The following is a 130,960-nucleotide window of genomic DNA, read 5'->3' as shown; positions in this document are numbered from 1 at the left end:
ATAAATACCTCAACTGGTGCGTGAAACCATTTCTGATATTTTATCGTGCATCCATCGGTGGTATATTTGAGCGCGTGTGCATGTGCTGTGTGCCAAGGACAGACGTATTCTCTGCCCACCACAAAATGTGCGTTCAGTACAGTGCTCCGCACTCGGGAAGCGCTCAATAAATACCTCAACTGGTGCGGGAAACCATTTCTAATATTTTATCGTACATCCATCGGTGGTATATTTGAGCATGCGCGCTGTGTGCCGGGGACAGACGTATTCTCTGCCCACCACAAAGTGTGCGTTCAGTACAGTGCTCCACACACGGGAAGCGCTCAATAAATACCTCAACTGGTGTGTGAAACCATTTCTAATATTTTATCGTGCAGCCATCGGTGGTATATTTGAGCATGCGCGCTGTGTGCCGGGGACAGACGTATTCTCTGCCCACCACAAAATGTGCGTTCAGTACAGTGCTCCGCACACGGGAAGCGCTCAATAAATACCTCAACTGGTGCGTGAAACCATTTCTGATATTTTATCGTGCATCCATCGGTGGTATATTTGAGCGCGTGTGCATGTGCTGTGTGCCGAGGACAGACGTATTCTCTGCCCACCACAAAATGTGCGTTCAGTACAGTGCTCCGCACTCGGGAAGCGCTCAATAAATACCTCAACTGGTGCGTGAAACCATTTATAGTATTTTATCGCGCAGCCATCGGTGGTATAGTTGAGCGCGCGTGCACTGTGTGCCGGGGACAGACACATTCTCTGCCCACCACAAAATGTGCGTTCAGTACAGTGCTCCGCACACGGGAAGTGCTCAATAAATACCTCAACCGGTGCGTGAAACCATTTATAATATTTTATCGCGCATCCATCGGTGGTATATTTGAGCGCGCACACGCTGTGTGCTGAGAACAGACGTATTCTCTGCCCACCACAAAATGCGCGTTCAGTACAGTGCTCCACACACAGGAAGCGCTCAATAAATACCTCAACTGGTGCGTGAAACCATTTCTGATATTTTATCGTACATCCATCGGTGGTATATTTGAGCATGCGCGCTGTGTGCCGGGGACAGACGTATTCTCTGCCCACCACAAAGTGTGCGTTCAGTACAGTGCTCCACACACGGGAAGCGCTCAATAAATACCTCAACTGGTGCGTGAAACCATTTCTAATATTTTATCGCGCAGCCATCGGTGGTATATTTGAGCACGCGCACGCTGTGTCCCAAGCACGGACGCATTCTCTGCCCGCTGCAAAATGTGCGTTCAGTACAGTGCTCCGCACACGGGAAGCGCTCAATAAATACCTCAACTGGTGCGTGAAACCATTTATAATATTTTATCTTGCATCCATCGGTGGTATGTTTGAGCATGCACGCGCTGTGTGCCAAGGACAGGAAGCGCTCAATAAATAGCTCAACTGGTGAGTGAAACCATTTATATTATTTTACCGTACATCCATCGGTGGTATATTTGAGCGCGCGCGCACGCGCTGTGTGCCGGGGACAGACGTATTCTCTGCCCACCACAAAATGTGCGTTCAGTACAGTGCTCCGCACTCGGGAAGCGCTCAATAAATACCTCAACTGGTGCGTGAAACCATTTATATTATTTTATCGTGCATCCATCGGTGGTATATTTGAGCGCGTGTGCATGTGCTGTGTGCCAAGGACAGACGTATTCTCTGCCCACCACAAAATGTGCGTTCAGTACAGTGCTCCGCACTCGGGAAGCGCTCAATAAATACCTCAACTGGTGCGTGAAACCATTTATAATATTTTATCGTACATCCATCGGTGGTATATTTGAGCATGCGCGCTGTGTGCCGGGGACAGACGTATTCTCTGCCCACCACAAAGTGTGCGTTCAGTACAGTGCTCCACACACGGGAAGCGCTCAATAAATACCTCAACTGGTGCGTGAAACCATTTCTAATATTTTATCGCGCAGCCATCGGTGGTATATTTGAGCACGCGCACGCTGTGTCCCAAGCACGGACGCATTCTCTGCCCACCACAAAATGTGCGTTCAGTACAGTGCTCCGCACACGGGAAGCGCTCAATAAATACCTCAACTGGTGCGGGAAACCATTTATAATATTTTATCTTGCATCCATCGGTGGTATGTTTGAGCATGCACGCGCTGTGTGCCAAGGACAGGAAGCGCTCAATAAATAGCTCAACTGGTGAGTGAAACCATTTATATTATTTTATCGTGCATCCATCGGTGGTATATTTGAGCGCGTGTGCACGTGCTGTGTGCCAAGGACAGACGTATTCTCTGCCCACCCCAAAATGTGCGTTCAGTACAGTGCTCCGCACTCGGGAAGCGCTCAATAAATAGCTCAACTGGTGAGTGAAACCATTTATATTATTTTATCGTGCATCCATCGGTGGTATATTTGAGCGCGTGTGCACGTGCTGTGTGCCAAGGACAGACGTATTCTCTGCCCACCCCAAAATGTGCGTTCAGTACAGTGCTCCGCACACGGGAAGCGCTCAATAAATAGCTCAACTGGTGCGTGAAACCATTTCTAATATTTTATCGCGCAGCCATCGGTGGTATATTTGAGCGCACGCGCTGTGTGCCAGCACACAGGAAGCGCTCAATAAATAGCTCAACTGGTGCATGAAACCATTTATAATACTTTATCGTGCAGCCATCGGTGGTATATTTGAGCGCGCGTGCGCGCTGTGTGCCGAGGACAGACGTATTCTCTGCCCACCACAAAATGTGCGTTCAGTACAGTGCTCCGCACACAGGAAGCGCTCAATAAATACCTCAACTGGTGCGTGAAACCATTTATAGTATTTTATCGTGCATCCATCGGTGGTATATTTGAGCACGCGCGCTGTGTGCCGGGGACAGACGCATTCTCTGCCCGCCACAAAATGTGCGTTCAGTACAGTGCTCCGCACACAGGAAGTGCTCAATAAATACCTCAACTGGTGCATGAAACCATTTATAATATTTTATCGTACATCCATCGGTGGTATATTTGAGCGCGCACGCACTGTGTGCCAGCGCACAGGAAGCGCTCAATAAATAGCTCAACTGGTGTGTGAAACCATTTATAATATTTTATCTTGCATCCATCGGTGGTATATTTGAGCATGCACGCGCTGTGTGCCAGCACACAGGAAGCGCTCAATAAATAGCTCAACTGGTGCGTGAAACCATTTCTAATATTTTATCGTGCAGCCATCGGTGGTATATTTGAGCACACGCGCGCTGTGTGCCGAGGACAGACGCATTCTCTGCCCACCACAAAATGTGCGTTCAGTACAGTGCTCCACACACAGGAAGCGCTCAATAAATACCTCAACTGGTGCGTGAAACCATTTCTAATATTTTATCGCGCAGCCATCGGTGGTATATTTGAGCGCGCGCACGCGCTGTGTGCCAGCACACAGGAAGCGCTCAATAAATAGCTCAACTGGTGCGTGAAACCATTTCTAATATTTTATCGTGCAGCCATCGGTGGTATATTTGAGCGCGCACACGCTGTGTGCTGGGCGCAGAGGTATTCTCTGCCCGCCACAAAATGCGCGTTCAGTACAGTGCTCCGCACACGGGAAGCGCTCAATAAATACCTCAACTGGTGCGTGAAACCATTTCTAATATTTTATCGTGCATCCATCGGTGGTATATTTGAGCGCACGCGCGCTGTGTGCCGGGGACAGACGCATTCTCTGCCCACCACAAAATGTGCGTTCAGTACAGTGCTCCGCACACGGGAAGCGCTCAATAAATACCTCAACTGGTGCGTGAAACCATTTCTAGTATTTTATCGCGCATCCATCGGTGGTATATTTGAGCGCACGCGCGCTGTGTGCCGGGCACAGACGTATCCAACTTGTCCTTCCCAAGCGCTTAGTACAGTGCTCTGCACGCAGTAAGTGCTCTATAAATACGATTGAATGAATGATCATCTTTTCCTTCATACTTTCATTCATTCACTTGAATGAATGAATGATCATCTTTTCCTTCATACTTCATTCATTCAATCGTATTTGAGCGCTTCCTGTGGGCAGAGCACTGTACTAAGCGCTTGGGAAGTACAATTTGGCAACAGAGACAATCATTCATTCATTCCATCATATTTATTGAGCGCTTCCTGTGTGCAGAGCACCGGACTAAGCGCTTGGGAAGGACAATTCGGCAACAGAGACAATCATTCATTCATTCCATCGTATTTATTGAGCGCTTCCTGTGTGCAGAGCACTGTACTAAGCGCTTGGGAAGTACAATTCTGCAACAGAGACAATCATTCATTCATTCCATCGTATTGAGCGCTTCCTGTGTGCAGAGCACTGTACTAAGCGCTTGGGAAGGACAATTCTGCAACAGAGACAATCATTCATTCATTCCATCGTATTGAGCACTTCCTGTGTGCAGAGCGCTGTACTAAGCGCTTGGGAAGGACAATTCGGCAGCAGAGACAATCATTCATTCATTGCATCATATTTATTGAGCGCTTCCTGTGTGCAGAGCGCTGTACTAAGCGCTCGGGAAGTACAATTCTGCAACAGAGACAATCATTCATTCATTCCATGAATATATTAATAAATATAAATATATATTCAGAATATAGAAATCTATATTTTTATATATATATATAATATTCATTTAATAAATATAATTGAATGAATGAACGAATGAGTGCACCCAGGAAGCGTCCAACAAATTGAGTGAATGAGTGCACCTACGAAGCGCTCAATAAATATAAATGAATGAGTGAGTGAGTGCAGCCAGGAAGTGCTCAATAAGTACAATTGAGTGAATGAATGAATGAGTGCAGCCAGGAAGTGCTCAATAAATACAATTGAATGAATGAATGAATGAGTGCAGCCAGGAAGCGTTCAATAAATACAATTGAATGAATGAGTGAGTGCAGCCAGGAAGCGCTCAATAAATTCAATTGAATGAATGAAGGAATGAATGCACCCAGAAAGCGCTCAATAAATATAATTGAATGAATGAATGAGTGCACCCAGGAAGCGCTCAACAAATTGAATGAATGAGTGCACCCAGGCAGCGCTCAATAAATACAATTGAATGAATGAATGAATGAATGAGTGCACCCAGGAAGTGCTCAATAAGTACAATTGAATGAATAAATGAGTGCACCCAGGAAGTGCTCAATACGTGCAATTGAATGAATGAATGAGTGCACCCAGGCAGTGCTCAATAAATATAATTGAATGAATGAGTGAGTGCACCCAGGAAGTGCTCAATACAATTGAAGGAATGAATGAATGAGTGCACCCAGGAAGCGATCAATCTAATTGAATGAATGAATGAGTGAGTGCACCCAGGAAGTGCTCAATAAATATAATGGAGTGAATGAGTGCACCCAGAAAGCGCTCAATAAATATAATTGAATGAATGGACGAATGAGCGCACCCAGGAAGTGCTCAATAAATATGAATGAATGAGTGCAACCAGGAAGTGCTCAAGAAATATAATGGAGTGAATGAGTGCACCCAGGAAGCGTTCAATAAATATAATTGAATGAATGAACGGATAAGTGCACTCAGGAAGCGCTCAATAAATATGAATGAATGAGTGCACCCAGGAAGCGCTCAATAAATATAATGGAGTGAATGAGCGCACCCAGGAAGCGCTCAGTAAATCTATTGGAGTGAATGAGCGCACCCAGGAAGCGCTCAATAAATATAATGAAGTGAATGAGCGCACCCAGGAAGCGCTCAATAAATATAATGGAGTGAATGCGTGCACCCAGGAAGCGCTCAATAAATATACTTGAATGAATGAATGAGTGCACCCAGGAAGCACTCAATAAATATACTTGAATGAATGAATGAATGAGCGCACCCAGGAAGCGCTCAATAAATACAATGGAGTGAATGAGTGCACCCAGGAAGCGCTCAATAAATATACTTGAATGAATGAGTGCACCCAGGAAGCGCTCAATAAATACAATGGAGTGAATGAGCGCACCCAGGAAGCGCTCAATAAATATACTTGAATGAATGAATGAATGAATGAGCGCACCCAGGAAGCGCTCAGTAAATACAATGGAGTGAGTGAGTGCACCCAGGAAGCGCTCAATAAATATACTTGAATGAATGAATGAATGAGCGCACCCAGAAAGCGCTCAATAAATACAATGGAGTGAATGAGTGCACCCAGGAAGCGCTCAATAAACATACTTGAATGAATGAATGAATGAGTGCACCCAGGAAGCGCTCAATAAATACAGTGGAGTGAATGAGCGCACCCAGGAAGTGCTCAATAAATCTAATGGAGTGAATGAGTGCACCCAGGAAGTGCTCAATAAATGAATGAATGAATGAATGAATGAGCGCACCCAGGAAGCGCTCAATAAATACAATGGAGTGAATGAGTGCACCCAGGAAGCGCTCAATAAATATACTTAAATGAATGAATGAATGAGTGCACCCAGAAAGCGCTCAGTAAATCTAATGGAGTGAATGAGTGCACTCAGGAAGCGCTCAATAAATACACTTGAATGAATAAATGAATGAGTGCACCCAGGAAGCGCTCAATAAATACAATGGAGTGAATGAGTGCACCCAGGAAGCGCTCAATAAATCTAATGGAGTGAATGAGTGCACCCAGGAAGCGCTCAACAAATACAATGGAGTGAATGAGTGCACCCAGGAAGCGCTCAATAAACATACTTGAATGAATGAATGAGTGAGTGCACCCAGAAAGCGCTCAATAAATCTAATGGAGTTAATCAGTGCACCCAGGAAGCGCTCAATAAATATACTTGAATGAATGAATGAATGAGTGCACCCAGAAAGCGCTCAAGAAATACAATGGAGTGAATGAGCGCACCCAGAAAGCGCTCAAGAAATACAATGGAGTGAATGAGCGCACCCAGGAAGCGCTCAATAAATACAATGGAGTGAATGAGTGCACCCAGGAAGCGCTCAATAAACATACTTGAATGAATGAGTGCACCCAGAAAGCGCTCAATAAATACAATGGAGTGAATGAGCGCACCCAGGAAGCGCTCAATAAATATACTTGAATGAATGAATGAGTGCACCCAGAAAGCGCTCAGTAAATCTAATGGAGTGAATGAGTGCACCCAGGAAGCGCTCAATAAATATACTTGAATGAATGAATGAATGAGCGCACCCAGGAAGCGCTCAATAAATGTAATGGAGTGAATGAGTGCACCCAGGAAGCGCTCAATAAATGAATGAATGAATGAATTAGCACACCCAGGAAGCGCTCAATAAATACAGTGGAGTGAATGAGTGCACCCAGGAAGCGCTCAATAAACATACTTGAATGAATGAATGAATGAGTGCACCCAGAAAGCGCTCAATAAATACAGTGGAGTGAATGAGTGCACCCAGGAAGCGCTCAATAAATACACTTGAATGAATGAATGAGTGAGTGCACCCAGGAAGCGCTCAATAAATCTAATGGAGTGAATGAGCGCACCCAGGAAGCGCTCAATAAATATACTTAAATGAATGAATGAATGAGTGCACCCAGAAAGCGCTCAGTAAATCTAATGGAGTGAATGAGTGCACTCAGGAAGCGCTCAATAAATACACTTGAATGAATAAATGAATGAGTGCACCCAGGAAGCGCTCAATAAATACAATGGAGTGAATGAGCGCACCCAGGAAGCGCTCAGTAAATACAATGGAGTGAATGAGTGCACCCAGGAAGTGCTCAATAAATACAATGGAGTGAGTGAGTGCACCCAGGAAGCGCTCAATAAATATACTTGAATGAATGAATGAATGAGCGCACCCAGAAAGCGCTCAATAAATACAATGGAGTGAATGAGCACACCCAGGAAGCGCTCAATAAACATACTTGAATGAATGAATGAATGAGCGCACCCAGGAAGCGCTCAATAAATACAATGGAGTGAATGAGTGCACACAGGAAGCGCTCAATAAATACAATGGAGTGAATGAGTGCACCCAGGAAGCGCTCAATAAATATACTTGAATGAATGAGTGCACCCAGGAAGTGCTCAATAAATACAATGGAGTGAATGAGCGCACCCAGGAAGCGCTCAATAAATATACTTGAATGAATGAACGAATGAGCGCACCCTGGAAGCGCTCAGTAAATCTAATGGAGTGAATGAGTGCACCCAGGAAGCGCTCAATAAACATACCTGAATGAATGAATGAATAAGTGCACCCAGAAAGCGCTCAATAAATACAATGGAGTGAATGAGTGCACCCAGGAAGCGCTCAATAAATACACTTGAATGAATAAATGAATGAGTGCACCCAGGAAGCGCTCAAGAAATACAATGGAGTGAATGAGCGCACCCAGGAAGTGCTCAATAAATCTAATGGAGTGAATGAGTGCACCCAGGAAGCGCTCAATAAATGAATGAATGAATGAATGAATGAATGAGCGCACCCAGGAAGCGCTCAATAAATACAGTGGAGTGAATGAGTGCACCCAGGAAGCGCTCAATAAACATACTTGAATGAATGAATGAATGAATGAGTGCACCCAGAAAGCGCTCAGTAAATCTAATGGAGTGAATAAGTGCACCCAGAAAGTGCTCAATAAATGAATGAATGAATGAATGAATGAGCGCACCCAGAAAGCGCTCAATAAATACAATGGAGTGAATGAGTGCACCCAGGAAGCGCTCAATAAACATACTTGAATGAATGAATGAATGAGTGCACCCAGAAAGTGCTCAATAAATGAATGAAAGAATGAATGAATGAGCGCACCCAGGAAGCGCTCAATAAATACAGTGGAGTGAAAGAGCGCACCCAGGAAGCGCTCAATAAACATACTTGAATGAATGACTGAATGAATGAGTGCACCCAGGAAGTGCTCAATAAATTAATGAATGAATGAATGAGCGCACCCAGGAAGCGCTCAATAAATACAGTGGAGTGAATGAGCGCACCCAGGAAGCGCTCAATAAACACACTTGAATGAATGAATGAATGAATGAATGAATGAGCGCACCCAGAAAGCGCTCAATAAATACAATGGAGTGAATGAGCGCACCCAGGAAGCGCTCAATAAATATACTTGAATGAATGAATGAATGAGTGAGCGCACCCAGGAAGCGCTCAATAAATACAATGGAGTGAATGAATGAATGAATGAATGGCTGGCTGAGTCGTAGGAGTGAGTTGGGTCAGTTTTCCCCGGGGCCGGCAGGGGGCGCGCCAGGGCGGCGCCCCTCCGGCGGCGGTTGCCCCGGTGACGGCGGTTGCCCCGGTGACGGCGTCTGCGCGTGGCGGCCGGTGACGTGGGCGCGGGGCCGTTTCCGGTTCCGGTTTCGGGGCCATGGCGGCGGCGGCGGCGGCGGCGCAGCAGCAGCAGCGCCTGGAGGTGGTGGGGCTGCTCCGGGCGCCCGCCTTCCACCGGGCGAAGAACGCGGCGGAGGTAAGGCCCAAGGCCCCCAGGGGGGCCCCTCCGGCACACCCCCCCTCCCCGCCGGAAGCCGCGATACGTCACTTCCGGCCGCCCCGACCCGCCCGGCGGGCTGCACCAACGGGCCCCACCAGGGGGCGGCGCTCGGGGGCGGGGCGGACCGTACCACCTTCGGGCGATAGGGGGGGTAGGGGAGCTCAAGGGAACTGCGGCCTCCTCCCCCGCGCGGGGCCCGGGACCGGAAGTGGGAGGGTCCTGGGTTCTAATCCGGCGGCCCCCCCTGGGCCTGTCACCTCCTTTCAGCCTTAGAAGAAGGGGAAGAGCCTGGGTGAAGCGCTGGCCGGGGGAGACGCCAGGGCGTCCCCTGAGGGAGGGGCTCACGGGGGGTTTCAGCCCCATTTTACAGATGAGGGAACTGAGGCCCTGAGAAATGACGTCATGATAATAATGGTGGGGTGTGCTAAGCGCTTACCGTGTGCCAAGCACTGTACTAAGCGCTGGGGGAGACGTGAGAAAGTCAGGTTGTCCCACAGGTTTCATCGCCATTTTACAGGGGAGGGAACTGAGGCCCCATTTTACAGGTGAGGGAACTGAGGCCCAGAGAGGTGACGTCATACTAATGTTGGTATTTGGTAAGCGTTTACCGTGTGCCAAGCGCTGTACTAAGCGCTGGGGGAGATGTAAGAAAGTCAGGCTGTCCCATGGGGGCTCACGGGTTTCATCCCCATTTCACAGCTGAGGGAACTGAGGCCCAGAGAGGTGACGTCATACTGATGTTGGTATTTGCTAAGCGTTTACCATGTGCCAAGCACTGTACTAAGCGCTGGGGGAGATGTAAGAAAGTCAGGCTCTCCCATGGGGGGCTCACGGGTTTCATCCCCATTTCACAGGTGAGGGAACTGAGGCCCAGGGAGGTGATGTCATACTAATGTTGGTATTTGGTAAGCGTTTACCTTGTGCCAAGCACTGTACTAAGCGCTGGGGGAGACGTGAGAAAGTCAGGCTGTCCCACGGGGGCCTCACAGGTTTCCTCCCCATTTTACAGGTGAGGGAACTGAGGCCCAGAGAGGTGACGTCATACTGATGTTGGTATTTGCTAAGCGTTTACCAATGTTCAAGCACTGTACTAAGCGCTGGGGGAGATGTAAGAAAGTCAGGCTCTCCCATGGGGGGGCTCACGGGGTTCATCCCCATTTCACAGGTGAGGGAACTGAGGCCCCATTTCACAGGTGAGGGAACTGAGGCCCAGAGAAGTGACGTCATGATAATAATGTTGGTATTGGCTAAGCGTTTACCTTGTGCCAAGCACTGCACTAAGCGCTGGGGGAGACGTGAGAAAGTCAGGTTGTCCCATGTGGGGCCCACAGGTTTCATCGCCATTTTACAGGTGAGGGAACTGAGGCCCCATTTCACAGGTGAGGGAACTGAGGCCCAGAGAGGTGACGTCATACTAATGTTGGTATTTGGTAAGCGTTTACCATGTGCCAAGCACTGCCCTAAGCGCTGGGGGAGACGTGAGAAAGTCAGGTTGTCCCACGGGGCGCTCACAGGTTTCATAGCCATTTTACAGGTGAGGGAACTGAGGCCCCATTTCACAGGTGAGGGAACTGAGGCCCAGAGAAGTGACGTCATGATAATAATGTTGGTATTGGCTAAGCGTTTACCTTGTGCCAAGCACTGCACTAAGCGCTGGGGGAGACGTGAGAAAGTCAGGTTGTCCCATGTGGGGCCCACAGGTTTCATCGCCATTTTACAGGTGAGGGAACTGAGGCCCCATTTCACAGGTGAGGGAACTGAGGCCCAGAGAAGTGACGTCATGATAATAATGTTGGTATTTGGTAAGCATTTACCATGTGCCAAGCACTGTACTAAGCGCTGGGGGAGACGTGAGAAAGTCAGGCTGTCCCACGGGGGGCTCACAGGTTTCCTCCCCATTTTACAGGTGAGGGAACTGAGGCCCCATTTTACAGGTGAGGGAACTGAGGCCCAGAGAAGTGAAGTGACAGTGATAATGTTGGTATTTGCTAAGCGCTTACTATGTGCCAATCACTATTCCAAGCACTGGGGGAGATGCAAGATCATCAGGTTGTCTCACAGGGGGCTCACGGGTTTCATCGCCATTTTACAGGTGAGGGAACTGAGGCCCAGAGAATAATAATAATAATGGCATTTATTAAGCGCTTACTATGTGCCAAGCACTGTACTAAGCGCTGGGGGAGATGTAAGATCATCAGGTTGTCCCACGGGGGGCTCACAGGTTTCCTCCCCATTTTACAGGTGAGGAAACTGAGGCCCAGAAAAGTGACGTCAAATAATGTTGGTATTACTATGTGCCAAGCATTCATTCATTCATTCATTCAATCGTATTTATTGAGCGTTTACCATGTGCCGAGCACTGTTCTAAGCACTGGGGGAGACGCAACATCATCAGGCTGTCCCACGGGGGGCCCACAGATTTCATCCCCATTTTACAGATGAGGGAACTGAGGCCCAGAGAAGTGACGTCAGAATAATAATGTTGGTATTTGGTAAGTGTTTATTATGTGCCAAGCACTGTCCTAAGCGCTGGGGGAGACATAAGATCGTCAGGTTGTCCCACGGGGGACTCACGGTCTTCATCCCCATTTTACAGGTGAGGGAACTGAGGCCCAGAGAACTGACGTCATAATAATAATGTTGGTATTTGGTAAGCATTTACTATGTGCCAAGCATTCATTCATTCAATTGTATTTATTGAGCGCTTACTGTGTGCAGGGCACTGTACTAAGCGCTGGGGGAGACGCAAGATCATCAGGTTGTCCCAAGGGGGGCTCACAGGTTTCACCCCCATTTTACAGATGAGGGAACTGAGGCCCCATTTTACAGATGAGGGAACTGAGGCCCCATTTTACAGGTGAGGGAACTGAGGCCCCATTTTACAGGTGAGGAAACTGAGGCCCCATTTTACAGGTGAGGGAACTGAGGCCCCATTTTACAGGTGAGGGAACTGAGGCCCCATTTTACAGATGAGGGAACTGAGGCCCCATTTTACAGATGAGGGAACTGAGGCCCCATTTTACAGATGAGGGAACTGAGGCCCCATTTTACAGATGAGGGAACTGAGGCCCCATTTTACAGATGAGGGAACTGAGGCCCCATTTTACAGATGAGGGAACTGAGGCCCCATTTTACAGATGAGGGAACTGAGGCCCCATTTTACAGATGAGGGAACTGAGGCCCCATTTTACAGATGAGGAAACTGAGGCCCCATTTTACAGATGAGGGAACTGAGGCGCAGAGAAGTGAAGTAATAATAGTAATGTTGGTATTTGCCAAGCGCTTACTATGTGCCAAGCACTGTTCTAAGCGCTGGGGGAGACTCAAGATCATCAGGTTGTCCCACGGGGGGCTCACAGGTTTCATCCCCATTTTACAGGTGAGGGAACTGAGGCCCAGAGAAGTGAAATAATAATAATATTGGTATGTGCTAGGCACTCACCATGTGCCAAGCACTGTTCTAAGCACTGGGAGAGAAGCAAGATCATCAGGTTGTCCCACGGGGGGCCCACAGTCTTCACCCCCATTTTACAGATGAGGGAACTGAGGCCCAGGGAAGTGATGTCATGATAATAATGTTGGTATTTGGTAAGCGTTTACCATGTGCCAAGCACTGTACTAAGTGCTGGGGGAGACGTAAGAAAGTCAGGCTGTCCCACAGGGGGCTCACAGGCTTTATCGCCATTTTACAGATGAGGGAACTGAGGCCCCATTTTACAGGTGAGGGAACTGAGGCCCAGGGAAGTGACGTCATGATAATAATGTTGGTATTTGGTAAGCGTTTACCATGTGCCAAGCACTGTACTAAGCGCTGGGGGAGACGTGAGAAAGTCAGGTTGTCCCCCGGGGGGCTTACGGGTTTCATCGCCATTTTACAGGTGAGGGAACTGAGGCCCCATTTCACAGGTGAGGGAACTGAGGCCCAGAGAGGTGACGTCATGCTAATGTTGGTATTTGCTAAAAGTTTGCCATGTGCCAAGCACTGTACTAAGCGCTGGGGGAGACGTAAGAAAGTCAGGCTGTCCCACGGGGGGCTCACGGGTTTCATCGCCATTTTACAGGTGAGGGAACTGAGGCCCCATTTCACAGGTGAGGGAACTGAGGCCCAGAGAGGTGACGTCATACTAATGTTGCTATTTGGTAAGCGGTTACCATGTGCTAAGCGCTGGGGGAGACGTGAGAAAATCAGGTTGTCCCACGGGGGGCTCACGGGCTTCATCGCCATTTTACAGGTGAGGGAACTGAGGCCCAGAGAGGTGACGTCATACTGATGTTGGTATTTGCTAAGCGTTTACCATGTGCTAAGCACTGTGCTAAACGCTGGGGGAGACGTGAGAAAGTCAGGTTGTCCCACGGGGGGCTCACAGGTTTCCTCCCCATTTTACAGGTGAGGAAACTGAGGCCCAGAGAATAATAATAATAATAATAATAATGGCATTTATTAAGCGCTTACTATATGCCAAGCACTGTACTAAGTGCTACTAAGAAAGTCAGGTTGTCCCACGGGGGACTCACAGGTTTTCTCCCCATTTTACAGGTGAGGGAACTGAGGCCCAGAGAAGTGACGTCATGCTAATGTTGGTATTTGGTAAGCGTTTACCATGTGCCAAGCACTGCACTAAGCGCTGGGGGAGACGTGAGAAAGTCAGGTTGTCCCACAGGGGGCTCACAGGTTTCACCCCCATTTTACAGGTGAGGGAACTGAGGCCCAGAGAGGTGACGTCATACTGATGTTGGTATTTGGTAAGTGTTTACCATGTGCCAAGCACTGTACTAAGCACTGGGGGAGACATAAGAAAGTCAGGTTGTCCCACGGGGGGCTCACAGGTTTCATCGCCATTTTACAGGTGAGGGAACTGAGGCCCCATTTCACAGATGAGGGAACTGAGGCCCAGAGAAGTGAAGTCATAATAATATTGGTATGGAGGCCGGCCAAAACGCCGGAGTCGCGTGGGGGAGTAAAGAATTCCTCAGAGGATCGTTTTCCCAGGCAAGCTTTTATTATCCCGTCCAGTTTCCCTCCCAGGACCGCTCTGGACTTCGGTCATTCATTCAGTCGTATTTATTGAGCGCTTACCGTGCGCAGAGCACTGTACTAAGCGCTTGGGACGTCCAAGGCGGCAACATCTAGAGACGGTCCCTACCCGACGGCGGGCTCGCGGTCTAGAAGGGGGAGACAGAGAACAAAACCAAACATATTCACAAAATAAAAAGAGTAGAATAAATATGTACAATCAATCAATCGTATTTATTGAGCGCTTACTGCGTGCTGAGCACTGTACTGAGCGCTTGGGACGTCCAAGTTGGCAACATCTAGAGACGGTCCCTACCCGACGGTGGGCTCGCGGTCTAGAAGGGGGAGACAGACAACAAAACCAAACATATTCACAAAATAAAAAGAGTGGAATAAATATGTACAATCAATCAATCGTATTTATTGAGCGCTTACTGCGTGCAGAGCACTGTACTGAGCGCTTGGGAAGTCCAAGTTGGCAACATCTAGAGACGGTCCCTACCCGACGGCGGGCTCGCGGTCTAGAAGGGGGAGACAGAGAACAAAACAAAACATATTAACAAAATAAAAAGAGTGGAATAAATATGTACAATCAATCAATCGTATTTATTGAGCGCTTACTGCGTGCAGAGCACTGTACTGAGCGCTTGGGAAGTCCAAGTTGGCAACATCTAGAGACGGTCCCTACCCGACAGCGGGCTCGCAGTCTAGAAGGGGGAGACAGAGAACAAAACATATTCACAAAATAAAAAAAGTGGAATAAATATGTACAATCAATCAATCGTATTTATTGAGCGCTTACTGCGTGCAGAGCACTGTACTGAGCGCTTGGGAAGTCCAAGTTGGCAACATCTAGAGACGGTCCCTACCCAACAGTGGGCTCACAGTCTAGAAGGGGGAGACAGAGAACAAAACCAAACATATTCACAAAATAAAAAGAGTAGAATAAATATGTACAATCAATCGTATTTATTGAGCGCTTACTGCATGCAGAGCACTGTACTGAGCGCTTGGGAAGTCCAAGTTGGCAACATCTAGAGACGGTCCCTACCCGACAGCAGGCTCGCAGTCTAGAAGGGGGAGACAGAGAACAAAACATATTAACAAAATAAAAAAAGTGGAATAAATATGTACAATCAATCAATTGTATTTATTGAGCGCTTACTGCGTGCAGAGCACTGTACTAAGCGCTTGGGAAGTCCAAGTTGGCAACCTATAGAGACGGTCCCTACCCGACAGCGGGCTCGCGTTCTAGAAGGGGGAGACAGAGAACAAAACCAAACATATTCACAAAATAAAAGTAGAATAAATATGTACAATCAATCAATCGTATTTATTGAGCGCTTACTGCGTGCAGAGCACTGTACTGAGCGCTTGGGAAGTCCAAGTTGGCAACCTATAGAGACGGTCCCTACCCGACAACGGGCTCGCAGTCTAGAAGGGGGGAGACAGAGAACAAAACATATTAACAAAATAAAAAAAGTGGAATAAATATGTACAATCAATCAATCGTATTTATTGAGCGCTTACTGCGTGCAGAGCACTGTACTGAGCGCTTGGGAAGTCCAAGTTGGCAACCTATAGAGACGGTCCCTACCCGACAACGGGCTCGCAGTCTAGAAGGGGGGAGACAGAGAACAAAACATATTAACAAAATAAAAAAAGTGGAATAAATATGTACAATCAATCAATCGTATTTATTGAGCGCTTACTGCGTGCAGAGCACTGTACTGAGCGCTTGGGAAGTCCAAGTTGGCAACCTATAGAGACGGTCCCTACCCGACAACGGGCTCGCAGTCTAGAAGGGGGAGACAGAGAACAAAACATATTAACAAAATAAAAAAAGTAGAATAAATATGTACAAGTAGAATAAATAAATAAATAGAGCAATAAATGCGTACAGATCTACAGGTGCTGTGGCTTCATAAATGCCATTATTATTATTATTATTACTAAGCGATACAATTATTATTATTACCAAGGGATACAATCGACAAATAAAGGAAGGGGAGAGGATCAGAAGCCCCGAAGCAACATTAAAATGCCAGTTTCCGCTTAAAGAGCCCGGTCTTTGGAGTCAGAGGTCATGGGTTCGAATCCCGGCCCCACCAACTGTCAGCTGGGTGACTCCGGGCAAGTCACTTGACTTCTCTGGGCCTCAGTGACCTCATCTGTAAAATGGGGATTAAGACTGTGAACCCCCACCCCGTGGGACAACCTGATTACCTGGTAACCTCCCCAGCGCTTAGAACAGTGCTTGGCACATAGTAAGCGCCTAATAAAATGCCATTATTATTATCATTATGTACAAGTAAAATAAATAGAGTAATAAATAAATCCGTCCAAATGCATGTACGTCTATCCAGGTGCTGTGGGGAAGGGGAGGAGGGGGAACTGCGGCCCAGGAAAGTGATGGGATAATAATGTTGGTATTTGCTGAGCGCTTACTATGTGCCAAGCACTGTTCTAAGCGCTGGGGGAGACGCAAGATCGTCAGGTGGTTCTCACAGGTTTCATCCCCATTTTACAGATGAGGGAACTGAGGCCCAGAGAAGTGAAGTAATAATAATACTAATGTTGGTTTTTGCTAAGCGCTTACTATGTGCCAAGCACTGTTCTAAGCACCGGGGAGACTCAAGGTGATCAGGTGGTCCCATGGGGGGGGCCCTCACAGTCTTCATCCCCATTTTACAGGTGAGGGAACTGAGGCCCGGAGAAGTGACGTCATAATAATAATGTTGGTGTTTGCTAAGCGCTTACTATGTGCCAAGCACTGTTCTAAGATCATCAGGTTGTCCCGTGTGGGGCCCACAGGCTACCTCCCCATTTTACAGATGAGGGAACTGAGGCCCAGAGAAGTGAAGCAATAATAATATCGGTATGTGCTAAGCGCGTACTATGTGCCAAGCACTGTTCTAAGCACCGGGGAGACTCAGGGTGATCAGGTGGTCCCATGGGGGGGGCTCACAGTCTTCATCCCCATTTTACAGATGGGGGAACTGAGGCCCGGAGAAGTGACGTCATAATAATAATGTTGGTGTTTGCTAAGCGCTTACTATGTGCCAAGCACTGTTCTAAGATCATCAGGTTGTCCCGTGTGGGGCCCACAGGCTACATCCCCATTTTACAGATGAGGGAACTGAGGCCCAGAGAAGTGAAGTAATAGTAATGTTGGTATTTGGTAAGCGCTTACTGTGTGCCGGGAGACGCAAGGTCGTCAGGTTGTCCCACGGGGGAGCGCGCAGGTTTCATCCCCATTTTACAGATGAGAAAACTAATCAATCAATCAATCGATCGTATTTATTGAGCGCTTACTATGTGCAGAGCACTGTACTAAGCGCTTGGGAAGTACAAATTGGCATCACATAGAGACAGTCCCTACCCAACAGTGGGCTCACAGTCTAAAAGTGGGCTCACAGTCTAAAAAACTAAGGCCCAGAGAAGTGAAGTAATAATAAAAATGTTGGTATTTCAGTGCTTTCTACTGCTACTAATAATAATGATAGCATCTGTTAAGCGCTTACTATGTGCCAAGCACTGTTCTAAGCGCCGGGGAGGTTCCAAGGCGATCGGGTTGTCCCACGGGGGGGCTCGCGGTTTGAATCCCCATTTTCCAGATGAGGTCGCCGAGGCCCAGAGAAGCGAAGCGGCTCGCTTCACGGTCGGCGGAGCCGGGATTCGAACCCGTGCCCTGCGACTCCAAAGCCCGGGCTCTTCCCACCGAGCCCCGCCGCTTCTCGGGACCCGCTGCTCCTCATCCCTTAGGGTCGGGGGGGAAAATGAAATGCTATTTCACGGGAGTCACTCTCCGGCAAATCCTCCAGTACAGAGGCGCGAAACCAAGAGGACGTGTCTGTAGATGTTGCCAATTTGTCCTTCCCAAGCGCTTAGTACAGTGCTCTGCACATAGTAAGCGCTCAATAAATACGATTGATGATGATGATGATGATGATGATGACGGAACGTAAATCGCGAGCTTCCTGATCGGTAGTGAATTGGGTTGGCCGGCGGATTCAAACCATTATTATTATTATTATTATTATTATTATTATTATCATCATTATTATTATTATTCAAACCATTATTATTATCCCTTCAAGGCCCTGCCGAGAGCTCACCTCCTCCAGGAGGCCTTCCCAGACTGAGCCCCTTCCTTCCTCTCCCCCTCGTCCCCCATCTTACCTCCTTCCCTTCCCCACAGCACCTGTATATATGTATATATGGTTGTACATATTTATTACTCTATTTATTTATTTTACTTGTACATTTCTATCCTATTTATTTTATTTTGTTGGTATGTTTGGTTCTGTTCTCTGTCTCCCCCTTTTAGACTGTGAGCCCACTGTGGGGTAGGGACTGTCTCTATGTGTTGCCAATTTGTACTTCCCAAGCGCTTAGTACAGTGCTCTGCACATAGGAAGCGCTCAATAAATACGATTGATTGATTGATTGATTCCTCTCCCCCTCGTCCCCCTCTCCATCCCCCCCATCTTACCTCCTACCCTTCCCCACAGCACCTGGATATATGTATATATGTTTGTACATATTTATTACTCTTTATTTATTTATTTGTACATATCTATTCTATTTATTTTATTTTGTTAGTATGTTTGGTTTTGTTCTCTGTCTCCCCCTTTTAGACTGTGAGCCCACTGTTGGGTAGGGACTGTCTCTAGATGTTGCCCATTTGTACTTCCCAAGCGCTTAGTACAGTGTTCTGCACATAGTAAGCGCTCAATAAATACAATTGATGATGATGATGATGATGATTATATCGCATTCCTCAAGAGGAGCGTTTGTGCCAATCGATCCTGGGAGTTTGGGAAGAACGGGGGGCCCCGAGGAAGTTCGGGATAATCTGCGAACGTCTGTCCGACTCTTGGAGGAAGGAAGCTGGAATCCGTGTAGCCTTAAACGGGAAAATTCGGTTCAGTGCCGGAAAGGGAAAGTAACTTTTTAAAATGAAATGAACTTCTCCGCAATACTTTTTTTTTTTCTAATTTTGAATGTCTAGAGCCTGAAGAAGAGCTTTCCCACCAAATTTGCCGAACCAGTCGTTATTCCTCTTATGGAATTTGCTTGGAATGAATATTTGCAAGAGAAAAAAAAGGTATTTCATTGGGTTTTCTCTCAGAGCAGAATGTACTTGGTTTTTCATTCATTCATTCAGTCGTATTTATTGAGCGCTTACTATGTGCAGAGCACCGTACTAAGCGCTTGGGAGTTTTTGAATTTTTCCTATTTACGGCACCTTTAAAGGGACTGGAAAGGTCATTTTAGATCAACTGGGTGGTGTGAAATTCAAGTACCGAGTCCCGATTCTGTCTATTCTGCCGGTTTTGTCGTCCGTCTCCCCCTTCTAGACCGTGAGCCCGTTTTTGGGGAGGGACCGTCTCTATAGGTTGCCGACGTGTACTTCCCGAGCGCTTAGTGCAGCGCTCTGCACGCGGGAAGCGCTCAATAAATACGATTGACTGAATGAGTGAATATTAAAAGTACTCAGATATGCCCAAAGTTAAACTGGGGGAAACGGAGAGTAAAGCACGATGTCTTCTGGATCCCTCGTGGAGGGTTAGATAATAATAATAATAATAATAATAATAATGACGTTTGTTAAGAACTATGTGCAAAGCACTGTTCTAAGCGCTGGGGGGGATACAAGGTGATCAGGTGGTCCCACGGGGGGCTCACAATCCTCATCCCCATTTTACAGATGAGGGAACTGAGGCTCCGAGAAGTGACTTGCCCGACGTCACGCAGCAGACACGTGGCGGAGCCGGGATTCGAACTCGTGACCTCCGACTCCAAAGCCTCTTCCCACTGAGCCACATTTTACCGCTCAGAGTGAAAGGATCCGGCGGGGAGGGGCGAAACGATTAATTAATACTTCATTATGAATAAAGCCCCCTAGATTTTGGTAGCCCCTTTCCTCTGAAGAAGTCCACGCTCTCTTGACCCTGCGGGTGACCGCGGAGCCTGGAATGATAAAGACATGATAAAGCGCTCAGTCCAGTGCTCTGCACGCAGTAGGCGCTCAATAAGTACGATTGAATGAGTGAGAAACTAAGAAGCATCCTCCTGTAATTGTTTCCTCGATTTTCCCGTGACTTCAGGGATCTCCGAAGCGTTCCTTGCCTCCCATTCATTCATTCGATGGTACTTATTGAGCGCTCACTGTGTGCAGAGCACTGGACTGAGCGCTTGGGAAGGACGAGGGAGGAGGAAACGAATCCGGCTAGAAGCCCCGGCGGGTCCTTGGAGCCGTCGGACGCGTCCTGAGGCCGACGCGAGCTTTCTCATCGAGCGCTGTTGCCCGTTTGTTTTTCCTTCCAGGAATTCCGGGGTGAGACGTGGGTTTATCCGTCCTGCGTGATGTGTTTTCACGACGGCCAGCTCCTGGGGGATGAGAACGCCCTGCTGGCGTGGTCTTCCGAGAAGTGGGATTTTCAGGATTCCAAGCCCAAGGCCCTCTACGAAGCGATTGCCGCGGATTTCTGCATCAACTATCTGCAAAACCCCCAGGCAGGTCGCGTTTGTCTTTAAAAAAAAAAAAAAAAAAAACACGGACAGAGCACGGTCCTGGGAATCGGAAGGTCGTGGGTTCTAATCCCGGCTCCGCCGGTTGCCGGCCGTGTGACTTTGGGCGAGTCGCTTCACTTCTCCGGGCCTCAGTTCCCCCCCTCTGGAAAGTGGGGACGGAGACTGAGCCCCCCGTGAGACAACGTGATCACCTTGTAACCTCCCCAGCGCTTAGAACAGCGCTTTGCATATAAATGCCATCATTATTATCACCCCAGCACTTAGTACAGTGCCTGGCACAGAGTAAGCGCTCAACAGATCCTGTAATTATTCACTATTATTATGATTATAATCTCTAATTGCAGTTTTATGCAGGATCAGCCTGACTTTCCAGGACGGATTGTGGCGATTAACTGTTATATTCTCCCAAGCACTTAGTTCACTCATTCATTACAGAGAAGCAGCGTGGCTCGGCGGAAAGAGCCCGGGCTTTGGAGTCGGAGGTCGTGGGTTCAAATCCCGCCTCTGCCACCTGTCAGCCGGGTGACTTGGGGCAGGCCACTTCACTCCTCTGGGCCTCAGTTCCCACATCTGGAAAATGGGGATGAGGACTGGGAGCCCCCCGTGGGACGACCTGGTCACCTTGTAACCCCCCCAGCGCTTAGAACCGTTCTTGGCACATAGTAAGCGCTCAATAAATGCCATCATCATCATCATCATCATTCCTTCAGTCGTATTTATTGAGCGCTTGCCGTATGCAGAGCATTCATTCATTCAATTGTGTTGAGCGCTTACTGTGTGCAGAGCACTGTACTAAGCGCTTGGAAAGTACAATCCGGCAACGATTTGAGTTCCGTGCCCTGCCCACCGCAGACAGTTAACACTCTCCATTGCTGGGATACTTGGGAAGAATATTCCCGGGCCCAGCGAGGAGGGGAATCGGAGGAGGGAGGGGTCGTGCGCTGCGGATTTTTTGGAAAAATGCTGACGACGCTCGCGTTCGGGAGAACTGATGGTGGAGAGGGAGGTAGTCACAGGGAGAAAGATTCGTAGGCAAATTTGTAGATTAAAAGCGTCCTCCTTGTAGTCGGGGCCTTCCCGCTGTCTTTCACATCCTCAACAACCCCGCACTTGGCTCTTAGCCCCACGGCCACTACTTATTTTGTGAAATTATTAATAACAATTACTAATAACAGCTAATAAAATTGCGGTTTTTGCCAAGTGCCTTCAGTGTCCCGGTCGGCGCTGGGGAGGATTTAAGGTAGGCCCCAGCCCGCGTGATGTGGTGAAGCAGCGTGGCTCAGTGGAAAAAGCCCCGGCTTGGGAGTCAGAGGTCATGGGTTCGAATCCCAGTCGTCAGCTGGGTGACTTTGGGCGAGTCACTTCGCTTCTCTGGGCCTCAGTTCCCCCATCTGGAAAATGGGGGTGAAGACTGGGAGCCCCCGGTGGGACAACCGGATCGCCTTGTCACCACCCCAGCGCTTAGAACGGTGCTTGGCACGTAGTAAGCGCTTAATAAATGCCGTTATTATTATCATGTATGTGTTTTAGACTCCTCTTGACTAATGCTGCCAAGGAGCGAGTAAGAGTTCGACTCTCCCTCTTATCGTTATTATTCATTTGGGGAGTTTGTTCTGAATCTTCAAAGAAAACCAGTAATTGAAAAGGAGCGGGGCCTCCTGGAAGGAGCGTGGGCCTGGGAATCAGGGGATCTGGGTTCTAATCCCGGCTCTGCCACCTGTTTGCCGTATGATCCTCGGCGAGTTCGTTCATTCATTCATTCAATTGCATTTATTGAGCGCTTCCTGTGTGCAGAGCACTGTACTAAGTGCTTGGGAAGTACAATTCAGCAAACAAAGGAAATGTAACGTCATGCGATATTTGGATGTAACCTGCCCCTGCGGTCGAATCTGTCGCCTTGAATCCCGTGGTAATAATAATAATAATGTTGGTATCTGTTAGGCGCTTACTATGTGCCGAGCACTGTTCTAAGCGCTGGGGTAGATCCGAGGTGATCAGGTTGTCCCCCGTGGGGCTCGCGGTCTTAATCCCCATTTACAGATGAGGTCACCGAGGCCCAGAGAGGTGAGGCGACTTGCCCGGAGTCACCCGGCGGCCAAGTGGCGGCGGCGGGATTAGAACCCACGACCTCTGACTCCCAAAGCCGGGCTCCTTCCGCTGGGCCACGCTGCCTCTCTGCCGCTTCAGGCTTAAATTTTCCCCCTTCCTTCCCCCCTCACCTTTCTTTTCTTTCCCTTAACTTTCCCCCTTCCTTCCTCCCTCAACTTTCCTTTCTTTCCCCCAGTCTTTCCCCTCCTTTCTTCCCTCACCTTTCTTTTCTTTCCCTCAACTTTCCCCCTTCCTTCCTCCCTCACCTTTCTTTCCTTTCCCTCAATTTTCACCCTTCCTTTCTCCCTCACCTTTCTTTCCTTTCCCTCAATTTTCCCCTTCCATTTTCCCCTTCAACTTTCTTTTCTTTCCTTCAATTTTCACCCTTCCTTTCTCCCTCACCTTTTTTCCTTTCCCTCAATTTTCCCCTTTCCTTCCTCCCTCACCTTTCTTTCCTTTCCCTCATTTTCCCCTACCCTTTTTCCCTCAACTTTCTTTTCTTTCCCTCAATTTTCCCCCTTCCTTCCTCCCTAAGCTTTCTTTTCTCTCCCTCAGTTTTCCCCCTTCCTTCCTTCCCTCAACTTTCCTTTCTTTCCCTTAGTGTTTCCCCTCCCTTCTTCCCTCACTTTTCTTTTCTTTCCCTCAACTTTCCCCCTTCCTTCCTCCCTCACCTTTCTTTTCTTTCCCTCAACTTTCCCCCTTCCTTCCTCCCTCACCTTTCTTTCCTGTCCCTCAATTTTCCCCCTTCCTTCTCCTCTCACCTTTCTTTTCTTTCCCCCAGTCTTTGCCCACTCTTCTTCCCTCAATTTTCTTTCCTTTCCCTCAATTTTCCCCCTCCCTTTTCCCTCAACTTTCTTTCCTTTCCCTCAATTTTCCCCCTCCCTTTTCCCTCAACTTTCTTTCCTTTCCCTCAATTTTCCCCCTTCCTTCCTCCCTCACCTTTCTTTCCTTTCCCTCAATTTTCCCCCTTCCTTCCTCCCTCACCTTTCTTTCCTTTCCCTCAATTTTCCCCTTCCATTTTCCCCTCAACTTTCTTTTCTTTCCTTCAGTTTTCCCCCTTCCTTCTTCCCTCACCTTTGTTTCCTTTCCCTCAATTTTCCCTTCCTTCCTCCCTCACCTTTCTTTCCTTTCCCTCATTTTTACCTGCCCTTTTCCCCCTCAACTTTCTTTTCTTTCCCTCAATTTCCCCCCTTCCTTCCTCCCTCCACTTTCTTTTCTTTCCCTCAATTTTCCCCTTCCTTCCTCCCTCAACTTTCTTTTCTCTCTCTCAATTTTCCCCCTCCCTTTTACCCTCAACTTTCTTTCCTTTTCCTCAATTTTCCCCCTTCCTTCCTCCCTCAACTTTCTTTTCTTTCCCTCAATTTTCCCCCTCCCTTTTTCCCCTCAACTTTCTTTCCTTTTCCTCAATTTTCCCCCTCCCTTTTCTCCCTCAACTTTCGTTCCTGTCCCTCAATTTCCCCCTTTCTTCCCTTTCCCTCAATTTTCCCCCTTCCTTCCCCCCTCACCTTTCTTTTCTTTCCCTTAACTTTCCCCCTTCCTTCCTCCCTCAACCTTCCTTTCTTTCCCCCAATCTTTCCCCTCCCTTCTTCCCTCAGCTTGCTTTCCTTTCCCTCAATTTTCCTCCTTCCCTCCTCCCTCACCCTTCTTTCCTTTCCCTCAATTTTCCCTCTCCCTTTTTCCCTCAACTTTCTTTCCTTTTCATCAATTTTCCCCCTCCCTTTTTCCCTCAACTTTCTTTCCCTTCCCTCAATTTTCCCCCTCCCTTTTTCCCTCATCTTCCCTTTCCCTCAATTTTCCCCCTTTCTTCCCCCCTCACCTTTCTTTTCTTTCCCTTAACTTTCCCCCTTCCTTCTGCCCTCCCTCAACTATCCTTTCTTTCCCCCAATCTTTCCCCTCCCTTCCTCCCTCAGCTTTCTTTCCTATCCCTCAATTTTCCTCCTTCCTTCCTTCCTCCCTCACCTTTCTTTCCTTTCCCTCAATTTTCCCTCTTCCTTCCTCCCTCAACTTTCTTTCCTTTCCCTCAATTTTCCCCTTCCGTTTTTCCCCTCAACTTTCTTTTCTTTCCTTCAATTTTCCCCCTTCCTTCCTCCCTCAACTTTCTTTTCTCTCCCTCAATGTTCCCCTTTCCTTCCTCTCTCAACTTGCTTTTCTCTTTCTCAATTTTGCCCCTCCCTTTTACCCTCAACTTTCTTTCCTTTTCCTCAATTTTCCCCCTTCCTTCTTTCCTCAACTTTCTTTTCTCTCCCTCAATTTTCCCCCTCCCTTTTTCCCTCAACTTTCTTTCCTTTTCCTCAATTTTCCCCCTCCCTTTTTCCCCTCAACTTTCTTTCCTGTCCCTCAATTTTCCCCCTTCCTTCCCCCCTCACCTTTCTTTTCTTTCCCTTAACTTTCCCCCTTCCTTCCTCCCTCAACTTTCCTTTCTTTCCCCCAATCTTTCCCCTCCCTTCTCCCCTCAGCTTTCTTTCCTATCCCTCAATTTTCCTCCTTCCTTCCTCCCTCACCCTTCTTCCCTTTCCCTCAATTTTCCCCCTCCCTTTTTCCCCTCAACTTTCTTTCCTTTTCATCAATTTTCCCCCTCCCTTTTTCCCTCAACTTTCTTTCCTTTCCCTCAATCTTCCCCCTCCCTTTTTCCCTCAACTTCCCTTTCCCTCAATTTTCCCCCTTTCTTCCCCTTCACCTTTCTTTTCTTTCCCTTAACTATCCCCCTTCCTCCCTCCCTCCCTCTCTCCCTCCCTCAACTTTCCTTTCTTTCCCCCAATCTTTCCCCTCCCTTCTTCCCTCAACTTTCTTTCCTATCCCTCAATTTTCCTCCTTCCTTCCTCCCTCACCTTTCTTTGCTTTCCCTCAATTTTCCCCTTCCGTTTTTCCCCTCAACTTTCTTTTCTTTCCTTCAATTTTCTCCCTTTCTTCCTCCCTCACCATTTTTTCCTTTCCCTTAATTTTCCCCTTTCCTTCCTCCCTCACCTTTCTTTCCTTTCCCTCATTTTCCCCTGCCCTTTTTCCCTCAACTTTCTTTTCTTTCCCTCAATTTTCCCCCTTCCTTCCTCCCTCAACTTTCTTTTCTCTTCCTCAATTTTCCCCCTCCCTTCCTCCCTCAACTTTCTTTTCTCTCCCTCAATTTTCCCCCTCCCTTTTTCCCTCAACTTTCTTTCCTTTTCCTCAATTTTCCCCCTTCCTTTCTCCCTCAACTTTCTTTTCTCTCCCTCAATTTTCCCCCTCCCTTTTTCTCCTCAACTTTCTTTCCTGTCCCTCAGTTTTCCCCCTTTCTTCCCTTTCCCTCAATTTTCCCCCTTCCTTCCCCCCTCACCTTTCTTTTCTTTCCCTTAACTTTCCCCCTTCCTTCCCCCCTCAACTTTCCTTTCTTTCCCCCAAACTTTCCCCTCCCTTCTTCCCTCAGCTTTCTTTCCTATCCCTCAATTTTCCTCCTCCCTTCTTCCCTCACCTTTCTTTCCTTTCCCTCAATTTTCCCCCTCCCTTTTTCCCTCAACTTTCTTTCCTTTCCCTCAATTTTCCCCCTCCCTTTTTCCCTTAACTTCCCTTTCCCTCAATTTTCCCCGTTTCTTCCCCTCACCTTTCTTTTCTTTCCCTTAACTTTCTCCCTTCCTTCCTCCTTCAACTTTCCTTTCTTTCCCCTAATCTTTCCCCTCCCTTCTTCCCTCAGCGTTCTTTTCTATCCCTCAATTTTCCTCCTTCCTTCCTCCCTCAACTTTCTTTCCTTTCCCTCAATTTTCCTCCTTCCTTCCTCCCTCACCGTTCTTTGCTTTCCCTCAATTTTCCCCCTCCCTTTTCCCCTCAACTTTCTTTCCTTTTCATCAATTTTCCCCCTCCCTTTTTCCCTCAACTTTCTTTCCTTTCCCTCAATTTCCCCCTCCCTTTTTCCCTTAACTTCCCTTTCCCTCAATTTTCCCCGTTTCTTCCCCCCACCTTTCTTTTCTTTCCCTTACCTTTCTCCCTTCCTTCCTCCTTCAACTTTCCTTTCTTTCCCCTAATCTTTCCCCTCCCTTCTCCCCTCAGCTTTCTTTCCTGTCCCTCAATTTTCCTCCTTCCTTCCTCCCTCAACTTTCTTTCCTTTCCCTCATTTTCCCCCTCCCTTTTTCCCTCAACTTTCTTTCCTTTCCCTCAATATTCCCCCTTCTTTCCTCCCTCACCTTTCTTTCCTTTCCCTCTATTTTCCCCCTTCCCTCCCCCCTCACCTTTCTTTTCTTTCCCTTAACTTTCCTCCTTCCTTCCTCCCTCAGCTTTCTTTTCTTTCCCCCAATCTTTCTCATCTTTCTTTCCCTCAATTTTCCCCCCTCCCTTTTTCCCTTACCTTCCTTTCCTTTCCCTCAACTTTCTCCCTTCCTTCCTCCCCCAACTTTCTCTCCTTTCCCCCGACCCTTCCCCTTTCTTCCTCCCTCAACCCGGGTAGGGGCCTTCTCCGTATGCTGCCGACTTGCCCTTCCCAAGCGCTTAGCCCAGTGCTCTGCACACAGGAAGCGCTCCGTAAAGGCCATGGAATGAATGAACGAGTCTGAGGAGGGAAAGCGATCCAGGCCCGAGGCGGGATGGCGGCGGCGAGGTGGACGGGATGGAGATGCAGGGAGAAGCGTAGCGTTAGAGGAACGACGTGCGCGGCCTGGATTGTAGTAGCCGAAGAGTGAGGTGAGCTAGGAGGGGGCAAGCTGATGAACTGCTTTAATGCCCGACGTGATGAGCTTGGCTCCGTCTCCGCGCTCAGTACAGTGCTTGGCACATAGTGAGCACTCGGTAAATACCGTAATTAAGTATATTTATGGAGCGCTTACTCCGTGCGGATACCAAGTGCTTGGGAAGCGACAGTGTAACAGAGTCAGTCGACAAGTTCCCTGGTTTCCGCTCCCGAGGGAGAGGCGGGCATTCACATAAATGACCTGGAAATAAGCGCCGTGGGGCTGAGGGTGAGGTGCTTGTCATAAATAATAATAATATAATTACCATTACAACATATATGATTATAATAGGAAATAATATAATTATTATATTATATAGTCATAACACACGCTATAACATTATTACCTACTGTATTATAATATAGTTACACTATTATAATTTTATTATAATAATAAGAGAAGCATCATGGCTCAATATAACACACACAATATAACATTATTACATATATTATAATTATACTATTATAATTTTATTATTATAATAATAAGAGAAGCAGCGTGGCTCAATATAACACACACAATATAACATTATTACATATAATTATACTATTATAATTTTATTATTATAATAATAAGAGAAGCAGCATGCCTCAATATAACACACACAATATAACATTATTACATATATTATAATTATACTATTATAATTTTATTATTATAGTAATAAGAGAAGCAGCGTGGCTCAATATAACACACACAATATAACATTATTACATATAATATAATTATACTATTATCATTTTATTATTATAATAATAAGAGAAGCAGCGTGGCTCAATATAACACACACAATATAACATTATTACATATATTATAATATAATTATGCTATTATAATTTTATTATTATAATAATGAGAAGCAGCATGCCTCAATATAACACACACAATATAACATTACATATATTATAATTATACTATTATAATTTTATTATTATAATAATAAGAGAAGCAGCGTGGCTCAATATAACACACACAATATAACATTATTACATATAATATAATTATACTATTACAATTTTATTATTATAATAATAAGAGAAGCAGCATGCCTCAATATAACACACACAATATAACATTATTACATATATTATAATTATACTATTATCATTTTATTATTATAATAATAAGAGAAGCAGCGTGGCTCAATATAACACACACAATATAACATTATTACATATAATATAATTATACTATTATCATTTTATTATTATAATAATAAGAGAAGCAGCGTGGCTCAATATAACACACACAATATAACATTATTACATATATTATAATATAATTATGCTATTATAATTTTATTATTATAATAATAAGAGAAGCAGCATGCCTCAATATAACACACACAATATAACATTATTACATATAATTATACTATTATAATTTTATTATTATAATAATAAGAGAAGCAGCGTGGCTCAATATAACACACACAATATAACATTATTACATATAATATAATTACACTATTATCATTTTATTATTATAATAATAAGAGAAGAAGCGTGGCTCAATATAACACACACAATATAACATTATTACATATAATATAATTATACTATTATCATTTTATTATTATAATAATAAGAGAAGCAGCGTGGCTCAGTGGAAAGAGTACGGGCTTTGGAGTCAGAGGTCATGGGTTCAAATCCCGGCTCCGCCCGAAGTCAGCTGGGTGACTTTGGGCAAGTCACTTCACTTCCCTGGGCCTCAGTGACCTCGTCTGGAAAATGGGGATGAAGACCGGGAGCCCCCCCACTGTGGGACAAGCCGATCGCCTTGTCACCTCCCCAGCGCTTAGAGCAGTGCTTTGCACATAGTGAGCGCTTAATAAATGCCATTGTTATTATTATTATTATTTATTATTCCCTGCTCTCCTTTTCTCCTGGGTGAAAAGTTCTGGGAAGTTTTTGGTCTTTGGTCTCTGCCCAAAGTTTGTTGGAAGCCAGGAAAGGGAGGATTGGGGCGGCTGGGCGTTTTTTAGTCTTCGTGGTCGTGTTTTCTTTTTTAATAGTACTTTCATTCATTCATTCAATCGTATTTATTGAGCGCTTACTGTGTGCAGAGCACTGTACTGAGCGCTTGGGAAGTCCAAGTTGACAACATATAGAGACGGTCCCTACCCAACAGCGGGCTCACAGTCTAGAAGGGGGAGACAGAGAACAAAACTAAACATATTAACAAAGTAAAATAAATAGAATAAACATGTACAAATAAAATAGAGTGAAGTGATGATGATGATGATGCCATTTATTAAGCGCTTACTATGTGCAAAGCACTGTTCTAAGCGCTGCGGGGGTTACAAGGTGATCAGATGAAGTGCTTACTCTGTGCCAGGCACTGTGCCAAGTCCTGGGGTGGTTATTATTATAATAATAATAACGATGATGGCATTTGTTAAGCACCTAATTAATCATCATCATCATCATCATGATGGCATCTGTTAAGCACTTACTATGTGCAAAGCACTGTTCCAAGCGCTGGGGAGGATACAAGGTGATCAGGTTGTCCCACGTGGGGCTCACGGACTTCATCCCCATTTTCGAGATGGGCGAACTGAGGCCCAGAGAAGTGAAGTGACCTGCCCTAAATCGCCCAGCCGACAAGCGGCAGAAGTGGGATTAGAACCCACGACCTCCGACTCCCAAGCCCGGGCTCTTTCCTAACTAATTGTGGTATTTGTTAAGCGCCTACTATGTGCCAGGCACTGTACTAAGCACCTCCTTGGTGCCCAGCCCCGTTCTAATCACCGGGGTAGATCCGAAATCTGTCCCCGTCCCACTTGCGGCTCGCTATCCCCATTTTACAGATGAGGTCACGGAGGAACAGAGAATCAATCAATCGTATTTATTGAGCGCTCCCTGTGTGCAGAGCACTGTACTAAGCGCTTGGGAAGTACAAGATGGCAACATATAGAGACGGTCCCTACCCAACAGTGGGCTCACAGTCTAAAAGGGGGACGCGAAGAGACTTCTAAGAGAAGCGAAGTGACTTGCCTGAGGCAGGATTAGAACTCAGGTCCTCCCGGGCTCTATCCACTATACTCCGCTGCTTCCCGAGGTTATCGGAGTGGACGGAGCGCCTGTCCCACGGAGTCTAAGTAGGAAGGAGTGAGTGGTAAAGTCGAACTAAGTACTAATGGGTGCTCATTCGTTCGATCGTATTTATTGAGCGCTTCCTGTGTGCGGAGCGCTGTACTAAGCGCTCGGGAAGTACAAGTCGGCACCGGAGAGAGCCGATCCCCTACCCGACAACGGGCTCACGGTCTAGAAGGGGGAGACGGACAACGAAACGGAACAAGTAGACAGGCGTCAAAATTCCCGGAGACTTCCCCCCGGGAAGAGACGATCTCTGATGATGATTCATTCGTTCATTCAGTCGTATTTATTGGGCGCTTACTGTGTGCAGAGCACTGTACTAAGCGCTTGGGAAGGACGAGTCCCTACCCGACAGCGGGCTCACAGTCTAGATGATGAGGATGATGATGATGGCGTTTATTAAGCGCTTCCTCTGTGCCAAGCGCTGGAGAGGTTACAAGGTGATCAGGTCGCCCCACGGGGGGCTCACGGGCTTCATCCCCATTTTCCAGACGAGGGAACTGAGGCCCAGAGAAGCGAAGCGACTCCCCCCGGGTCACCCAGCCGACGAGTGGCGGAGCCGGGATTTGAACCCGCGACCTCCGACTCCCAAGCCCGGGCTCTTTCCACCGATAGTTGGCTCCGAGCGACAATCCGGGCCGGCGCGCGGAAAGAAAGGAGAGGGAACGGAAGACTCTTTTACATTCCAGAGCCGAGGAGGGTAGTAATAATAATAATGACGGCATTTATTGATGATGATGATGATGATGATGGTATTTGTTAAGCGCTTACTATGCGCGAAGCACTGTTCTAAGCGCTGGGGGTGATACAAGGTGATCAGGTGGTCCCAAACGGGGCTCGCGGTCTTCATCCCCATTTTCCAGATGAGGGAACCGAGGCCCAGAGGAGTGAAGTGACTTGCCCAAGGTCACACGGCCGGCAAGTGGCGGAGCCGGGATTCGAACCCGTGACCAAGCCTGCGCTCTTTCCACTGAGCCAAGCGCTTACTATGTGCCAAGCACTGTTGTAAGCGCCGGGGGAGATACAGGGTAATCGAGTTGTCCCACGTGGGGCTCACTGACTTCATGCCCGTTTTCCAGGTGAGGGAACTGAGGCACAGAGAAGTTAAGTGAGATGAGATTCCAGTTGATCACATTAGAGCCACTTTATCAAATAATAATGATGATGATGATGGTATTGGTTAAGCGCTCACTATGTGCCGAGCACTGGGGGAGACGCAAGGCAATGAGGCTGTCCTACGTGGGACTCCCAGTCTTCCTCCCCGTTTTCCAGATGAGGTCACCGAGGCCCAGAGAAGTGAAGTGACTTGCCCAAGGTCACACAGCTGGCAAGTGGCAGGATTCGAACCTGTGACCAAGCCTGCGCTCTGTCCACTGAGCCAAGCGCTTACTATGTGCCAAGCACTGTTGTAAGTGCCGGGGGAGATACAGGGTGATCAAGTTTCCCACGTGGGGCTCACTGACTTCATCCCCGTTTTCCAGGTGAGGGAACTGAGGCACAGAGAAGTTAAGTGAGGTGAGATTCAAGTTGATCACGTTAGAGCCACTTTATCAAATAATAATGATGATGATGATGATGATGGTATTTGTTAAGCGCTCACTATGTGCCGAGCACTGGGGGAGACGCAAGGTAATGAGGTTGTCCTACGTGGGACTCCCAGTCTTCCTCCCCGTTTTCCAGATGAGGTCACCGAGGCCCAGAGAAGTGAAGTGACTTGCCCAAGGTCACACGGCCGGCAAGTGGCGGAGCCGGGATTCGAACCCGTGACCAAGCCTGCGCTCTGTCCACTGAGCCAAGCGCTTACTATGTGCCAAGCACTGTTGTAAGCGCCGGGGGAGATGCAGGGTAATCGAGTTGTCCCACGTGGGGCTCACTGACTTCATGCCCGTTTTCCAGGTGAGGGAACTGAGGCACAGAGAAGTTAAGTGAGATGAGATTCCAGTTGATCACGTTAGAGCCACTTTATCAAATAATCATAATGATGATGGTATTCGTTAAGCGCTCACTATGTGCCGAGCACTGGGGGAGACGCAAGGTAATGAGGTTGTCCTACGTGGGACTCCCAGTCTTCCTCCCCGTTTTCCAGATGAGGTCACCGAGGCCCAGAGGAGTGAAGTGACTTGCCCAAGGTCACACGGCCGGCAAGTGGCGGAGCCGGGATTCGAACCCGTGACCAAACCTGCGCTCTTTCCACTGAGCCAAGCGCTTACTATGTGCCAAGCACTGTTGTAAGCGCCGGGGGAGATACAGGGTAATCGAGTTGTCCCACGTGGGGCTCACTGACTTCATCCCCATTTTCCAGGTGAGGGAACTGAGGCACAGAGAAGTTAAGTGGGGTGAGATTCCAGTTGATCACATTAGAGCCACTTTATCAAATAATAATGATGATGATGATGATATTCGTTAAGCGCTCACTATGTGCCGAGCACTGGGGGAGACGCAAGGCAATGAGGCTGTCCTACGTGGGACTCCCAGTCTTCCTCCCCGTTTTCCAGATGAGGTCACCGAGGCCCAGAGAAGTGAAGTGACTTGCCCAAGGTCACACGGCTGGCAAGTGGCGGGATTCGAACCCGTGACCAAGCCTGCGCTCTTTCCACTGAGCCAAGCGCTTACTATGTGCCAAGCACTGTTGTAAGCGCCGGGGGAGATACAGGGTAATCAAGTTGTCCCACGTGGGGCTCACTGACTTCATCCCCATTTTCCAGGTGAGGGAACTGAGGCACAGAGAAGTTAAGTGAGGTGAGATTCAAGTTGATCACATTAGAGCCACTTTATCAAATAATAATGATGATGATGATGGTATTCGTTAAGCGCTCACTATGTGCCGAGCACTGGGGGAGACGCAAGTCAATGAGGCTGTCCTACGTGGGACTCCCGGTCTTCCTCCCCATTTTCCAGATGAGGTCACCGAGGCCCAGAGAAGTGAAGCGAGTTGCCCGGAGTCACCCAGCCGGCAAGCGGCGGAGCCGGGATTAGAACCCGCGCCCTCCGACTCCCAAGCCCGGGCTCTTTCCGCCGAGCCGCTTCCCGGCGAGGAATGCCGGGCCGGCTTTCCGTCCCAAAGCGCTTACCCGCCGCGGGTTAAGCCCTTGCAGTCGGAGCACGGATCCAAATGGAAAACTCCCAACCTACCGCCTAATTACGGGCTCCGCGGAGACTCGGTGGTGGAAAATAAACCCCCGGATCACGCCCCCGTCCCGATCGGAAGGGTATTCCGGGATCGCCGCAGAGCCGGGGGACGCGGGATCCCATCCCGGCTCCGCCGCCGGTCCGCTGTGGCACCTCCTCCGGGCCTCAGTTCCCTCCTCTGGGAAATGGGGGTGAAGGCCGGGAGCCCCACGTGGGACAATCCAATGGCCTTGTATTTATTCCGGCGCTTAGAACAGTGCTCGGCACCTAGTAAGCGCCTAACCGGTGCCGTCATTACTGTCGCCGTTACCCAAACACGGCTCGCCGGCCTCCCGTGGCCCTTGTTCGGTCGGCGGGAAGCTCGGACGATTCATCGTCGTATTTATTGGGCGCTTACTGTGTACTAAGCGCACTGTACTACTAATAATAAATATTATTAATGATAATAATGATAACGACGGGATGCGTTCAGCGCCCACTCTGTGCCGAGCGCTGCTCCGGATCCGAGGCCATCAGGTTGTCCCACGCGGGGCTCCCAGTTCCCTTTTACGGAGGAGGAAACTGAGGCACAGAGAAGTGAAGCCACGACGCTCAGTACAGTGCTCTGCACACAGTAAGCGCTCAGTAAATACGCTTGAATGGCGACTTCACCGCCTCTGGGCCGGCCCTTCCTTTGTGAGCGTGCGTGCGTGGATCTGTAAGAGGGCGGCGGAGGTGGGAGGGAGTGGGTTGTCCTCAGCGCTTAGTACAGTGCTCTGCACACGGTAAGCGCTCAGTAAATACGACCGAATGAATCCGTCGCTGGATTTTACGGCGTTTTATCGTTTTATCGCCACGGCCGGCTCCGCTCCGCTGTCCCCGCGCTGTCACTGGGAGCCCTCTGAGGGCCACAGGCCGCAGCGAATTAATAACCGCGGTAATCGTTCAGTACAGTGGTGATGATGATAAGGACGGCACTTATTAAGCGCTTACTATGTGCCGAGCGCTGTGCTAAGCGCTGGGACGGATACAGGACAGTCGTCGCACGCGGGGCTCCCGGTCGAAGCGGGCGGGAGGACGGGTAGCGAATCCCCGTTCTGCGGAAGAGGAAACGGAGGCACGGGGAAGCAAGTGACTCGGCCAAGGTCACCGAGCGGGCGGCCGGGCCGGGATTAGAACCCGCGACCTCCGGCTCCCAAGGCCGGGCTCTTTTCGGGGCGGAGGAGGAGGGGTTCTGCGCCGCAGGAGGCAGCGTGGCTCAGCGGAAAGAGCCCGGGCTTGGGAGTCAGAGGTCATGGGTTCGAATCCCGGCTCCCCCGATTGTCAGCCGGGTGACTTTGGGCGAGTCACTTCACTTCTCTGGGCCTCCGTTCCCTCATCTGGAAAATGGAGATGAAGACCGGGAGCCCCCTGTGGGACAATCTGATCACCTTGTAACCTCTCCAGCGCTTAGTACAGTGCTTTGCACATGGTAAATGCTTAATAAATGACATTATTATTATTATTATTAATAATTATAATTAATTATAATTATTAATATTCGGCTGTTGGAAGTTGGAAAGATTCACCTCCCTACCTCGAAGCAGCCTGGCTCAGTGGAAAGAGCCCGGGATTGGAGTCCGAGGTCACGGGTTCAAATCGCGGCCCCGCCACTCGTCAGCTGGGTGACCCTGGGCAAGTCACGACACCTCTCTGGGCCTCAGTTACCTCATCTGGAAAGTGGGGACTGTGAGCCCCCCGTGGGAACACCTGATCACCCTGTCACCTCCCCAGCGCTTAGAACAGTGCTCTGCACATAGTAAGCGCTTAATAAATGCCATCATTATTATTATTATTATTATTATCACCCTGTTCTGCCTTCTCTTGTAAATCTTATCTGCACGTTTTCCCTCGTCACAGGTATTTTTTAAAAAATTGAACTAGTTTCCAGACACCGGGATAGATCCAAGCCGACCGGGCCGGACGGTCAAATCCACTTACGTTCCTTCCGTGTGCAGAGCACTGTGCTGAGCGCCTGGGAGAATCCACGTCCCACGTGGGGCTCACGGTCTCATTCATTGTCGTATTTATTGAGCGCTTACCGTGTGCGGAGCACTGTACTAAGCGCTTGGGAAGTCCAAGTTGGCGACACAGAGAGACGGTCCCTACCCGACAGCGGGCTCACAGTCTAGAAGGGGGAGACGGACAACAAAACAAAACGTATTAACAAAATAAAATAATTAGAATAAATATGTACAAGGGTAATAAATAAGTACAAACATATATACGGTCTTCAGTGCCCGTTTTATGGATGACGTAACTGAGGCGCAGATAGAACAACAGGACACTTGTTTCATTTAACGCTTACGGAAATAAAAAAGTCCCGCATTTGCAGAGGGCTGTGAATCCGCAGGGTGATATCTCGCGTGGTAAAAACCCGATTTAATCGCGATAATATTAAAATATTTCTTCTCTGGCGTTCTCTCCCTTTTCAATTGCGTGAAAGCGTTGTTATCCTCGGTGGGTACAGGCTGCAAGCGGAAAGTAACCGAGGCACAGAGAAGCGAAGTGACTTGCCCAGGGTCTCCCGACAGACCGGCGGAGATTCGAACCCGACTCGCGGGCGGGGAATATTATTGCGTGAAATTCCGTTTTCTTAGACGTCTTACGCCTTCCCCGTCTGACTCCGGCTTCTTTTTGCCTCCCGCTTCCCGTAGCACGATTTTGTGTATTTGGACATTGCTATTCAGGACGAGTCCGTCGGGAGATTGGTGTTTGAGGTAAGAGGTGGTTTTCGGAAAGCCGGACTTGGTTTCCCCAACCCGTCAAGGAGCGGGTCCCGCTGAAGTCGTTGCTCTTTGCTCTCCAGCTCTTTTCCAGCGACTGTCCCAAAACCTGCGAAAATTTTCAGACTCTGTGCACGGGAAAAGCCGGGATTTCCCCCCGCGGAGCGAGACTCCATTACAAAGATTCCGTCTTTCATCGACTCGTTAAAAACGGTTGGATACAAGGAGGAGGTGAGCCGAAGTCTTGAGCGTGTTTGAGGTGTGGTTAAAAATAAAAAAAAGCAACGTCCCCAGTTGATTGTTCACGTTGCCGGGAAAAATTTATGCCGAAATTACAGGTAATTTCGAATAACAGTTGCCCAAACCACGAGCGCTAGTATCGATTCCTCCGGGCGGGTTCCGAAATCTCGTGTCTGGTGTTAATCGTTTCCCCCACGGGCGTGAATAAAATAGCATCATCATCAATCGTATTTATTGAGCGCTTACTATGTGCAGAGCACTGTACTAAGCGCTTGGGAAGGACAAATTGGCAACATCTAGAGACGGTCCCTACCCAACAGCGGGCTCACAGTCTAAAAGGGGGGGACAGAGAACAAAACCAAACATACTAACAAAATAAAATAAATAGGATAGATATGTACAGATAAAATAAATAAATAAGTAGAGTAATAAATATGTACAAACATATATACAGGTGAATATATGAAAATATGAATAGTTTCCCCTTTGTTGACTTCCCCCGTTGTCGGGAGGAGGGAAGATAGAGCAGAAATGTATTGCCAATAATATGTTTTTTCGCCGCGAAAGCGGTGGGAGAATCTTGGATGGTTTTCCGCGTACTTTAGTCCGCGATGGGAGCAGAATTAAGACTCACGGCAGGCCAGTTGCTTCCAGAGTACAGAAATGAAATTAGGGAAGAGTTTGGCAAAGGAAGGCCGGCCGGAAACAATTTTCGATATCCTTAGTAGCTTTCTTCCTCAAAAACAAACACTTTTAACGTTAAAGGTTTTCCCGGCGAGGCGTAATCTGGGATCATTCCTCCGAACGTATCATTGCTGCTCCGGAAGCCAACTAATATCGCCAGGCTGGAATTTTCCAGAGTCGTCTTACACCCTCCAGTGATAATATATATTTCCTTCCTATGCTCAGGGTTCGTTTCTCATCATCATCATCATCATCATCAATCGTATTTATTGAGCGCTTACTATGTGCAGAGCACTGTACTAAGCGCTTGGGAAGTACAAATTTGCAACATCTAGAGACGGTCCCTACCCAACAGTGGGCTCACAGTCTAAAAGGGGGAGACAGAGAACAAAACCAAACATACTAACAAAATCAAATAAATAGAATAGATATGTACAGATAAAATAAATAAATAAGTAGACTAGTAAATATGTACAAACATATATACATATATACAGGTGAATATATGAAAATATGAATAGTTTCCCCTTTGACTTCCCCCGTTGTCGGGAGGAGGGAAGATAGAGCAGAAATGTATTGCCAATAATATGTTTTTTTCGCCGCGAAAGCGGTGGGAGAACCTTGGATGGTTTTCCGCGTGCTTTAGTCCGCGATGGGAGCAAAATTAAGACTCACGGCAGGCCAGTTGCTTCCAGAGTACAGAAATGAAATTAGGGAAGAGTTTGGCAAAGGAAGGCCGGCCGGAAACAATTTTCGATATCCTTAGTAGCTTTCTTCCTCAAGAACAAACACTTTTAACGTTAAAGGTTTTCCGGGGGAGGCGTAATCTGGGATCATTCCTACAAATGTATCATTGCTGCTCCGGAAGCCAACTAATATCGCCAGGCTGGAATTTTCCAGAGTCGTCTTAAACCCTCCAGTGATAATATATATTTCCTTCCTATGCTCAGGGTTCGTTTCTCATCATCATCATCATCATCATCAATCGTATTTATTGAGCGCTTACTATGTGCAGAGCACTGTACTAAGCGCTTGGGAAGTACAAATTTGCAACATCTAGAGACGGTCCCTACCCAACAGTGGGCTCACAGTCTAAAAGGGGGAGACAGAGAACAAAACCAAACATACTAACAAAATCAAATAAATAGAATAGATATGTACAGATAAAATAAATAAATAAGTAGACTAGTAAATATGTACAAACATATATACATATATACAGGTGAATATATGAAAATATGAATAGTTTCCCCTTTGACTTCCCCCGTTGTCGGGAGGAGGGAAGGTAGAGCAGAAATGTATTGCCAATAATATGTTTTTCGCCGGGAAAGCGGTGGGAGAACCTTGGATGGTTTTCCGCGTACTTTAGTCCGCGATGGGAGCAAAATTAAGACTCACAGCAGGCCAGTTGCTTCCAGAGTACAGAAATGAAATTAGGGAAGAGTTTGGCAAAGGAAGGCCGGCCGGAAACAATTTTCGATATCCTTAGTAGCTTTCTTCCTCAAAAAACAAACACTTTTAACGTTAAAGGTTTTCCCGGCGAGGCGTAATCTGGGATCATTCCTACAAATGTATCATTGCTGCTCCGGAAGCCAACTAATATCGCCAGGCTGGAATTTTCCAGAGTTGTCTTACACCCTCCAGTGATAATAAATATTTCCTTCCTATGCTCAGGGTTCGTTTCTCATCATCATCAATCGTATTTATTGAGCGCCTACTATGTGCAGAGCACTGTACTAAGCGCTTGGGAAGTACAAATTGGCAACATCTAGAGACAGTCCCTACCCAACAGTGGGCTCACAGTCTAAAAGCGGGAGACAGAGAACAAAACCAAACATATTAACAAAATAAAATAAATAGGATAGATATGTACAAGTAAAATAAATAAATAGATAGAGTAATAAATATGTACAACCATATATCCATATATACAGGTGCTGTGGGGAAGGGAAGGAGGTAAGATGGGGGGGATAGAGAGGGGGACGAGGAGGAGAGGAAGGAAGAGGCTCAGTCTGGGAAGGCCTCCTTTCTTATTTCATCCATTCAGTCGTATTTATTGAGCGCTCGCTGTGTGCAGGGCACTGTACTGAGCGCTTGCAAACCCAGTTCGCCCGGACGAGGCGCGGAAAAAACAAGCCCCAGGCCTCCGCATTTTTCTCATCTTCTGGAAATCCGTCCCCGTTTCCCTCCTTTATTTTTGTATAAATCATTTTACTTCACAAAGTCAAGCAAAATATTCAGCCGACAGAACCGCGTGCGATGAGGTGGCATTTCTCTCCGTGATGCACGTATGGCCTTTGCGGCTCTCCGTCTGACTTTAGAGGGAGTTTTCCCGGTGCCGTGTAGCCTCGGAATTCCAGGAAACGGGAACTGAACAGAACAGCCAGCGGTTATGACTTTACGATATTTCTACAAGCACATTTATCTTGCCCTAATCTGATGGGTTCCTACAAGGACCGGTTCATTCTCGGTTAAAATTATATTTGTTTTAGTTAACGCCTATAGAAATAAAAAAAAGTGCTGCGTTTACAGAGGGCTATAAGGATCCGTGGTGATATTTCAAATGGCGCAACCTATTTCACTCATGATAATATTAATGAATTAATTTTGGTATTTGTTAAAGCGCCTAACTAGAAATATCCGTGGTGATACTTCAAACGGCGCATCCTAATTTACTCATGATAATATTAATGAATGAATTAATTTTGGTATTTGTTAAAGCGCCTAACTAGAAACATCCGTGGTGATACTTCAAACGGCGCAACCTAATTTACTCATGATAATATTAATGAATGAATTAATTTTGGTATTTGTTAAAGCGCCTAACTAGAAATATCCGTGGTGATACTTCAAACGGTGCAACCTAAATAACTCATGATAATATTAATGAATGAATTCATTTTGGTACTTGTTAAAGCACTTTACTAGAAATATCCATGGTGATACTTCAAATGGCGCAACCTAATTTACTCATGATAATATTAATGAATGAATTCCTTTTGGTATTTGTTAAAGTGCTTTACTAGAAATATCCGTGGTGATACTTCAAATGGCGCATCCTAATTTATTCATGATAATATTAATGAATGAATTAATTTTGGTATTTGTTAAAGCGCTTAACTAGAAATATCTGTGGTGATACTTCATATGGCGCAACCTAATTTACTCATGATAATATTAATGAATGAATTCATTTTGGTATTTGTTAAAGCGCCTAACTAGAAATATCCGTGGTGATGCTTCAAACGGTGCAACCTAATTTACTCATGATAATATTAATGAATGAATTAATTTTGGAATTTGTTAAAGCACTTAACTAGAAATATCCGTGGTGATACGTCAAACAGCGCAACCTAATTTAATGAATGAATTAATTTTGGTAATTGTTAAAGTGCCTAACTAGAAATATCCATGGTGATACTTCAAACGGCGCAACCTAATTTACTCATGATAATATTAATGAATGAATTAATTTTGGTATTTGTTAAAGCGCTTAACTATAAATATCCGTGGTGATACTTCTAACAGCGCAACATAATTTACTCATGATAATATTAATGAATGAATTAATTTTGGTATTTGTTAAAGCGCCTAATTAGAAATACCTGTGGTGATACTTCATATGGCGCAACCTAATTTACTCATGATAATATTAATGAATGAATTAATTTTGGTATTAAAGCGCCTAACTATAAATATCCGTGGTGATACTTCTAACAGCGCAACCTAATTTACTCATGATAATATTAATGAATGAATGAATTTTGGTATTTGTTAAAGCGCTTAACTAGAAATATCTGTGGTGATACTTCATATGGCGCAACCTAATTTACTCATGATAATATTAATGAATGAATTCATTTTGGTATTTGTTAAACGCTTAACCAGAAATATCCATGGTGATATTTCAAACGGCGCAACCTAATTTAATCATGATCATATGAATTAATTTTGGTATTTGTTAAAGCGCTTAACTAGAAATATCCGTGGTGATACTTCAAACGGCGCAACCTAATTTAATCGTGATCATATGAATTAATTTTGGTATTTGTTAAAGCGCTTAACTAGAAATATCCATGGTGATACTTCAAATGGCGCAACCTAATTTAATCATGATCATATGAATTAATTTTGTTATTAAAGCGCTTAACTATAAATATCCATGGTGATACTTCAAACGGCGCAACCTAATTTAATCGTGATCATATGAATTAATTTTGGTATTTGTTACAGCGCTTACTATGTGCCAAGCACTGTTCTAAGCGCTGAAAAAGAGTGTTTTTTTCTGTGGGATAACCTGATCACCTTGGAACCTCCCCAGCGCTTCAAACAATGCTTGGTACATAGTAAGCGCTTAATAAATGCCATCATTATTATTATTATTATTATTCTAGCCTCTTTAATTGAACGCATGATTATCCTCAGCGGCTACAGATCGTTCATTCATTCGTACTTATTGAGCGCTTACTGTGTGCAGAGCACTGGACTAAGCGCTTGGAATATCGAAAGCAAAAATTTCCAAGCGACGCCGTTAAGCGCTTAGCGCAGTTGGCGCTCAAGAAATAGGACCGACTGGAGGAATTTAGCCAGAGACTCCGTGTCACGGACTTACCCGTCAGACTCTGAATTCTCTTTCGATTTATGTGTCCTTCATTCCCACGCGTCCTCGACTCAGATATAACCTCTGGGAAAGGAGATGGCGGCGAATCAGTGTACGGACCAACATTTGAAGGTAGAGTTGTGCTTTTTAAAACTTTAATAAGCGGAAACTGGCATTTTAATGTTGCTTCGGGGCTTCTGATCCTCTCCCCTTCCTTTATTCGTCGATTGTATCCCTTTGAGGGACAGGGTCAGGGTCTAATTCCCATATGGAAACTCTTTCCCAGCGCTTAGTAATAATAATAATAATAATAATAATGATGGCATTTATGAAGCCACAGCACCTGTATATCTGTACGTATTTACTGCTCTATTTATTTATTTATTCTACTTGTATGTATTTATTCTACTTTTTTTATTTTGTGAATATGTTTTGTTTTGTTCTCTGTCTCCCCCTTCTAGACTGTGAGCCCGCTGTTGGGTTGGGTAGGGACCGTCTCTAGAAGTTGCCAACTTGGACTTCCCAAGCGCTTAGTACAGTGCTCTGCACGCAGTAAGCGCTCAATAAATACGACTGATTGATTGATTGTACATATTTATTCTACTTTTTTTATTTTGTTAATATGTTTTGTTTTGTTCTCTGTCTCCCCCTTCTAGACTGTGAGCCCACTGTTGGGTTGGGTAGGGACCGTCTCTAGATGTTGCCAACTTGGACTTCCCAAGCGCTTAGTCCAGTGCTCTGCACGCAGTAAGCGCTCAATAAATATGAATTAGTGATTGATTGATTAATCCATTGATTAATCAATTACAATCGAACATATTTATTCTACTTTTTTTATTTTGTTAATATGTTTTGTTTTTTTCTTTCTCCCCCTTCTAGACTGTGAGCCCACTGTTGGGTAGGGATGTGTTACCAACACATATGTTATATGTTACCAACTTGGACTTCCCAAGTGCTTAGTACAGTGCTCTGCACACAGTAAGCGCTCAATAAATACGATTGAATGAGTGAATGAATGAAGCGCTTTATCATCATCATCATCATCAATCGTATTTATTGAGCGCTTACTATGTGCAGAGCACTGTACTAAGCGCTTGGGAAGTCCAAATTGGCAACATATAGAGACAGTCCCTACCCAACAGTGGGCTCACAGTCTAAAAGGGGGAGACAGAGAACAAAACCAAACATACTAACAAAATAAAATAAATAGGATAGATATGTACAAGTAAAATAAATAAATAGAGTAATAAATATGTACAAACATATACGCGTATATGCAGGTGCTGTGGGGAAGGGAAGGAGGTAAGATGGGGGGGATGGAGAGGGGGATGAGGCAATTAGTACCATGCCCTGCACACTTCCAAGCCTATGCTGGGTAATAATAATAATAATAATAATGTTGGCATTTGTTAAGCGCTTACTATGTGGGCTTCCAAACACCTTTACTTGATTTGATTGAAAGGGTCAGAGAGAAATAGAGGTGCTTAAACTTTACCTTGTGGGAGGTAACATTGGAGCTCTCCTCCTTTTAACAAAACAAAAACAGCGCTTTACTATGCGCTGTTCTAAGTGCTGGGGAGGTTACACATGTTTTGTTCTGGCGTCGTCCTCCGTCTCCCCCTTCTAGACCGCGAGCCCGTTGTCGGGTAGGGACCGTCTCTAGATGTTGCCGACTTGTCCTCCCCGAGCGCTTAGTACAGTGCCCTGCACACAGTAAGCGCTCAGTACATACGATTGAATGAATGAAAGCGATCGGGTTGTCCCACGGGGGGCTCGCAGTCTTCATCCCCATTTTCCAGACGAGGTCACTGAGGCCCAGAGAAGTGAAGTGACTAGCCCAAAGTCACCCAGCTGACGAGTGGCGGAGCCGGGATTGGAACCCGTGACCTCGGACTCCCGAGCCCGGGCTCTTTCCACTGAGCCACGCTGCTTATCGTCTTTTTTTAACCTGCCAGCAACCAGCAGTGGGTTCAGAAAAATACCGATTCTCATATACCATAACTATTAGTATCCACTGTGTCCTTTTCCAAATAACTTCATTCCGGTTTTATCCAAGAAAATCAACTTCTGTTACAAAATGATTTTTCGGCGTAATAATAATAATAATAATAATAATGATAATGATGGCGTTTGTTAAGCGCTTACTATGTGGAAAGCACCGTTCTAAGTGCCAGGGAGGTTACAGGGTGATCAGGTGAAATCGACTTCTGTTTAGTCCAGTGCTCTGCACACAGTAAGCGCTCAATAAATACGATTGAGTGAATGAATGGAAATAATTTTTTGGTGTAATAATAATAATAATAATGGCATTTGTTAAGCGCTTACTAAGTGCAAAGCACCGTTCTAAGCGCCGGGGAGGTTACAAGGTGATCAGGTGAAATCAACTTCTGTTTAGTACAGTGCTCTGCACACAGTAAGCGCTCAGTAAATACGATTGAATGAATGAATGAACATAATTTTTCGGTGTAATAATAATAATAATAATAATAATAATAATAATGGCATTTGTTAAGCGCTTACTATGTGCAAAGCACCATTCTGAGCACCGGGGAGGTTACAAGGTGATCAGGTGGAATCAACTTCTGTTTAGTACAGTGCTCTGCCCACAGTAAGCACTCAATAAATACGATTGAATGAATAAATGGAAATAATTTTTCAGTGTAATAATAATAATGATAATAATAATGATGGCATTTGTTAAGCGCTTACTATGTGCAAAGCACCGTTCTAATCGCTGGGGAGGTTACAAGGTGATCAGGTGGAATCAACTTCTGTTTAGTCCAGTGCTCTGCACACAGTAAGCGCTCAATAAATATGATTGAATGAATGAATGAAAATAAATTTTTGGTGTAATAATAATAATAATGGCATTTGTTAAGCACTTACTATGTGCAAAGCACCGTTCTAAGCGCCGGGGAGGCTACAAGGTGATCAGGTGAAATCAACTTCTGTTTAGTCCAGTGCTCTGCACACAGTAAGTGCTCAATAAATACGATTGAATGAATGAATGAAAATAATTTTTCGGTGTAATAATAATAATAATAACAATGGCATTTGTTAAGCGCTTACTATGTGCAAAGCACCGTTCTAAGCGCCGGGGAGGTTACAAGGTGATCAGGTGGAATCAAATTCTGTTTAGTCCAGTGCTCTGCACACAGTAAGCGCTCAATAAATACGATTGAATGAATGAAAATAATTTTTGGTGTAATAATAATAATAATGATAATGATGGCATTTGTTAAGCGCTTACTATGTGCAAAGCACCGTTCTAAGTGCCGGGGAGGTTACAAGGTGATCAGTTGGAATCAACTTCTGTTTAGTCCAGTGCTCTGCACACAGTAAGCGCTCAATAAATACGATTGAATGAATGAATGAAAATAATTTTTCGGTGTAATAGTAGTAATAATAATAATAATAATAATAATAATATGATGGCATTTGTTAAGTGCTTACTATGTGCAAAGCACCGTTCTAAGTGCCGTGGAGGTTACAAGGTGATCAGGTGAAATCGACTTCTGTTTAGTCCAGTGCTCTGCACACAGTAAGCGCTCAATAAATACGATTGAATGAATGAATGAAAATGATTTTTTGGTGTAATATTAATAATGATAATGATGGCATTTGTTAAGCACTTACTATGTGCAAAGCACCGTTCTAAGCGCCAGGGAGGTTACAAGGTGATCAGGTGGAATCAACTTCTGTTTAGTACAGTGCTCTGCACTCAGTAAGCGCTCAATAAATACGATTGAATGAATGAATGAAAATAATTTTTCGGTGTAATAATAATAATAATGATAATGATGGCATTTGTTAAGCGCTTACTATATACAAAGCACCGTTCTAAGCGCCGGGGAGGTTACAAGGTGATCAGGTGGAATCAACTTCTGTTTAGTCCAGTGCTCTGTACACAGTAAGCGCTCAATAAATACGATTGAATGAATGAATGAAAATAATTTTTCGGTGTAATAATAATAATAATAATGATGGCATTTGTTAAGCGCTTACAATGTGCAAAGCACCGTTCTAAGCGCCGGGGAGGTTACAAGGTGATCAGGTGAAATCGACTTCTGTTTAGTCCAGTGCTCTGCCCACAGTAAGCGCTCAATAAATACGATTGAATGAATGAATGAAAATAATTTTTCGGTGTAATAATAATAATAATAATAATAATAATAATAATAATAATATGATGGCATTTGTTAAGCGCTTACAATGTGCAAAGCACCGTTCTAAGCGCCGGGGAGGTTACAAGGTGATCAGGTGAAATCGACTTCTGTTTAGTCCAGTGCTCTGCCCACAGTAAGCGCTCAATAAATACGATTGAATAAATGAATGAAAATAAATTTTTGGTGTAATAATAATAATAATGGCATTTGTTAAGCGCTTACTATGTGCAAAGCACCGTTCTAAGCGCCGGGGAGGTTACAAGGTGATCAGGTGGTCCCACGGGGGGCTCACACTCTTCATCCCCATATGACAGATGAGGCAACTGAGGCACAGAAAAGTGAAGTGACTTGCCCAAAGCCACACAGCCGACAACTGGCGGAGCCGGGATTTGAACCCGTGACCCCTGACTCCGAAGCCCGGGCTCTTTCCACTGCAAAATGTTTTCCGGCAGGAGAAAACAGAAAGCACGATTACTTTTTTTTAATGGCGTTAGTTAAGCGCTTATTACGTGTCAGGCCCTGACTATGCCCTGGGGAAGATCCAAGTTAATCAGTTTGACCGCAGTAGCGCTTAACAAATACCACAATTATCATTATTATTATTATTTGCAGGAAGCGCACGCTTATCGTCATTTTTTAACGTGCCGGCAACCAGCGGCGGGTTCAGGAAAATATATCGCCAAAGGAGGCTCAAGGCCCGATCCTCAATTATTATCAGTATCCATTGCGTCCTTTTCCAAATAATTTCATTCCGGTTTTATCCAAGCCAGATCAACTCCCGCTACAAAATAATTTTTCGGCGCGGCTTGCCCGAAGTGAGAAATAACTTCCAGCACGCGAACTCGATGAAAAGATCTGGGATCAACGAAACGCTTCCCCTCCAAAAAACCGCACTTTGGTCCTTTAACCGGTTTTACGCCTGAAATAGTAACTCCTTGACTGAGGCCTTCCCGGTCATCCCAGAGGCTTGCGGGAAGTTGTGATTCATGGAAATTGGAATGACGGGGTTTTGAGTTTCTGTTACAGCCGGTAACTTTCTTGGAAGTTTCCCAAAGTGCTCTTAAAGTGAATTTTTTAGGCCTCTCAGAGGAGACGTGTCTTCGGGAAGGCTTGGGAAGAGTCGTCGGCTGTCGGAATTGAGGAGGGAGGGCAAGGAGGTCCTGGGATCCAAACGTTTCCATTTGACGAATTTCTACCGAAGGTGTCGTCTTCGGGCCTCAACCAATTCATTCATTCGGTCGTATTTATTGAGCGCTCACTGTGTGCGGAGCACTGGACTGAGCGCTTGGGAAGTCCAAGTCGGCAACGTATAGAGACGGTCCCTACCCGACAGCGGGCTCGCAGTCGAGAAGGGGGAGACAGGGAACAAAACAAAACATCTTAACAAAATAGAATAAATAGAATAAATATGTCTAAATAAAATAAATAAATAAATAGAGTAATCAATCAATCAATCAATCGTATTTATTGAGCGCTTACTGTGTGCAGAGCACTGGACTAAGCGCTTGGGAAGTACAAGTTGGCAACATACAGAGACAGTCCTTACCCAACAGTGGGCTCACAGTCTAAAAGGGGGAGACAGAGAACAAAACCAAACATGCTAACAAAATAAAATAAAAAGAATAGATATGTACAAGTAAAATAAATAAATAAATAGAATAATAAATACGTACAAACATATATCCATATATACAGGTGCTGTGGGGAAGGGAAGGAGGTAAGATGGGGGGACGGAGAGGGGGACGAGGGGGAGAGGAAGGAAGGGGCTCAGTCTGGGAATATGAGAAGCGGGCAGCGTGGGTTATTATATACATATATACAGTTCCGAAAGAAGCGGCATGGCTCAGTGGAAAGAGCCCGGGCTTCGGAGTCCGAGGTCATGGGTTCAAATCCCGGCTCTGCCAATTGTCAGCTGGGTGACTTGGGGCAAGTCGCGTCTCTGGGCCTCAGTTCCCTCATCTGGAAATGGGGATGAGGACTGTGAGCCCCATGTGGGACCACCTGATCACCTTGTATCCTCCTCAGCGCTTAGAACAGGGCTTTGCACATAGTAAGCGCTTAATAAATACCATTATTATTATTCATGGAAATTGAAATGATGGGGTACTGAGTTTCTGTTACAGCCAGTAACTTTCTTGGAAGTTTCTCAAAGTGCTCTTAAAGTGAATTTTTAGGCCTCGTAGAGGAGACGTGTCTTCGGAAAGGCTTTGAAAGAGGGGAAGAGTCGTCGGCTGTCGGATTTGAGGAGGGAGGGCAAGGAGGTCCTGGGATCCAAACGGTTCCATTTTACGAATTTCTACCGAAGGTGTCGTCTTCGGGCCTCAATTAATTAATTAATTAATTCATTCAATTGTATTTATTGAGCGCTCACTGTGTGCAGAGCACTGGACTGAGCTCTTGGGAAGTCCAAGTCGGCAACATCTAGAGACAGCCCCTACTCGACAGTGGGCTCACAGTGTAGAAGGGGGAGACAGGGAACAAAACAAAACATCTTAACAAAATAGAATAAATAGAATAAATATGTACAAATAAAATAAATAAATAGAGTAAGAAATACATACAAACATATATACATATATACAGTTCTGATTCATGGAAGTTGAAATGATGGGGTTGTGAGTTTCAGTTACAGCCAGTAACTTTCTTGGAGGTTGCTTAAAGTGAGCGCTTACTGTGTGCAGAGCACTGTACTGAGCGCTTGGGAAGTACAGGTTGGCAACATATTTTATTTTATTTTGTTAATCAATCAATCAATCATATTTATTGAGTGCTTACTGTGTGCAGAGCACTGTACTAAGCACTTGGGAAGTCCAAGTTGGCAACATATTTTATTTTATTTTGTTAATATGTTTTGTTTTGTTGTCTGTCTCCCCTTTCTAGACCGTGAGCCCGCTGTCGGGTAGGGACCGTCTCTAGATGTTGCCGACTTGGACTTCCCAAGCGCTTAGTACAGTGCTCTGCACACAGGAAGCGCTCAATAAATACGATTGAGTGAATGAATGACAATATAGAGACGGTCCCTACCCAACAGCGGGCTCACGGTCTAGAAGGGGGGAGACAGAGAACAAAACAAAACATCTTAACAAAATAAAGTAAATAGAATAAATATGTACAAATAAAATAGAGTAATAAACTAATGATAGTTTCAGGACTTCCCGCATATAAATATGCGTCGGTTGTCTCCAGGGCACTGGACTGAGCGCTTCGGAAGTCCAAGTCGGCAACCTCTAGAGTAATAAACTAATGATGATAGTTTTAGGACTTCCCGCGTATAAATATGCGTCGGTTGTCTCCAGGGCACTGTACTGAACGCTTCGGAAGTCCAAGTCGGCAACCTCCAGAGCCGGTCCCGACCCGACGACGGGCTCGCGGCCTGGAACGGGGGAGACGGGACGACTGAAGGAAACCCGGAGACGGGCGTCCAAACCGTCAGAATCATCAATCGTATTTATTGAGCGCTTACTGTGTGCAGAGTGCTGTGCTAAGCGCTTGGGAAGGACAAATTGGCAACATCTAGAGACAGTCCCTACCCAACGGTGGGCTCACAGTCTAAAAGGGGGAGACAGAGAACAAAACCAAACATACTAATAAAATAAAATAAATAGAATAGATATGTACAAGTAAAATAAATAGAGTAATAAATATGTACAAACATATATACATATATACTCCTTTTTTATATACTCCTTTTTTTAACCACATTAAGCGCTTACTATGTGCCAAGCATTGTAGGTAAGCAGTAGGGTAGACAAAGCTAGTCATCATCAATTGTATTTATTGAGCGCTTACTGTGTGCAGAGCGCTGTACTAAGCGCTTGGGAAGTACAAATTGGCAACATCTAGAGACGGTCCCTGCCCAACAGCGGGCTCAATAAATAGGAGACGGACGACTGAGCGAAACCCGGAGACGGGCGTCCAAACCGTCAGAATAAATCGAATTATAGCTCTAAATAGAATTAGACTTATAGCTCTAAAGAGAATTAAAGCTCTAAATAGGATGAAAACTATCCGATTTCTAATCCTGGCCCGGCCACCCGTCCGGGGCGTGCCCTCGGATGAGTCACTTGCCCGCTCCGTCCTGCGGTTTCCTCGTCTGTCGAATATGGATCGAATCCCATTCCCGCTGCGGTTTCCTCGTCTGTCGAACATGGATCCAATCCCATTCCCGCTGCGGTTTCCTCGTCTGTCGAACATGGATCCAATCCCATTCCCGCTGCGGTTTCCTCGTCTGTCGAAGATGGATCCAATCCCATTCCCGCTGCGGTTTCCTCGTCTGTCAAACATGGATCCAATCCCATTCCCGCTGCGGTTTCCTCGTCTGTCGAAGATGGATCCAATCCCATTCCCGCTGCGGTTTCCTCGTCTGTCGAATATGGATCCAATCCCATTCCCGCTGCGGTTTCCTCGTCTGTCGAACATGGATCCAATCCCATTCCCGCTGCGGTTTCCTCGTCTGTCGAAGATGGATCCAATCCCATTCCCGCTGCGGTTTCCTCGTCCGTCAGAGATGGATCAAATCCCATTCCCTCCTGCCTAGACGACGAGTCCCGTACGGGGCAGTCGGTCTTGTGGCTACCCATTCCCTGCCCGCAGCGAGTTTGCAGTATGGAGGGGGTTAAGTGATTTGGGGGACTCTGCCTGGCTATGTGATAATCGCTCTCCCGTTCACCCCACGTGTCCAAACCATCCCCGAAACCTGCCGGTCTCACCTCCCCAACATCATCGCCGACGTCCCAGTGGAGCCGATCCCGGCTCCGCCGCTCGTCAGCCGGGTGACTTTGGGCGAGTCGCTTCCCTTCTCTGGGCCTCAGTTCCCTCATCTGGAAAATGGGGATGAAGTCTGCCAGCCCCACGTGGGACAACTTGATTACCGTGTAGCTACCCCAGCGCTTATAGTAAGCACTTATTAAATGCCATTATTATTATCATTATTATTATTATTACCCCAGGGTTTAGAACAGTGCTAGGCACAGAGTAAGCGCTTAATAAATGCCATTATTATTTTTATTATTATTAATAATACGGGCTTAACGAATACTGTAAAAATAGACGTTCAGTAAGGGTCATTGATCAATCGATTGCTTGGATCTGGCAAATAAATATCGGACACATATATTCAGCTCTCCTGCAAACTGACATTTCCTCTCCGCTTGAAATTCAAGTTCACAAAAAAATTGTGTTCCACCAGATATCAATCTGACCAAAGCAGGTTTTTATTAATAATAATAATAATAATAATGGCATTTATTAGGCGCTTACTATGTGCCAAGCACTGTTCTAAGCGCCAGGGAGGTTGCAAGGAGATCCGGTCATCCCCCGGGGGGCTCCCAGTCTTCATCCCCATTTTCCAGACGAGGGAACTGAGGCCCGGAGAAGTGAAGTGACTTGCCCCAAGTCACCCAGCTGACAATCGGCGAAGCGGGGATTTGAACCCATGACACCTGCTCTTTCCACTGAGCCACGCTGCTTCTCTACAGTGGCATTGATTAAGCGCTTACTATGCGCGAAGCACTGTTCTAAGCGCCGGGGAGGTTACAAGGAGATCAGGCTGTCCCCCGGGGGGCTCACAGCCATTTTCCAGATGAGGGAACTGAGGCCCAGAGAAGTGAAGTGAGTCGCCCAAAGTCACACAGGTTTTTATTCTGTAAAAATAGCCTTCTAAAATAAAAATAGATATTTTGAGCACCACGGGGGGGTTAAATACGCCTGGAGTGATTTTCCATTTGAGAGCGTCTATCTTTCTCGACTGAGCTGCCGGGGATAAAATGAAGGAGCGGCACTACAGATCGGAATGTTAAGAATTTGGGAACACGGAATAAATACCTCTGGTTGATCATTCACCAAGGCTCCGTATGAAAGAGCCCCGGCTTTGGAGTCAGAGGTCATGGGTTCAAATCCCAACTCCGCCAGGCATCAGCCAGGTGACTTTGGGTGAGTCACTGCACTTCTCCGGGCCTCAGTGACCTCATCTGGAAAATGGGGATGAAGACTGGGAGCCCCCCGTGGGACAACCTGATCACCTTGTATTGCCCCCAGCGCTTAGAACAGTGCTTTGCACATAGTAAGCGCTCACAAATGCCACTGTTATTATTAACAAATACCATCGTTATTATTATTATTACTACAGCCTCTAAGGGGAAAAATGATGAAGCAGCATGGCTCAGTGGAAAGAGCCCGGGCTTTGGAGTCAGAGGTCACGGGTTCAAATCCCGGCTCCGCCACTTGTCTGCTGCGTGACCTTGGGCAAGTCACTTCACTTCTCTGGGCCTCAGTTCCCTCATCTGTAAAATGGGGATCAGGACTGTGAGCCCCACGTGGGACAACCTGATCACCTTGTAACCTCCCCAGTGCTTAGAACAGTGCTTGGCACATAGTGCTTAACAAATGCCATCATTATCATTATTATTATTATTATTATTATTATTATTATTACAGCCTCTAAGGGGAAAAATGACAAAGCAGTGTGGCTCAGTGGCAGGAGCGTGGGCTCGGGAGTCTGAGGACGGGAGTCACACTCATCTGCTGTGTGACCTTGGACAAGTCACCTCACTTCTCTGGGCCTCAGTTCCCTCATCTGGAAAACGGGGATGAAGCCTGGGAGCCCCCCGTGGGACCACCTGACCACCTTGTATCCCTCCAGCGCTTAGAACAGTGCTTGGCACATAGTAAGCGCTTAACAAATCATCAAACGTATTTATTGAGTGCTTACTATGTGCAGAGCACTGTACTAAGCGCTTGGGAAGTACAAATTGGCAACATATAGAGACAGTCCATCAACAAATACCGTCATTATCATTATTATTATTATTAATACTACAGCCTCTAAGGGGAAAAATGACGAAGCAGTGTGGCTCAGTGGCAGGAGCGTGGGCTCGGGAGTCTGAGGACGCGAGTCACACTCGTCTGCCGTGTGACCTTGGACAAGTCACTTCCCTTCTCTGGGCCTCAGTTCCCTCATCTGGAAAATGGGGATGAAGACTGGGAGCCCCACGTAGGACCACCTGATCACCTTGTATCCCTCCAGCGCTTAGAACACTGCTTGGCACATATATACACCTGTATATATGTATATATGTTTGTACATATTTATTACTCTATTTATTTATTTATTTTATTTGTACATATCTATTCTATTTATTTTATTTTGTTAGTATGTTTGGTTTTGTTCTCTGTCTCCCCCTTTTAGACTGGGAGCCCACTGTTGGGTAGGGACTGTCTCTAGATGTTGCCAATTTGTACTTCCCAAGCGCTTAGTACAGTGCTCTGCACATAGTAAGCGCTCAATAAATATGATTGATTGATTGAGCGTGGGCTCGGGAGTCTGAGGACGCGAGTCACACTCGTCTGCCGCGTGACCTTGGACAAGTCACCTCACTTCTCTGGGCCTCAGTTCCCTCATCTGGAAAACGGGGATGAAGCCTGGGAGCCCCAGGTGGGACCACCTCATCACCTTGTATCCCTCCAGCGCTTAGAACAGTGCTTGGCACATAGTAAGCGCTTAACAAATATTATCATCATTATTATTATTATTAATACTACAGCCTCTAAGGGGAAAAATGACGAAGCAGTGTGGCTCAGTGGCAGGAGCGTGGGCTCGGGAGTCCGAGGACGCGAGTCACACTCGTCTGCCGCGTGACCTTGGACAAGTCACTTCCCTCCTCTGGGCCTCAGTTCCCTCATCTGAAAAACGGGGATGAAGCCTGGGAGCCCCCCGTGGGACCACCTGATCACCTTGTATCCCTCCAGCGCTTAGAATAGTGCTTGGCACATAGTAAGCGCTTAACACATACCATCATTATCATTATTATTATTATTAATAATACTACAGCCTCTGAGGGGAAAAATGACGACGCAGTGTGGCTCAGTGGCAGGAGTGTGGGCTCGGGAGTCTGAGGACGCGAGTCACGCTCGTCTGCCGCGTGACCTCGGACAAGTCACTTCCCTTCTCTGGGCCTCAGTTCCCTCATCTGGAAAACGGGGATGAAGCCTGGGAGCCCCCCGTGGGACCACCTGATCACCTTGTCTCCCTCCGGCGCTTAGAACAGTGCTTGGCACATAGTAAGCGCTTAACAAATCATCAAACGTATTTATTGAGCGCTTACTATGTGCAGAGCACTGTACTAAGCGCTTGGGAAGTACAAATTGGCAACATATAGAGACAGTCCATCAACAAATACCATCATTATCATTATTATTATTAATAATACTACAGCCTCTAAGGGGAAAAATGACGACGCAGTGTGGCTCAGTGGCAGGAGAGTGGGCTCGGGAGTCCGAGGACGCGAGTCACACTCGTCTGCCGTGTGACCTTGGACAAGTCACTTCACTTCTCTGGGCCTCAGTTCCCTCATCTGGAAAACGGGGATGAAGCCTGGGAGCCCCCCGTGGGACAACCTGATCACCTTGTATCCCTCCGGCGCTTAGAACAGTGCTTGGCACATATATACACCTGTATATGTTTGTACATATTTATTACTCTATTTATTTATTTTACTTGTACATATCTATTCTATTTATTTTATTTTGTTAGTATGTTTGGTTTTGTTCTCTGTCTCCCCCTTTTAGACCGTGAGCCCACTGTTGGGTACGGACTGTCTCTATATGTTGCCAATTTGTACTTCCCAAGCGCTTAGTACAGTGCTCTGCACATAGTAAGCGCTCAATAAATATGATTGATTGATTGAGCGTGGGCTCGGGAGTCTGAGGACGCGAGTCACACTCGTCTGCCGTGTGACCTCGGACAAGTCACTTCCCTTCTCTGGGCCTCAGTTCCCTCATCTGGAAAACGGGGATGAAGCCTGGGAGCCCCACGTGGGACCACCTGATCACCTTGTCTCCCTCCAGCACTTAGAACACTGCTTGGCACATAGTAAGCGCTTAACACATACCATCATCATTATTATTATTATTATTATTATTATTAATAATAATACTACAGCCTCTAAGGGGAAAAATGACAAAGCAGCGTGGCTCAGTGGCAGGAGTGTGGGCTCGGGAGTCTGAGGACGCGAGTCACACTCGTCTGCCGCGTGACCTTGGATAAGTCACTTCCCTTTTCTGGGCCTCAGTTCCCTCATCTGGAAAACGGGGATGAAGCCTGGGAGCCCCCCGTGGGACCACCTGATCACCTTGTCTCCCTCCAGAGCTTAGAACACTGCTTGGCACATAGTAAGCGCTTAACAAATCATCAAACGTATTTATTGAGCGCTTACTATGTGCAGAGCACTGTACTAAGCGCTTGGGAAGTACAAATTGGCAACATATAGAGACAGTCCATCAACAAATACTGTCATTATCATTATTATTATTATAAATACCACAGCCTCTAAGGGGAAAAATGATGAAGCAGTGTGGCTCGGTGGCAGGAGCGTGGGCTCGGGAGTCCGAGGACGCGAGTCACACTCGTCTGCCGTGTGACCTTGGACAAGTCACTTCCCTTCTCTGGGCCTCAGTTCCCTCATCTGGAAAACGGGGATGAAGCCTGGGAGCCCCTCGTGGGACCACCTGATCACCTTGTCTCCCTCCAGCGCTTAGAACAGTGCTTGGCACATAGTAAGCGCTTAACAAATACCATCATTATCATTATTATTATTATTATTATTAATAATACTACAGCCTCTTAAGGGGAAAAATGATGACGCAGTGTGGCTCAGTGGCAGGAGTGTGGGCTCGGGAGTCCGAGGACGCGAGTCACACTCGTCTGCCGTGTGACCTTGGACAAGTCACTTCCCTTCTCTGGGCCTCAGTTCCCTCATCTGGAAAACGGGGATGAAGCCTGGGAGCCCCAGGTGGGACAACCTGATCACCTTGTATCCCTCCAGAGCTTAGAACACTGCTTGGCACATAGTAAGCGCTTAACAAATATTATCATTATTATTATTATTATTAATACTACAGCCTCTAAGGGGAAAAATGACGACGCAGTGTGGCTCAGTGGCAGGAGCGTGGGCTCGGAAGTCCGAGGACGCAAGTCACACTCATCTGCCGTGTGACCTCGGACAAGTCACTTCCCTCCTCTGGGCCTCAGTTCCCTCATCTGGAAAACGGGGATGAAGCCTGGGAGCCCCCCGTGGGACCACCTGATCACCTTGTCTCCCTCCGGCGCTTCCAACAGCGCTTGGCACGTAGTAAGCGCTCAACAATCCCCTCCGTTAGTATTGTTAATAATAATGAAATGATCCGTTCACTCTCCTCCGCCCTAGATGAGAACTTTTCCGTCCCCCATGGGAAAAGAGGGACTCTGGGAATGGCGAATCGGGGACGTCACAGCAATGGATCGCAATTCTACATCACCCTGCAGCCCGCGCCCTACCTGGATCGAAAGTACGTGGCGTTTGGGTAGGTATCCTCCGTCCTCTTCCTGTGCCGAATTCGAAAAACGAAAAATACGACTGGGGTGACGCCCCCCGTGGGACCACCCGAGGACCGTGTCTCTCCCCCAGCGCTTAGAACAGCGCTCGGCGCAGGGTGGGCGCTCATCAGTATCGTTCCCCGTTCCTAAACGACTTCTGCTTCCCAATAAAAAGTTGCCAACTTGGCCTTCCCAAGCGCTCAGTCCAGTGCTCTGCACACGGTAAGCGCTCAATAAATACGATTGAATGTCAGCACGCCGAGAACCTTTGATCGTCCGGGCTCCGACGGCATCGTACGGTCTTTCGTTATAACGCTCTCCCTCGGTGATTCGACCTCGTGGCCGCCTGTGATGACCAAAAGACGTTCAGTCGTATTTATTGAGCGCCCTGAGAACCTTTGGTCGTCTGGGCTCCGACAGCATCATACAGTCTTTCGTTATGACGCCTTCCTTCGGTGATTCGACCTCGTGGCCGCCTGTGATGACCAAAAGACGTTCAGTCGTATTTATTGAGCGCCCCAAGAACCTTTGATCGTCTGGGCTCCGACGGCATCGTACGGTCTGTCGTTATGACGCCCTCCTTGGATGATTCGACCTCGTGGCCGCCTGTGATGACCAAAAGACGTTCAGTCGTATTTATTGAGCGCCCCGAGAACCTTTGATCGTCTGGGCTCCGACAGCATCGTATGGTCTGTCGTTATAACGCCTTCCTTCGGTGATTCGACCTCGTGGCCGCCTGTGATGACCAAAAGACGTTCAGTCGTATTTATTGAGCGCCCCGAGAACCTTTGATCGTCTGGGCTCCGACGGCATCGTACGGTCTTTCGTTATAACGCTCTCCCTCGGTGATTCGACCTCGTGGCCGCCTGTGATGACCAAAAGACGTTCAGTCGTATTTATTGAGCGCCCCGAGAACCTTTGATCGTCTGGGCTCCGACAGCATCGTACGGTCTTTCGTTATAACGCCCTCCCTCGGTGATTCGACCTCGTGGCCGCCTGTGATGACCGAAAGATGTTCAGTCGTATTTATTGAGCGCCCCGAGAACCTTTGATCGTCTGGGCTCCGACGGCATCGTACGGTCTTTCGTTATGACGCCCTCCTTGGATGATTCGACCTCGTGGCCGCCTGTGATGACCAAAAGACGTTCAGTCGTATTTATTGAGCACCCCGAGAACCTTTGATCGTCCGGGCTCCGACGGCATTGTACGGTCTTTCGTTATGACGCTCTCCCTCGGTGATTCGACCTCGTGGCCGCCTGTGATGACCAGAAGACGTTCAGTCGTATTTATTGAGTGCCCCGAGAACCTTTGATCGTCTGGGCTCCGACAGCATCGTACGGTCTTTCGTTATAACGCCGTCCTTGGGTGATTCGACCTCGTGGCCGCCTGTGATGACCAAAAGACATTCAGTCGTATTTATTGAGCGCTTCCTGTGTGCAGAGCACTGGACTAAGCGCTTGGGAAGTCCAAGTCGGCAATATTGAGAGACGGGCTCGACAGTTAAATGATCGGATGTTCCTGCATTCCTCTCTCCTCATAATAATAATAATAATAATAATGGCGTTTATTAAGCGCTTACTATGTGCAAAGCACTGTTCTAAGCGCTGGGGAGATTACAAGGTGATCAGGTGGTCTGACATGGGGCTCGCAGTCTTCATCCCCATTTTCCAGATGAGGTCACTGAGGCCCAGAGAAGTTAAGTGACTTGCCCAAAGTCACACAGCTGACTATTGGCGATGAACAGGTCGTCCCCTGGGGGGTTCCCAGTCTTCATCCCCATTTTCCAGATGAGGGAACTGAGGCGCAGAGAAGTGAAGTGACTCACCCAAAGTCACCCAGCTGACGAGTGGCGGAGCCGGGATTTGAACCCGTGATCTCTGACTCCCAAGCCCGGGTTCTTTCCACTGAGCCCTGCTGCTTCTCTCTAATAATAATGATGGCATTTATTAAGCGCTTACTATATGTGCAAAGCACTGTTCTAAGCGCTGGGGTAGATACAAGGTAATCAAGTTGTCCCCCGGGGGGCTCACAGTCTTCATCCCCATTTTCCAGATGAGGGAACTGAGGCCCGGAGAAGTGAAGTGATTCACCCAAAGTCACCCAGCTGACGAGTGGTGGAGCCGGGATTTGAACCCGTGACCCCTGACTCCCAAGCCCGGGCTCTTTCCACTGAGCCACACCGCCCTATTCCCTACGTTGTTCATGTACCCCTTCACCGTGGCTCAGTGGAAAGAGCCTGGGCGATGGAGTCAGAGGTCATGGGTTCAAGTCCGGCTCTGCCAACTGTCAGCTGTGTGACTCTGGGCAAGTCACTTCACTTCTCTGGGCCTCAGTTCCCTCATCTGGAAAATGGGGATTAAAACTGTGAGCCCCCCGTGGGACGACCGGATCACCTTGTAACCTCCCCAGCGCTCAGAACAGTGCTTTGCACATAGTAAGCGCTTAACAAATACCATTGTTATTATTATTATTATTCACTTCTTCAAGTCCTTCTTATCCACACCTCTATCCTCCCCCTTCTGATCCACGTCCAAAAGGAGGTCACTGTCCGCTGTGTGACTTTGGGCAAGTCACTTCACTTCTCTGGGCCTCAGTTCCCTCATCTGGAAAATGGGGATGAAAACTGTGAGCCCCCCATGGGACCACCCGATCACCTTGTAACCTCCCCAGCGCTCAGAACAGTGCTTTGCACATAGTAAGCGCTTAACAAATACCACCGTTATTATTATTATTCACTTCTTCAAGTCCTTCTTATCCCCGCCTCTGTCGTCTTCCTTCCGATCCACGTCCAAAGAGGCGATCACTGTCCGCTGTGTGACTCTGGGCAAGTCACTTCACTTCTCTGGGCCTCAGTTCCCTCATCTGGAAAATGGGGATGAAGACTGGGAGCCCCCCGTGGGACCACCTGATCACCTTGTAACCTCCCCAGCGCTCAGAACAGTGCGTGGCACATAGTAAGCGCTTAACAAATGCCCTCATTATTATTATTATTATTCACTTCTTCAAGTCCTCCTTATCCATGCCTCTATCGTCCTCCTTCCGATCCACGTCCAAAGAGGCGATCACTGTCCGCTGTGTGACTCTGGGCAAGTCACTTCACTTCTCTGGGCCTCAGTTCCCTCATCTGGAAAATGGGGATGAAGACTGGGAGCCCCCCATGGGACAAACTGATCACCTTGTAACCTCCCCAGCGCTCAGAAAAGTGCTTTGCACATAGTAAGCGCTTAACAAATACCACCGTTATTATTATTATTCACTTCTTCAAGTCCTCCTTATCCCCGCCTCTATCGTCCTCCTTCCGATCCACGTCCAAAGAGGCGATCACTGTCAGCTGTGTGACTTTGGGCAAGTCACTTCACTTCTCTGGGCCTCAGTTCCCTCATCTGGAAAATGGGGATGAAAACTGTGAGCCCCCCATGGGACCACCCGATCACCTTGTAACCTCCCCAGCGCTCAGAACAGTGCTTTGCACATAGTAAGCGCTTAACAAATACCACCGTTATTATTATTATTCACTTCTTCAAGTCCTCCTTATCCCCACCTCTATCGTCCTCCTTCCGATCCACGTCCAAAGAGGCGATCACTGTCAGCTGTGTGACTTTGGGCAAGTCACTTCACTTCTCTGGGCCTCAGTTACCTCATCTGGAAAATGGGGATGAAAACTGTGAGCCCCCCTGGGACCACCCGATCACCTTGTAACCTCCCCAGCACTCAGAACAGTGCTTTGCACATAGTAAACGCTTAACAAATGCCATCATTATTATTATTATTATTCACTTCTTCAAGTCCTTCTTATCCGCGCCTCTATCGTCCTCCTTCCGATCCACGTCCAAAGAGGCGATCGCTGTCAGCTGTGTGACTCTGGGCAAGTCACTTCACTTCTCTGGGCCTCAGTTCCCTCATCTGGAAAACGGGGATGAAGACTGTGAGCCCCCCGTGGGACCACCCGATCACCTTGTAACCTCCCCAGCGCTCAGAAAAGTGCTTTGCACATAGTAAGCGCTTAACAAATACCACCGTTATTATTATTATTCACTTCTTCAAGTCCTTCTTATCCGTGCCTCTGTCCTCCTCCTTCCGATCCACGTCCAAAGAGGCGATCACTGTCAGCTGTGTGACTCTGGGCAAGTCACTTCACTTCTCTGGGCCTCAGTTCCCTCATCTGGAAAATGGGGATGAAGACTGGGAGCCCCCCGTGGGACCACCTGATCACCTTGTAACCTCCCCAGCGCTCAGAACAGTGCTTTGCACATAGTAAGCGCTTAAAAAATACCATCGTTATTATTATTATTATTATTCACTTCTTCAAGTCCTTCTTATCCGCGCCTCCGTCCTCCTCCTTCCGATCCACGTCCAAAGAGGAGATCACTTGTTAGTATGTTTGGTTTTGTTCTCTGTCTCCCCATTTTAGACCGTGAGCCCACTGTTGGGTAGGGACTGTCTCTAGATGTGGCCAACGTGTACTTCCCAAGCGCTTAGTACAGTGCTCTGCACACAGTAAGCGCTCAATAAATATGATTGATTGATCGATCACAGTCTGTCCCCTTTGTTCCAGTGACCGGCTCACCGTCCTGCCTTCTGTAAATCACTTGCGTCTTCACCGACGTCTCCTTTTGCAGTCGGCCTCCGAATATGCCCGTGGTCCTCCACTCATTCCGTCGTATTTATTGAGCGCTTACTGTGTGCTGAGCGCTGGGGAAGTGGGCTGGGTTCGGACCAGGCCCTCTTCGGCCATGTGGCCCCGACGGCCGCGGGCTGATGCTTTGGACTCTCGCTGCTCCTCCTCCATCCCCTCTAAATGATAATGATGATGGCACTTATTAAGCGCTTACTACGTGTCGAGCACTGTTCTAAGCGCTGGGGAGCTTACAAGGTGATCAGGTTAAGGGTTAAGGGTCCCCCTTTTAGACTGTGAGCCCACTGGTGGGTAGGGACCGTCTCTATGTGTTGCCAGTTTGTACTTCCCAAGCGCTTAGTACAGTGCTCTGCACATAGTAAGCGCTCAATAAATACGATTGATTGATTGATTCAAACCCCAGCTCCGCCAAACGGTCTGGGTTTGGCTGGAGGGCATTAAGTCCGGCTCCAGAAATACCGCCCCGTGGAGCGTGAAAGTCCAAGCGCTTAGTACAGTGCTCTGCGCACGGTAAACGCTCGGATGAACTCTTAACGGTCATAATGGGCAAAATCGGTAGCCCGTGACCGGCGGAAATCTTCCCTTTTTTCTCCGTCAGGCAACTGATCGAAGGGACGGACGTTCTCCGTAAACTGGAAGATGTGGTAACGTGCAACGAGAGACCGGTACTGGATTGTAAAATCATCGACTGCGGCGTTCTTTATCTCTGATTTCCAGGCCGGTTTTCCCCTGCCGTGATTCATTTTCGGATATTTCCGATGGATCTTTTCTAGATTCTAAAGAAGCAAATACACCGATTTATCCCCATCTATTTGGGGCTAATGTTGTTGCAGATTCATTCATTCATTCGCATTTATTGAGCGCTTACTGTGTGCGGAGCACTGGACTAAGCGCTTGGGAAGTCCAAGTCGGCAACGTCTAGGGACGGGCCCTACCCGACAGCGGGCTCACGGTCGAGAAGGGGGAGACGGACAACAAAACCAAACATATTAGCAAAATAAAATAAATAGGATAGTAAATATGTACAAGTAAAATAAATTCATTCAATTGTATTGAGCACTTACTGTGTGCGGAGCACTGTACTAAGCGCTTGGGAAGTCCAAGTTGGCAACATATAGAGACGGTCCCTACCCGACAGCGGGCTCACGGTCGAGAAGGGGGAGACGGACAACAAAACCAAACATATTAGCAAAATAAAATAAATAGGATAGTAAATATGTACAAGTAAAATAAATTCATTCAATCGTATTTATTGAGCGCTTACTGTGTGCGGAGCACTGTACTAAGTGCTTGGGAAGTCCAAGTCGGCAACATCTAGAGACGGTCCCTACCCGACAGTGGGCTCACGGTCGAGAAGGGGGAGACAGACAACAAAATCAAACATATTAGCAAAATAAATAGGATAGTAAATATGTACAAGTAAAATAAATAAATTCATTCAATCGTATTTATTGAGCGCTTACTGTGTGCAGAGCACTGTACTAAGCGCTTGGGAAGCCCAAGTTGGCAACATATAGAGGCGGTTCATTCATTCGTCCAGTCGTATTTATTGAGATTCAAAATCTTCAACCTAACTGATACCTTTATTTCAGTCTTCTTTGAAGTCACGTCGATCCCAAATCCAAGTGCCGTAATCCGTGGTGATCCCGAATCCAAGTGCCTTAATCCGTGGTGATCGACAGATTTGCGGGGGAAACTTCTGGGAAAACAACCTAATCGTTATTTATAGGGAAGATTTGCTTTCGGTGGGGATATTTTTCGTTCGAATTACCTGCTAACTTTACAGTTAGGATATTTCTACCGAAGCCGGGCAGACGTGCCTTTCCTGAAAATGCGGCTCGCTCTTCCTCCTAGTTGGGCGGAATGGCAATTTGGCTAATGACCATTTCTTTTAATCAGTCAATCAATCGTATTTATTGAGCGTTTACTGTGCGCAGAGCGCTGTACTAAGCGCTTGGGAAGTCACGCGTAGAGATGGACAGCGGGCTCACGGTCTAGGAGGAGGAGACAGAGAACAAAACCAACCGTATTAACACAATAAAATAAATAGAATAGATACGGACGAGTAAAATAAATACAGTGATAAATACGTACAAACATCTATACACCGAATTCTCGCAGATTTAACAGGTAGAAAATGGAATATTTCGAGTCGTCGAAGGTCACCGGGCAACCGTCGCGTGACCCGGCTCTTCGTCCGCCGTCGTGTTTTTTCCCGGCCCCGTTGGACGGTCCGGTGCCCGTCTGTGCCGGGGCTGGAAGGCGAGCGAATCTCGGCCGCGGGGAACCCGGAAAAACGGAGAAGACGCCGTGGCCCGGCCCGGCATCCTTGGGCTGTGCTGAACGTAGTAGGGAAGGTTCCCCAAGAAGAGCGGGAATTTCAGGAAGGCTTTGGAGGGATTTGAAGACGGGGCGGAATTGGGCCTTGAAGAGGGAGCGATCCGTGGGCGGGAATGGAAGACCCGGGGAAGGAGTGTGAGAGGGGGAAATCTGAGAGCAAGGGATGCTTAGACTCAATCAATCATATTTATAGTAATATAATAATTACTATATAATAATATAGTATATATTATAATATATAATAATATAATATAATATAATACTATATAATGTTATAGTATATAATAATATAGTAAGCGCTCAATAAATACGTGATGATGATGATGATTGAGCGCTTACCGTGTGCAGAGCACTGTACTGAGCGCTTGGGAAGTCCAAGTCGGCGACGTAGAGAGACGGTCCCTACCCAACTGTGGGCTCACAGTGTAGAAGCTTAGAAGAGTGCTCCGCGCGTACTATCGATCAATCAATCAATCGTATTTATTGAGCGCTTACTATGTGCAGAGCACTGTACTAAGCGCTTGGGAAGTACAAATTGGCAACACACAGAGACAGTCCCTACCCAACAGTGGGCTCACAGTCTAAAAGGGGGAGACGACAGAGAACAGAACCAAACATACCAACAAAATAAAATAGGATATAAAATAAATAAATAAATAAATAAATAGAGTAATAAATATGTAATAAATAAATTCTAAGCGCTTTAGCAGCGTGGCTCGGTGGAAAGAGCCCGGGCTTGGGAGTCGGAGGTCGTGGGTTCAAATCCCGGCTCGGCCACTCATCTGCTGTGTGGCTTGGGGCGAGTCACGTCACTTCTCTGGGCCTCAGTGACCTCATCGGGAAAATGGGGAGGAAAACCGGGAGCCCCGTGTGGGACCACCTGATTCCCCAGCGCTTAGGACAGTGCCTGGCACAGAGTAAGCGCTTCACAAGTACCAACATTATTAGCATTATTATCATTATTATTAATAAATGCCATCATTATCATTAGAACGTGAGCCTGGGGAGAGCTCAGTGTCTGATGAGAAGCAGTGTGGCTCGGCGGGAAAAATACCAACATTATTATTATAATCATTATTATTATTATTGTTGTTACTAATAAATGCCATCGTTATCATTAGAACGTGAGCCTGGGGAGAGCTCAGTGTCTGATGAGAAGCGGCGTGGCTCAGCGGAAAAAATGCCAACATTATTATTATTATTATTATTATCATTATTGATAAATGCCATCGTTATCATTAGAATGTGAGCCTGGGAAGAGCTCAGTGTCTGATGAGAAGCGGTGTGGCTCAGCGGAAAAATACCAACATTATTATGATTATTATTAATAATAATAATAATAATAATAAATGTCATCGTTTTCATTAGAACGTGAGCCTGGGGAGAGCTCAGTGTCTGATGAGAAGCCACGTGGCTCAGTGGAAAAAATACCAACATTATTATTATTGTTATTATTATGAATAAATGCGATCGTTATCACTAGAACGTGAGCCTGGGGAGAGCTCAGTGTCTGATGAGAAGCGGTGTGGCTCAGTGGAAAAAATGCCAACATTATTATTATTATTATTATTATTAATAATAATAATAATAATAATAATAATAATAAATGTCATCGTTATCATTAGAACGTGAGCCTGGGTAGAGGTCAGTGTCTGATGAGAAGCAGCGTGGCTCAGCAGAAAAAATGCCAACATTATTATTATTATTATTATTATTATTATTATTATTGATAAGTTCCATCGTTATCATTAGAACGTGAGCCTGGGGAGAGGTCAGTGTCTGATGAGAAGCAGCGTGGCTCAGCGGAAAAATACCAACATTATTATTATTATTATTATTATTAATAATAATAATAATAAATGTCATCGTTTTCATTAGAACATGAGCCTGGGGAGAGCTCAGTGTCTGATGAGAAGCCACGTGGCTCAGTGGAAAAAATACCAACATTATTATTATTGTTATTATTATGAATAAATGCGATCGTTATCACTAGAACGTGAGCCTGGGGAGAGCTCAGTGTCTGATGAGAAGCGGCGTGGCTCAGCGGGAAAAATACCAACATTATTATTACTGTTATTATTATTATTAATAAATGCCATCGTTATCATTAGAACGTGAGCCTGGGAAGAGCTCAGTGTCTGATGAGAAGTGGTGTGGCTCAGTGGAAAAAATGCCAATATTATTATTATTATTATTATTATTATTATTATTATTATTATTATTATTATTATTATTAAATGCCATCGTTATCATTAGAACGTGAGCCTGGGGAGAGGTCAGTGTCTGATGAGAAGTGGTGTGGCTCAGTGGAAAAAATGCCAATATTATTGTTATTATTATTATTATTATTATTATTATTGATAAATGCCATCGTTATCATTAGAACGTGAGCCTGGGGAGAGCTCGGTGTCTGATGAGAAGCCGCGTGGCTCAGCAGAAAAATACCAATATTATTATTATTAACAACAATAATAATTATTAATTATCATAAGTATTATTAATTATAATAATCAATCATACAATAATTATATGATACTTATAGTTATAATAATATAATTAATAAGGATATTATTAATAATGCTATTGTTAATAATTATTATTAATACTGAATAATTATTTATGATAATAATATTTAATAAATAATAAATAAATAATGAATAAATAACGATAAATGATAATAGTGATAAATAAATAATAAGTGGTAAGTAATTATTAATTATTATTATTAATAATATTATTAATAATAATATAATTGTATAGTAATTATAATTATTATTAATAACAATAATAATAATAATAAATGTCATCGTTATCATTAGAACGTGAGTCTGGGGAGAGCTCAGTGTCTGATGAGAAGCAGCGTGGCTCAGCGGAAGGAGCCCGGGCTTTGGAGTCAGAGGTCATGGGTTCGAATCATGTCTGCTGTGTGACCTTGGGTAAGTCACTTCCCTGAGCCTCAGTTCCCTCATCTGGAAAATGGGGATGAAGACTGTGAGCCCGACGTGGGACAACCTGATCACCTTGTATCCCCCCGGCGCTTAGAACAGTGCTTGGCACATAGTAAGCGCTTAACAAATGCTATTATTATTATTATTATTATTATTATTATTACTATCTGGGAAATAGCAGCTAATGTAGAAGCTGGAGGACTCCGCGAGGAGGGAAATAGACAGCCGGGGAAGGCTTATTACTCTATTTATTTACTTATTTTACTTGTACATATAATAATAATAATAATAATTGCATTTGTCAAGCGCTTATTATGTGCAGAGCACTGTTCTAAGCGCTGGGGGGGATACAGGGTGATCAAGTTGTCCCACGTGGGGCTCACAGTCTTCATCCCCATTTTCCAGATGAGGTAGCTGAGGCTCAGAGAAGTGAAGTGACTTGCCCAAGGTCACACAGCAGACATGTGGCGGAGTCGGGATTCGAACCCAGGACCTCTGACTCCAAAGCCCGGGCTCTTTCCACTGAGCCACGCTGCTTCTCTATTCTATTTATTTTATTTTGATAATTTGTTTTGTCGTCCGTCTCCCCCTTCTAGACCGTGAGCCCGCTGTTGGGTAGGGACCGTCTCTATGTGTTGCCAACTTGGACTTCCCAAGCGCTTAGTACAGTGCTCCGCACACAGTAAGCGCTCAATAAATACGATTGATTGATTGATTGATTGATTTTGAAGACCTGGGTTCTAATGTGAGAAGCGGCGTGGCCTAGTGGGCAGAGCAGGGGCCCAGGACTCAGAAGGGTCTGGGTTCCAATCCCGGTCCCGCCACGTGTCTGCCGTGTGACCTTGGGCAAGTCGCTTCATTTCTCCGGGCCTCGGTTCCCTCATCTGGAAAATGGGGATGAAGACTGGGAGCCCCCCGGGGGACCACCCGATCACCTTGTAATCTCCCCAAGCGCTTAGAACAGTGCGTGGCACATAGTAAGCGCTCAATAAATGCCATCTGTGCCTCAGTTCCCTCATCTGGAAAATGGGGATGAAGACTGGGAGCCCCCCCATGGGACCACCCGATCACCTTGTAATCTCCCCAAGCGCTTAGAACAGTGCGTGGCACACAGTAAGCGCTCAATAAATGCCATCTGGGCCTCAGTTCCCTCATCTGGAAAATGGGGATGAAGACTGGGAGCCCCCCGGGGGACCACCCGATCACCTTGTAATCTCCCCAAGCGCTTAGAACAGTGCATGGCACATAGTAAGCGCTTAATAAATGCCATCTGTGCCTCAGTTCCCTCATCTGGAAAATGGGGATGAAGACTGGGAGCCCCCCGTGGGACCACCCGATCACCTTGTAATCTCCCCAAGCGCTTAGAACAGTGCGTGGCACACAGTAAGCGCTCAATAAATGCCATCTGGGCCTCAGTTCCCTCATCTGGAAAATGGGGATGAAGACTGGGAGCCCCCCGGGGGACCACCCGATCGCCTTGTCACCTCCCCAGTGCTTAGAACGGTGCGTGGCACATAGTAAGCGCTTAATAAATGCCATCTTTGCCTCAGTTCCCTCATCTGGAAAATGGGGATGAAGACTGGGAGCCCCCCGTGGGACCACCCGATCACCTTGTAACCTCCCCAGTGCTTAGAACAGTGCGTAACACATAGTAAGCGCTTAATAAATGCCATCTGTGCCTCAGTTCCCTCATCTGGAAAATGGGGATGAAGACTGGGAGCCCCCCGTGGGACCACCCGATCACCTTGTAACCTCCCCAGCGCTTAGAACAGTGCTTTACACATAGTAAGCGCTTAATAAATGCTATTATTATTATTATTATTATTATTATTATTATTATTATTATTATTATTATTTGGGCGAGTCACTTCACTTCTCTAGGCCTCAGTGACCTCATCTGGAAAATGGGGATGAATATCGTTAGCCCCCTGTGGGACCACCTGACCACCTTGTCACCTCCCCAGCGCTTAGAACATTGCTTTGCACATAGTAAGCGCTTAATAAATTTCATCATTATTATTTTTATTATTGTTAATTGGGCAAGTCCACTTCTCTAGGCCTCAGTGACCTCATCTGGAAAATGGGGATGAATATCGTTAGCCCCCTGTGGGACCACCTGACCACCTTGTCACCTCCCCAGTGCTTAGAACAGTGGTTTGCACATAGTAAGCGCTTAATAAATTTCATCATTATTATTTTTATTATTGTTAATTGGGCAAGTCCACTTCTCTAGGCCTCAGTGACCTCATCTGGAAAAAGGGGATGAATATCGTTAGCCCCCCGTGGGACCACCTGACCACCTTGTAACCTCCCCAGTGCTTAGAACAGTGGTTTGCACATAGTAAGCGCTTAATAAATTTCATCATTATTATTTTTATTATTGTTAATTGGACAAGTCCATGTCTCTAGGCCTCAGTGACCTCATCTGGAAAATGGGGATGAATATCGTTAGCCCCCCGTGGGACCACCTGATCACCTTGTCACCTCTCCAGCGCTTAGAACAGTGCTTGGCACATAGTAAGCGCTTAATAAATGCCATTATTATTATTATTATTCTCTGGGCCTCAGTGATCTCATCTGTAAAATGGGGATGGAGACTGTGAGCCCCACGTGGGACAACCTGATCACCTTGTATCTATCCCAGCGTTTAGAACAGTGCTTGGCGCATAGTAAGCGCTTAATAAATGCCATCATCATCATCATCATCATTATTCTCTGGGCCTCAGTGATCTCACCTGTAAAATGGGGATGGAGACTGTGAGCCCCACGTGGGACAACCTGATCACCTTGTATCTATCCCAGCGTTTAGAGAAGCAGTGTGGCTCAGTGGCAAGACTCCAAGGCTTTGGAGTCAGAGGTCATGGGTTCAAATCCCGACTCCACCACAAGTCAGCTGTGTGACTTTGGGCAAGTCACTTCACTTCTCTGTGCCTCAGTGACCTCATCTGGAAAATGGGGGTGAAGACTGTGAGCCCCCCGGGGGACAACCTGATCGCCTTGTAACCTCCCCAGCGCTTAGAACGGTGCTTGGCACATAGTAAGCGCTTAATAAATGCCATCATTATTATTATTTAGAACAGTGCTTGGCGCATAGTAAGCGCTTAATAAATGCCATTATTATTATTATTTATTATTATTAAATGATCTGTGGAGAAAACAACCGGCCAGCAAAACCTTTAAAGCCGGACAACTCCTCAGGGGCGCCATAAGAAGCGGCCAGAGCGGATTTAAGCGCTTAGTACAGTGCTCTGCACACGGTGAGCGCTCAATAAATACGATTTATTTATTTTACTTGTACATATCTATTCTATTTATTTTATTTTGTTAACATGTTTTGTTTTGTTCTCTATCTCCCCCTTCTAGACTGTGAGCCTGCTGTTGGGTAGGGCCCGTCACTAGATGTTGCCAACTTGGACTTCCCAAGCGCTCAGTACAGTGCCCTGCACACAGTAAGCGCTCAATAAATACGATTGAATGAATGAATGACTGAATGACTATTAATGTTGAATGAACGAATGACGATTATTCATTATTATTAATAATTACGGTGATTAAAGCGATCAATCATTCAATCAAGCGCTCAATAAATACGATTGAATGAATGAATGAATGAATGACTATTAATGTTGAATGAATGAATGACGATTATTCATTGTTATTAATAATTACGGTGATTAAAGCGATCAATCATTCAATCAAGCGCTCAATAAATACGATTGAATGAATGAATGACTGAATGACTATTAATGTTGAATGAATGAATGACGATTATTCATTATTATTAATAATTACGGTGATTAAAATGACCAATCATTCCATCAAGCGCTCAATGAATACGATTGAATGAATGAATGACTGAATGACTATTAATGTTGAATGAACGAATGACGATTATTCATTATTATTAATAATTACGGTGATTAAAGTGATCAATCATTCAATCAAGCGCTCAATGAATACGATTGAATGAATGAATGACGGAATGACTATTAATGTCGAATGAACGAATGACGATTATTCATTATTATTAATAATTACGGTGATTAAAATGACCAATCATTCCATCAAGCGCTCAATGAATACGATTGAATGAATGAATGACTGAATGACTATTAATGTTGAATGAACGAATGACGATTATTCATTATTATTAATAATTACGGTGATTAAAGTGATCAATCATTCAATCAAGCGCTCAATGAATACGATTGAATGAATGAATGACGGAATGACTATTAATGTCGAATGAACGAATGACGATTATTCATTATTATTAATAATTACGGTGATTAAAATGACCAATCATTCCATCAAGCGCTCAATAAATACGATTGAATGAATGAATGACTATTCATGTTGAGTGAACGAATGACGATTATTCATTATGATTAATAATTACGGTGATTAAGATGATCAACCATTCAATCAAGCGCTCAATAAATACGATTGAATGACTGAATGACTATTCATGTTGAATGAACGAATGACGATTATTCATTATTATTAATAATTACGGTGATTAAAATGACCAATCATTCCATCAAGCGCTCAATAAATACGATTGAATGAATGAATGACTGAATGGCTATTAATGTCGAATGAACGAATGACGATTATTCATTATGATTAATAATTACGGTGATTAAGATGATCAACCATTCAATCGCATTTATTGAGCGCTTACTGTGTGCAGGGCACTGTACTGAGCGCTGGGAAAGTACAATTCTTCCACCTGTAATTTATTTCTATGTGTAATTTCTTCATCCCTGCGGGGGGGGGGGTGGTGTGTGTGTGTGTGTGTGTGTGTGTGTGTGTGTGTGTGTGTGTGTGTGTGTGTGTGTGTGTGTGTGTGTCGCCGCCGCCGCCGTCAGCCCGTGACTCAGTTTCCCCCCGCGTTGTGGCGAGCGCGCACGCGCACTAGGCCCGGCCGGGCGGCTCCTCCTCGGCGCCTCAGGGCGCGCGGGGGCGGGGAGGGGCGGCCGCTGATTGGCCCGCAGCCATAGAGGGGCGGGGCTTGGGCCCGGGGCGGCCTCTGATTGGCCCGCAGCCGGGAAGGGGCGGGGCCCGGGGCCGTTGCCCGGGGCGGCCGGCGATTGGCCCGCAGCCGGAAAGGGGCGTGGCCCTGGCGGTCACGTGCTCCCGAGGCCCCCGGCGCGCGCTGCGGGCGCAGGCGCAGACGGGCGGCGCTCCGCCGGCGGACCATTCCAAGTGGTCCCCCGAAGGGGGAGGCGGGGAGGAGCCCGCCCCACGGCTCCCACACGGAATATGGGGGTTATTTTATAGCAGGGTCGGGCCCACTGTGCCAGCCGGCAACCGATCCCGCCTGCTCTGCCTCCCTCTGGGCGGGATCCCCCCCCCCCGGGCGCCCCCTCCCCCGAGTGGTACGTGCCCCGCCCCGCCCCCCGGGCTGGCGGCCGCTCACGTGACCCGCGCCGCCTGAGGGAAGGAGCGGCGGCGGTGACGACGACGACGCCGCGGTGGTGGCGGTGGCGGTGGCGGTGCGTGGAGCCCGGTTTTCCCGTTGTTTTTCCCGGTGTTTGGATTTTCCCGCCGTGTCCCGAAGCCATGAGGGCGGTGCGCGGGCTGGCCTTGCCCTTGGCCTTGGTTTTGTTGTCGGCGGTGGCGACGGCGGCGGCGGAGACCCCCGACCCCCCCGGGCCCCCCTCGGCTCCGCCCGGGCCCCGCGCCGACCCCTCACCGGGGGGGCCCCCCAACGCCGCCTCCACCCCCTCCGTCAGCCCCGCCACCACCGCCGGCGCCCCCACCGCCGGCACCCCCCCCACCACCGGCACCCCCCCCCACCGGCACCGGCACCACCAAGCCCCCGCCGGCCCCAGGTGAGGGCGCTAAGGGGGCGGGCCGCGGGGCGGGGGGGGAGCCCTTCTCCTCTCCCCCTCTCCCCCCTTTCCCCTCTCTCTCCCCCCCTTTCCCCTCTCCCCCCCTTTCCCTTCTTCTTTCCCCTCTACTTCCCCCTTCCCTTCTTCTTCCTCTTTCTCCTCTTCTTCCCCTTTCTGCTCTTTCTCTTCTTCCCCCCTTTCCCCTCTTCCCCCATTCTCCTTTTCCCCCTTTCCCCTCTTCCTCCCTTTCCCCTCTTCCCCCCTTTCCCCTCTTCCCCCATTCTCCCCTTTCCCCCCTTCCTCTCCTTTCCCCTCTTCTTCCATTTCTCTCCTTTCCCCTCTTCCTCCCCTTTGCCCTCTTCCCCCCTTTTCCTTCTTCCCCTTCCTCTTCTCCCCCCTCTCCCCTTCCCCCTTTCCTCCTCCTCCTCCCCCTCTCCCCTTCCCCCTTTCCCTTCTTACCCCCTTTCCCTTCTTACCCCCTTTCCCTTCTTACCCCCTTTCCCTTCTTACCCCTTTCCCTTCTTCCCCCCGTCCCTTCTTCCCCCTTTTCCCTTCTTCCCCCTTTTCCCTTCTTCCCCCCTTTCCCCTCTTCCCCCCTTTCCCCTCTTCCCCCCTTTCCCCTCTTCCCCCCTTTCCCCTCTTCCCCCCTTTCCCTTCTTCCCCCCTTTCCCTCCTTCCCCCCTTTCCCTTCTTCCCCCCTTTCCCCTCTTCCCCCCCTTTTCCCTCTTCCCCCCCTTTCCCCCTCTTACGGCCTTTCCCCCCTTTCCCCCTCCCCCTTTCCCCTCTTCCCCCCTTCTCTCCTCTCTCCCTTCTTCTCCCCTTCCCCCCTTCTCCCCTTTTTCCCTCTTCCCCCTTTCCCTTCTTCCCCCTTTCCCTTCTTCCCCCTTTCCCTTCTTCCCCCTTTCCCTTCTTCCCCCTTTCCCTTCTTCCCCCTTTTCCCTCTTCCCCCTTTTCCCCTCTTCCCCCCTTTCCTCCTCCTCCTCCCCCTCTTCCCCCCCTTTCCCCCTCTTCCCCCCTTTCCCCCCTCTTCCCCCCTTTCCCCCCTCTTCCCCCCCTTTTCCCTTCTTCCCCCTTTTCCCCTCTTCCCCCCTTTCCCCTCTTCCCCCCTTCCCCGCTTTCTCCTCTTCCCCCCTTTCCCCTTCTTCCCTCCTTTCCCCCTTCCCTCCTTTCCCCCCTTCCCTCCTTTCCCCCCTTCCCTCCTTTCCCCCCTTCCTCCTTTCCCCTTCCCCCCTTTCCCCTTCTTCCCTCCTTTCCCCCCTTCCCTCCTTTCCCCCCTTCCTCCTTTCCCCTTCCCCCCTTTCCCTCTTCCCCCTTCCCCCCCTTCCCTCCTCTTCCCCCTTCCCCCCCCTTCCCATTCTCCCTTCCTCCCCGCCCTCCCCCCCCCCCCCCCCCCCCCCCCCCCCCCCCCGTGGTTTGTGGTTTTGCGGTCTCTGGGCGTTGGTGGGCCGCCCGCCCGCCCGCCCTTCCGGAGGAGGTGACATTCCCACCCCAGGGCGGGTGTTGGTCTGCAGGGAAGGAGGGAGAGAGGGAGAGAGAGAGGGAGGGAAGGAGGGAAGGAGGGAGGGAGGGAGCCCCCCCAATGGAGCCCAGCAATCGGCCACCCATCCCCATTTCAGCCCTTTCCCGGGCCCCCCAGCTCCAGCCTGGGCCCCGTCGTCGTCGTCATCATCACCCGCGCCAAAGCGCTTAGGAAAAATGAAAAGCGCCTGGCAAATCCAACCGGGATTTCTGATTGTAAACCTACGATGCGCCGGACGCTCTGCTGGGCTAGATCATCATAATGGGATAAAAATCGCCTAGAACGGTGCTTCCACCGCTTTGCACGTAGTGAGCGCTTAATAAATGCCATCATCATTATTATTATAATAACTAGAGCATCTGCTAAGCGCTTACTGTGTGCCGGCCGCTGTACTAAGCGCCGGGTTGGATCCAAGCACATCGGGTTGGACACGGTCCCCGGCCCAGCGGGGCTCGCACATTTTCCAGATAATAATAATGATGGTATTTATTAAGCTCTAACTACGTGCAAAGCACCGTTCTAAGCGCTGGAACTGAGGCCCAGAGAAGGGAAATGACCGGCCCGAGGTCACACGGCAGACAAGTGGCAGAGCCGGGATTAGAACCCGTTTCTTCTGACTCCCAGCGCACTTTCTCTCCCCAAATAATAATAATAATGATAATGATGGCATCCGTTAAGCACTTACCACGTGCAAAGCACCGTTCTGAGCGCCGAGGAGGTTACAAGGCGATTGGGTTGTCCCCATTTTACAGATGAGGTAACTGAGGCACAGGGAAGTGACTTGACCAGAGTCTCACAGCAGACAGTTGGTGGAGCCGGGATTTGAACCCATAATAATAATAATGGCATTTATTAAGCACTTACTATGTCAAAAGCACCGTTCTAAGCGCTGGGGAGGTTACAAGATGATCGGGTTGTCCCACGGTGGGCTCGCAGTCTTATTCCCCATTTTACAGGTGAGGTAACCGAGGCACAGAGAAGTGACTCGCCCAAAGTCACGCAGCTGACAGTTGGCAGAGCCAGGATTTGAACCCATAATAATAATAATGGCACTTATTAAGCGCTTACTATGTCAAGAGCACTGTTCTAAGCACCGGGGAGGTTACAACACAATTGGGTTGTCCCTCGGGGGGCTCGCAGTCTTAATCCCCATTTTACAGATGAGGGAACTGAGGCACAGGGAAGTGACTCGCCCAAAGTCCCACAGCTGACAGTTGGCGGAGCCAGGATTTGAACCCGTAATAATAATAATGGCATTTATTAAGCACTTACTATGTCAAAAGCACTGTTCTAATTGCCGGGGAGGTTACAACACAATTGGGTTGTCCCACGGGGGGCTCGCAGTCTTAATCCCCATTTTACAGATGAGGGAACTGAGGCACAGGGAAGTGACTCGCCCAAAGTCCCACAGCTGACAGTTGGCGGAGCCGGGATTTGAACCCACAATAATAATAATGATAATGGCATTTATTAAGCACTTACTATGTCTAAAGCACCGTTCTAAGCGCCGGGGAGGTTACATATAAGGCGGTCGGGTTGTCCCACGGGGGGCTCGCAGTCTTAATCCCCATTTTACAGATGAGGGAACTGAGGCACAGGGAAGTGAGTCGCCCAAAGTCACGCAGCTGACCGCTGGCGGAGCCGGGATTTGAACCCCTGACCTCCGACTCCCAAGCCCGGGCTCTTTCCACCGAGCCACGCCGCTTCTCACCGCCCCAGGTGCTTGGGAAGCGCGGAATCTAAAAAGTGGCCAAGTTGCCAGCCCTCAGAGAGCTTACGGTCGTAACGGGGGAGATGCATCATCATCAATCGTATTTATTGAGCGCTTACTGTGTGCAGGGCACTGTACTAAGCGCTTGGGAAGTCCAAGTTGGCAACATATACAGTCCCTACCTAACAGGGGGCTCACAGTCTAGAAGGGGGAGACAGAGAACAAAGCCAAACATACTAACAAAATAAAATAAATAGAATAGATATGTACAAGTAAAATAAATAGAGTAACACATATGTACAAACATATATACATATATACAGGTGCAGTGGGGAAGGGAAGGAGGTAAGATGGGGGGGAATACATCAAAAGGGGAGGAGGATTTGTGTTGCCAATTTGTACTTCCCAAGCGCTTAGTACAGTGCTCTGCACATAGTAAGCGCTCAATAAATGCGATTGATTGATTGATTGATGAAACTGGTGGAAATTCACAGTAAAATGGAAGCGGGCAGTACGGAGACTCCGTAAGCACTTCAGCGCCCCGGCCCTCGCCGGGAAAGGGCACGACCAGAGGGTGGCATTTGGGAAGCCTGGAATCTGGCACTAAGGATGCAAGCGGAGCTCAGATAATAGTAATAATAATGATGATGATGATGGTATCTGTTAAGCGCTTACTATGTGCCAAACACCATTCTAAGCGCTGGGGAGGTGACAAGGTGATCCGGTTGTCCCACGAGGGGCTCACAGTTTTCATCCCTATTTTAATAATAATAATAATGATGATAGTGCTCCCTTGAGGGTAATGTGTCCCAAACTGAAGTCCTCATTTTCCCCCTCCGCTTAAGAACAATAATAATAGGATTATTATTATTCTGGTATCTGTTAACCGCTTACCACGTGCCAAGCTCAGCGCCGGGGTAGAGACGAAATAATCGGGGTGTGGGGCTCCCGGTCTTAACCCCCATTTTACAGCTGAGATAACTAAGGCACAGAGAAGTTAAGCGGCGCGCCCAGGGTCACACAGCAGACGGGTAGGGGAGCGGGGATTCGCACCCACGTCCTCGGACTCCCAAGCCCGGGCTCTTTCCGTTCGGCCACGCTGCTTCACTTCTCCTTCCACTTCTCATCACAGCCGACGTTCAAGCCCCTAATCCCTGTATATATGCTTGTACATATTTATTACTCTATTTATTTATTTACTGTGCTTGTATATATGTATACATGCTTGTACATATTTATTACTCTATTTTACTTGTACATATTCTACTTATTTTTTATTTATCTGGTTTAAAAGTTTTGTTTTGTTGTCTGTCTCCCCCTTCTTGACCGTGAGCCCCGCTGTTGGGTAGGGACCGTCCAAACTTGTACTTCCCAAACGCTTAGTACAGTGCTCTGCACACAGTAGCGCTCAATGAATACGATTGAATGAATGAATGAATAATCCCTGTATATATGTTTGTACATATTTATTACTCTATTTTACTTGTATATATGTATATACGTTTGTGCATATTTATTACTCTGTTTTACTTGTACATATTCTATTTATTTTTTTATTTATTTGGTTTAAATGTTTTGTTTTGTTGTCGGTCTCCCCCTTCTTGACCGTGAGCCCCGCTTTTGGGTAGGGACCGTCCAAACTTGTACTTCCCAAACGCTTCATGCAGTGCCCTGCACACAGTAAGCGCTCAATGAATACGATTGAATGAATGAATGAATAATCCCTGTATATATGTTTGTACATATTTATTACTCTATTTATTTGACTTGTACATATGTATATATGTTTGTGCATATTTATTACTCTATTTTACTTGTACATATTCTATTTATTTTTTTATTTATTTGGTTTAAATGTTTTGTTGTCTGCCTCCCCCTTCTTGACTGTGAGCCCCACTGTTGGGTAGGGACCGTCCAAACTTGTCCTTCCCAAGCGCTTAGTACAGTGCTCTGCACACAGTAAGTGCTCAGTAAATACGATTGAATGAATGAATGAATGAATAATCCCTGTATATATGTTTGTACATATTAATTACTCCATTTACTTATTTATTTTACTTGTATATATGTTTGTACATATTTATTACTCTATTTTACTTGTACATATTCTATTTATTTTTTATTTATTTGGTTTAAATGTTTTGGTTTGTTGTCGGTCTCCCCCTTCTAGACCGTGAGCCCCGCTGCTGGGTTGGGACCGTCCAAACTTGTACTTCCCAAGCGCTTAGTACGGTGCTCTGCACACAGTAAGCGCTCAATAAATACGATTGAATGAATGAATGAATGGAGACGGTGAGCAATCCGGGAGAGGAGCGCGGAGGCCGGAATGTAGCGGCCCCTTCCCAAAATACCGGCACTCCCCTCTCCCCATCCGTGCTGTCGTCGTCTCCTCGGTGGGGAAAATCGGACTTGAGTGTTAGGGGTGGAGTTTCGGAAACCTGAATTGCACTGAATCGCAGTCGGCCCGGGATATGCTACGGTTCCGTGTGTTTCTCTGATTTTTTTTTCCCCCAATGTCATAAGAAAATCGCAGTGCCCATCAAGGCCGGGAAGCTGGCCTTGGGGGACACCAAACGGGAAGTGGTCGCAAAAATAGTTCTGTGGGGAAATCCTCTAAACACTAACCCACGAATCCCCGTTTTATTAACGGTCAGGTGTCTCGCGGACAGTGTGCTCTGTTTTATCCGTCTCTGCTACCGTGGAACTTGTTAAACAATCAATCGTACTTATTGAGCGCTTACTGTGTGCAGAGCACTGTACTAAGCGCTTGGGAAGTACGAGATGGCAACATATAGAACTCACTGAGGTGCTAAGCACTGGGGTAGATACAGATTAATCAGTCGGGACGCAGTCTCTGTCCCGCGAGGGACTCACGGCCTCGGCGGATTGAATTGTTCCGTCCGCTTGGCGATCGTCGTCGTTTTGCTCTGTTAAATACCCGATCTGTCCTTCCCGAGCGCCTAGTACAGTGCCCTGCGCGCAGTAATCGCTCAGTAAATACGAATGAACGAATTGGGAAGCTGCAACAGCACAAAGGAACAGAAAACGGGGGGGTTCCTTAGGACCGGAGGCCGGGAAGCGTCAACAGCCTCGCGCCCCCCTCTGCCGACGATCCCCGTTTGCAGCCATCCACTTGGGAAGCGGCCCGGGAAGACGGAGCACCCGTTTTCCGATCCCAGCCCCGCCCCGGGCCTGCTCGTTGACTTGCCTTCCGTGCCTCAGTTCCCTCAACTCGAAAATGGGAGGGGGTCGTTTCCTGTTCTCCCTCCCGTCTAAAGTGTGTCCAATCGGATTAATTTGGATCCGCCTCGGTACCCGTCCGTGCCCTCGGCACGGTGTTTAGTACTTGTTAAGCGGGCAGACTGACTCGTATTCATCCGTTCAATCAATCAATCAATCGTATTTATTGAGCGCTTACTATGTGCAGAGCACTGTACTAAGCGCTTGGGAAGTACAAATTGGCAACACATAGAGACAGTCCCTACCCAACAGTGGGCTCACAGTCTAAAAGGGGGAGACAGAGAACAGAACCAAACATACCAACAAAATAAAATAAATAGGATAGAAATGTACAAGTAAAATAAATAAATAAATAGGGTAATAAATATGTACAACCATATATACATATATACAGGTGCTGTGGGGAAGGGAAGGAGGTAAGATGGGGGGTTGGAGAGGGGGACGAGGGGGAGAGGAAGGAAGGGGCTTAGTCTGGGAAGGCCTCCTGGAAGAGGTGAGCTCTCGGCAGGGCCTTGAAGGGATAATAATAATGGTTTGAATAATAATAATAATAATAATAAAAATACTAATAATAATAATTGTTTGAATCTGCCGGCCAACCTAATTCACTACCGATCAGGAAGCTCGCGATTTACGTTCCGTCACGTCCTCTTGGTTTTGCGCCTCTGTACTGGAGGATTTGCCGGAGAGTGACTCCCGTGAAATAGCATTTCATTTTCCCCCCGACCCTAAGGGATGAGGAGCAGCGGGTCCCGAGAAGCGGCGGGGCTCGGTGGGAAGAGCCCGGGCTTTGGAGTCGCAGGGCACGGGTTCAAATCCCGGCTCCGCCGACCGTGGTTCCTCCCCTAATTCCCCGACTTGTCTCGTCGTCTCCAACCCACGGCGACATCGTGGACACAGCTCTCCCGGAACATCCCTCGGTTCTGGAAGTGTCTCCTTAGAGTTTTCCCGATGATTCGGAAGTGGTTTAACCGCCATTGCCTCCTTCCGCGCAGGAAACGCGAGTCTCCGCCCTCGACCCGCTCCCACTCCGCGGGATTTTTGACCTGGATCCGATGGCCTTCCGCTCGCTACCCACCGGCCAAGCTAGGAGTGGGAATGGGTAGGCCTCTCCTCGACTCTCCTTCCCGTTGTCGGGACTGGTAGAGGATTGGAAACTCTCCAGGCGCGACCCTGAAAGGGATACGGAAGAGCTAGGGGCAGGAAGCCGGAATAATTACTAGAAAATTGAACGCCATGCCAATATCAGTCGTGAAGTCTTAATTGATAAGGCCGATGATTTCTCTTTGGAAGTAAACCAGGGTATGTTTTATCTGCTTTAATAATAATAATAATAATAATAATAGTAACTGTGGTATTTAAGTACTTCCTTGCCGAGATCAGTCGTGCAGTCTTGATTAGGCTGGTGATTTTTCTGTGGAAGTAAACCAGGGTATGTTTCATCTGCTTTAATAATAATTATAATAACTGTGGTGTTTAAGTGCTTACTTGCCGATGTCAGTCGTGAAGTCTTAATTGATTAGGCTGGTGATTTTTCCGTGGAAGTAAACCAGGGTATGTTTCATCTGCTTTAATAATAATAATAACTGTGGTATTTAAGTGCTTACTTGCCGAGATCAGTCGTGAAGTCTTGATTAGGCTGGTGAATTTTCTTTGGAAGTAAAGCAGGGTATGTTTCATCTACTTTGATAATAATAATAATAACTGTGGTGTTTAAGTGCTTACTTGCCGATATCAGTCGTGAGGTCTTAATTGATTAGGCTGGTGATTTTTCTGTGGAAGTAAACCAGGGTATGTTTCATCTGCTTTAATAATAATAATAACTGTGGTATTTAAGTGCTTACTTGCCGATATCAGTTGTGAAGTCTTAATTGATTAGGCTGGTGATTTTTCTTTGGAAGTAAACCAGGGTATGTTTCATCTGCTTTAGTAATAATAATAACTGTGGTATTTAAGTGCTTACTTGCCGATGTCAGTCGTGAAGTCTTAATTGATTAGGCTGGTGATTTTTCTGTGGAAGTAAACCAGGGTATGTTTCATCTGCTTTAATTATAATAATAACTGTGGTATTTAAATGCTTACTTGCCGAGATCAGTCGTAAAGTCTTGATTAGGCTGGTGAATTTTCCTTGAAAGTAAAGCAGGGTATGTTTCATCTACTTTAATAATAATAATAATAATAATAATAATAACTGTGGTGTTTAAGTGCTTACTTGCCGATATCAGCCGTGAAGTCTTAATTGATTAGGCTGGTGATTTTTCTGTGGAAGTAAACCAGGGTATGTTTCATCTGCTTTAATAATAATAATAACTGTGGTATTTAAGTGCTTACCTGCCGATATCAGTTGTGAAGTCTTAATTGATTAGGCTGGTGATTTTTCTGTGGAAGTAAACCAGGGTATGTTTCATCTGCTTTAATAATAATAATAACTGGTATTTAAGTGCTTACTTGCCGATATCAGTTGTGAAGTCTTAATTGATTAGGCTGGTGATTTTTCTGTGGAAGTAAACCAGGGTATGTTTCATCTGCTTTAATAATAATAATAACTGTGGTATTTAAGTGCTTACTTGCCGATATCGGTCGTGAAGTCTTAATTGATTAGGCTGGTGATTTTTCTTTGGAAGTAAACCAGGTTGTGTTTCATCTGCTTTAATAATAATAATAACAACTGGTATACAAATGCTTACTTGCCGGTATCGGTCATGAAGTCTTAATTGATAAGCCTGGTGATTTTTCTTTGGACGTAAACCAGGGTATGTTTCATCTGCTGCTTTAATAATAATAATAACTGTGGTATTTAAGTGCTTACTTGCCGATATCGGTCGAAGTCTTAATTGATTAGGCTGGTGATTTTTCTTTGGACGTAAACCAGGGTATGTTTCATCTGTTTTAATAATAATAATGATAATAACTGTGGTATTTAAGTGCTTGCTGATATCGGTCGTGAAGTCTTAATTGATTAGGCTGGTGATTTTTCTTTGGAAGTAAAACGGTATGTTTCATCTGCTTTAATAATAATAATAACAACTGTGGTATTTAAGTGCTTACTTTGGGCAAAACACTCTAGCCAGCACTGAAGTTGATAAAAGATCATCAGTTCCCACGTGGGGCTCTCAGCCGTAAGGAGGATCGAGGACGAGGTTCGAAACTCCGTTTGGGCAGATGAGGGAACTGAGGCCCCGAGAAATTGAAATGACTGGATAAACGGGCGGAGTTGGGATTAGAACCCAGGTCCTCGGGTTCCCAGGCCCGTGCTCTTTCCACCTTGATATTATAGCCACTCCTCTGGCCTGGAATGCCCTCCCTCCTCAAATCCGACAGACGGCTACTCTTCGCCGCCCCTGGACCCCCTTCAAAGCTTTATTTAATAATAATAATAATAATGACATTTATTAAGCATTTACTATGTGCAAAGCACCGTTCTAAGCGCCAGGGAGGTGACAAAGCAATCAGGTCACCCCACTGGGGGCTCCCAGTCTTCATCCCCGTTTTCCAGATGAGGTCACTGAGGCCCGGAGAAGCGAAGTGACTCACCCAGAGTCACCCAGCTGACGACTGGCGGAGCCGGGATTTGAACCCATGACCTCTGACTCCAAAGCCCGGGCTCTTTCTGCTGAGCCACGCTGATTAAGCTTATTTATTTATTCACTCAGTCGTATTTGTTGAGCATTCATTCATTCATTCAATCGTATTTATTAATAACGATGGCATTTATTAAGCACTTACTACGTGCAAAGCACCGTTCTAATTACCAGGGAGGTGACAAGGCAATCAGGTGGACCCACGGGGGGCTCCCGGTCTCCATCCCCATTTTCCAGATGAGGTCACTGAGGCCCAGAGAAGCGAAGTGACTCGCCCAAAGTCACCCAGCTGACGACTAGCGGAGCCGGGATTCGTACCCATGACCTCTGACTCCAGAGCCCGGGCTCTTTCTGCTGAGCCATGCTGATTAAGCTCATTTATTCATTCACTCAATTGTATTTGAGCATTCATTCAATCATATTTATTAATAATGATGGCATTTATTAAGCGCTTAGTATGTGTAAAGCACCATTCTAAGCGCCGGGGAAGTTACAAGGCGATCAGGTCGTCCCACGGGGCGGGGGGGGGGGGGGGCTCCTGGTCTTCATCCTCATTTTCTAGATGAGGAAACTGAGGCCCAGAGAAGCGAAGTGACTCGCCCCAAGTCACCTAGCTGACGATTGACAGAGGCGGGATTCGAACCCATGACCCCTGACTCCAAATCCCAGGCTCTTTCCTACCGAGCCACACTGCTTCCCTGTTGAAGGCCCATCTCCTCCGAGAAGCCTTCCAGACTAAATCCTGCTTTTCCTCATCTCCCACTCCCCTCTGCGTCGCCCGGACTCGCTCCGTCTGCTCCTTCCCACCCAGTCCTTTCAAATTTATATCCCTATCTGTAATTTTATCTCTTTGTGTTGATGTCGGTCTCCCCCACTCTATAAACTGTCAGCCCATTGTGGACAGGGGATGTGACTTTATTTTGCACATAGTAAGCGCTTAGTAAATGTCGTCATTGTTATTATTATTATTATTTTATTATTGTATTGTACTCTCCCATATTATTATTATTATTATTACTATTACTGTATTGTACTCTCCCATATTATTATTATTATTACTATTACTGTATTGTACTCTCCCATATTGTTATTATTATTATTACCGTATTGTACTCTCCCAAGTGCGTAGTCCGGTGCTCCGCGCGCGGTACCTCTTCTAGACTGCGAGCCCGTTGTCGGGAAGGGACCATCTCTAGATGTCGCCGACTTGGACTTCCCAGGCGCTTAGTACAGTGAAGCAGCGTGGCTCAGTGGAAGGAGCCCGGGCTCGCGGGTCAGAGGTCATGAGTTCAAGTCCCGGCTCCGCCAGTCGTCAGCCGGGGGACTTGGGGCGAGTCGCTTCGCCTCTCTGGGCCTCAGTGACCTCATCTGGAAAATGGGGATGAAGACCGGGAGCCCCCCGGGGGACCACCTGATCGCCTTGTCGCCTCCCCGGCGCTTAGAACGGTGCTTGGCACATAGTAAGTGCTTAACAGATACCGTCATTATTATTATTCTAGACTGTGAGCCCACTGTTGGGTAGGGACCGTCTCTGTATGTTGCCCACTTGTCCTTCCCAAGCGCTTAGTACAGTGCTCTGCACACAGTAAGCGCTCAGTGAATACAATTGATTGATTGATTATTATTATTATTATTCTCTATTGAAGGCACGCCTCCTCCAAGAGGAGGCTCGGTGCTTCGCATATAGTAAGTGCTTAAATGCCATTATTATTATTATTATTATTATTATTATTATTATTATTATTATTATTATTATTATTGTCTTACATTTCCGCCTCCCTTACCCCTCATTTCCTCCTTTCCCACTCCCTCCTGCGTCACTCTGACTCACCCCCTTTATTTACCACCTCCTCACCAGCCTCAAAGCGCTTAGGTACACATCTGTACCTAAGTACAGGCCCTACATCTGTACCGAAGTCCAGATCTGTACATCAAGCGCTTAGTACAGTGCTCTGCACACAGTAAGTGCTCAATAAGTACATTTGAATGACTCTGTAATTGATTTTCCATCTCCCCCTCTAGCCCAAAAGGTCTCTGTGGGTATTATGTCGTCGTGGTTGGACTCGCCCGACAGTGAGTACGGCGCTCTGCCCACAGGCGCTCAGTAAATACGACTGATTCACCTCCGCGTCAGACTGAAACTCCGTATCGTTGCCTTTAAAGCAGGTGGTCACCTTACCCGCTTTCCCTCGCTCCTTTCCTCTCCGTAATTTACTGATATCGTCTCCCCCACCCCGTGGAGTGTCTCTTCCAACCCGGTGACAGTGGACTCTCCCAAGCGCTTAGTCATATGTATATATGTTTGTACATATTTATTACTCTATTTATTTTACTTGTACATATCTATTCTATTTTATTTTGTTAATATGTTTGGTTTTGTTCTCTGTCTCCCCCTTTTAGACTGTGAGCCCACTGTTGGGTAGGGACTGTCCCTATATGTTGCCAATTTGTACTTCCCAAGCGCTTAGTACAGTGCTCCGCACACAGTAAGCGCTCAATAAATACGATTGATGATGATGAGGACCGTCGACAAGGGAGACCTTGTGGAGCCAATTGGAGGCTTCCAAAATTCACTAATAATAATCATAATAATTTTGGTAATTGTTAAGCACTTACTATGTGCCAGGCACTGTTATAAGTGCTGGGGTAGATACAAGGTAATTGCGTTGGACTCAGTCCCTGTCCCACATAAGGCTTATCGTCTTAATCCCCATTTTACAGATGGGGGGACTGAGGCACAGAGAAGTGAAGTGACTTCCCCAAAGTCACACAGCAGACAAGTGGCAGAGGTGGGATCAGAACTCTGTCAGCCAGTTGTATTTATTCATTTATTCAGTTGCATTTATTGAGGGCTTGTAGTCTGTGAGCCTGTTGTGGGCAGGGATTGGGTCTCTCTGTTGCTGAATTGTACTTTCCAAGGGCTTAGTACAGTGCTCAACACACAAGAAGCGCTCAAAAAATATGATTGAATGAATGCAAAGAACTGTGCTAAGTGCTTGGAAGAGCTCAATCTAACTTGCTTGTACATCTCTATTCTATTTATTTTATTTTGTTAATATGTTTGGTTTTGTTCTCTTTCTCCCCCTTCTAGACTGTGAGCCCACTGTTGGGTAGGGACCGTCTCTAGATGTTGCCAACTTGGACTTCCCAAGCGCTTAGTACAGTGCTCTGCACACAGTAAGCGCTCAATAAATATGATTGATTGATTATAGTGCTCTGCACACGGGGGGAAGTCAAATAAGAGAGAAGGTGACACAGAACTGGAGAGAAGATGACGCAGAACTGAGGCTTTGGAGGAAGAGGATGGGGAGCGGAAGAGGGGCCGGCGAAAGAAACCGAGGAAGCACCCAGGGAAGTAGGAGGAAAACCAGGAGAGGACCGGTGTCGGTGAAGTTGAGCTTCCCGGAGAGGAATCGTCCGCTGCGAAAAGGCAGCCGAGAGGTGGAAGAGGATTAGGATGTGGACGAGGCCGTTGGATTTGGCCAGGACGAGGTCACTGGTGATCGTCGGGAAAGCTATTTCTGTGGAATCGCGGGCGGACCGCCGGGTTGCGGGGCGTTGAGGCGGGAAAGTGGAAAGGATTGAAGGTGGAGTCGGAAGACGAACGGTTGAAGGGAGATGCGGCGGGAACCGCGGAGGCCTCTGGGGTCGAGGGAGGCTTTCTGTAGGATGCGGGGGGATACGGAGACGTGTTGGAAAGTGGAAGATGGAATTCCGGGAGGGTGGGAGGGAGGGAGGGAGGGAGCCAGAGTTTCGAGAAAGCGGGAAGGAATGGGGCCAGCGATGCGGTCGAATCTGAGGGAAGCTGGGAGATCTCCCGAGATACCGCTGGGAAGGAGGGGATGAGCGCTTAGTACAGTGCCCTGCACACAGTAAGCGCTCAATCAATACGATTGAATGAGTGAACTGGCAAAGGTGGAGCAGGGGAGATTTTAGAAAGCCCAGGTCTAACGGTTTTAATTCTATCAATTGCTAATTCTATCGATTGCATGGAAAGGTTGTCGTTAGGGGCGGGAGATGGGGGTGAGGGGGGGAACCGAGAATTCCCTCCCTCCAGAATTCCGAGTGGAACTCGGAGCGTTTGGGGAAAGGAGCGTGTCTAGTGGCTGAAACTTGAGGCCGGGAGCCCGGGGACCCGAGTTCTAATCCTGCCGCCGCCACCGGGCCCGTTTCTTCTGGGCGACTTCTACCCCAACTGCAAACTAGGGGTTCGGCATCTGCGCCCTTTCCTGCTTCGATCGGGAGCCTCGTGGGGGCTGGGATCTGATTACCTCATTCATTTGTTCATCCCGTGGTATTTATTGAGCGCTCGCTGTGTGCAGAGCACTGTACTGAGCGCTTGGGAAGGACAAGTTGGCAACATCTGGAGACGGTCCCTACCCAACGGCGGGACCTCGTGTCTACCCCAGCGCCTAGAACAGTGCCTGACACGGAATCGTAATAACGACGGCGTTTGTGAAGCGCTCACTATGTGCCGAGCACTGTTCTAAGCGCCGGGGAGGGTGCAGGGGGCTCACGCTTTTCATCCCCCTTTTCCAGATGAGGGAACTGAGGCCCAGAGAGGTGAAGTCCCCCAGCTGACGGTCGGCGGAGCCGGGATTTGAACCCACGACCTCTGACTCCAGAGCCTGGGCTCTCTCCGTTCATTCATTCATCCATTCAGTCGTATTTATTGAGCGCTTTCGGTGTGCAGAGCACTGTACTGAGCGCTTGGGAAGGACAAGTTGGCAACATATATCTCCATCGAACACGATTAAAAAACAAAAAAACTGCAGTCCCGGCCAGAGCATCCACTGTACTGTGTTCGTCTGACCTCGTTAGGTGTCTCGCCGTTGATTTTTTTTTCCCCGCCAGAGTCCAACTCCCACCTCACCGCGGTGCAAGGGGGAAATCGGAATTCCGGGACACCCGGGATTTGATCCCGGGACCGTCGGCTGGGGCTGCGCGGCTGGGGTGGAGATTTCTCTCCACAGGGTGTCTCGCAGCGAGGGTGGGTAAGGCTTTCCCGTCCTGCGTCGGCCACCGAGTCACCGGCCCCGGCAGCCCCCTTGGCCCTGTATCCTCCCCGGCGCTCAGAACAGTGCCTGGCACATAGTAAGCGCCGAACAAATGCCGTCGTTATCATTATTATTCTTCTGACACAACGGTGGAGCCACTTTGGTTGCGTCCGTAGACTTCCTGCGGGGGTTTTGCGGCGTTTCGCACCCCGGCCCCGGGGGCGACGCGGGAACGAGCGGAACTGGGAAGACCCCGTCCGGTGCTCCGAGCCCGCGATACTTTCCGACGACGACTCGAAATCTCCCTTCCCGTCACCGAAGCCCGCCCGTCCCGCCGTCTTCACCCCCATTTTACAGCGGCGGTCACCGAGGCCCAGAGAGGCTAAGCCACTCGCCCAAGGTCACACAGCGAGGCAGGTGTCGAAGGAGGAGGCGTCTGAAAAGCGGCTTCCAAATTTCAGGAGCGAATAGGAAGAATGAGCGTGGAAAGAGGGCCAGGCCCGCGGGGTTCCGGTTGCGGGTTTCTTATCGGCGATTTATCCTCGGGAGGGAACGGGATTTCATTCAGTCGGATTTATTGAGCGCTTACTGTGTGCAGAGCACTGTACTAAGCGCTTGTAACAAGTTAATTATAACTTTATTGAGCGCTTACTGTGTGCAGAGCACTGTACTAAGCGCTTGTAACAAGTTAATTATAACTTGGCGGCGGGACGTAGAACCGGTTGGCGTACTCCCCATAAAACCCCCATTCGTTCAATCGTATTTGATTGAAGCGCTTAGTACAGCGCTCTGCACACAGTAAGCGCTCAATAAGTCCGATTTGAACGAATCGGAAATGAAAACGGGAAGGCGCCTTTTAATTTTTTTTCTCGAGGCCAAGCGGCAGTTTCTTCTAGAATCTTGTCCATGCAGTCAGTCATTCGATCAGTCGGATTTATTACTCTATTTATTTATTTGTTTCATTTGTGCATATTTATTTTATTTTGTTCATTTGTTTTGTCGTCTGTCTCCCCCTTCTAGACCACGGGCCCGTTGTTGGGTAGGGACCGTCCCTGTAGGTTACCAACTTCCCAAGCGCTTAGTACAGTGCTCTGCACCCAGTAAGCGCTCAATAAATACGATTGAGTGACTGAACGTGCAAAGCACTGTACTAAGCGCCGGGGGTCGTTTAGGTCCTTGTCCGCGTAGGGAACGCGCCTGCCGACCCTGTTAGATTGGAGAAGCGGCGTGGCTCGGCGGGAAGAGCGCGGGCTTTGGAGTCCGAGGTCACGGGTTCAAAACCCGGCTCCGCCGACTGTCGGCCGGGTGACTTTGGGCGAGTCACGTCCCTTCTCCGGGCCTCGGTGACCTCATCCGGAAAATGGGGATGAAGACCGGGAGCCCCCCCGTGGGACCATATGTTTGTACATATTTATTATTTATTACTTATTCATTATATTTATTTATACATATTTATTTACATATTTCTTTTTATATATTTATATATATTCATATATATCATATTATTATATATTATATATGATATATTATGTAATATGATATATAAATATATTATAATATGATTATGTATTATAATATAATATATCATACATATTTATTATATTTATTAATCATTACATATTACTCTATTTTATTTGTACATATCTATTCTATTTATTTTATTTTGTTATTATGTTTTGTTTTGTTCTCTGTCTCCCCCTTTTAGACTGTGAGCCCACTGTTGGGTAGGGACTGTCTCTGTATGTTGCCAATTTGTACTTCCCAAGCGCTTAGTCCAGTGCTCTGCACATAGTAAGCGCTCAATAAATGCGATTGATGATGATGATGATGACCACCTATCACCCTGTCACCTCCCCGGCGCTTAGAACAGTGCTTGGCCCGTAGTAAGCGCTTACTAAATGCCATCATTATTATTATTGGACTTTTCCAAGCGCTCAGTTCAGTGCTCCGCACACGGTAAGCGCCCAATAGATACAGCTGGTTGGTTATTTTTATTTTTTTTGGCCCTCTTCCCCAGTCATGGAGGATTTTCATGGAGGATTTTCCCCTTTTAGACTGTGAGCCCACTGTTGGGTAGGGACTGTCTCTATGTGTTGCCAATTTGTACTTCTCAAGCGCTTAGTACAGTGCTCTGCACATAGTAAGCGCTCAATAAATACGATTGATTGATTGATTGATTGATTTTGGGAAAGTTGACCGCTTGCTCCGTTCTAGGCCCGCCCCAGAGCGAGCCCGATCCGTATCCATCGGTGAGGGCGTGCCCCGTCAGCGCGATGCCCGTTCTCCCTGCCGGCCCCCGCGCCGTGGAGCCACGGGTCACGGGTTCGGATCCCGGCTCCGCCAGCCGGGTGACTTCGGGCGAATCACGTCACTTCTCCGGGCCTCGGTTCCCTCATCTGGAAAATGGGGGACCGCCCGATCCCCTTGTAACCTCCCCGGCGCTTGGAACGGTGCTTTGCCCATAGCAAGCGCTTAATAAATGCCGTTATTATTAATATTATAATTATTTTAGGTCAGAATCGCCACCTGGGGTGGGGTGCCCTGCCACCGGATTAACGGCGCCAAGGAAGCCCCGCCGCCCTCCGGTTTGTCGTCCCTGCCGGACGCTTAGGCCCTTCCGGTAATGGCGTGACGGGAACGAAGCCTTGCCGAGGCGTCACGGCCGATTTCCATTTTCATTTCAGGGCTCTGTTCGGGGGCTAACTGCAGTACCTGCCTCAGTGCCAACGGCAACAAAACAGTGTGCTTCTGGCTGGAATGCTCAGGTAAGAATTCCCGGGATCATTCCAAACGGGGTTGGGAAGGGTGACTCGGTGCCGACGTCAACCAAACTGCGTGCTTCTGGCTGGAATGCTCAGGTAAGAATTCCCGGGATCATTCCAAACGGGGTTGGGAAGGGTGCCCTCGGTGCCAACGTCAAACGGTGTGCTTCTGGCTGGAATGCTCAGGTAAGAAATCCCGGGATCATTCGAAACGGGCTTGGGAAGGGTGCCTCGGTGCCAACGTCAACGGCTTAATAAATGCCGTTATTATTATTATTAATAATAATCTCATTTTACCGGAGAGGAAACACGCACAGATCAGGCAAGTTAACAATGCTCTGTGCACAGTAAGCGCTCAACCAAGACGATTGAGTGACCGAAAAGGTGGGTGTGGCAGGATTAGAACTCGGGCCTTCTGCCTCCCAATCCTTCCCACTGGGTCACGTTGCTTCTCAAGCGCACACCGCCTGTTCTGTCAAGACCGGATGCCGTATCCGGCTGGGGCTCGTGGTGATGGATGGGTGTTGGGAAACTTCCTCGGAGGCAAAAGTGTGTCGCGAAAAGCCGTCCTAAGGGAAGCGGAGTCTATTTCCCCTAGAGCCCGTAAAGCCGTCTCTTCCCGGATCCCGTTCCGGATTCCCAGAGAGCCCCGGGTCCGCCCCAACTCCGGTTGCCGGGGTCGGTCTCAAGTACGTTCAGTTCTGGGCTAACACGGGAATCCGCACGCTCTTCTGCCGGAATAGATTCAATTCCGTCACGGGGTCCAGTCAGAAGGACGTGATAAGACTGGATTAGCGCTGCCTAAATGAAGCGATCCCCCCCGAACCGTAGATAATCCCAACTACCGCACCCGAAAACATAATTACGTGGGTAACCAACTGTTTTTAGGCCTCGAGAAATGGATTTCGTTGCTTTGAGCCTGATTCTACACGACGGCGTTGGGGAAATTAGATGCGCGTTGCTCAGCGGAGCCTTAAAAACGCTTGTAGAAAAGGAAAGTTGTGGAAAGGGCAAATTCTCAAAGGCCAACTTTTCCCTTTCTACCGATATTTCTGAGCAGCTAAGAGAGAATGTGATAGGACGGAGGAAATAAATATATTTTTTCCACTAGACCATCCGGTAGATGAGACACGGGCGTTTTGGTGTGTGGGTTTATACCGAATTTCGTAACCGAAAGACCGGGAGCAAATATTTGGGATATCGAAATGGTTGGAAATTGTCGACCCTTGTGTGTTTTCAGAAGGGAAAAGCTACTGTTCAGACAGTTCAGCGGCGGAAAACTGCACGGCGCAGAATAAAACAGAAGATTGTTTCGGTAAGTGCCTCGTTAGGGGACTCTAACCTCCGGGAGTTTAGCGTCACGGCCGCCGGCGGAAATGGCCGGCGGATTTTGGGAGAGGGGGAGCTGCGGTGTGGATAATCGCAGCGGGAATGGCGGCCAGACGGGCGGGATCGAGGCGCGGTGAGAAGTTAAGCCCTAGAAAAGAGAAGTACGCGGGCTGAGTTGTAGAGGGAGAGAAGCGAGGTGAGCTAAGGTGACGGAGCGCTTCAAAGCCAACGGGGAGGAGTTTTTGGCCGACGCGGAGGCGGATGGACAACCGCCGGAGTGGTCCGGGGAGCGGGGCGACGTGTCCTGAACGCTTTCATGGAAGAAAATGATCCCAGCAGCAGAGCGAAGTAGGGACTGGAGTGGGGAGAGACGGAAATGCAGGCGGGATAGGATGAGGGAGCGTAGTAACGTGGTAGCGGTTTGGATGGAGGGGAAAGGGCGGATTTTTAGCGTCGTTGTGAAGGTGGTGATGCGTCGAATGAGAGAGAGGACTTGGATAACGCCAAGGTTTATGCGCCTGTGAGACAGGAAGGCCGGCAAGGGAAAGGCAGAGGGAGGACGGAGTTTGGGGGGGAAAGAGAAGGAGCTCTGGTTTGGACGTGCTAAGTGGGAGGGCATCCGAGCGGGAGAAAGACGCAAGACTTTAGAGAGGGAGAGAGAAGGGAAAGAGCTCTGTTTTGGACGTGTTGGAGACGATGGGAGGGCATCCGAGCAGGAGAGATGCGAGACTTTAGGGAGAGAGAAAAGGGAAGGAGCTCTGTTTTGGACGTGCCAAGTTGGAGACGACGGGAGGGCATGCGAGCGGGAGAAGAGATGCGAGACTGCAGAGAGGGAGAGAGAAGGGAAGGAGCTCTGTTTTGGACGAGTTAAGTCGGAGACAACGGGAGGGCTTCCGAGCGGGAGAAGAGATGCGAGACTGCTGAGAGGGAGAGAGAAGGGAAGGAGCTCTGTTTTGGACGTGTTGGAGACGATGGGAGGGCATCCGAGCAGGAGAGATGCGAGACTTTAGGGAGAGAGAAAAGGGAAGGAGCTCTGTTTTGGACGTGCCAAGTTGGAGACGACGGGAGGGCATGCGAGCGGGAGAAGAGATGCGAGACTGCAGAGAGGGAGAGAGAAGGGAAGGAGCTCTGTTTTGGACGTGTTGGAGACGACGGGAGGGCATCCGAGCGGGAGAGAGAAGGGAAGGGGCTCTGTTTTGGACGTGTTGGAGACGACGGGAGGGCATCCGAGCGGGAGAAGAGATGCGAGACTGCCGAGAGGGAGAGAGAGATCAGGGCTGGAGATGGAGATTTGGGAATCATCCGGCGTAGAGGCGGGAGTTGAAGCCACGGGGAGCGAATGAGTTCTCCAAGGGACGGGGTGTAGATGGGACCCCCATCCCTCGAAGCTTGAGGGACCCCCAAAGTTAGGGGGTGGAAGGCGGAGGAGGAGCCGGCGAAGGTGGGCAGGAAGATAAGAGGAGAACCAGGAGAGGACAGAGGCAGTGAAGCCCAGATTGGATAAAGTTTCCGGGAGAAGGGGATGGTCCGTAGGGTCCGAGAGAGGTCAAGGCCGATTAAGGGGATGTAGAGGCCGTTGGATTTCTCCGGCGGTCCCTCTTCACCGCAGTTCTTCTTCGCTACCAAGGCTCCAACCTTCCCCGGGTTTATGGTGGTGTTTTTCTTCTCCTCCTCAGTTCCTTCTTCCTCATTGTCTCCCGGGATAACCATTAACCCGCGTAGCCCGTGATTCTGGTCAAAGGTGAAGCAGATCCGGTCGGTTCCGGAGTGGGGGGTGTCCATGATTCCGGTCAAGGGTGAAGCAGATCCAGTCGGTTCAGGAGCGGGGGGTGTCCAGAGTGAGAGTTCACTGCCCAACCGAGGCCCTGGGCGAACCGGCGGAGCTCAGATGGGATCATCAAGCGCTTAGTCCATGGTAAGCGCTCAGTAAATACGACTGAATGAATGAATCACCTCCCAGAGAGAGGGGTGACGTGAGCACTTTCATTCACTCATTCAGTCGTATTTATTGAGCGCTTACCGTGTGCAGAGCGCCGGACTAAGCGCTCGGGAAGGACAAGTCGGCAACGTCTAGAGGCGGTCCTGACCCAAGAACGGGCTTCTGGTCTAGAAGGGGGAGACAGTCGACAGAACAAAACATGGGGACGGGTGTCAAGTCGTCAGAACGGATAGAATCGCAGCTAGATGCACATCATTAACCAAATAAATAGAATAATAAATATGTACAAGTAAAATAAATAGAGTAATAAGTCTGTAGGCCCAAGGAGTCATTTGGATGTGACTGTTCAAACCTGTCCAGACAATAAAACCAAACATGTGGACAGGTGTCAAGGCATCAGAACGAAGAGAATTACAGCTAGATGCGCATCATTAACAAAATAAATAGAATAATAAATATGTACATATAAAATAAATAGAGTAATTAGTCTGTACGTCCAAGGAGTCAGTTGGATATGATGGTTCCGATCTGTCCAGATGATAAAACCAAACATGTGGACAGGTGTCAAGGCGTCAGAATGAATAGAATTACGGTTAGATGCGCATCATTAACCAAATAAATAGAATAATAAATATGTACAAATAAAACAGAGTAATAAATCTGTATGCCCAAGGGGTCCAATTTGGCAACATCTAGAGACGGTCCCCACCCAACAACGGGCTCCCGGTCTAGAAGGGGGAGACGGACGACAAAACAAAACATGGGGATGGGTGTCCAGTCGTCAGAACGAATAGAATTGCAGCTAGATGCACATCACTAACAAAATAAATAGAATAATAAATAGGTACAAGTAAAATAAATAGAGTAATAAGTCTGTACGCCCAAGGAGTCAGTTGGATGTGACTGTTCAGATCCGTCCAGACACTAAAAACAAGCATGTGGACAGGTGTCAAGGCGTCAGAACGGATAGACTTATGGATAGAATCACAGGTAGATGCACATCATTAACCAAATAAATAGGCTAATAAATATGTACAAGTAAAATAAATAGAGTAATAAGTCTGTACGCCCAAGGAGTCAGTTGGATGTGGTGGCTCAGATCTGTCCAGATGATAAAACCAAACATGTGGACAGGTGTCAAGGCGTCAGAACGAAGAGAATTACAGCTAGATGCACATCATTAACAAAATAAATAGAATAATAAATATGTGCAAGTAAAATAAATAGAGTAATAAATCTGTACGCCCAAGGAGTCCAATTCGGCAACATCTAGAGACAGTCCCTACCCAACAACGGGCTCCCGGTCTAGAAGGGGGAGACGGACGACAAAACGAAACATGTGGACGGGTGTCAAGTCGTCAGAATGGATAGAATCACAGCTAGGTGCACATCATTTTAACAAAATAAATAGAATAATATGTACAAGTAAAATAAATAGAGTAATAAGTCTGTATGCCCAAGTAGTCAGGTGGAGGTGATGGTTCAGATCTGTCCAGACAATAAAACCAAACATGTGGACAGGTGTCGTCAGAAGGAATAGAATTACGGCTAGATGCACATCATTAACCAAATAAATAGAATAATAAGTATGTACAGATAAAATAAATAGAGTAATAAGTCTGTACGCCCAAGGAGTCAGTTGGATATGATGGTTCAGATCTGTCCAGACGATAAAACCAAACATGTGGACAGGTGTCAAGGCGTCAGAATGAATAGAATTACGGTTAGATGCGCATCATTAACCAAATAAATAGAATAATAAATATGTACAAATAAAACAGAGTAATAAATCTGTATGCCCAAGGGGTCCAATTTGGCAACATCTAGAGACGGTCCCCACCCAACAACGGGCTCCCGGTCTAGAAGGGGGAGACAGACGACAAAACAAAACATGGGGACGGGTGTCCAGTCGTCAGAACGAATAGAATTGCAGCTAGATGCACATCACTAACAAAATAAATAGAATAATAAATAGGTACAAGTAAAATAAATAGAGTAATAAGTCTGTACGCCCAAGGAGTCAGTTGGATGGGACAGTTCAGATCTGTCCAGACAATAAAACCAAACATGTGGACAGGTGTCAAGGCATCAGAACGGATAGAATTACGGATAGAATCACAGCTAGATGCACATCATTAACCAAATAAATAGAGTAATAAATATGTACAAGTAAAATGAATAGAGTAATAAGTCTGTAGGCCCAAGGAGTCAGTTGGATGTGACAGTTCAAATCTGTCCAGACAATAAAACCAAACACGTGGACAGGTGTCAAGGCGTCAGAACGAAGAGAATTACAGCTAGATGCACATCATTAACCAAATAAATAGAATAATAAATATGTGCAGGTAAAATAAATAGAGTAATAAATAGGTCTGTATGCCCAAGGAGTCAGTTGGATGTGACGGTTCAAATCTGTCCAGACAATAAAACCAAACATGTGGACCGTTGTCGTCAGAAGGAATAGAATTACAGCTAGATGCACGTCATTAACCAAATAAATAGAATAATAAATATGTACAGATAAAATAAATAGAGTAGTAGGTCTGTACGCCCAAGGAGTCAGTTGGATGTGACGGTTCAAATCTGTCCAGACAATAAAACCAAACATGTGGACAGGTGTCGTCAGAATGAATAGAATTGCAGCTAGATGCACATCATTAACCAAATAAATAGAATAATAAATATGTACAGACAAAATAAATAGAGTAATAAATAGGTCTGTATGCCCAAGGAGTCAGTTGGATGTGGCGGTTCAAATCCGTCCAGACAATAAAACCAAATATGTGGACAGGTGTCGTCAGAATGAATAGAATTACAGCTAGATGTGCATCATTAACCAAATAAATAGAATAGTAAATATTTACATGTAAAATAGAGTAATAAATGTGTGCGCCCAAGGAGTCGGTTGGAAGTGACAGTTCAAATCTGTCCGCGTGCTGTCGTCCGGCCAATCGGGAAGACCTCACGGGGCTCTTAGTTCATTCATTCATTCATTCATTCAATCATTCAATCGTATTTATTGAGCGCTTACTATGTGCAGAGCACTGGACTAAGCGCTTGGGAAGGACAAGTTGGCAACATCTAGAGACGGACAGCCTAGTCTTAGTTTCTTTCCAAGGCCCTCCCTGCGCTCTCGGAGGCTCCTTTGCACGCGATTAAGTTTTCCCGCTGTTGTCCGGGGAAGCGGGTGGCCTGTCAGTCCCAATTCCCGAGGGCTTCCTGTGTGCAGAGCACTGTACTGAGCGCTTGGGAGAGTGGGCCCGTTCCCCGTCCACGCAGCTCACAGTCTAGCGGGGGAGACCGGCGTTAATAGAAACGGGTACACTTCCGATATCTCCGCAAGCGCCGCGGGACTGGGATGGGGAATGGATAAAGGGAGGGGCGACGCGGAACGGGGGCGGAGAATCCGGCGGGGAGGTGGACGGGATGGAGGTGCCGTGAGAAGGACAATGCCCAACGACGGGAAGTACGGCTGAATGAAAGAGAGCCTGGAGAGGGCAAACTTCCTCACCGGGAGCCCCCCGTGTTCACCCTTTCCTTTCAATAATAATAATAATAATAATAATAATAATAATAATGATGGCATTTATTAAGCGCCTACCATGTGCAAAACAGTCTAGAAATTTTACAGATGGGGGAACTGAGGCCCAGAAGAGTGAAGGAATAATGCTGTGTGGCTCTGGGGCAAGTCCCGTCACTTCTCTGGGCCTCAGTTTCCTCGTCTGTAAAATTTCTAGACTGTTTTGCACATAGTAAGCGCTTAATAAATGCCATTATTATTATCGTCATTCATTCATTCGTTCGATCGTATTTATTGAGCGTTTACTGTATGCAGAGCACCGTAGGAAGCGCTTGGGAAGTACAAGTTGTCCCACGGGGGGCTCCCAGTCTTCATCCCCATTTTCCAGATGAGGGAACTGAGGCCCAGAGAAGTGAAGGAATAATGCCGTGTGGCTTTGGGGCAAGTCCCTTCACTTCTCTGGGCCTCAGTTTCCTCGTCTGTAAAATTTCTAGACTGTTTTGCACTTAGTAAGTGCTTAATAAGTGCCATTATTATTGTCGTCATTCATTCATTCGATCATATTTATTGAGCGCTTACTGTGTGCCGAGCACTGTACGAAGCGCTTGGGAAGTACAAGTCGTCCCACGGGGGGCTCCCAGTCTTCATCCCCATTTTCCAGATGAGGGAACTGAGGCCCAGAGAAGTGAAGGAATAATGCCGTGTGGCTTTGGGGCAAGTCCCTTCACTTCTCTGGGCCTCAGTTTCCTCGTCTGTAAAATTTCTAGACTGTTTTGCAATTAGTAAGCGCTTAATAAATGCCATTATTATTATTGTCATCATTTATTCATTCATTCGATCGTATTTATTGAGCGTTTACTGTATGCAGAGCACCGTAGGAAGCGCTTGGGAAGTACAAGTTGTCCCACGGGGGGCTCCCAGTCTTCATCCCCATTTTCCAGATGAGGGAACTGAGGCCCAGAGAAGTGAAGGAATAATGCCGTGTGGCTTTGGGGCAAGTCCCTTCACTTCTCTGGGCCTCAGTTTCCTCGTCTGTAAAATTTCTAGACTGTTTTGCACATAGTAAGCGCTTAATAAATGCCATTATTATTATTATTATCGTCATTCATTCATTCGTTCGATCGTATTTATTGAGCGCTTACTGTGTGCAGAGCACCGTAGGAAGCGCTTGGGAAGTACAAGTCGTCCCACGGGGGGCTCCCAGTCTTCATCCCCATTTTCCAGATGAGGGAACTGAGGCCCAGAGAAGTGAAGGAATAATGCCGTGTGGCTTTGGGGCAAGTCCCTTCACTTCTCTGGGCCTCAGTTTCCTCGTCTGTAAAATTTCTAGACTGTTTTGCACATAGTAAGCGCTTAATAAATGCCATTATTATTATTATCGTCATTCATTCATTCGATCGTATTTATTGAGCGCTTACTGTATGCAGAGCACCGTATGAAGCGCTTGGGAAGTACAAGTCGTCCCACGGGGGGCTCCCAGTCTTCATCCCCATTTTCCAGATGAGGGAACTGAGGCCCAGAGAAGTGAAGGAATAATGCTGTGTGGCTTTGGGGCAAGTCCCTTCACTTCTCTGGGCCTCAGTTTCCTCGTCTGTAAAATTTCTAGACTGTTTTGCACATAGTAAGCGCTTAATAAATGCCATTATTATTATTATCGTCATTCATTCATTCGTTCGATCGTATTTATTGAGCACTTACTGTGTGCAGAGCACCGTAGGAAGCGCTTGGGAAGTACAAGTCGTCCCACGGGGGGCTCCGAGTCTTCATCCCCATTTTCCAGATGGGGGAACTGAGGCCCAGAGAAGTGAAGGAATGATGCTGTGTGGCTTTGGGGCAAGTCCCTTCACTTCTCTGGGCCTCAGTTTCCTCGTCTGTAAAATTTCTAGACTGTTTTGCACATAGTAAGCGTTTAATAAATGCCATTATTATTATTATCGTCATTCATTCATTCGATCATATTTATTGAGCGCTTACTGTGTGCAGAGCACTGTACGAAGCGCTTGGGAAGTACAAGTTGTCCCACGGGGGGCTCCCAGTCTTCATCCCCATTTTCCAGATGTGGGAACTGAGGCCCAGAGAAGTGAAGGAATGATGCTGTGTGGCTTTGGGGCAAGTCCCTTCACTTCTCTGGGCCTCAGTTTCCTCGTCTGTAAAATTTCTAGACTGTTTTGCACATAGTAAGCGCTTAATAAATGCCATTATTATTATTATCGTCATTCATTCATTCGTTCGATCGTATTTATTGAGCACTTACTGTGTGCAGAGCACCGTAGGAAGCGCTTGGGAAGTACAAGTCGTCCCACGGGGGGCTCCGAGTCTTCATCCCCATTTTCCAGATGGGGGAACTGAGGCCCAGAGAAGTGAAGGAATAATGCTGTGTGGCTTTGGGGCAAGTCCCTTCACTTCTCTGGGCCTCAGTTTCCTCGTCTGTAAAATTTCTAGACTGTTTTGCACATAGTAAGCGTTTAATAAATGCCATTATTATTATTATCGTCATTCATTCATTCGATCATATTTATTGAGCGCTTACTGTGTGCAGAGCACTGTACGAAGCGCTTGGGAAGTACAAGTTGTCCCACGGGGGGCTCCCAGTCTTCATCCCCATTTTCCAGATGTGGGAACTGAGGCCCAGAGAAGTGAAGGAATGATGCTGTGTGGCTTTGGGGCACATTTCTTCACTTCTCTGGGCCTCAGTTTCCTCATCTGTAAAATTTCTAGACTGTTTTGCACATAGTAAGCGCTTAATAAATGCCATTGTCATTATTATCATCCCACGGGGGGCTCCCAGTCTTCATCCCCATTTTCCAGGTGAGGGAACTGAGGCCCAGAGAAGTGAAGGAATAATGCTGTGTGGCTTTGGGGCAAGTCCCTTCACTTCTCTGGGCCTCAGTTTCCTCGTCTGTAAAATTTCTAGACTGTTTTGCACTTAGTAAGTGCTTAATAAATGCCATTATTATTATTGTCATCATTTATTCATTCATTCGATCGTATTTATTGAGCGCTTACTGTGTGCAGAGCACTGTACGAAGCGCTTGGGAAGTACAAGTCGTCCCACGGGGGGCTCCCAGTCTTCATCCCCATTTTCCAGATGAGGGAACTGAGGCCCAGAGAAGTGAAGGAATAATGCCGTGTGGCTTTGGGGCAAGTCCCTTCACTTCTCTGGGCCTCAGTTTCCTCGTCTGTAAAATTTCTAGACTGTTTTGCACATAGTAAGCGCTTAATAAATGCCATTATTATTATTATCGTCATTCATTCATTCGTTCGATCGTATTTATTGAGCGTTTACTGTGTGCAGAGCACCGTAGGAAGCGCTTGGGAAGTACAAGTTGTCCCACGGGGGGCTCCCAGTCTTCATCCCCATTTTCCAGATGAGGGAACTGAGGCCCAGAGAAGTGAAGGAATAATGCCGTGTGGCTTTGGGGCAAGTCCCTTCACTTCTCTGGGCCTCAGTTTCCTCGTCTGTAAAATTTCTAGACTGTTGTGCACTTAGTAAGTGCTTAATAAATGCCATTATTATTATTGTCATCATTTATTCATTCATTCGATCGTATTTATTGAGCGCTTACTGTGTGCAGAGCACTGTACGAAGCGCTTGGGAAGTACAAGTCGTCCCACGGGGGGCTCCCAGTCTTCATTCCCATTTTCCAGATGAGGGAACTGAGGCCCAGAGAAGTGAAGGAATAATGCCGTGTGGTTTTGGGGTAAGTCCCTTCACTTCTGTGGGCCTCAGTCCCCTCGTCTGTAAAATTTCTAGACTGTTTTGCACATAGTAAGCGCTTAATAAATGCCATTATTATTATTATCGTCATTCATTCATTCGTTCGGTCGTATTTATTGAGCGTTTACTGTATGCAGAGCACCGTATGAAGCGCTTGGGAAGTAGAAGTCGTCCCACGGGGGGCTCCCAGTCTTCATCCCCATTTTCCAGATGAGGGAACTGAGGCCCAGAAAAGTGAAGGAATAATGCCGTGTGGCTTTGGGGCAAGTCCCTTCACTTCTCTGGGCCTCAGTTTCCTCGTCTGTAAAATTTCTAGACTGTTTTGCACTTAGTAAGTGCTTAATAAGTGCCATTATTATTGTCGTCATTCATTCATTCGATCATATTTATTGAGCGCTTACTGTGTGCCGAGCACTGTACGAAGCGCTTGGGAAGTACAGGTCGTCCCACGGGGGGCTCCCAGTCTTCATCCCCATTTTCCAGATGAGGGAACTGAGGCCCAGAGAAGTGAAGGAATAATGCCGTGTGGCTTTGGGGCAAGTCCCTTCACTTCTCTGGGCCTCAGTTTCCTCGTCTGTAAAATTTCTAGACTGTTTTGCACTTAGTAAGCGCTTAATAAATGCCATTATTATTATTATCGTCATTCATTCATTCGTTCGATCGTATTTATTGAGCGCTTACTGTGTGCAGAGCACCGTATGAAGCGCTTGGGAAGTACAAGTCGTCCCACGGGGGGCTCCGAGTCTTCATCCCCATTTTCCAGATGGGGGAACTGAGGCCCAGAGAAGTGAAGGAATAATGCTGTGTGGCTTTGGGGCAAGTCCCTTCACTTCTCTGGGCCTCAGTTTCCTCGTCTGTAAAATTTCTAGACTGTTTTGCACATAGTAAGCGCTTAATAAATGCCATTATTATTATTATCGTCATTCATTCATTCGATCGTATTTATTGAGCACTTACTGTATGCAGAGCACTGTACGAAGCGCTTGGGAAGTACAAGTCGTCCCACGGGGGGCTCCCAGTCTTCATCCCCATTTTCCAGATGAGGGAACTGAGGCCCAGAGAAGTGAAGGAATAATGCTGTGTGGCTTTGGGGCAAGTCCCGTCACTTCTCTGGGCCTCAGGTCCCTCGTCTGTAAAATTTCTAGACTGTTTTGCACATAGTAAGCGCTTAATAAATGCCATTATTATTATTATCGTTATTCATTCATTCGTTCGATCGTATTTATTGAGCGCTTACTGTGTGCAGAGCACCGTAGGAAGCGCTTGGGAAGTACAAGTCGTCCCACGGGGGCTCCCAGTCTTCATCCCCATTTTCCAGATGAGGGAACTGAGGCCCAGAGAAGTGAAGGAATGATGCTGTTTGGCTTTGACTGGGAGCCCCATGAGGGACAACCTGATCACCTCGTAACCTCCTCAGCACTTAGAACAGTGCTTGGCACGTAGTAAGCGCTTAACAAATGCCACCATTATATTATTATTGTCACCTGGGTGACTTTGGGCGAGTCACTTCACTTCTCTGGGCCTCAGTGACCTCATCTGGAAAATGGGGGTGAAGGCTGGGAGCCCCACGAGGGACAACCTGATCACCTCATAACCTCCCCAGAGCTTAGAACAGTGCTTGGCACGTAGTAAGCGCTTAACAAGTGCCATTATTATTATTATTATTATTGTCAGCTGGGTGACTTTGGGCGAGTCACTTCACTTCTCTGGGCCTCAGTGCCTTCATCCGGAAAATGGGGATGAAGACTGAGCCCCACGTGGGACAAGCTGATCGCCCTGTATCCCCCCCAGCACTTCGAACAATGCTTTGCGCATAGTAAGCGCTTAACAAATACCAAAATTGTTGCTGTTATTATTGTGTACCCTGTTGTGATCATTGTAGTTATTATTATGATATTTAAGTGCTTACTAAGTGTCCAGCGCTGTACTAGTCACCAGGGCGAATGGAAGACAAGCAGGTCGGACCGAGGCCCCGTCCGATTGGGGGCTCACGGTCTCGGAGGGAAGGCAGGCACTGAACCCCCAGTTCACGGTTGGAGAAAAGGAGGGACAGAGAAATGCGAAGCGGCGTGGCTCAGGGGAAAGAGCCTGGGCTTTGGAGCCCGAGGTCATGGGTTCAAATCCCACCTCCGCCAATTGGCGGCTAGGTGACTTCGGGCGAGTCACTTCACTTCTCTGGGCCTCGGTTCCCCCATCTGGAAAACGGGGATGAAGACGGTGAGCCCCCCCCCCGTGGTACGACCCGATCACTTTGTAACCTCCCCAGCGCTTAGAATGGTGCTCTGCACATAGTAAGTGCTTAATAAATGCCATCATCATTATTATTATTATTCTCTGGGCCTCGGTTCCCTCATCTGTAAAACGGGGATGAAGATGGTGAGCCCCATGTGGGACGGCCTGATCACCTTGTAACCTCCCCAGCGCTTAGAACAGTGCTCTGCACATAGTAAGCGCTTAATAAATGCCATCATTATTATTATTATTATTATTATTATTATATTATTATTATTATATATGTCTCTCTCCTTATTTTGTTAATATATTTTGTTTTGTTGTCTGTCTCCCCCTTCTAGACTGTGAGCCCACTGTTGGGTAGGGACTGTCCCCAGATGTTGCCAACTTGGACTTCCCAAGCGCTTAGTACAGTGCTCTGCACACAGTAAGCGCTCAATAAATACGATTGAATGAATGAATATATATATAGAGAGAGAGAGTCACATATACACACTCCTATAGAGCTACATTTATACATAGATCTCTAAAATCAAGTCGGGCAGGCAATTCTTCCGATCATTCCATTCATCAATCTTTTCTTTCCGACTCCGGTCGCATATGTTGCCAATCTGTACTTCCCAAGCGCTTAGTACAGTGCTCTGCACATAGTAAGCGCTCAATAAATGCGATTGATGATGATGATTGATCCGTAGATCTGTAAAATCAGTCGGGCGAGCAGTTCTTTCCGACCATTCTGTCGGTCAACCTTTTCTTTCCGACGCCCGTCAAAAGTGTAACCTCCTTTCCGTCCAGGGAATGTCACGACGCTTTCGTACTTTCCCAAAACTTCCGCAGCACCGGTGGGCGGGGAATCCACCCCTTTCCGCACAGCTGCCGCTACTCTGAACCCGGTCGAGGTGTCGACGCCGCGTTTCCGGCATCGTGGATATTGAGTACTTCCGCGGCTCAGGCGGCCTGCGCGGGAATTCTGGAAAGCTTACGCTCTGCGTCGTTCCCCTCGAAATGCTCGGAATGTGTTTATATTTTAAACGTTTCCTTCTGCCCTTTCAGCTTCCACGACAGCCCATCCGTCACCTACCAGCTCTTCAGTCACCACGCGAGCTCCCACGGTTATTCCGTCAGGTAAACCCAGTTTTCCGATTAAGCACCGGTTACGAAAAGGAGGAACGGGAGAAGGGGAAGCTAAGTGGGGTTTTCCTCGTTTGTCGTCCCATTTTTAGCACGTGAACTTTAGCTCTTCCCTTTTTCGGGGCCCTCTTAGTTGACAGACTTGTCTTTAAAAGGTAACAGAGTTTATAAGATGAGTTTTCTCTACAGCGATGCACTGAAAAATAAGAATTGACGCGTACGGTAAATTCGCAGTCGCTCTGGGCCCCGGATAACGGGTGGAACGTAGGGCGGGTGGGAATAATCGGAAAACGTGCGGGTCCAGGAAAACCGTGTGCGTATGTACGCGCAGAGTAAGTGCTCAATAACTTCATTCATTCATTCAGTCGTATTTATTGAGCGCTTACTGTGTGCAGAGCACTGTACTAAGCGCTTGGGAAATACGAGTTGGCAACATATAGAGACGGTTCCTACCCAACAGTGGGTTCACAGTCTAGATTGAACGTATGGAAGTGTAAATAGCGTAAAAATACACTTCCAAACGCGGTGTGAAATCATTGCTGTGGTATGAATTTATTGGCGTGGACCGTTTATTTTAAAAATGTAAGAGCCTCATTAGGAACGGTAATAGGAAGCTCATTTCTGGAGTTGGGGTGGCCAGTCTGCAGCACAGATAGCCGGCCACTGGATAATCCAGAGTTAAGTGTATTTCGAAATGGTTCTTGCTCTAATTTAGGAAAATAATTAAGGGGGGTGGTCGCGGGGAGAGGTGAAGAAGAAAGAAGGGTAACTGCCGGCGCCTGGCGGGAAACCAGGGACCGTAGCAGAAGCACAGTGAGCCGAGGAATTCCGCTCCGAGGAAGCCGAGTGAGGCAGGAAAGTGGGAGAGAGTTCCGAGGAAAAAGTTGGGAGGAGAATCAGAGGGCCGAGATGCACCCTAGGGTCGGGATAACTTTTAGAACGTCGCTTAATGTAGGGCGGACCGGATCCTCGCCTCGCTTCTTTTCCTGAAACGCCTCGGTATCCCCGTCCGTCAGGCGGGGACCGGGATCAGAGGGGTGTTGTGAGGGTAAACCGAGGTAATTGACAGGAAGAGGCCCTGCCGTTATCTTTTTCCTTTAAGTGCTCTGTAAACCCCATACGATCCCAGAGAACGATCGGGTGAAAAATGGGGAGTTCGGGTGGGAGTCGAGTGACGAGCGTTCCTCCGAATCACGACGCGGAAAGCGTGGGGGTACGAGAGCGTCTATTCGCTCACGTCCTAACTTCAGCGGCGGTGCTTTCGAATCATTCCGCTCTCTGGAAACGTCCCTTCTGGGAGCGTTCCGGTTTTTGCCCGCCCCGCCGAACCCCTCCAGAGAAACTCGGATGCAAACGGATCGGCCTGGAGGCGGGGACGAACCCCGCGGTTCCGACTGGGGCCTCCTGAACGGTCTCCGTCTGGTTTCCAACAGGTACGCCGAACACCACCGCGACTCCGATCCCGCCTCCCCCGCGGAAGTCGACCTTCGACGCGTCCAGTTTCATAGGCGGCATCGTCCTCGTGCTGGGCGTGCAGGCCGTGGTCTTCTTCCTCTATAAATTCTGCAAGTCCAAAGAACGCAATTACCACACCCTGTAAGGCGGGCCACCCAGACGGACCGGTAGCCGGGCGTCCTCCGCGTAGTTCCCCGCAACCGAAACGTTTATCTTTTCCAGGGGCCCCGCGGGGAAGGCGGAATTGCAGGATGTTTAAATCGCCAAAGGTTGCGTTCACCCGTTATTTCGGAGCATCCCCCCCCCCCCCAGCCCCGAGAGGAGAAGGCCGATGGATCTCGTTACTCTTAGAACGCCCCGCGCGGGTCCACGCGGCCGACTTCTTTCTCTTTCCAGCGGTCACTGCCGTGGGAATCTTCTTTTCTCTGGCCGCGCCAAACGGAGGCCCCTCCACTTTCTCCTGGACGCGGTGGGGAAACGCTTTTCGTAGCAGACCGGGATTCTAGCGGTTCATTTAGTCTCTTCAGATCGGCCTGAAAGCGGGCAGGTGACGAGGTGGTAATTTGACGACCGGACCTCTGTAGGAACGGAATCAATCGGTGGGGAAGGGAAGTTCGTTTTTCTCCGTTAGCGGGAAGGTGCCAGCGGGGAATGACGTTCCAGACTTAACGGGACAAATCGAAACCGACCCTAGCCAGTCGCGGTCCACGCTTCGAACGCGCCTTACAGCATTGGGAAAACAGTGCCTTAATCAGAGGGGAAGGTCAGGTCTCTCCTGTTCAGACCCTTTCCTGAATTTCACACGAAGCAAGGCGGAGGCCGACTCGGTGTGGACCCGGCGCAGCGGGAACTTGCCCTCACACGCTTGAAATCCCCCGCCGCGCCGGCCTGCCGAGAGCCGCTCGTCTTCCTTCTCTCCAAGTGTCGGGGGGCGTCCGGAAATGAAATGACATTAAATCGTTTTCACCTGCTAAAGGTAGCAAACCTCTGTGGGTCTCTTTTGTTTTCGTGTCTCGCGGTTTGGGCTCTGAGAGGCCCGCGGTGATCGTGGGGGGACGTGTTCAGCCGGCTCCCTGCCCTCCTCCGAGGTTCTCCGGATTTGGAAAACTCAGGTATCGTACCTTAGGAGGACTAATTGAAAGAACGCGGGAAAATGGAAATCGAAAGGCAAGAAGGCGTTCCGCTCCGCCGCCCCGGTGCAGTTTCTTGGGGAAGTAGTTATTCGTGATGAAGGAATTCGTGATGTCGTTAAACTGCGTAGCGTCGTTTCGCTTCCTTTTAACTCCCCAAAAGTGAAATAGGGAGAGCCCCTACCCGCTTCCTCTGTTTCTTCTACTCCCGGACCCTTTTTCCTTGCTTACCCGGATGTTAATACTAAATAGGATGTAATTGAAGAGACGTACGGTGGGTTCTTACCTGTACCTGACCCATTCCTAATAGTTTTGTCTTTGGCCCCCCCGGGGGATGGCTGTTTTCTCACGCTCGGCCCCGGAGCCGTACGGCCGGCGACTCCACGGCGCTGTATTTCCAAAAGGCAGCATCCCGGATCCGGTGAAATTATATCTTAAAGGGTGATTAAAATTCAGAGTTACCGTTTGTCCGTCTGTCTTGCTGATGCCAATGGGTTTAACGTGCGTATTTTGTATCGCCGACTTTCAAGTGCCTTAATCATTTGAAGTCTCTGGCCTAGATTTTTTTTTTTTTCCCCGAAAAAATGGCGGAAGAGGTGGCCTTAATTTGTAAATCTGTCCTGCGGTGTCAAATCGTACCAAACTCGGGAAGGTTCGGGATTATGCCGTCGTCTTTCAGGAAACGCCGCCAGACTTCATAGAGCGATGTAGCGAAATTCAACGTTTAGCGGCCGTGGGGTGGTTGTGTTTAGGCCCAGGCGACTGAGGAAACCCGGCCGTGGGATTTGCCACACGGCTCCTCACGCTTCCCAGGCCGTGAAAGCAATCCGGCGGGAAGGACTTCAGCACGCTCCGTTCTCCTGGGTGAGATCTGCCCGGCGCGGTCAACCGTGCGGCCTTTCGGGCGCTCGAGCCGGCAAAACCGCCGCGTCCCCGTGCGGCTCCCGCGGGGTATCCGGGATCGGACCTCCGACCCCCTCGGCGTTCCCCGGCCCTGCCGATTCCGGAGATGGGCGGTGGTCACTTCAGACCGCTCGGTCCCTCGCGCGACGGCTGCGGAACTGTCCGTTAAACTTTCCCGGGAACGGCCCGCCGTGACAAGCGCCTGTGTGATGCGGCCGGTGGAAGAAATGGAAAGCCGACATGTAATCGATCGTTTCCCAGATTGACCGAAATAAATCCGTGCGTGTTTGACTTCATAGGCTCCGTGGCGTGCCGTGATGTTGGGGAAATTCCCTGTAGATTTGTCCCAGTTTGGCTTTTTAGGTAACTCGCGCTCCTCCACCGCTTGTCCTTCCCAAGCGCTTAGTACAGTGCTCGGCACACGGTAAGCGCTCAATCAATACGATCGAATGAATGAATGAATATAGCGCTCCCGAAGCAGCCAACTTTTTAGCCGTCCCCCGAGGAGTGACGACGTCCTTCGTTTCAGAGGTGACGTGGCCAAACCAGCGTATGAACTTCTGGAAAACAACCATTCATTCGTTCATCCAGTCGTATTTATTGAGCGCTTACTGGGGCACTGTACTGAGCGCTTGGGAAGTCCGAGTCAGCAACATCTAGAGACGAAGAAAGCCAAATCAGCGTAGGAACTTCTGGAAAGCAACCATTCATTCGTTCATCCAGTCATATTGAGCGCTTACTGTGCGCGGGGCACTGTACTGAGCGCTTGGGAAGTCCGAGTCGGCGACATCTAGAGACGAAGAAAGCCAAATCAGCGTAGGAACTTCTGCAAAGCAACCATTCATTCGTTCATCCAGTCGTATTTATTGAGCGCTTACTGTGTGCGGGGCACTGTACTGAGCGCTTGGGAAGTCCGAGTCGGCAACATCTAGAGACGAAGAAAGCCAAATCAGCGTAGGAACTTCTGGAAAGCAGCCATTCGTTCGTTCCTTCAGTCGTATTTATTGAGCGCTTACTGTGTGCGGGGCACTGTACTGAGCGCTTGGGAAGTCCGAGTCGGCAACATCAGGAGACGGCCCCTACCCAACGGCGGGCTCACGGTCTCGAAGGGGGAGACGGACGACGAAACAAAGCGTGTGGACGGGTTTCAAGTCAGAATAAATAGACGTAAAGCTAGACTCCTTGCTCTCTAATACCAATAGCCGACTCGAGATTTTTCTCGAATGGCGAATGCTGTTTGAAAATCAGCAAATAATGATAACGATGGCATTTACTAAGCGCTTACTACGTGCGTGGCTCAGTGGAAAGAGCGCGGGCTTGGGAGTCAGAGGTCATGGGTTCCAATCCTGCCTCCCCCACACGTCTGCTGTGTCGCCTTGGGCAAGTCACTTCACTTCTCTGTGCCTCAGTTCCCTCATCTGTAAAATGGGAATTAAGACTGAGCCCCACATGGGACAACCTCATCTCCTTGTGTTCCCCCCAGCGCTTAGAACAGTGCTTTGCACATAGTAAGCGCTTAACAAATACCAGCATTATTATTATTATTACGTGCCGAGCACTGTGCTAAGCGCAGGGGAGGTTACAGGGTCCCACGGCGCGCTCACGGTCCTCATCCCCATTTTTGTTCCAGAGGAGGTCACTGAGGCCCAGAGGAGTTAAGTGACTTGCCCAAAGTCCCACAGCTGACAATCGGCGGAGGTGGGATTTGAACCCGCGACCTCTGACTCCAAAGCCCGGGCTCTTTCCGCTGAGCCACGCTGCTCCTCCAGCGTGAGAGACACGGGTAAGAAGGAGAGTTCAATTGCAAAATATCCTAGAGCTGTGGCGTCTAGTCGGTATTTATGCCAATTGTACCCTCCCAAGTGCTTAGTACAGTGCTCGGAACGCAGGAAGCGCTCGATAAATACGACTGAACGAATGAATAATGCCCGTAATATAATAATATTATTATTATTTCATTCGTTCATTCATTCAGTCGTATTTATCGAGCGCTTACTGTGCGCAGAGCACTGTACTAAGCGCTTGGGACGTACAGGTCGGCAACATCTAGAGACGGTCCCTACCCGACAACGGGCTTACGGTCTAGAAGGGGGAGACGGACGACGAAACAAAACATGTGGACGGGTGTCAAGTCATGACAATAAATAGAAATAAAGCTAGATACACATCGTTAACAAAATAAGTAGAATGGTAAATATGCACAAGTAAAATAGTAATTAATATCATCATCATCATCATCAATCGTATTTATTGAGCGCTTCCTATGTGCAGAGCACTGTACTGAGCGCTTGGGAAGTACAAATTGGCAACATATAGAGACAGTCCCCGGTCTAATATAATAATAAAAGAAGCAGCGCGGCTCAGTGGAAAGAGCCCGGGCTTGGGAGTCCGAGGTCATGGGTTCGAATCCCGGCTCGGCCCCACATCTGCTGGGTGACCTTGGGCAAGTCACTTTGCTTCTCTGGGCCTCAGTTCCATCATCCGTAAAATGGGGATGAAGACCGTGAGCCCCATGTGGGACAACCTGGTCGCCTTGTAATAATAATGATGGCATTTACTAAGCGCTTACTATGTGCCAAGCACTGTTCTAAGCGCTAGGGAGGTGACAAGGCGATCAGGTGGTCCCCCGGGGGGCTCCCAGTCTTCATCCCCATTTTCCAGATGAGGGAACTGAGGCCCAGAGAAGTGACTGAGCGCAAAGTCCCACAGCTGACGAGCGGTGGAGCTGGGATTTGAACCCATGACCTCTGACTCCAAAGCCCGGGCTCTTAATGATGATGGCATTTATTAAGCGCTTACTATGTGCCAAGCACCGTTCTAAGCGCTGGGGAGGTGACAAGGCGATCAGGTGGTCCCCCGGGGGGCTCCCAGTCTTCATCCCCATTTTCCAGATGAGGTCACTGAGGCCCAGAGAAGTGACTGAGCGCAAAGTCCCACAGCTGACGAGCGGTGGAGCCGGGATTTGAACCCATGACCTCTGACTCCAAAGCCCGGGCTCTTAATAATGATGGCATTTATTAAGCGCTTACTATGTGCCAAGCACCGTTCTAAGCGCTGGGGAGGTGACAAGGCGATCCGGTTGTCCCACGGGGGGTTCCCAGTCTTCATCCCCATTTTCCAGATGAGGTCACTGAGGCCCAGAGAAGTGACTGAGCGCAAAGTCCCACAGCTGACGAGCGGTGGAGCTGGGATTTGAACCCATGACCTCTGACTCCAAAGCCCGGGCTCTTAATAATGATGGCATTTATTAAGCACTTACTATGTGCCGAGCACCGTTCTAAGCGCTGGGGAGGCGACAAGGTGATCAGGTTGTCCCACAGGGGGTTCCCAGTCTTCATCCCCATTTTCCAGATGAGGTCACTGAGGCCCAGAGAAGTGACTGAGCGCAAAGTCCCACAGCTGACGAGCGGTGGAGCTGGGATTTGAACCCATGACCTCTGACTCCAAAGCCCGGGCTCTTAATAATGATGGCATTCATTAAGCGCTTACTATGTGCCAAGCACTGTTCTAAGCCCTGGGGAGGTGACAAGGCGATCAGGTGGTCCCCCGGGGGGCTCCCAGTCTTCATCCCCATTTTCCAGATGAGGTCACTGAGGCCCAGAGAAGTGACTGAGCGCAAAGTCCCACAGCTGACGAGCGGTGGAGCCGGGATTTGAACCCATGACCTCTGACTCCAAAGCCCGGGCTCTTAATAATGATGGCATTTATTAAGCGCTTACTATGTGCCAAGCACTGTTCTAAGCGCTAGGGAGGTGACAAGGCGATCAGGTGGTCCCCCGGGGGGCTCCCAGTCTTCATCCCCATTTTCCAGATGAGGGAACTGAGGCCCAGAGAAGTGACTGAGCGCAAAGTCCCACAGCTGACGAGCGGTGGAGCTGGGATTTGAACCCATGACCTCTGACTCCAAAGCCCGGGCTCTTAATGATGATGGCATTTATTAAGCGCTTACTATGTGCCAAGCACCGTTCTAAGCGCTGGGGAGGTGACAAGGCGATCAGGTGGTCCCCCGGGGGGCTCCCAGTCTTCATCCCCATTTTCCAGATGAGGTCACTGAGGCCCAGAGAAGTGACTGAGCGCAAAGTCCCACAGCTGACGAGCGGTGGAGCCGGGATTTGAACCCATGACCTCTGACTCCAAAGCCCGGGCTCTTAATAATGATGGCATTTATTAAGCGCTTACTATGTGCCAAGCACCGTTCTAAGCGCTGGGGAGGTGACAAGGCGATCCGGTTGTCCCACGGGGGGTTCCCAGTCTTCATCCCCATTTTCCAGATGAGGTCACTGAGGCCCAGAGAAGTGACTGAGCGCAAAGTCCCACAGCTGACGAGCGGTGGAGCTGGGATTTGAACCCATGACCTCTGACTCCAAAGCCCGGGCTCTTAATAATGATGGCATTTATTAAGCACTTACTATGTGCCGAGCACCGTTCTAAGCGCTGGGGAGGCGACAAGGTGATCAGGTTGTCCCACAGGGGGTTCCCAGTCTTCATCCCCATTTTCCAGATGAGGTCACTGAGGCCCAGAGAAGTGACTGAGCGCAAAGTCCCACAGCTGACGAGCGGTGGAGCTGGGATTTGAACCCATGACCTCTGACTCCAAAGCCCGGGCTCTTAATAATGATGGCATTCATTAAGCGCTTACTATGTGCCAAGCACTGTTCTAAGCCCTGGGGAGGTGACAAGGCGATCAGGTGGTCCCCCGGGGGGCTCCCAGTCTTCATCCCCATTTTCCAGATGAGGTCACTGAGGCCCAGAGAAGTGACTGAGCGCAAAGTCCCACAGCTGACGAGCGGTGGAGCCGGGATTTGAACCCATGACCTCTGACTCCAAAGCCCGGGCTCTTAATAATGATGGCATTTATTAAGCGCTTACTATGTGCCAAGCACTGTTCTAAGCGCTGGGGAGGTGACAAGGCGATCACGTGGTCCCCCGGGGGGCTCCCAGTCTTCATCCCCATTTTCCAGATGAGGTCACTGAGGCCCAGAGAAGTGACTGAGCGCAAAGTCCCACAGCTGACGAGCGGTGGAGCTGGGATTTGAACCCATGACCTCCGACTCCAAAGCCCGGGCTCTTAATAATGATGGCATTTATTAAGCACTTACTATGTGCCAAGCACCGTTCTAAGCGCTGGGGAGGTGACAAGGCGATCAGGTGGTCCCCCGGGGGGCTCCCAGTCTTCATCCCCATTTTCCAGATGAGGTCACTGAGGCCCAGAGAAGTGACAGCGCAAAGTCCCACAGCTGACGAGCGGTGGAGCTGGGATTTGAACCCATGACCTCTGACTCCAAAGCCCGGGCTCTTAATAATGATGGCATTTATTAAGCGCTTACTATGTGCCAAGCACCGTTCTAAGCCCTGGGGAGGTGACAAGGCGATCAGGTGGTCCCCCGGGGGGCTCCCAGTCTTCATCCCCATTTTCCAGATGAGGTCACTGAGGCCCAGAGAAGTGACAGCGCAAAGTCCCACAGCTGACGAGCGGTGGAGGTGGGATTTGAACCCATGACCTCTGACTCCAAAGCCCGGGCTCTTAATAATGATGGCATTTATTAAGCGCTTACTATGTGCCGAGCACCGTTCTAAGCCCTGGGGAGGTGACAAGGCGATCAGGTGGTCCCCCGGGGGGCTCCCAGTCTTCATCCCCATTTTCCAGATGAGGTCACTGAGGCCCAGAGAAGTGACTGAGCGCAAAGTCCCACAGCTGACGAGCGGTGGAGCTGGGATTTGAACCCATGACCTCTGACTCCAAAGCCCGGGCTCTTAATAATGATGGCATTTATTAAGCGCTTACTATGTGCCAAGTACTGTTCTAAGTGCTAGGGAGGTGACAAGGCAATCAGGTGGTCCCCCGGGGGGGCTCCCAGTCTTCATCCCCATTTTCCAGATGAGGTCACTGAGGCCCAGAGAAGTGACTGAGCGCAAAGTCCCACAGCTGACGAGCGGTGGAGCCGGGATTTGAACCCATGACCTCCGACTCCAAAGCCCGGGCTCTTAATAATGATGGCATTTATTAAGCGCTTACTATGTGCCAAGCACCGTTCTAAGCGCTGGGGAGGTGACAAGGCGATCAGGTGGTCCCCCGGGGGGCTCCCAGTCTTCATCCCCATTTTCCAGATGAGGTCACTGAGGCCCAGAGAAGTGACTGAGCGCAAAGTCCCACAGCTGACGAGCGGTGGAGCCGGGATTTGAACCCATGACCTCTGACTCCAAAGCCCGGGCTCTTAATAATGATGGCATTTATTAAGCGCTTACTATGTGCCAAGTACTGTTCTAAGTGCTAGGGAGGTGACAAGGCAATCAGGTGGTCCCCCGGGGGGCTCCCAGTCTTCATCCCCATTTTCCAGATGAGGTCACTGAGGCCCAGAGAAGTGACTGAGCGCAAAGTCCCACAGCTGACGAGCGGTGGAGCCGGGATTTGAACCCATGACCTCCGACTCCAAAGCCCGGGCTCTTAATAATGATGGCATTTATTAAGCGCTTACTATGTGCCAAGCACCGTTCTAAGCGCTGGGGAGGTGACAAGGCGATCAGGTGGTCCCCCGGGGGGCTCCCAGTCTTCATCCCCATTTTCCAGATGAGGTCACTGAGGCCCAGAGAAGTGACTGAGCGCAAAGTCCCACAGCTGACGAGCGGTGGAGGTGGGATTTGAACCCATGACCTCTGACTCCAAAGCCCGGGCTCTTAATAATGATGGCATTTATTAAGCGCTTACTATGTGCCGAGCACCGTTCTAAGCCCTGGGGAGGTGACAAGGCGATCAGGTGGTCCCCCGGGGGGCTCCCAGTCTTCATCCCCATTTTCCAGATGAGGTCACTGAGGCCCAGAGAAGTGACTGAGCGCAAAGTCCCACAGCTGACGAGCGGTGGAGCCGGGATTTGAACCCATGACCTCTGACTCCAAAGCCCGGGCTTTTAATAATGATGGCATTTATTAAGTGCTTACTATGTGCCGAGCACCGTTCTAAGCGCTGGGGAGGTGACAAGGCGATCAGGTGGTCCCCCGGGGGGCTCCCAGTCTTCATCCCCATTTTCCAGATGAGGTCACTGAGGCCCAGAGAAGTGACTGAGCGCAAAGCCCCACAGCTGACAAGTGGCGGGGCTGACCTCTGACTCCTTCCGCTGAGCCACGCTTGTATCTCCCCCAGCGCTTAGAACAGTGCTTGGCACATAGTAAGCGCTTAACAAATGCCATCATTATTTATTATTATTATTATTATTAATACTAGTTCAGCTTGGGCTGGCTGTCAACTTCCTCCAATAAATGCTACCGCATTTAGTGAAGCAGCGTGGCTTAGTGGAAAGAGCCCGGGCTTTGGAGCCCGGGGTCATGGGTTCAAATCCCTCCTCCGCCGCATGTCTGCTGTGTGACCTTGGGCAAGTCGCTTCGCTTCTCTGAGCCTCAGTTCCCTCATCTGTAAAATGGGGATTAAAAGACTGTGAGCCCCACGTGGGGCAACTTGATCACCTTGTATCCCCCCAGCGCTTAGAACAGTGCTCTGCACATAGTACGCGCTTAACCAATGCCATCGTTATTATTATTATTACCGCGGCGCCCATCTGCAGGGCCCGAATCCATTGCAGAGCATTCATTCATTCATTCATTCATTCAATTGTATTTATTGAGCGCTTACTGTGTGCAAAGCACTGTACTAAGCGCTTGGGAAGTCCAAGTTGGCAACATATAGAGACAGTCCCTACCCAACAGCGGGCTCACAGTCTCGAAGGGGGAGACAGAGACCTGAACGCGTGGTCCTTGAGGTCTAAGCTTTCAATTCACCCCGTCCCTCGCCCACCCTACCCAACTTGTCCTTCCCAAGCGCTTAGTCCAGTGCTCTGCACACAGTAAGCGCTCAATAAATACGATTGAATGAATGAATGAATGAATAATCCCTGTATATATGTTTGTACGTATTTATTACTCCGTTTTACTTGTACATATTCTATTTATTTTTTATTTGTTTGGTTTAAATGTTTTGTTTTGTTGTCGGTCTCCCCCTTCTAGACTGTGAGCCCCGCTGTTGGGTGGGGACCGTCCAAACTTGTCCTTCCTAAGCGCTTAGTCCAGTGCTCTGCACACAGTAAGCGCTCAATAAATACGATTGAATGAATGAATGAATGAATAATCCCTGTATATATGTTTGTACGTATTTATTGCTCTATTTGACTTGTACATATTCTATTGATTTTGTATTTATTTAGTTTAAATGTTTTGTTTTGTTGTCGGTCTCCCCCTTGTAGACCGTGAGCCCCGCTGTTGGGTGGGGACCGTCCAAACTTGTCCTTCCCAAGCGCTTAGTCCAGTGCTCTGCACACAGTAAGTGCTCAATGAATACGATTGAATGAATGAATGAATAATCCCTGTATATATGTTTGTACATATTTATTACTCTATTTGACTTGTATATATGTATATATGTTTGTACATATTTATTACTCCGTTTTACTTGTACATATTCTATTTATTTTTTATTTATTTGGTTTAAATGTTTTGTTTTGTTGTCTGTCTCCCCCTTCTAGACTGTGAGCCCCGCTGTTGGGTGGGGACCGTCCAAACTTGTCCTTCCCAAGCGCTTAGTCCAGTGCTCTGCACACAGTAAGCGCTCAATGAATACGATTGAATGACTGAATGAATGATCCCTGTATATATGCTTGTACGTATTTATTACTCTATTTGACTTGTATATATGTAAATATGTTCGTACATATTTATTACTCTATTTTACTTGTACATATTCTATTGATTTTATATTTATATGGTTTAAATGTTTTGTTTTGTTGTCGGTCTCCCCCTTCTAGACTGTGAGCCCCGCTGTTGGGTGGGGACCGTCCAAACTTGTCCTTCCTAAGCGCTTAGCCCAGTGCTTTGCACACAGTAAGCGCTCAATAAATACGATTGAATGAATGAATGAATGAATAATCCCTGTATATATGTTTGTACGTATTTATTACTCTATTTGACTTGTATATATGTAAATATGTTCGTACATATTTATTACTCTATTTTACTTGTACATATTCTATTGATTTTATATTTATATGGTTTAAATGTTTTGTTTTGTTGTCGGTCTCCCCCTTCTAGACTGTGAGCCCCACTGTTGGGTGGGGACCGTCCAAACTTGTCCTTCCCAAGCACTTAGTCCAGTGCTCTGCACACAGTAAGCGCTCAATGAATACGATTGAATGACTGAATGAATGATCCCTGTATATATGCTTGTACATATTTATTACTCTATTTGACTTGTATATATGTAAATATGTTCGTACATATTTATTACTCTATTTTACTTGTACATATTCTATTGATTTTATATTTATATGGTTTAAATGTTTTGTTTTGTTGTCGGTCTCCCCCTTCTAGACTGTGAGCCCCACTGTTGGGTGGGGACCGTCCAAACTTGTCCTTCCTAAGCGCTTAGCCCAGTGCTCTGCACACAGTAAGCGCTCAATGAATACGATTGAATGACTGAATGAATGATCCCTGTATATATGCTTGTACATATTTATTACTCTATTTGACTTGTATATATGTATCTATGTTTGTACATATTTATTACTCCGTTTTACTTGTACATATTCTATTTATTTTTTATTTATTTGGTTTAAATGTTTTGTTTTGTTGTCGGTCTCCCCCTTCTAGACCGTGAGCCCCGCTGTTGGGTGGGGACCGTCCAAACTTGTCCTTCCTAAGCGCTTAGTCCAGTGCTCTGCACACAGTAAGCGCTCAATGAATACGATTGAACGAATGAATGAATAATCCCTGTATATATGTTTGTACATAGTTATTACTCTATTTGACTTGTATATATGTATCTATGTTTGTACATATTTATTACTCTGTTTTACTTGTACATATTCTATTGATTTTATATTTATATGGTTTAAATGTTTTGTTTTGTTGTCGGTCTCCCCCTTCTAGACTGTGAGCCCCGCTGTTGGGTAGGGACTGTCCAAACTTGTCCTTCCTAAGCGCTTAGCCCAGTGCTCTGCACACAGTAAGCGCTCAATGAATACGATTGAATGACTGAATGAATGATCCCTGTATATATGCTTGTACGTATTTATTACTCTATTTGACTTGTATATATGTAAATATGTTCGTACATATTTATTACTCTATTTTACTTGTACATATTCTATTGATTTTGTATTTATTTGGTTTAAATGTTTTGTTTTGTTGTCGGTCTCCCCCTTCTAGACTGTGAGCCCCGCTGTTGGGTAGAGACCGTCCAAACTTGTACTTCCCAAGCGCTTAGTCCAGTGCTCTGCACACAGTAAGCGCTCAATAAATACGATTATATGAATGAATGAATGAATAATCCCTGTATATATGTTTGTACGTATTTATTACTCCGTTTTACTTGTACATATTCTATTTATTTTTTATTTATTTGGTTTAAATGTTTTGTTTTGTTGTCGGTCTCCCCCTTCTAGACTGTGAGCCCCGCTGTTGGGTAGGGACTGTCCAAACTTGTCCTTCCTAAGCGCTTAGCCCAGTGCTCTGCACACAGTAAGCGCTCAATGAATACGATTGAATGACTGAATGAATGATCCCTGTATATATGCTTGTACGTATTTATTACTCTATTTGACTTGTATATATGTAAATATGTTCGTACATATTTATTACTCCATTTTACTTGTACATATTCTATTGATTTTATATTTATATGGTTTAAATGTTTTGTTTTGTTGTCGGTCTCCCCCTTCTAGACTGTGAGCCCCGCTGTTGGGTGGGGACCGTCCAAACTTGTCCTTCCTAAGCGCTTAGCCCAGTGCTCTGCACACAGTAAGCGCTCAATGAATACGATTGAATGACTGAATGAATGATCCCTGTATATATGCTTGTACATATTTATTACTCTATTTGACTTGTATATATGTAAATATGTTCATACATATTTATTACTCTATTTTACTTGTACATATTCTATTGATTTTATATTTATATGGTTTAAATGTTTTGTTTTGTTGTCAGTCTCCCCCTTTTAGACTGTGAGCCCCGCTGTTGGGTGGGGACCGTCCAAACTTGTCCTTCCTAAGCGCTTAGTCCAGTGCTCTGCACACAGTAAGCGCTCAATAAATACGATTAAATGAATGAATGAATGAATAATCCCTGTATATATGTTTGTACGTATTTATTACTCCGTTTTACTTGTACATATTCTATTGATTTTATATTTATATGGTTTAAATGTTTTGTTTTGTTGTCGGTCTCCCCCTTCTAGACTGTGAGCCCCGCTGTTGGGTAGGGACCGTCCAAACTTGTCCTTCCCAAGCGCTTAGTCCAGTGCTCTGCACACAGTAAGCGCTCAATGAATACGATTGAATGACTGAATGAATGATCCCTGTATATATGCTTGTACGTATTTATTACTCTATTTGACTTGTATATATGTAAATATGTTCGTACATATTTATTACTCTATTTTACTTGTACATATTCTATTGACTTTGTATTTATTTGGTTTAAATGTTTTGTTTTGTTGTCGGTCTCCCCCTTCTAGACTGTGAGCCCCGCTGTTGGGTAGGAACCGTCCAAACTTGGACTTCCCAAGCGCTTAGTTCAGTGCTCTGCACACAGTAAGTGCTCAATAAATACGATTGAATGAATGAATGAATGAATGAATAATCCCCGTATATATGTTTGTACATATTTATTACTCTATTTTACTTGTATATATGTATGTACATATTTATTACTCTATTTTACTTGTACATATTCTATTGATTTTGTATTTATTTGGTTTAAATGTTTTGTTTTGTGTAGGTCTCCCCCTTCTAGACTGTGAGCCCCGCTGTTGGGTAGGGACCGTCCAAACTTGTACTTCCCAAGCGCTTAGTACAGTGCTCTGCACACAGTAAGCGCTCAATAAATACGATTGAATGAATTGAATCCCGCCACTTTTCCCCCCCCTTACCATCGCCGAGACCCGGTTCCCTCGGGGGAAGGAACGAAAAGGTGTCGGCTTCCTTCTTCCCCTCCGAGGCCCCTTTTAGCAAATACCATCATTATTAGAGTCCGAGGTCATGGGTTCAAATCCCAGCTCTGCCAGTTGCCAGCTGTGTGACTCTGGGCAAGTCACTTCACTTCTCTGGGCCTCAGTTCCCTCATCTGGAAAATGGGGATTAAGACTGTGAGCCCCCCGTGGGACAATCTGATTATTTTGTAGTCCCCCAGCGCTTAGAACAGTGCTTTGCACATGGTAAGCGCTTAACAAATACCAAAGTTATTATTATTATTATTATCCTGCCCCACTTTCTCCATTCGCCCCTTTCTATTTCTCCGAAGCCTGCGTTACCGGCTGCTGCCCCTGCCATCTTCAATTATTAGTCGCCGTCGTCTGCTCTGGTGCCTCTCATTCATTCATTCATTCAATCATCTTTATTGAGCACTTACTGAGTGCAGAGCACTGTACTAAGCGCCTGGGAAGGACAAGTCGGCAACATTGAGAGACGGTCCCTACCCGACAGCGGGTTCTCTCCTCCATCCCTGTGGGTGTCTGTGGTGCGTGTTCCTCTCATTCCTCAATGCCACTGACCCTGTTCATTCATTCAATCGTATTTATTGAGCGCTTACTGTGTGCAGAGCACTGTACTAAGCGCCTGGGAAGGACAAGTGGGCAACATCAAGAGATGGTCTCTACCCAACAGCGGGTTCTCTCCTCCATTCCTATGTTTGATCTCCAGGGATTCCCAATAATCCCGGTGGACGTTTGTGTCGCGTGTTCCTCTCATTCCTCAATGCCACTGACCCTGTTCATTCATTCAATCGTATTTATTGAGCACTTACTGAGTGCAGAGCACTGTACTAAGCGCCTGGGAAGGAGAAGTGGGCAACATCGAGACGGTCCCTACCCGACAGCGGGTTCTGTCCTCCATCCCTGTGGGCATTTGTGTTGCGTGTTCGTCTCATTCCTCAATGCCACTCACCCTGTTCATTCAGTCATTCATTCATTCATTCAGTCAGTCAGTCGTATTTATTGAGCGCTTTCAGTGTGCAGAGCACTGTATTTATTTATTTTACTTGTACCTATCCTATTTATTTTATTTTGTTAGTATGTTTGGTTTTGTTCTCTGCCTCCCCCTTCTAGACTGTGAGCCCACTGTTGGGTAGGGACTGTCTCTATATGTTGCCAACTCGTACTTCCCAAGCGCTTAGTCCAGTGCTCTGCACACAGTAAGCGCTCAATAAATACGATTGATTGATTGGTTGATTGTACTAAGCGCCTGGGAAGGACAAGTGGGCAACTTCGAGACGGTCCCTACCTGACAGCGGGTTCTGTCCTCCATCCCTGTGGGCGTTTGTGGTGCGTGTTCCTCTCATTCCTCAATGCCACTGACCCTGTTCATTCATTCAATCGTATTTATTGAGCGCTGACTGTGTGCAGAGCACTGTACTAAGCGCCTGGGAAGTACGAGTTGGCAACATATAGAGACGGCCCCTACCCAACAGCGGGCTCACAGTCTCTTAACCACCTCTGTTTGGGGCTGATGGCCCAAAGAAGTACTGTATAGTCAATCAATCGCATTTATTGAGCGCTTACTGTGTGCAGAGCACTGTACTAAGCGCTTGGGAAGTCCAAGTTGGCAACATCTAGGGATGGTCCCTACCCGACAGCGGGCTCACAGTCTAGAAGGGGGAGACAGACAACAAAAAAAACCATATTAACAAAAGAAAATAAATAGAATAAATATGTACAAGTAAAATAAATAGAGTAATAAATTTTCCAAGTGTTCTTTCCTCAGAGTACTCGCTACCGATTGACGCGTAGCCTGGTTTTGCCAACTTTTTTTCCCATCCTCACCCTTTCTTCCCATTTTAAGGAAAGGCAGAAGAGCCAGGTTATTACACCGGCCCTCCTGCCTCTCTTCCACAGCCTGGGTTATTTATTCATTCATTCAATCGTATTTATTGAGCGCCGACTGTGTGCAGAGCACTGTACTAAGCGCTTGGGAAGTCCAAGTTGGCAACATCTAGAGACGGTCCCTACCCAACAGCGGGCTCACAGTCTCTTAACCTCTCTGTTTGGGGCTGATGGCCCAAAGAAGTACTGTATATTCATTCAATCGTATTTATTGAGCGCTTACTGTGTGCAGAGCACTGTACTAAGCGCTTGGGAAGTACAAGTCGGCAACATTTAGAGACAGTCCGTACCCGACAGCGGGCTCACGGTCTAGAAGGGGGAGACAGACAACAAATAGCCCCCCGTGGGACAACCTGATCACCTTGTCACCTCCCCAGCGCTTAGAACAGTGTTTGGCACAGAGTAAGCACTTAATAAATGCCCTCATTATTCTTATTATTATTACGTGACTTGGACTGTCGAGTCATATCCCGCAACGTGGGAAGCAGCGTGGCTCAGTGGAAAGAGCCCGGGCTTTGGAGTCAGAGGTCACGGGTTCAAATCCTGGCTCGGCCAATTGTCAGCGGGGTGACTTTGGGCAAGTCACTTCACTTTTCTGGGCCTCAGTTCCCTCATCTGGAAAATGGGGATGAAGACTGTGAGCCCCCCGTGGGACAACTGGATCACCTTGTCACCTCCCTGGTGCTTAGAACAGTGCTTGGCACATAGTAAGCGCTTAATAAATGCCCTCATCATTATTATTATTATTACATGACTTGGACTATCGAGTCATATCCCGCAACGTGAGAAGCAGCGGGGCTCAGTGGAAAGAGCCCGGGCTTTGGAGTCAGAGGTCATGGGTTCAAATCCCGGCTCGGCCAGTTGTCAGCTGGGTGACTGGGGAAGTCACTTCTCTGGGCCTCGGTTCCCTCATCTGGAAAATGGGGATGAAGACTGGGAGCCCCCCATGAGACAACCGGATCACCTTGTCACCTCCCTGGCGCTTAGAACAGTGCTTGGCACATAGTAAGCGCTTAATAAATGCCCTCATTATTATTATTATTACATGACCTGGACTACCGAGTCATATCCCGCAATGTGAGAAGGAGCGGGGCTCAGTGGAAAGAGCCCGGGCTTTGGAGTCAGAGGTCATGGGTTCAAATCCCGGCTCGGCCAATTGTCAGCTGGGTGACTCTGGGGAAATCACTTCTCTGGGCCTCGGTTCCCTCATCTGGAAAATGGGGATGAAGACTGGGAGCCCCCCGTGGGACAACCGGATCACCTTGTCACCTCCCCGGCGCTTAGAACAGTGCTTGGCACATAGTAAGCGCTTAATAAATGCCCTCATTATTATTATTATTACATGACCTGGACTACCGAGTCATATCCCGCAATGTGAGAAGGAGCGGGGCTCAGTGGAAAGAGCCCGGGCTTTGGAGTCAGAGGTCACGGGTTCAAATCCCGGCTCGGCCAATTGTCAGCTGGGTGACTCTGGGGAAATCACTTCTCTGGGCCTCGGTTCCCTCATCTGGAAAATGGGGATGAAGACTGGGAGCCCCCCGTGGGACAACCGGATCACCTTGTCACCTCCCTGGTGCTTAGAACAGTGCTTGGCACATAGTAAGCGCTTAATAAATGCCCTCATTATTATTATTATTTCATGACTTGGACTATCGAGTCATATCCCGCAACGTGAGAAGCAGCGGGACTCAGTGGAAAGAGCCCGGGCTTTGGAGTCAGAGGTCACGGGTTCAAATCCCGGCTCGGCCAATTGTCAGCTGGGTGACTCTGGGGAAATCACTTCTCTGGGCCTCGGTTCCCTCATCTGGAAAATGGGGATGAAGACTGGGAGCCCCCTGTGGGACAACCGGATCACCTTGTCACCTCCCCGGCGCTTAGAACAGTGCTTGGCACATAGTAAGCGCTTAATAAATGCCATCATCATCATCATCCTGCCACCTTGGCACTATCCTAGATTCATCTCTCTCCCTCAACCCTCTTCGATCTCGTACCCTATCAGCCCCTTCTCCATCCACGCCGCCCGGGCTTTGGAGTCAGAGGTCACGGGTTCAAATCCCGGTTCCGCCGGCCGTCCGCTGCGTGACTTTGGGTAAGTCACTTCACTTCTCTGGGCCTCGGTTCCCTCATCCGGAAAATGGGGATTAGGACTGTGAGCCCCGCCGTGGGACAACCGGATCGCCTTGTAACCTCCCCAGCGCTTAGAACAGTGCTTGGCACATAGTAAAGCACTTAATAAATGCCATTATTCCAAAATCGGGATGAAGACTGAGCTCCCCGTGGGACAACCGGATCGCCTTGTAGCCTCCCCAGCGCTTAGAACAGTGCTTGGCACATAGTAAGCGCTTAATAAATGCCATTATTATTATTCTTGCCACCCTGGTCTAAGAACTTAAAATAATAATTATGGGGTCTGAGCGCTTACTATGTTCCAGGTACCGGACTGAGCGCTGGAGTGGATACCGGCAAATCGGGTTGGACGCAGTCCCTGTCCCCTGTGGGGCTCCCCATTTTACAGATGAGGTAACTGAGGCCCAGAGCAGTGAAATGACTTGCCCAAGGTCACGCAGCGGACAAGTGGCGGAGCGAGGATTAGAATCCATGGCCTTCTCCTGGACCCGTGCTCTATACCCACTATGCCACGCTGCTTCATTCGGTCGTAGTTATCCATTCATTCATTCAATCGTATTTATTGAGCGCTTACTGTGTGCAGAGCACTGTACTAAGCGCTCGGGAAGGACAAATTGGCAGCACAGAGAGACAGTCCCTACCCAACAACGGGCATTTATTGAGCGCTTACTATGTGCAGAGCATCAAGAGCATGGGCTTCGTTCAAATCCCGGCCCCGCCGATTGTCAGCCGGGTGACCTTGGGCAAGCCACTTCACTTCTCTGTGATGCCAATTTGTACTTCCCAAGTGCTTAGTACAGTGCTCTGCACATAGTAAGCGCTCAATAAATACGATTGATTGATTGATTGATTGATTCTCTGGGCCTCAGTTTCCTCGTCTGGAAAATGGGGATGAAGACTGTGAGCCCCCCCCGCCGTGGGACAACCTGATCACCTTGTAACCTCCCCAGCGCTGAGAACAGTGCTTTCCACATAGCTAAGCGCTTAATAAGTGCCATCATTATTATTTTGGAACAGGGCTTTGCACATAGTAAGCACTTAATAATGCCATCATTATTATTATTAATAAATGCCATTATTATTATTATTATTATTACTAAGTGCTTCCACCCTGACTTCTGCATCAGTTTGCTGATCTCCCTGATTGCGGGCTTCCTTTTCCAGGCCATACTTGACCCTGCTGCCCAGATCATTTTTTCTAAAAAAAAATAGTTCAATCCTCCCCTCCCCTCAAAACCTTCCAATGATTGCTTATCCGCCTGTACCTCGAACAGAAACTTCTTGCCGTTAATAATAATTAATCATCATTAAAATAAAAAATTATTAATATTAATGCTTATTCATAAGACCGATATTTAATTAATGATGTCGATCAGTTGATAACATTGTTAATAATTAGTCATCAACCATATTAATAATTATCAGTAACACTAAGTAATTGCAAACATTTATTAATTCATAATGCTAATTAATGAAATTGATCATAATCATCGATAATATTGATAGTAATCATCGATGACATTAATGATTAATCATTGATATCAATAGGTGATATTGATAATAATCATTAATAACAATGATGATTAATTATTGACGACATTAATTATTACTGACATTGCCAATTTATTAATAATATTAGTTATCGATGTTGATCAATCATCGACAGCATTAGTAATTAATCATTACCGATATTAATGTTGATAGCCTATTGCTAATATGATTATCGACATTGTTATTAATAGTTAATGACAATATTATCAATCGTTAATATTAATAATTGTTAATGATAAAAATAAAAATAAAACAATAAAATTAAATAAAAACATTGACTCTTAATATTAAGAGTTAATGACGACACTAATAATCACTCGTTAATAATCTTAATAATTGTTAATGATATTAATGAGAATAAAAGGTGCCCGGTCCGCTTCCTGTGTTGGGCGGTGCAGAGGGCAGCCAATGGGGGCTCGACCCGGCCGGGGCCGCGGCCAATCCGGAAGCAGCCCCGTCGTCACGTGACCCGCCCTCCCACGGGCGCGCGCGCAGTTTGAGGGCGTCACGTGGCGCGAACTCGCGCCACGTGACACGAAGCCGCCATCTTCTCCGTCGCCTCACCGCCGCCATTTTGGTGACGACAGGGGCGGAGGGCGGAGGGAAAGATGGGGGACGGCGGAGGAGGAGTTTGTGGGGAAGACGACGACGACGACGACGACGACGACGACGACGACGACGAGGAGGAGGAGTTTGTGTCGTGCTTGTGTCGTCCCCACAGGCCCACAAGAAGGCCTTCAAACCGACCTGCTGTGGGTTGGAGCTCAGTTAGTCAGTCACTCACTCAGTCGTTTTGGTTGAGCGTTCATTCGTTCAATCGTATTTATTCATTCAATCAATCGTATTTATTGAGCACTTACTGTGTGCAGAGCACTGGACTAAGCGCCTGGGATGTCCAAGTTTGGACGGTCCCTACCCAACAGCGGGGCTCACGGTCTACAACGGGGAGACCAACCACAAAACAAAACATTTCAACCAAATGAATGCAAAATAAGTAGAATGTGTACAAGTAAAATAGAGTAATGAATATGTACAAACATATACAAGTAAAATAAATAGAGTAATAAATATGTACAAACATATATACAGGGATTAATAATAATAATAATAATGATGATGACGGCGAACTGTGGGTTGGAGCTCATTTAGTCATTCACTCAGTCGTATTGGTTGAGCATTCGTTCGTTCAATCGTATTCATTCATTCAATCGTATTTATTGAGCGCTTACTGTGTGCAGAGCACTGGACTAAGCGCTTGGGATGCCCAAGTTGGGATGTCCTACCCAACAGCGGGGCTCACGGTCTACAAGGGGGAGACCGACCACAAAACAAAACATTTCAACCAAATAAATGCAAAATAAGTAGAATGTGTACAAGTAAAATAGAGTAATAAATATGTACAAACATATACAAGTAAAATAAATGGAGTAATAAATATGTACAAACATATATACAGGGATTATTATTAATAATAATGATGATGATGATGGCGAACTGTGGGTTGGAGCTCATTTAGTCATTCACTGTCGTATTGGTTGAGCGTTCGTTCGTTCAATCGTATTTATTCGTTCGTTCAATCGTATTCATTCATTCAATCGTATTTATTGAGCGCTTACTGTGTGCAGAGCACTGGACTAAGCGCTTGGGATGTCCAAGTTTGGACGGTCCCTACCCAACAGCGGGGCTCACAGTCTAGAAGGGGGAGACCGACAACAAAACAAAACATTTCAACCAAATAAATACAAAATAAGTAGAATGTGTACAAGTAAAATAGAGTAATAAATATGTACAAACATATACAAGTAAAATAAATAGAGTAATAAATATGTACAAACATATACAGGGATTATTAATAATAATAATGATGATGATGGCGAACTGTGGGTTGGAGCTCATTTAGTCATTCACTGTCGTATTGGTTGAGCGTTCGTTCAATCGTATTTATTCGTTCGTTCAATCGTATTTATTCATTCATTCAATCGTATTTATTGAGCGCTTACTGTGTGCAGAGCACTGGACTAAGCGCTTGGGATGTCCAAGTTTGGACGGTCCCTACCCAACAGCGGGGCTCACAGTCTAGAAGGGGGAGACCGACAACAAAACAAAACATTTCAACCAAATAAATACAAAATAAGTAGAATGTGTACAAGTAAAATAGAGTAATAGATATGTACAAACATATATACAGGGATTATTAATAATAATAATAATGATGATGATGACGGCGAACTGTGGGTTGGACCTCAGTTAGTCATTCACTCAGTCGTATTGGTTGAGCATTCGTTCGTTCAATCGTATTTATTCATTCATTCATTCAATCATATTTATTGAGCGCTTACTGTGTGCAGAGCACTGGACTAAGCGCCTGGGATGTCCAAGTTTGGACGGTCCCTACCCAACAGCGGGGCTCCCGGTCTACAAGGGGGAGACCGACAACAAAACAAAACATTTCAACCAAATAAATACAAAATAAGTAGAATATGTACAAGTAAAATAGAGTAATGAATATGTACAAACATATACAAGTAAAATAAATAGAGTAATAAATATGTACAAACATATACAGGGATTATTAATAATAATAGTGATGATGATGATGGCAAACTGTGGGTTGGAGCTCATTTAGTCATTCACTCAGTCGTATTGGTTGAGCATTCGTTCATTCAATCGTATTTATTCATTCATTCAATCGTATTCAGTCATTCAATCGTATTTATTGAGCGCTTGTGCAGAGCACTGGACTAAGCGCTTGGGATGTCCAAGTTTGGACGGTCCCTACCCAACAGCGGGGCTCACAGTCTAGAAGGGGGAGACTGACAACAAAACAAAACATTTCAACCAAATAAATGCAAAATAAGTAGAATGTGTACAAGTAAAATAGAGTAATAAATATGTACAAACATATATACAAGTAAAATAAATAGAGTAATAAATATGTACAAACATATATACAGGGATTATTAATAATAATAATGATGATGGCGAACTGTGGGTTGGAGCTCATTTAGTCATTCACTCAGTCGTATTGGTTGAGCATTCGTTCATTCAATCGTATTCATTCATTCAATCGTATTTATTCATTCATTCAATCGTATTTATTGAGCGCTTACTGTGTGCAGAGCACTGGACTAAGCGCTTGGGAAGGACAAGTTGGCAACATATAGAGACAGCCCCTACCTAACAGTGGGCTCACAGTCTAGAAGGGGGAGACAGAGAACAAAACCAAACATATTAACAAAATAAAATAAATAGATATGTACAAGTATATATGTACAAGTAAAATAAATAAATAAATAGAGTAATAAGTATGTACAAACATATATACATATATACAGGTGCTGTGGGGAAGGGAAATGTGACCCCACGGGGGGCTCACAATCTTAATCCCCATTTTTACAGATGAGGGAACTGAGGCCCAGAGAAGTTATTTAGTCATTCACTCAGCCGTATTGGTTGAGCATTCGTTCATTCAATCGTATTTATTAATAATAATAATAATAATGATGATGATGATGATGGCGAACTGTGGGTTGGAGCTCATTTAGCTCCAAGATTCAGTTGTAGGGTACTTCTTTAGCGGAGTGAAAGTGTGGAAATGGGAATACAGTAGTGCTCGATAAAAAGCTCTGAGCCCCTGGTAGACTCTCTGATGGACGTAATTCACAATGAATACATGCTCTAGGAAAGCAGCTTTAGGAGCGACAGAATTTAACTATAACATAAAGACTTGTACTTCCCAAGCGCTTAGTCCAGTGCTCTGCACACAGTAAGCGCTCAATAAATACGATTGAATGAATTTAGTCATTCACCCGGTCGTATTGGTTGAGCATTCGTTCGTTCAATCGTATTTATTAATAATGATGATAATGATGATGGCGAGCTGTGGGTTGGAGCTCATTTAGTCATTCACTCAGTCGTATTGGTTGAGCGTTCGTTCGTTCAATCGTATTTATTAATAATAATAATAATAATGATGGCGAAGTGTGGGTTGGAGCTCATTTAGTCATTCACTCAGTTGTATTGGTTGAGCATTCGTTCGTTCAATTGTATTTAATAATAATAATAATAATAATAATGATGATGGCGAAGTGTGGGTTGGAGCTCATTTAGTCATTCACTCAGTCGTACTGGTTGAGCGTTCGTTCATTCAATCGTATTTATTAATAATAATAATAATGATGGCAAAGTGTGGGTTGGAGCTCATTTAGTCATTCACTCAGTCGTATTGGTTGAGCGTTCGTTCGTTCAATTGTATTTATTAATAATAATAATGATGGCGAACTGTGGGTTGGAGCTCATTTAGTCATTCACTCAGTCGTGTTGGTTGAGTGTTCGTTCGTTCAATCGTATTTATTAATAATAATGATAATAATGATGATGGCGAACTGTGGGTTGGAGCTCATTTAGTCATTCACTCAGTCGTATTGGTTGAGCACTCGTTCGTTCAATCGTATTTATTATTATTATTATTAATAATAATAATAATAATAACAATAACAATAATAATAATAATGGCGAACTGTGGGTTGGAGCTCATTTAGTCATTCACTTAGTCGTATTGGTTGAGCATTCGTTCATTCAATCTTATTAATAATAATAGTAATAATGGCAAATTGTGGGTTGGAGCTCATTTAGTCATTCACTCAGTCGTATTGGTTGAGCATTCATTCGTTCAATCGTATTTATTGATAATAATAATAATAATAATGATGGCATTTGTTAAGCGCTTACTATGTGCCAAGCACTGTTCTAAGCGCGGCGGGGGGGATACAAGTTCATCAGGTTGTCCCACGGGGGGCTCACGGTCTTCATTATTATTACTATTATTCATCCCCATTATTATTATTATTATTCATCCCCACTTTCCAGATGAGGGAACTGAGGCCCAGAGAATAATAATGATAATGATGATGATGGCATTTATTAAGTGCTTACTATGTGCCAAGCACTGTTCTAAGCACTGGGGAGTTTACAAGGGAATCAGGTTGTCCCACGGGGTTTCACAGGTTTCATCCCCATTTTACAGATGAGGGAACTGAGGCACAGAGAATAACAATAATGGTGGCATTTATTAAACGCTTACTATGTGCCAAGGACTGTTCTAAGCGCTGGGGAGTTTACAAGGTGATTGGGTTGTCCAACGGGGGGTTCATAGGTTTCATCCCCATTTTACAGATGAGGGAACTGAGGCCCGGAGAATAATAATAATGATGATGATGATGGCATTTGTTAAGTGCTTACTATGTGTAAAGCACTGTTCTAAGCACTGGGGAGGTTACAAGGTGATCAGGTGGTCCCATGGGGGGCTCATAGTCTTTATCCCCATTTTACAGATGAGGTAACTGAGGCCCAGAGAATAATAATAATAATGATGGCATTTATTAAGCGCTTACTATGTGCCAAGCGCTGGGGAGGTTACAAGGTGATCGGGTTGTCCCCCGGGGGGCGCACAGTCTTTATCCCCATTTTCCAGATGAGGTAACTGAGGCCCAGAGAATAATAATGATAATGATGATGGCATTTATTAAGCGCCTACTGTGTGCCAAGCAAGCACTGGGGAGGTTACAAGGTGATCAAGTGTTCCCATGGGGGGCTCACAGTCTTTATCCCCATTTTACAGATGAGGGAACTGAGGCCCACAGAATAATAATAATTATAATAATGGTGGCATTTATAAGCACTTACTATGTGCCAAGCACCGTTCTAAGCGCTGGGGAGTTTACAAGGTGATCGGGTTGTCC

General features: G+C 47.1%; 2 protein-coding genes across 2 annotated transcripts; both read left to right on the top strand.

The window, feature by feature from the left end:
• The first annotated feature begins 9,290 nt into the window (after positions 1 to 9,290).
• Positions 9,291 to 62,213, top strand: PPIL6 (peptidylprolyl isomerase like 6). Its single transcript, XM_038760876.1, has 8 exons — positions 9,291 to 9,389; positions 19,442 to 19,537; positions 20,761 to 20,949; positions 36,646 to 36,708; positions 36,798 to 36,945; positions 42,314 to 42,370; positions 56,607 to 56,727; positions 61,990 to 62,213. Exons 1-8 carry the CDS (start codon positions 9,291 to 9,293, stop codon positions 62,099 to 62,101), a joined length of 885 nt encoding a protein of 294 aa, XP_038616804.1. The 3' UTR covers positions 62,102 to 62,213.
• A 9,731-nt stretch (positions 62,214 to 71,944) lies between these two features.
• CD164 (CD164 molecule) lies at positions 71,945 to 106,638 on the top strand. The gene is made up of 7 exons (XM_038760875.1): positions 71,945 to 71,950; positions 72,059 to 72,191; positions 72,250 to 72,516; positions 90,249 to 90,329; positions 91,567 to 91,641; positions 104,118 to 104,189; positions 105,629 to 106,638. Exons 1-7 carry the CDS (start codon positions 71,945 to 71,947, stop codon positions 105,793 to 105,795), a joined length of 801 nt encoding a protein of 266 aa, XP_038616803.1. The 3' UTR covers positions 105,796 to 106,638.
• The last annotated feature ends 24,322 nt before the right edge of the window (positions 106,639 to 130,960 follow it).

This window comes from Tachyglossus aculeatus, chromosome 19, assembly GCF_015852505.1.
Source record: "Tachyglossus aculeatus isolate mTacAcu1 chromosome 19, mTacAcu1.pri, whole genome shotgun sequence".
NCBI lineage: Eukaryota > Metazoa > Chordata > Mammalia > Monotremata > Tachyglossidae > Tachyglossus > Tachyglossus aculeatus.
The sequence above is the reverse complement of the archived record's forward strand: the minus strand, read 5'-3'. Positions and strand labels throughout refer to the sequence as shown.

Bases quoted from the DNA above. Each gene is read 5' to 3' on its own strand.
- PPIL6 (XM_038760876.1), top strand. From the start codon at position 9,291: ATGGCGGCGGCGGCGGCGGCGGCGCAGCAGCAGCAGCGCCTGGAGGTG. The intron at 20,950-36,645 runs GCAGGTCGCGTT...CGCTTCCCGTAG, and splicing joins ACTATCTGCAAAACCCCCAG to CACGATTTTGTGTATTTGGA. The intron at 56,728-61,989 runs GTACGTGGCGTT...TTTCTCCGTCAG, and splicing joins GCGCCCTACCTGGATCGAAA to GCAACTGATCGAAGGGACGG.
- CD164 (XM_038760875.1), top strand. The intron at 72,517-90,248 runs GTGAGGGCGCTA...TTTTCATTTCAG, and splicing joins CAAGCCCCCGCCGGCCCCAG to GGCTCTGTTCGGGGGCTAAC. The intron at 90,330-91,566 runs GTAAGAATTCCC...GTGTGTTTTCAG, and splicing joins CTTCTGGCTGGAATGCTCAG to AAGGGAAAAGCTACTGTTCA.